The sequence below is a fragment of the Nycticebus coucang genome, chromosome 20, assembly GCF_027406575.1.
Source record: "Nycticebus coucang isolate mNycCou1 chromosome 20, mNycCou1.pri, whole genome shotgun sequence".
NCBI classification, from domain to species: domain Eukaryota; kingdom Metazoa; phylum Chordata; class Mammalia; order Primates; family Lorisidae; genus Nycticebus; species Nycticebus coucang.
In genome coordinates this window covers 51,438,589-51,582,767 of record NC_069799.1, presented here as the reverse complement: position 1 = coordinate 51,582,767, position 144,179 = coordinate 51,438,589, and the positions used below count along the sequence as shown (strand labels likewise).

The 144,179-nt window shown below is 40.3% G+C and overlaps 1 protein-coding gene, 1 long non-coding RNA gene and 1 other non-coding gene across 6 annotated transcripts; all 3 read left to right on the top strand.

The window, feature by feature from the left end:
- Positions 1-5,071: 5,071 nt before the first annotated feature.
- LOC128573064 (uncharacterized) lies at positions 5,072-8,051 on the top strand. The gene is made up of 3 exons (XR_008376305.1): positions 5,072-5,146; positions 5,296-5,447; positions 7,776-8,051. It is a non-coding gene; the product is annotated as an uncharacterized LOC128573064 (long non-coding RNA).
- A 20,201-nt stretch (positions 8,052-28,252) lies between these two features.
- On the top strand, positions 28,253-28,356 carry LOC128573174 (U6 spliceosomal RNA). Its single transcript, XR_008376343.1, has one exon. It is a non-coding gene; the product is annotated as a U6 spliceosomal RNA (small nuclear RNA).
- Positions 28,357-29,738: 1,382 nt separating this feature from the next.
- Positions 29,739-120,468, top strand: ARMC3 (armadillo repeat containing 3). 4 transcript variants are annotated; one of them, XM_053573245.1, is made up of 19 exons: positions 29,739-29,805; positions 32,926-32,974; positions 40,439-40,556; positions 45,452-45,577; positions 48,241-48,309; positions 48,575-48,750; positions 51,006-51,200; positions 55,299-55,482; positions 72,899-73,051; positions 73,146-73,251; positions 89,567-89,816; positions 93,338-93,474; positions 94,644-94,812; positions 97,904-98,001; positions 98,669-98,770; positions 99,204-99,299; positions 113,706-113,906; positions 116,024-116,186; positions 119,197-120,468. In XM_053573245.1, the coding sequence occupies exons 2-19, from the start codon at positions 32,927-32,929 to the stop codon at positions 119,401-119,403; spliced, it is 2,598 nt and encodes an 865-aa protein (XP_053429220.1). In that variant the 5' UTR covers positions 29,739-29,805; position 32,926; the 3' UTR covers positions 119,404-120,468. The 4 variants fall into 4 exon arrangements, with proteins under 4 accessions (XP_053429220.1, XP_053429219.1, XP_053429222.1 ...); XM_053573244.1 differs by having other exon boundaries at positions 99,192-99,299; XM_053573246.1 differs by lacking the exons at positions 29,739-29,805; positions 40,439-40,556 and having other exon boundaries at positions 32,923-32,974; positions 99,192-99,299.
- The last annotated feature ends 23,711 nt before the right edge of the window (positions 120,469-144,179 follow it).

Here is a 144,179-nt window from a genome sequence, read left to right as displayed (position 1 = left end):
GTTTAGATGCTGTGAGCTATAATGCCACAGCACTCTACCCAGGGTGACAAAGTGAGACTCTGTTTAAAAAAAAAGCTCAATTTACAATCACCAAGATGTAGAAACAATCCAAGTGTCCATCAACCCATGAATGGATTGATAAACTGTGATATATATATACCACAGAATACTATTCAGCTATAAAAATAGATGGAGACTTTACATCTTTTGTATTTACCTGGATGGAGTTGAAACACATTCTTCTTAGTAAAGTATTACAAGAATGGGAAAGCAATGTACTCAATAATAATATGAAGCTAGTGTGAACTAATTCACACCCACACAAGAGAAAAACTCAATTTAATTCAAGTTGGAGGGAGAGAGGTGAAGGGGGAAGGGGGAGAGGGGAGGAGGGAGAGGAATTGGTGTGTTCCACCTGATGGGCACAACGTAAGGGTATATGGCACACTTCCTGGGTGTGGAGGACACAACTACGAAAGGGACCTTACCTAACAAATGCAAACATTGTAACCTAATCATTTGTACCCTCATATTAGTCTGAATAAAAAAAAAGAGTGTTGAATTTTGCTATGACTGGTAGGCAAGTTATTTGTGAGTCAGCTTGATCCATTTGATGATATTCATAAGCTTTAGTGAGGTGGGTCCGCAGTTCTCACTCCAGGCTTCTTTAGCATGATTACTAAGTAGCAACACTTCTGTGGTCTTTTCTGAATGGTCCAGGTTTTCAGTGTGGTTTCTCCATTCTAGTTAGAAAATCAAACACCTCCCAGGGTCATGTGAGCCATGGGAATTTATCAGTTTACAGCTCCTCTGCAGGGGCTCTTAAAGTTTTGCACTGCTCAGGTGCTGATTAGTGTTCAGCCAAAACTCAACAGGCCATTGTGTGGATCTGCAGGTTTCTGGAGTTCTAGCGCTCCCCAGTTTCCTCTCTGCCAGGATTTTGCCCTGCTAAATCCATTCCCCTTGACATTTCTGAACTCAAATTGCTATCTCCTCAGCTCAGTGAAACCACTGTGGGCCACTTGGCACCCCTTCTCTGTACTGTGTAGTGGCCCAGGGAAAGCTTCCTCTCCGTTTGCTGAAGGTTCGCTGAAAATGAACTAACAATTGATAGACTAATAGAAGAAAAAGGCATACAAAGTTACTTAATGTGCACAGCACAGAGGAACTGCAGGAAGATGATTACATAATCTAATGAGGTCCAGTTGCCTATATACACTTCTTCATAGGGGAAGCAGAGTTGTTGGTGAGGGGGTTAGAAGTTAATGATTTTTTCTGGGAAATAAATAAGCCCAAAGAACAAGGGCCTGGGGTAACGTTTTTCTGAGCTTTGGGGCAGTGGGAGAAGGTGAGCAGCAGAACTGCATTGTGAACAAAGATTGTCTTATTATGCAGATAAAGCCTTTCCAATAATGTCTCAGAGATGCCCTCAAAAGAATAGATGAAAAGGTGAGGACATGGTGAGGACTCCAGTCTCTTGCCCTCTTTGTGATTAATCTTTCCTGGTTGTTTGATGAGATTCCCAGGAAGGGGATCTTAAACAATTGCATTCCTTTTGGAAAGAAGTTTTCTTAGATAAGTGTGTTCCCTGGACAATCCTTTCCTGTGCTTAGTGAAAGTAAGAGGACCAGAGAGACAGGGAAGTGGAGAAAGCTCAGAGAGAGACCTTGAGGCTGCCTCTTTAGCTCAGCATATCAAAGTGCAAATTCTGTAGTGGTGTTTTTCTGAGCCTAATCCAATAACCCATGTCCTTATAAAATGGGGGGAAATTTGGACCCAGACACCCAGAGGGAAGAATGCCACGTGAAGACAGAAACAGACACACACAAGGGAGAAGGTCTATGAACACAGAGGCAGCAATCTGCAAGGTGCCTCTGGGCAGAAACAATGGTGCCCATCGTTTTCACTTTATTTGTTTTACTTTGCTCAGGTTTCACAATCTTGGCTGACTGTTTTTCACTGTCTAATAACTGTTGTTTCAGATATTTGGTCCAATTTCCTAGTTGTTTATGGCTAGTTTGGCACCAGCTACGCTGTGACTTTTTTTTTTTTTTTTTGCAGATTTTGGCCGGGGCTTGGTTTGAACCCGCCATCTCTGGCATATGGGGCCAGCACCCTACCCCTTACTTCTGAAAGAAGAAATCTACATTTTCTCTTGGTTGCATCACTGAGTTACTGAATCACATAAAAAAATAGCCTGGGGCAGCACCTGGGGCTCAAAGGAGTAGGGCGCAGGTCCCATATGCCGGAGGTGGCAGGTTCAAGCCCATCTCCAGCCAAACAAACAAACTAAGAAAAAACCTGCAAAAAAAATAGCCTACCTCTGGACTTTTTAGATACAAGATCCAATAAATTTCCTTTTTAGGCTCAGTACCTGTGGTTCAAGCAGCTAAGGCGCCAGCCACATACACCAGAGCTGGTAGGTCATTCCAGCCTGGGCCCGCCAAACAACAATGATGGCTGCAACCAAAAAATAGCCGGGCATTGTGGCAGGTGCCTGTAGTCCCAGCTACTTGGCTGGCGGAGGCAGGAGAATCGCTTGAGCCCAGGAGTTGGAGGATGCTGTGAGCTGTGATGCCACAGCACTCTATCCAGGGTGACAGCTTGAGGCTCTGTCTCAACAACAACAACAACAACAACGATAAAAATTTCCTTTTTATTTTTAGACAGAATGAGTTGACCATTTCTCTTGCCTACAACCAAAATGTGTGTGCTAAGTGATACTCTCTATAGAGTCAGATTTACAGGCCCAAATGGAAATATTTATTTAGTATTCTACCGTTTCTCCTACATTTTTCCCCAAATTGATCTTTAGCAATGCAAGCATCATTCTAATTTAGTTCAGTCACCTTCTACACACATTTATTGAGTACCTAAATATAATTTAGATAATGTGCTGGAGTCTAAGAGAATAAGGGTAAAGCTCCCAATTTGAAGAACTTGTCAATTTATTAAGGGAAATCTACATGTAAGCAAATAAGGGCAATACAATTTGTTGTGAGGTGTATCATAATCCCCTCCTCCAAAATAAAGATTATGTTAAAGTGCTCATCTCTGGTAACTGTATATGTGATTTTATTTGGAAATAGGATCTTCATGGAGGTACTTGAACTAAGATGAAGTCATACTGGGCCCTTATCCAATGACTCATGTCGTTATAAAACAGGAGGAAATCTGGACACAGACACACAGAGGGAAGACTGGCGTGTGAAGACAGAAACAGGGACACACCAGGGAGAAGATCACATGAAGACAGAGCTATCGGGGTGATGCCCCTCCAGGCCAAGGAATACCCAGGAGGGTCAGAAACCATCAGAAGCTAGAAGAACAGCAAAAGAATGTGGGAAGTAGGTAAAGGAAGGCTTTTTCTCTAAAGCCTACAATTTGATTTTAGACTTCAAGCCTGCAGATCTGTGAAAGTATAAACATCTCTTGTTTTCAGCTGCCCAGTTTGTGATACTTTGTCACCTGTAGCACTAAAAACAAAAACACAGCATGCCACACACCGGATGGCAGTCACAGCAAAGCGGCAGCTACTAGGAGGGATGGCAAGACCCGGTTAAGAGGTTCTGATCCAGCCACTGAGCAGCCAGCCGGTTAAGAGGTTCTGATCCAGCCACTGAGCAGCCAGCTGGTTAAGAGGTTCTGATCCAGCCACTGAGCAGCCAGCCGATTAAGAGGTTCTGATCAGGCACTGAGCAGCCAGCCGGTTAAGAGGTTCTGATCAGGCACTGAGCAGGCAGCCGGTTAAGAGGTTCTGATCCGGAGCAGCGCCTATGGCTCAAGGAGTAGGGCGCTGGCCCCATATGCCGGAGGTGGCGGGTTCAAACCCAGCCCCGGCCAAAAAAAAAAAAAAAAAAAAATGCAAAAAAAAAAAAAAAAAAAGAGGTTCTGATCCAGCCACTGAGCAGGCAGCCGGTTAAGAGGTTCTGATCCAGCCACTGAGCAGCCAGCCGGTTAAGAGGTTCTGATCCAGCCACTGAGCAGCCAGCCGGTTAAGAGGTTCTGATCCAGCCACTGAGCAGGCAGCCGGTTAAGAGGTTCTGATCAGGCACTGAGCAGCCAGCCGGTTAAGAGGTTCTGATCCAGCCACTGAGCAGCCAGCCGGTTAAGAGGTTCTGATCCAGCCACTGAGCAGGCAGCTGGTTAAGAGGTTCTGATCCAGGCACTGAGCAGCCAGCCGGTTAAGAGGTTCTGATCCAGGCACTGAGCAGCCAGCCGGTTAAGAGGTTCTGATCCAGCCACTGAGCAGGCAGCCGGTTAAGAGGTTCTGATCAGGCACTGAGCAGCCAGCCGGTTAAGAGGTTCTGATCCAGCCACTGAGCAGGCAGCCAGTTAAGAGGTTCTGATCCAGGCACTGAGCAGGCAGCCGGTTAAGAGGTTCTGATCCAGCCACTGAGCAGCCAGCCGGTTAAGAGGTTCTTTTTTTTTTTTTTTTTTTTTCTTGGTGCACCGTCGGTTAAGAGGTTCTGATCCAGCCACTGAGCAGCCAGCCGGTTAAGAGGTTCTGATCCAGCCACTGAGCAGGCAGCCGGTTAAGAGGTTCTGATCCAGCCATGAGCAGCCAGCCGGTTAAGAGGTTCTGATCGGCACTGAGCAGCCAGCCGGTTAAGAGGTTCTGATCCAGCCACTGAGCAGGCAGCCAGTTAAGAGGTTCTGATCCAGGCACTGAGCAGCCAGCCGGTTAAGAGGTTCTGATCCAGCCACTGAGCAGGCAGCCGGTTAAGAGGTTCTGATCAGGCACTGAGCAGCCAGCCGGTTAAAAGGTTCTGATCCAGCCACTGAGCAGTCAGCCGGTTAAGAGGTTCTGATCCAGCCACTGAGCAGGCAGCCAGTTAAGAGGTTCTGATCCAGGCACTGAGCAGCCAGCCAGTTAAGAGGTTCTGATCCAGCCACTGAGCAGGCAGCCAGTTAAGAGGTTCTGATCCAGCCACTGAGCAGCCAGTCGGTTAAGAGGTTCTGATCCAGCCACTGAGCAGGCAGCCGGTTAAGAGGTTCTGATCCAGGCACTGAGCAGCCAGCCAGTTAAGAGGTTCTGATCCAGCCACTGAGCAGGCAGCCAGTTAAGAGGTTCTGATCCAGGCACTGAGCAGCCAGCCGGTTAAGAGGTTCTGATCCAGCCACTGAGCAGGCAGCCGGTTAAGAGGTTCTGATCAGGCACTGAGCAGCCAGCCGGTTAAGAGGTTCTGATCCAGCCACTGAGCAGCCAGCCAGTTAAGAGGTTCTGATCCAGCCACTGAGCAAGCAGCCGGGTAAGAGGTTCTGATCGGCTCTGAGCAGCCAGCCGGTTAAGAGGTTCTGATCCAGGCACTGAGCAGCTAGCCAGAGAGAGGGAGCAGAAAGATATTTGAAGAAACATGGGCAAAAATTTCCCCAAATTGATGAACTCCGTGAACCCACATATCCAAGAGTCTCAATCCCAGTGGCAGTGGCTGAAGACAACAAAGGTGCGTTTCTCATGCATACTAAGTTCTCTGTGTGGCTCTGGGAGACCCTCCAGGGCAGCTGCCATCCAGGCGACAGCCTGGTGGGATCTGCCTCAGCTTTCCAGCCAATGCCACGCCATTCTCAAGGTGGCCCCAGCACAGGACACTCTGTTTTTCCATCCTGTCTGCGCTGAGGTCTAATGGCTCTCCCTGTCCAGTCATGCCTCCTCCCCTTTTCCTTTTGTAAATTTTCCTCCGCAGTAAAACTTTTACACCCCATGCTTCCTGGAGAATCCAACCTGTGGACAATCCCCTCCTCCTGTCACCCCATCACCCATGGAAGGAATTTTGGAATCAAAGTTAAGCAGATTGAGAAGGAGCATTTCTCCCTGTTTGGCTCATAGGGCAGTATTTCCCACTAAATTGAAAGCACTTTTTAATGACAACAGGTCCAGGGAGGAGGCAAATATTCTTTTAGCATAGTAAGAGGTTGCCTTAGTCCATTTTGTGTTGCTAGAAAGGAATTCCTGAGCCTGGGTAATTTGCAAAGTAAAGAGGCTTATTTGGCTTGTGATTCTGCTGGCTGGAAAAGTGCAAGATGGGGCCTCTGTACCCTGTGAGGGCTGCTTCCATGCATGGTGGAAGGTGAAGGGGAGCCAGCCTGTGTGCAGAGGCCACAAGATGGGAGGGGAAGCAGGAGAGAGGTGGGGAGGTGCCAGGCTCCTTTTAACAACCAGCTCTTGCAGGAGCTAATAGAGTGAGAACTCTTTCAAACCCAAGGGAGGGCATTCATATGTTTATGCAGGATCTGCTCCCATGCTCCAAATACCTCCTAGTGAAATTTCAACATGAGGTTTGGAGGGTACAAACATCCAAACCCTAGCAGAGGTGTTATTTTGTAAGATAGGTGCTCTAAGTCATCATAACAGGAGGAAAAAACAGGCTGTGGTCTTCAGAAGAATATGAATTCTAATTATGTCAGGGGAAGCCAGCTGAAACCTATCAGGAGAGAACGTCCATATGGTCTTGCTCAATACCCAAGAGTCTCTTTTTTTCTTCAGAGCCAGGCCACGGCTGGGCAGGGGAAAACCCATCAACACTCAAGTGAGGTTTTGGTTGGCAGATTTTACAGGCCCCCAGAGGACCAGAGGCCGAAGCTCTCGTATCTTGTGGGATAATAAACATTCCTCCGTAATTGGTCATATAAAGAGAACCGAGCCAGCAAAATCCCAACCAGCAGTTTTCTGGTGCTGGCTGATTTGGGAAGCTCCCTGGAACACCTGAGTAATAAGATTTTCATTTTTGCAAAGGTTGCTTTCACCTCCATCCTAGTTCAATGTGGTTTAATCTGGGAGATAAAACAAAAAACACCTCACATGGCAATGTTCAGGAAGGGGCTGCTTCTGTTTCTGAGCACCAGGCCAGTCACCGTCTGAGCTTCCCTATCAGCAGAAAGAGCAACTTCCCAACCTTAATTTCTCTTAATGTCCTTTCCCCCAAAAATGGTTCCCGGGGACATGCATGGTTGGAATATGAAGGGATTCGGACCATACTGGTGACAGCTACATCTGTCTGTGTGGAGGGTTTTTACAGTGCGAAGTGGTCTATTTTAATTCTATGAACTTCATTAGTTTGCTTATTTTATAAAGTGGTTCCCCAAAGTCTACAGGTATGAAACTCGAACTGAAAAAGTCAGGTCCCTTCCCACCTTCCCAGCCCCACCTTCCGTACCTTCCCATAGGCTGGGTCAGTTCATGCCGTCATAACTTTTTTGCCATCTGCAAAATGCATTTTGCTAACATTATTTCCTCCATCTGAAACGAGACATACCCATTGTCAGTCTGGCTAAGTGTGACCACTTTTTGAAATTCAGCTGTATCACCTCTTCCCAAGAGCTGTCCTGGGAGCTGCCTCTGGTTCTACCTTTTCTCCTGTCCAAGTACTAACAGGGCCCAATCCTGCCTCCCTTCTGAGATCAGGCCTGTTCAGGGTGGGATGGACCCAGACAACTTCTTTCTTTCCGGAAGCTTGAGCTGTTCTGCCTTCTGGGTCTCCCCTGACTCTCTTACTAATGTGGTGACTTACTAATAAGCGGTGACTTATTTATTGATAGAGTTTATGTAAGAGACTATGTTTTTCTTGTAAATGTGTACATTTCTTTCTAATTCTGTTCATATCATTCAGACACATTGAAGTAGAAAAACATCTGTAAAACGATCTGTGAAGCTAGTGAATGATGCCCCATGAATATATCAATGTACACAGCTATGATTTAATAAAAAAAGAGAGAGAAAAAAAGAAAAACATCTGTAAAACAACAATTGTTCTTTTTTTTTTTTTTTTTTGTAGAGACAGAGTCTCACTTTATAGCCCTCGGTAGAGTGCCGTGGCGTCACACAGCTCACAGCAACCTCCAACTCCTGGGCTTAAGCGATTCTCTTGCCTCAGCCTCCTGAGTAGCTGGGACTACAGGCGCCCGCCACAACACCCGGCTATTTTTTGGTTGCAGTTTTGGCTGGGGTCGGGTTTGAACCCGCCACCCCTGGTATATGGGGCCAGGGCCCTACCGACTGAGCCACAGGCGCCACCCACAACAATTGTTCTTAAATAGAACACCTTATAAAAATAAAGCAATGGTACAAATATCCTGTTGTTATATTCTTTAATATATATTACTGGTTTGAGATGTCTTTATTTGGTTCAGAAATATAGGACTGGCCAAAATCCCAAAAGAGGAATGAATGTGAAATTTAAGTAATCAAATGTAATTTTTCAAGAGACTCTCGACATTATCAAAACTTTGTTTCTGAAATACCTCATCTAGTGAAGGACTAATTTTTAGTCCCAGAGATGGAATAAATAAAACACAAGTAAATTGCCTCATCTTCCTGACATGCAGAGGGGAAAAACAAGAAAGGTCACTGGTGACAAAGGGAGTGGAGTGTTAGTATTTCTTGCCATTGGTATAAGGCTGAGTGTCCATTGTCAGTAGAACCCGAGGTTAGACTGCTCTGAGATGACAGGTGAATGGCCATGAAACTCATGAAAAAATGCCCATCATCCCTGGTTACCAGAAAAATACAAATCAAAACTATTCTGAGATTATCCCACATCACAAAATCCTGAATCTGCAGATGCTGATGTGGACACGGAGAGAAGGGAACACTTCTGCACTGTTGGCGGGATTGCAAACTAATACAACCACTATGGAAAAAAGTATGGAGACTTCTCAAAGAAACTAAAAGTGGACCTTCCATTTTATCCCATATTCCCATTACTAGGTATCTACTCAGAAGAACAAAAATCATTTACCACAAGGATATTAGCACTAGAATGTTTATTGCAGCTCAATTCACAATTGCCAAGACATGGAATCAACCCAAATGCCCATCAACCCAAGAATAGATTAACAAACTGTGGCATATGTATACCATGGAGTACTATTCAGCCATAGGAAAAGACTGAGACTTTATATCTTTTGTGTTTACCTGGATGGAATTGAAACACATTCTTCTTAGTGAAGTATCACAAGAATGAAAAAGCAAGTATCCAATGCACTAAATACTAATATGAAACCAAAATATAAACAACTACGTAGGCGTCTACATGAAAGAAAAACACAAGTGTAGGCTAGCAACAGGGAGGGGAGAGGTAGGGAGAGGAGTGTGGGGTGGAGGGAGAGTGATTGGCGGGGTCTCACCTAATGTGTACAACTTGAGGGTGTTCAACATGCCCCCCAACCCCCCGGTAAAGATCTCAACTACAATTTGAACTTTACCTTAAAAATGAAAACAGTATAATCTAAACATTTGTACCCTCATATCAATCTGAAATTAAAACAAAAAAAGAACTTGAAGTTGAGAATTAATTGGTTCCAGAAATCCATAGGTTTCTCAGGGACTAGTGTCTATTTTTTTTTTTTTTTTTGCAGTTTTTAGCTGGGGCTGGGCTTGAACCTGCCACCTCTGGCATATGGGGCCAGTGCCCTACTCCTTTGAGCCACGGGCACCACCAGGACTAGAGTCTTTCTTGCCTGGTGGGGACAGGGAACACTGGCACGTTGGTCTCAGCAGCAACAGAAGGGCTTGCTATGTGTCCTGCTGCCTAAGACTGCCCCTACAGGTGAGGACCATGACTCTGGATTATGGAACCAACTGGATACACCCCCAGTTTTGTCAAGACTGGCAGGGAATTTGGGGCACAGGTTGCCCATAATTTTTATTTTAAGTAATTTTATTCGTCTTTAAATAGGTAATATGATCACAGGTTACACAAAAGGTACCAAATGTTATATCATGAAAGTCAGTCTCCTTCCCACCTTCGCTAGCCGTCCCCCTCTCTTCCCCAGACGAGAAACCTGACAACTGTTATCACCAGCCTGTGTGTCTGCCAGAGTTTTTCCTCCACAAATAATTAGCGTAATATTCACATGGGTCTGGATCTTGCTTTTTTCACTTGATTGTTCTTTGAGATTATTCTGAATCATTATATATAGATGTATATATGGCATTCTTTTTTTAAACAGCTGAATATTATTCTATCAGTAAAGAAGCCATCATTCAGTCACTCTTCCTCCTTAGAGATATTTAAGTTGATTTCACTCCCCTGCATTAGAAGTAATGCTAATGAGACTTTTCTTGAACACATGTCATTTCTCATATGTGCAAGTATGTCCATTTACTATTTGATATTAGCAATTTATTCTGCAGAGGTCGTACCTATTCAAAATTCCATCAGCTTGAGAGTGTCTGTTTTTGCATACTCTGACGAATAGAGAATGTTACCAGACTTTTGATTTTTGACATTCTGGTGGGTGAAAATAGTATCATGTTATGGTAACAGATTTCCTTTCTCTTATGCGCAGGGCTGGCATATGCAAGTGCAGGCTGTGTACTGTGTAAGTCCAGGGGGGAACATTTCACACACAGCTTCATATGAATGGTGCCTCCTTGAATTCCGTGACCACCAATCTGTACAATACTAGGTGGTCACCCTATCCTGTGTGAGGTTGAAGTTGAATCAGTGTCGTTTGATTTAAGGGTCATAAATAGTTTCTTTTCTGTTAACTGCCATATCCCTTATTCAATAGGGTTGTTGAATTTAAAAATTTTGTAGAAGTTTTTCATATATTATAAACTATATATCACATAGGTAACATGAATTTGAAATAGTTTTTTTCTAATTCAGTGTTTGTGTTGTGACTTTGTATATCATGATTTTATGAAGGTTTTTTTCTTTTATAGGTAAACTGATCAATCCTTTCATTTATGGCTACTTTACTTGGTGTGTTATTTAGAAAGTGCACCTCAATTCCAAATTTTTTTTAAAGTATATATTTTCCAATGTTCTTATGTAAATGGAGGAAAAAGGAGAGCCCTTCTTTACAATAGAATTCCAATTCATATATAGAGAAGGAATGGTGGAAAAGAAATTATTGTTAGGTAAACAAGACAGCAACAGTTGTTGTATGCAAGAATCATTGTTGGGTGCTAAATTAAGGGTGAACTTGCGATGAGAAATAGGTAGGCTAGGGTAGTGCCCGTGGCTCAGTGGGTAGGGTGCCAGCCATGTACACCAAGGCAGGTGGGTTCCAACCCAGGCCCAGCCTGCTGGACAACAATGACAACTGCAACAAAAAAATAGCCCAGTATTGTGGCAGGTGCCTGTAGTCCCAGCTACTAAGGAGGCAGAGGCAGGAAGATCACTTGAGCCCAAGAGTTAGAGGTTGCTGTGAGCTGTGACGCCACAGCACCCTACCCAGGGTGACAAAGTAAGACTCTGTCTCAAAAAAAAAAAAAAGCTTATACTTATTATTTTCATATGTATATTTAGAATCTTCAAAATTTGGTTCTTTAATCTTAAGGTGTTGAAATCTCTAAATTCAAGAATATAATTATTATTTTAAAGAATTTTAGATTCTCTACTAATACTGCTAGATCACATGACAGTATTCTATAAAGTAGTTTTGACCATGAAATAATTTCCCAATATATTTCCCATGAAATATCCACATTCATTCTTGAATATGTATCTAAATATTTGTACGAGTTAGTTACATAGCTCCACAGCACTGGAAGCTTTGCCTGGATCACAGGGCAAATGGTCATAGACATAGAATCCAGTGGCCTTGCTTTTCAGGTCAAAGTAATAAACGACAATTGATTATTTTAGCAAATGTGGATCATTTGCTTGACTTTAGCTCCTAAGATGAGTTTTGTTTTGAGTGTAGATATTTGGGGGAACTTCCTGGAACCTTCACATCATAAGTTGCAATGCTCACAACTAGTGGATAATGGAACTTCTAGTGTTAATGGCTCATTGTCTAATCTAGTGAATCAATGAAAATTCAAAATTTTGTGTTTAGAGAATATAAGTTGCAAAAAATTCTCTTCAAGAAAAGGGTCATTACACAGCTATGATTTAATAAAAAAAATAATAAAATAAAATTCACACAAGCACACACACACACAAAAAAAGAAAAGTGTCACATTCTTTGGCAATGTTATTTTGAATGCAGCATGCTTTCTATTCAAATTAATTTCCAAGTGCTACAATTTAATAATGCCAACCTTAGAATAAGAGTTTTGACTTGCATTTTATTTATTAAAATGCTTAAAAATGTAACAAACACAATCTAAAATTTCAAGGCCTACATGAAATACAATAATGGGGATGGTCAACATTAATGGACTCAAAGAACAAAAAAGTCACTAGTCTTGTTTAATGACTTAGAACTTGAATGCTAAATAGTAAGACCAGTAACCCAACACTGGTTTAGGCTTGTTTTCTCATGTAGAAGGACTAAGTCATCACATTGTGACTGCAGTTAAAAAAAAAACAACAAATTGGGTGGCACCTGTGGTCAAGTGGGTAGGGCGCGGTCCCCATATGCCAGAGGTGGCAGGTTCAAACCCAGCCACTTTAATAAGTAGAATATACGTAGAACTACATTTTCTTTCTGCAGAGTTAGGAATGTGTTTACAAAAGATAAAGACTCACCCTATTTTGAGAAGAGGAAAATGAAATTTCTTGATTTTGGTACTTTTTTCTTTTTGCTTTCTTTTGCTATGTCAGGTCCATAATAAAAAATTAGATAGCTAGATGCCATAGCTCAGTGGTTAGTATGCTGGCCCCACACACCAGGGGCAGTGGGTTCAAACCTTACCCAGGCCTGATTAACAAAAACAACAACAACAAATTAATGTGGTAAGGAAAACTGATTAGGTTTAAGAGTATGTTTTGTCACTTCATCTTTGTGTGGTTGGTCTATCTTTTACCAAAGAAAGATTTCAGAATATTTTATGCCTCTTTAAGTTTTTGATTCTTACAGAAGAGTCATATTTAAAATAATCCCCCTTAACACAATAACTAAGAAAATTCCGGAAAGGCTATGTTAACCAGTGTGATGAAAATATGTCAAATTTTATATAAAACCAGTGTATGGTGCCCCATGATTGCATAAATGTACACAGCTATGATTTAATTTAAAAAAAAGAAAGAAAGAAAAAAATAAGCCCTTCATCCTTTCAATCAACTGTTCAAGGAATTATTAACTCCTTCAAGATACCCTGAAGTTTGAGGTCTATTCAAAATATAAAATTCTTTAACCCCTTGACTTAGGTGATTGACCTCTTGAGAATCATAATTTTATCAACTCATGTTCCCACTAATCATATCATAGATTATGCTCTACTTAAAAGTAAAAATGAAAACTTTAAATATTCAATAATTAAAACTTTTCACTGTTAGATCATTTATCTGCTATAATATTTAAAAACGTGGGGCTCTCTCTTATGTTTTTTTTTTTTTTTTTGTTTGTTTGTTTTTGTTTTTGGCCGGGGCTGGGTTTGAACCCGCCACCTCCGGCATATGGGACCGGCGCCCTACCCCTTGAGCCACAGGCGCCACCCCTCTCTTACATTTTTTAATTATTTTTTGAGACAGAGTCTCCTTATGTTGCCCTCAGTGAAGTGCTGTGGCATCACAGCTCACAGCAATCTCCAACTCTTGGGCTTAAGTGATTCTCTTGCCTCAGCCTCCCAAGTAGCAGGGATATAGGCGCCACCACAACACTTGGCTATTTTTTGTCCTAGTTGCCATTTTTGTTTAGCTGGCCTAAGCTGGGTTTGAACCCACCAGCCTCTGTGTATGTGGCCGGCACCATAACCACTGTGGTGCAGGCACCAAGCCACTCTCTTACTCTTTCTTAAAAGATCCTACAGTTTATCATTATGCATCTTTTTTTTGGTTCATATTTTCTCTATTGTACAAGTACTTGAGTCAAACCTTAGTTTGTAAGTGTTATGTATTTGCATTTGTTATTTTATTTTATTTCATTTTATTATTGAGACAGAGTCTTACTTTGTCACCCTTGGTAAAGTGCTGTGGCATCACAGCTCATAGCAACCTATAACTCTTGGGCTCAAGCGAGTCTCTTGCCTCCGTTTCCCAGGTAGGGGGGAATACAGGCACCCACCACAATACCTAGCTGGTTTTAGAAACAAGGTCTCGCTCTTGCTCAGGCTGGTCTCAAACCTGTGAGCTCAGGCAATCCACCCGCCTCGGCCTCCCAGAGTGCTAGGATTACCGTGCCTGGCTCCTGCATTTGTTTTTAAAACTTGTTTTCTTTGGCATTTCTTGAAATAAAGAATGGAAAATATAGTATTGAAAGGAGAGACTGAAAATTCTGTCCAGAATTAAACCCCCAAGACTCCAACCATTCACCACAAATGATGCTGCTACAGAAACAGATGCATGAAGGTGGCCTGGCCCCCAAATATGGAGGGTCCTCTAAGTTAGGCCATCGGATCCTCCATAGATTAGGATGAGAGTCACCACACCATTGGAATGGCTTGAGTTCAGTCTGTCTTTTCTACCAGTGATTATGTATCAATTATGACCAAGCCAAGATCTCTAGCCTACTTTGGCTAAGACAGCCAAAAGAGATTAGACCCAACCTGGCCTCAATAGTTCCATGTGCTTCAGGACTACCTTACACTCACTGTAACAGGTGGACAAAAGAGCTCTCAGTTGAACATCTACTGTCAACTTTCTTGGGGGGCCCCCTAATCATATTATACTCAATATCGTTTCTACTGGCTATTATGAAAACTGGGTTGTACTTAGATCAACCAGTTATTTTCAGTTCAGGGGATCCTTCCTGAAACAGGCATAATTATCCAGTTGTGTGTGTTTTTTTAAGACACACTAAATGCAGAAGCCTAAGTAGGGGAATCGCTTCATGTCATGTCATGACAGGGACGGCAGTCCCCTCTGCATGGCTTACGCATTCTGTGGAGAAGGATGGTCAGTGGTGGAAGAAGGTATTCTGTGGCATCCTTTATAGAACAAGATGTTGTCTCAAAAGGGTATGTTGTCTCAGACATCTGTTATCATTCACTTTCTTTAATTGGAATGTAACTTATTTTCTCTTAAACACGTCCTCTAGTAAACAAGCTGGTGTCTCCCTAACACACATGATGGAAACTGTGTTCTGAGTCAAAAGGATGTAAAAACTAGCCTAAGAAATAAATGTTGGCTACTTCTGGACCTATTGCACTAAGTTAAGCTGATTTTAAAGGCCTGGAGTCAAGTCCACAATGGGCATTATTTACTTTGAAGCTCTATCCTTCAGGCTTTTACATGATCTTTGTCATGGTATGACTGCCTCTCTGGAGGGGATCTTATTTTACCCCATGGGTGCTTAGTGATATTGGCCTTCTGAATAGCCAACAGGGCTCCCCACTGTTTCATGACCATTTGCAGAACAGTATCAGTCTCTGGAGCCATTAATTTTTTTTCTCCCCTGGTACAAGAAGACTGTACACACTGAAATTGTGCCAAGATTTCTCTTCAACCATAGCATGAGATAAAGAGGATTTACAGGCAAAGAACTCCCTTGAACAGCAGCCAAAAAAGCAGATAACTTTTAAATAACACAATGTGGTGGAAGAAACTGCCTTGTGGCAATCTACTGTTGAGAGAAATAGCAACTATTTACAGTATGTGTTGTCAAACTCTATATGCTTAAGCTCTAGAGATGGTAAAAAGTTACCATACTGTTTACCGCCTTCCTTACATGCTGACACGGAATTGAAAGTTACATAAAGCAAAAGTCTTATGTTTTTTATTATCTTCAGCTAATTTCAGTTGATTTACAATACCCTCAACCACATGAGTAATTAATTCAATTTGAATGGAAACCAATTCAAAGAATACAGTAAAAGTGACATATTATAATAAAGTACCTAATATCTTATAGATGTGTCCCCTCACTTGATGCAAACTTAGATTTCAAAGGTAGATAAATAATAGATGCGTTTTTTTTTTTTTTTTTAACTGAAGAGGTATCTTCCTCGGTCCAGGTTGCTATAGCAAATACCACAAGTGGGTTAAACAACACGCATTTATTTCTCGCAGTTGCGGGGAATAGGAAGTGCAAGATCAAGGTGCAGGTGGATTTAATGTCTGTGGAGTGCCACTTGCTGGTGTGCACATCTCCTTGGGGAGGGAGAGAGGGAGATCTCCTGACTCCTCCTCTTTTTATGAGAGCAGTACTCACATCATGAAGGCCCCGCCCCATGACCTAATATAACCCAAACTACCTTTCAAAATACTATCACACTGGGGATTTGGGCTTCTCCATATGAATTTGTAGGGGAGGGACACTAACATTCCATCCACAGGAAGGCGTCTTTCATTATCAAGTGATTCATTCTCAGATTTCTCTAAATAGTAAATGCTCTTAAGGTTCTCAAAGTATAATTAGATTTCAAACATTCTTTCCAAAAACATTTTCTGGAACATATCTCCTGAATCAAATGAGGCTTGTTATGCTAAGACTCTCTAGTTGCTAACCAGGGAGAGTTGATACTATGATGGGGTTTAATTAGTCTCCAACACTGACAGCAGCAAAGTACTTGGGGGTGGTGTGCGGAGTGTGTTGGTGCGGGGGAGCAAGATTGTAAAACACACAGAAAATGAGGAGACAAAATGTCTTCTAGCCATAGAAATAGCGACCTTGGCTTGGCGCTTGTGGCTCAAGTGGCTAAGGCGCCAGCCATATACACCTGAGCTGGTGGGTTCGAATCCAGCCCAGGCTGCCAAACAACAATGAGGGCTGCAACCAAAAAATAGCCGGGCGTCGTGGCGGGCGCCTGTAGTCTCAGCTAGTTGGGAGGCGGAGGCAGGAGAATCGCTTGAGCGCAGGAGATGGAGTTTGCTGTGAGCTGTCATGCCATGGCACTCTACCCAGGGCAACAGCTTGAGGCTCTGACACACACACACACACACACACACACACACACAAATAGCGACGACTTTGACTGTGAACGGTCCAGGAAAGAAATATGCTGAGTCTGAAGGTCAGCAATATTCCATCTGCGAAAGAAGTGTTTTCTGTGAGAGGGCAGGAACACCCATCAGGATTCCTCACCTCTCTTAGTCTTAGTTGATATTCCTCTACAGTTTTAATTATAATACTGTAAATTAACATAAATTAACAAGTTGATTTGCTGCTCAAATACCTCAATACCAGAAAAGGAATTTGATTGTTTTAGAAAGGGTGGGGCTAACTTTCATTATACATTGTATGAAAGACACATTTAATAATCTCTGCATATGTCTTGGTGCCCGTAGCACAGTGGTTATGGCGCTGGCCACATACACTGAGGCTGGCAGGTTTGAACCCAGCCTGGGCCAGCTAAACAACGACAACTACAACAAAAAAATAGCCGGGTGTTGTGGCAGGCGCCTCTAGTCCCAAGTACTTGGAAGACTGCGGCAAGAGAATCGCTTAAGCCCAAGGGTTGGAGGTTGCTGTGAGCTGTGACATCACAGCACTCTGCAGTGACAAAGGCAGACTGTCTCAAAAAAAAAATAATAATCATCTCTGCATATATGGATATGTCAAGCTACTAGACCAAAACTGTCAGGAACAAAATTCCATAGATACAATGAGAAAACTTGCAGCGCTCGGCAAGCACTGCAGTGGTTCTCAAACTTTTCTACAGCGAGACACATATAAATGATAATATTTGTAAGTCACATTGCGATGAACTGGAGGGGATTTGAGGGATGGTGAAAAATAAATTATTAAACATTCTTTTTTTTTTTTTTTGTAGAGACAGAGTCTCACTTTATGGCCCTCGGTAGAGTGCTGTGGCCTCACACAGCTCACAGCAACCTCCAATTCCTGGGCTTAAGCGATTCTCTTGCCTCAGCCTCCGGAGTAGCTGGGACTACAGGCGCCCGCCACAACGCCCGGCTATTTTTTGGTCGCAGTTTGGCTGGGGCCGGGTTTGAACCCGCCACCCTCGGTATATGGGGCCGGCGCCCTACCGACTGAGCCACAGGCGCCGCCCTAAACATTCTTTATATTACATATTTGGGGTAGGGAAAATGAAATAAAAAACTTGTATGGATATATCAAATACTAAATTTATAAAATATTTACAAGTAAAATAGTCTCACATTTTAAAATGAGATAGTTAAGTCTGTCTCTGCGACTGTTATATGTCATAGACATACATACACTGATTTGCAACTCTAAAAAGCATCCAGTAATTCCTGATCAAACCTTTCACTTTCTTTTTTGTGAGACAGAGTCTCACTCTGTTGCCCTGGGTAGAGTGCCGTGGAGTCATACATCACAGCAACCTCAAAGTCTTGGGCTAAAGTGATCTTCTTGCTTCAGCTTGTCGAGTAGCTGGGACTACAGGCACCTGCCCCAACACCCAGCTACTTTTTCTATTTTTAGTAGAAACTGGGTCTCGCTCTTGCTTAGGCTGGTCTTGAACTCCTGAGCTCAAGAGATCCACCCACCTCGGCCTCTCAGAGTGCCCAGATTACTGGCATGTGCCACCACTCTGGCCCAAACAATTTACATCCTTTATTGTTACCTTGGTCAGAAACTGTGTTTACACAAGTAGAGGCACTGCATAGCAGGTTATCACTTTTTCTTTAATTAATTAAAGCTGCTTTTTTGCCCTTTATCAGATCATTTGATCTTTGAACTTTAAAGATTGTTTCATAGGTTTATCACTTCAAAATGTAACAGCTCTCTCTTTTCTTTCTTTGACGAATGCAACATTGAAATATTTTGTGATAACGAATGGGTTTCAAATCCTTAAAATGGTTTCATATTAAGTATTGCAACATTTTTAACAAAGTTTTTCTTTCAGCATAATAGATGTTGCTACTGCTATTCCTACTAATTCTGTAGTATATAAATTTCAACACTTATTAAACATCACTAGTGGTTTTTAAAAATCCATTAATGTGGCTTGGCACCTGTGGCTAAAGCAGCTAAGACGCCTGCAACATACACCTGAGCTGGCGGGTTTGAATCCAGCCCAGGCGCGCCAAACAACAGTGATGGCTGCAACCAAAAAATAGCTGGGCATTGTGGCAGGACCTGTAATCCCAGGTGCCTGCCACTCTGCCTACTTGGGAGGCAGAGGCAGGAGAATCGCTTGAGCCCAGGAATTGGAGGTTGCTGTGAGCTGTGAGCTGTGATGCCACGGCACTATACCCAGGGTGACAGCTTGCGATTCTGTCTCAAAAAAAAAAAAAAAAAATCCATTGATGTTCAAAGGTCCGTTCAATCTTGGATTATGTTTATGTTTAGTAAGATGCTTAAAATGTTAGTTTTAAATATATATAAATGTATATATATATAGTATATATATATTTTGTAGAGACAGTCTCACTTTATCACCCTCGGTAGAGTGCTGTCGCGTCACAGCTCACAGCAACCTCCAACTCCTGGGCTTAGGCAATTATCTTGCCTCAGCCTTCTGAGTAGCTGGGAGTACAGGCACCCGCCACAATGCCCGGCTATTTTTTTGTTGTAGTTTGGCAGGGGCTGGGTTTGAACCCACCACCCTCGGTATATGGAGCCAGCACCCTACTCACTGAGCCACAGGCGCCGCCCAGTTAACACATATTTTTAAGTTGATAACTAACTAACCTTCAAATCTGCAAAGAAAGAATCATTTATACTCACACAAATATCAATTCTTCTTTCCACTGACAAGCTTTTTCTGATCTTAATTCTCTGCAGAAAGCTGTAAACAGATGTGACTACACTGACTTGAATTCATCACTCTGAAGGTATCATTTAAAAATGTGGACTATAGAGTCATTTTTACACCATTTCTCTATACTTAAAACATTGAGTTCTTTCACTGATAGGGTTTTTTTTTTTTTAATAAAATCTTGATGTAAAGCCTTGAACCTACAACTTAAAGCATTATCACACACATTTAAGCAGTGTTTCTAGTAGATCTTATTTGTTTCAACATATTCATATAGTATGTTTATTATCGTATCTCAAGAACTTTGTTTTGGTACCTCTTTGCAGATCAAATAATGTTTTTTTTTCCCCCTAAGCATTTCTCTTTAGACAGTCTTAATTAGATTTATTATATGGGCACACCTAGCACTCAAGAGTTCAAGGCCAGTCTGAGCCAGATAGAGACCCCGTCTCTACCTAAGATAGAAAAATTAGCCAGGCACCGTGGTGAGTGCCTGTAGTCCCACTTACTTGGGAGGCTGAAGCAGGAAGATCATTTGAGCCCAAGAGTTTGAGGTTGCTGTGAGCTATGATGATACCACAGCACTCCAGCATGGGCTACAGAGTGAGACTCTGTTTCAAAAAAAAAAAAAAAAAAAAGTGAGATGTTTCCAGACCTTTCATTTGCTGGACTCAAACCTGGGCAATTTTTACATAAACTGTTAAATGGAATGATTCTGCAATTATGCATGTAACTTGGTTTTAGCTATGAAATTGAACTTAATCTAATACTAGTGTAACTGATTTCATAAACGAATTTTGCTTCTCATTTTGAGCTTGCAGATGCTTTAAAAAGTTCACTTTTTTTTTATCTTTAAGATCTACATTTTGGGCTTAGCACCCATAGCACAGTGGTTACAGTGCCAGCCACATACTGAGGCTGTCAGGTTTGAACCTGGGCTGGGCCAGCTAAACAACAATGACAACTACAACAAAAAAAAACCCGGGCATTGTGGTGGGTGCCTGTAGTCCCAGCTGCTTGGGAGGCTGAGGCAAGAGTATCACTTAAGCCTAAGTTGCTGCGAGCTGTGACACCACAGCACTCTACTGAGGGTGACATAGTTAAACTCTGTCTCAAAAAAAAAAAAAATGTATGTTTTTGTGGGGTGGAGCTTGCCTGATTTTGCTAAGCATTATTGCTTACTTGATAATTTTTCTATGACAAAAAAAAATTAGATTAGGCTGAGGAGGAGAAGAATTAATGGAGAATATAAATGCCAAATTGAGATAATTTTCATTATTCTACTTGAAAATGACTTAACTTCCTGATTCCTTGGCTCTCTCAAGTGACCGTTTCTGCACTTGAGAAACTATTATTTTGAAAGTCATCACTGAAAGCTGAGCCAAGAATTTGTCTGTCCAGCCCCTGCAAGATCATTGTAAGTCTCTAATTCCCTTTGAGCTAAAACAGAATTTGCTTTCTGCAATGGAAGTTGAAATGATACATTCCTTGGAAGCAGAAGTAGTTTCTGACTTTAGACACTCGAAGACGGAAATCTGGGACTGGCTGTTTGGCCTGGTTGAGTTTGAAAACAGTGAGGCTCTGCTTACTCTGAGAGCACATCCTAGTGGGGGTCACCTGGGGTCTCCTGGAAAGAAGTACCTGTTGGAGACAGTTTTGACAGACCAAGTGGCTACTGCCATAGCGCACAAGGTGGTGGGAAAAGGGACTACCAGGGATGTGGATGGGCAGGTTACTTCTTCTTCTTTTTTTTTTTTTTGAGACAGAGTCTCACTTTGTCACCATCTGCAGAGTGCTGTGGCATCACAGCTAACAGCAATCTCCAACTCCTGGGCTTAAGTGATTCTCTTGCCTCAGCCTCCCAAGTAGCTGGGACTACAGGCTGCCACCTCAACACCCGGCTTTTTTGTTGTTGTTGTTGCAGTTGTTTAGTTGGCCCGGGCTGGGTTTGAACCTGGACCCTTGGTGTATGTGGCTGGCACCATAACTACTGTGCTACAGGCGCTGAGCTGGCATGTTACTACTAATTACACTTAGTAACTCAGAGACAGAAAGCAACAACTTAAGACACTTAAATTCCTAGTAGAAGCCATGGAGAACTGGAGAGTTCCTATGACTTCTACAAAATCTCTTACCTGGAACTGTGGATTTCTGACTTACGATTGCTAAATTCACAGCCTCAGCAGGCTTCCAAAAAGGCCTAGAACCAAGGACTAACCCAGTAGCAATGAGCAACCTGACGTCTCTAGATTATGGTCTAACTGTCATTTTTCAGTATAATGAACTAAGCTTCTTTCTTTTCAGTCTGGGGACAGAAAATATAAAAGATGAATGAGAAACACTCTTCATACTAGAAAACAGGGACGCTATCAAAGAGTACTTGAGTTACATGGAAAGAAAACGGAAGCCAGTTTAAAGGTGTGCCCATTTGCCAATATTGGGCAATTTGAGTCTGAAAAAGAATAGTGACTGGCTGGGTGTGGTGGCTCACACCTGTAATCATTGCACTTTGGGAGGCTGAGGTGGGAGAATTGTTTGAGCACCAGGAGTTCGAGACCAGCCTGAGCAAGAGCAATTTTCTAAAATTACAAAAATTAACCAGGCATGGTGGCAAATGCCTATAGTAAGTCCCAGCTACTCAGGAGGCTGAGGCAGGAGGATCACTTGAGCCCAGGAGATTGAGATTGCAGTGAGCTGTGATGACTCCATTGTACTCTAGCCTGGGAGAAAGAGGGAGACTCTGGCTGAGAGAGAGAGAGAAACAATAGTGTCTACAATATATTTAAAAATATCAATATGTTAGAAACCTATGAGTTCATAGGGATAATAAACAACCAACCAAAATTCATTAAAAACAAAAACATATTATCTTTGGAGATGTTAGGGTAACAACTCATTCCAAAAAACTCATAAAAACAAGAGAAGAATCAAGTATTTATCCTGCCTTTCTTATATGAACTATATTTCATGGCAGCCAGATAGATGAGGGAAAGATCTTAGAATTCTAGCAAATCCATTCAGAGGCAAGGAAAGACATGGAAGATAACCATTTCTGCAAAAACCTAATGAAATAATGGACCTAGAAAATTACTCTCAAGGGCTGCTAAAGGGAATAGATAAAAAGCTGAGTAGCATTTGGTGATCTGTAACTTCCCTCTATAATAGTGAGGAACATAATTCTCACCACTCAGCAAAGTAAGTGCTCAACCCCCAAATAAATGTACAGCCACTTTAGAATTTATAAACCTCGAGAAACCATTTACCAAGTAGAATCTACTACTTATGTCCAGGTGTTTGTTTTTAGTCTTACAGTTTCCATTTAAAACGTAGTTTTCCCAAGTTAATGAGATCATTTTCCTTACTCCCTTCAGTGGGGCTATGTCACATATTTGTAATAAGGTTAAGTTCTTTTGATGACAGACTGTTTGCCATCCTGGGAGGTCTCCACCTCCTGGTTAATTTTATTTAATTTGCATGCATTAGGATTCATTCTCTGTGCTGTAAAGTTCTATGGTTTTTGACAAAGGCTTAGCATCAACAAAACCACATTAGTTCCATCACCCCTAAAAATTCCCTATGCTTCCCCTCATTGGAATTCCCTCCTCTATAAACTCCTAGCAACCACTAATCTGTTTGCATCCTACAGTTTTTCCTTTTCCATGATGTAATATGAATGGAATCATAGAATTTGTAGCTGTTTTGGTCAGCTCCTTTCTCTTAGCAAAATAAATTTAATATTTGACAATTTGTGATGACTAATAGCTACTGTGATGAATAGTATTTCATTGGAAGAATATACCAGTTTGCTTATTCACTCCACTATTAAAGGACAACTTTGTTGCTTTTAGTTTTTTTAGTGATTATAAATAAACCTGCCATAAACTTTCATGTGGAAGTTTTTTTTTTTTTAATGAGACAGAGTCTCACTATGTCGCCCTCAGTAGAGTGTCATGGCATCACAGCTCACAGCAACCTCAAACTCTTGGGCTTAAGCGATTCTCTTGCCTCAGCCTCATCCTAGCACTCTGGGAGTCCGAGGCAGATGGATTGCCTGAGCTTACTGGTTAGAGACCAGCCTGAGCCAGAGCAAGACCCCTGTCTTTAAAAATAGCCGGGCATTGTGGTGGGAGCCTGTAGTCTGAGCTACTTGGAGGCTGAGGCAAGAGAACAAAGTGAGACTCTGTCTCAAAAAAAAAAAAAGATAACAGTGTACAAGACCAATATACAAAAATCAAATGTATTTCTTTATTAGAAATGGCCATTTCAAAATTGAACTCCCAGAAAATGCTCTTTACAATAGTAACAACATTCACAAAATACTTTTAAAAAAATAAGTGTCTGTGCACATAAGGGGAGAAGTTTCAAGATACTCATGTAAATGGAAAGATATACTGTGTTCATAAATAGGCAAACTCAACTTATTAAGCTGTCAATTCTCCCTAAATTTATAGATTCAATGCAATTCTAATCGAAATCACAGAAAGTGATTCTATTTTTAAAATATGTAGGAAAATGCAATAGAATGGCCAAAACAATTGAAAAAAGAAAAATGTGGAGGACTTCTGTGCCTAATTTCGAGACTTACTATATAACTACAATAATCAAGAGATTGTAGTATTAGTGTAAAGATATATTTATCAAGGGGATAAAATAAAGCCCAGAAATAGATCTACTTGCAAAAGATAGATTTATTTTTGACAAAGATGCCAAAGTAATTCAGTATGTAAAGAATAGTGTTTTTTTTTTTAAAGAGGTACTAGAACATTTGGACATCCATATGCAAAACTGTGATCTTCAAACCATCTCATACCATCTACAAAAACTAACTTGACATGGATTATAGGTCTAAATGTCAGAGCAAAATCTGTAAGACTTCTAAAACAAAATATAAGATAAAGTCTACTTTTTTCTCTTTGGAGTAGGCAAAGATTTCTTAGGTATGGCAAAAGCAAATCAAAACAAAATCACTAACTTTTAATTCAAGAAAATGAACAAATTGTGCTTTATCAATATCAGAAGCTTCTGATGTTCAAAAGATGTTTTTAAGAAATGAAAAGATAAGCTAGATGTTGGCAGAAAAAATTTCCAAAAGTACATATGTATGATAATGACCTGTATCTAGAATATAAAGGGAAAACTTATAACTCAATAACAATAATAATACAAACAATTCAATTATAAGTAGAAAAATATCTGAACAGATTCTTCACCAAAGAAGGTAGAGAAGTGGCTAACAAGCACAAAGAATGGATTGTCATCATCGATCAGAAAGGAAACACAAATTAAAACCAGAAGGAAATGCCACTAGAATGGGTAGAATTAAAAGGACCGACATCATCAAGTGCTATAGAGCATAGGAAGCAATTGGATCTCTCATTCATTGCTGATGGGGATGCCAATGTGGCATAGCTCCTTTGGAAAGCAGTTTGGCCTGTCCTCATAACATTATTATGCCCTCAGACAGGGCATAAGACCCAGAAATTCCACTCCTGGGTATTTTCCAAAGGAGGGGAAAACATACGTTGATACCAAAAACCTGTATATATATTTTTTTCTTTTTCTTTTTACTTTTATTTTTTGAGACAGAGTCTTAAGCTGTCGCCCTAAAAACCCGTATATTTAACCAGATTTATTTATAATAGTCCAACACTGGAAAGAACTAAAATGCCCTTGAACCAGTAAATGGATGTTGTACATCTCTGCAGTGCAACCTTATTTGGCAATAGAAACAAGCTACCCATCCCTGTGATGCCATGGATGATCCCAAAACATTATACTCAATTAAAGAAGCCGGACACAAAAGACAGCATACTGTGAGGTTCCATTTATAAGACAGCCTAGAAAAGGCAAAATCATAGATCAGTTGTTCCCAGGAGAGGTGGAGAGAAAGGTTTGATTTCACAGGAGACAGAGAAATTTGCAATGATGGCAATGGTCTGAAATTCATTGTGGCGGGGATTCCTTGTTACAACACACGCGACTATACATGTGAACAAAATGACCCTCAAATAGACATTCTTAACATGGAGTAAGTTTACTAAAAAAAGAATCCAAATGATAGTTTTAATTATTTCATAAAAATGTATTACAACTTGTTAGAACACTGAATTTTCCCAGGATGGGCTGGTAGGATGTATTGGTTCAGATCATGGCTACACAAATCAAGCTGACCTTGGTTCAAATCTTGCCTCTACCATTTATTAGTAGAGTGAGTGTATGCTAATTACTTCATCCATACCTCATAAGAGGTTACCATGGGGATTTAACAATGCACTTTAACAACTTCATAATTCCCTGCTTATAGTGAACATTCAATAAACGTTAGTCATTTGAAGAACATTTAGAAACAGCTGGTGGGAAGAGACACACGTATAGCACATAAATTACAATTATGTAAAAATAACAAATAGAGGAAATGTAAGGTACAGCAAAAGCACAAAATGAGAAATGTTGGACTAGGAAGAAGCAAATAAAGACTTTTTGGAAAAAAATAACAACTAAGATTTTGAAAGACAAATAAGTGTTTTTCTGCCTGATTAGAGGATTGAAGGGCACAAAATGTGATGGTACTTGGAGAATGATGAGCAGTTTGCTAATTTTTTGGGGCAATAAGAGAAGCTACAGTAGCAGGAAGGAGTCAGGCAGAACAAGAAGGGTCTTGAATGCCAATTTAAGAATCAAGTTGCATTTCATCATGCTTGTGGTAGAGCTACTGGAGCCAGCGAGGAGAAAGGCAAATTAGATTTGCATCTTAGGAAGATTACTTTGCTCATCTTGGAAAAGATGAATTAAAATTAGGACGAGCCTAGAGGACAGAAGACCTGTCAGAAAGCTTGTTAGATGCATTCAGGTAAAGGATGATGACATTCTGCAGTTGAGTTATGGGAATGGAAAAGTGAGAATGAACTCTAGAGACTTTCAGGGGACTCCAATAATTGACTATATGTGAAGAGAGTAAGTGTATGATGACTTGATGTGTTTGGGTATCTAGGTAGGAGTTAGTACTACTAGATAAACGAGAAAACTCATAATGAGAAAATGATGTTTAGGTGGCAGTGTTCATAGCTGAGGTGTCTGTGGGCATCCAGGTGGAGCTGACCAGCCAGCTGGAAGGACATATGAGCCTAGAGTTCCGTATTGGAGTCTTATGGAGACACACACACACACACACACACACACATAAATTGTTGAAATATAAGTAAGATTACTCCAGAAAAGGATATAGTTAGAAAAGAGAGGGAGAGACAGATCCCGGGCAAATACTGACATGGAAGCCTATATAGAAGAGTTTCAAGAATGAAGTTTTATCAAGAGTGTTATATACAGCAGCAAAGTCAAGGAAGATAAGTACTTAGAAACATCCAATGGATTTGGACAGTTTTAGTGCCGGGACAAAAACAGATCACTATAGCCAGTAGCATGAACGAGAAGTTAAAAACGTGGAAGTACCCAATGCAGGCTACTTTTCTGGAAAATCGTGACTAAGAAGAGAAGGAGGACAGAGGATGCTAGCTAGAAGGAGAAACAGGAACAAAAGGAGTTTTGTTGTTATTTATTTTTTTTTTATAAGAGGCATGAGAGGGCAGCGCCTGTGGCTCAGTGGGTAGGGCGCTGGCCCCATATACCGAGGGTGGCAGGTTCAAACCCAGACCCAGCCAAACTGCAACAAAAAAATAGCCAGGCATTGTGGCCGGTGCCTGTAGTCCCAGCTACTTGGGAGGCTGAGGCAAGAGAAGTGCCTAAGCCCAGGAGCTGGAGGTTGCTGTGAGCTGTGATGCCATGGCACTTTACTAAGAAAGACTTCACCATTATTTATATATGAACACAAAAAAATCTGGAAGAGGGAGAAGATGCAGATACAGGTGTATATCATCATTTTTGAGGGACAGTCTCACTCCAGCACCCTGGGTAGGATGCCATGGCATCACAATTCACAGCAACCTCAAACTCTTGTGTTCAAATGATCCTCTTGCCTCAGCCTCCTGAGTAGCTGGGACTACAGACGCCTGCCACGACACCTGGCTAGTTTTTCTAATTTTGGTAGAGACGGGGTCTCGCTATTACTCAGGCTGGTCTTGAACTCTTGAGCTCAGGAAATGCACCAGCATCAGCTACCCAGTGTGCTAGGATTACGGGTGTGAGCCAGCCAGCTTGGCCAGGTGTATATTATTTAAGGTCTAATGAAGAGAAAGAAATCTTGGCGGCACTCGTAGCTCAGTGAGTAGGGCGCTGGTCACGTACATCCAGGCTGGCAGGTTTGAGCCTGGTCTAGGCCAACTAAACGATAATGACAACTGCAACAACAACAACAAAAAATAGCCGGGCGTTGTGGCAGGTGCCTGTAGTCCCAGCTACTTGGGAGGCTGAGGCAAGAGAATCACTTAAGCCCAAGAGTTGGAGGTTGCTGTGAGCTGTGATGCTACCACACTCTATGGAGGGTGACATAGTGAGACAATGTCTCAAAAAAAAAAAAAGAGAAAGAAATCCCACTTGCTATTTGACCATAGGAAATTTAATATAAAGAAATGTTAAATGTGTATAAAGCTGTTTATCAGGTAATTTAAAAGATGTGAAGACAACACATCTTCACAAAGGTATGTGAAAGTAGAGATTGTAAGAAGCATCTAGCACTCTTCCAGCTGGGGCACCAACAGGGGCAGGTAAGAACTGAAGTTTGCAAAATGTAAGCATTAGTGAAAGAGTATTTTTGTTCAAGGCAATCAAAGAGCATTTTTGTCAAAATGGTATTTGATCTGGGCTTCATTAAGTAGAAATGAAAGAACATGACCTGTGCTTGCTTGGACAGCACATATACTAAAATTGGAATGATACAGAGATTAGCACGGCCTCTGCGTGAGGATGACACGCAAATTCGTGAAGGGTTCCATATTTTTGTGCATTTTACAAGGGTACATGTTAAATTTACTAAGTGTAGAGTATAAATGTTTGAACGCAGTAACTAAGGAAATGGTGGTGAAGGCTATGTTAACCAGTTTGATGAAAATATTTCAAATGGTATATAAAACCAGCACATTGTACCCCATGATTGCATTAACGTACACAGCTATGATTTAATAAAAAAAAAAAAAAAAAGGGGAACATGACCTGGAAAATAGAAGGTGTTTATGAAATAGTTGTCAAAAAATGAAATGACAGAGGAACAGAGAGAGCAAAAATGTACAGGCGAAAGGCGTGGAAAATTTGGGAGAAACTGAGTTTGTCTGGGGTTTGGGTGGTAGACAGCAATTGGCAATAAGGCTGCATAGATGGTTCAGGGACAGAGTGATCTTAGGAAGCCATTGACAGCTGAGTAGGGAAGTGACACAGACTGGAACAATGACTTCTGGAAGGTTGATTTGTCTGTGGTATTAAGAACGGGAAGGAGCAAGAACCCGAAGTCACCGGCTAGAAGGCCAAAAACTGATGAGCTGGATTGAAGTGACACTAAGGATACAGGAGAGAGAAAAGATGGGGAACAGATTGTCGGCAACCAAGAGATGACTTAAACGCTGACCTTGGCTGGGAGCAGGGAGGAGGCAGGAAACAGCTGGGCCATTAGGAAGAACGGGAAGAATTCACTCCAAACTTCAGCTCCCACCTGTCCCTGTTGGTGTTAAATGCTTATAATTCCTACTTTCATATACTTTTGTGTTGTCTTCACATCTTTTAAATTACCCGATAAACAGCTTTATACATATTTAACGTTTCTTTTTAGTAAATTTCCTGTAGTCAAAAATCCGGTGAGATTTGTCTCATTAGACCTTGCATAATAAAATACACCTGTGTCTTCAGCCTCTTCTCCACATTTTTTTCCTGTTCGTATACGTAAGAGGAGCTGTAGAGGGGTGATGATAAGTTCTGTGGGGACAGACAGGACAGCCTAGCACACACAAAGTTGTCAGCGCAGGTGTGCAGCTTAGCAGAGTCCGGGCAGGAGGTGGCGGATTTGGCGTCGTCTTCACAGAGATTCCGGCCCAGGACTGCAGTCTGGGAGAACGCCGGTCCTCGGGCCACAGGCTGGGGCTGGACTGCCTCGTGATTTACAGCTGTCACCTAGTTGAGCCTCATGAACAGGAAGAGGCGGATTCCCAGTTTATTCTGCTCCCCAGCGACGCGGGGAACCGAGGAGGCTCGGCTTCTCCTGAGCTCAGCGCAGCCAGTCCGCGGGTCGATCGGCCGCGCCTCGGGCCGCAGGGCACGTGCTGCAGGGCAGAGGCGCGCAGGCGCGGTTAGGTGCCGCGTCGCTTAGCAACCAGGGACAACAAAGACCAGGAAGCGGGCTGCGGCGGCGGCGTAGCGCGCTGGGTCTGAGGAACCCCTGCTCGGCGGGACCGTCCCGGCAGGTAAATGCAGGCCGGGGGCTGCACGCCCACTCCCGAGAGTGACAGGCTCAGGGTAGAGGCCCGGGCGAAACCTGAGGGAGGCGAAGATGCCGCACGGCTGGGGACTTCGGGGGCACTGAGAGGACAACTTAGGGGCTGCGGGTTCCTGTCCCGCACCAGCAGGGCTAGGCAAGAGGCAGGTGGCTTTCCCGAGCATCCCGGCCACCTCCTATTTAACAGGCGAGAAAACTGAGGCCCGTAGAGGGCATGGGAGTGTCTGAGGTTACCTCGCTTGGCTGTGAGCAACTCCAGGGGCACCAATTTCTCATAGAGATTCATCTTAAAGAAACAATTGGGGGTGTGGATGAAAGTTTTATGTCCAAGGATGTTCTTTTCTGCTTTATTCATAATTCCAGAAAGTTGGAAACAAATGTCCAATCATCAGAGGCTAGCTAGATGAATAATGGATTTTAAAATGTTATTTTAAATGGAAAGTTATGGTGCTCCAAATGGGGACTGAGATTTCGTGGACTTGTAACATTAATTTAAAAATTCAGTAGGAAAATGGTCCTAGAAGGGGAGGTGAGAGTAGAGGATAGAAATTCAAGCAGGATGGTAAAATCACTTACAGAAAACCCACGCTGGCACGGTGGCCCACGCCTGTAATCCTGGCGCTCTGGGAGGCCGAGGGGGTGGATCTGAGCTCAGGAGGTGGAGACCAGCCTGAGCAAAGAGAGACCTCATCTCTACTGAAAATAGAAAAACTAGCCGGGTCTTGTGGTGGATAGCTATAGTCCCAGCTCCCAGGAGACTGACACAAGAGGATCACTTGAGCCCAGGAGTTTGAAGTTGCTGTGAGCTATCACTTTACAACACTCACACTCTTACTTATGTAGGGCAACTGAGTGAGACAATGTCTCAGAAAGAAAGAAACACACAAAAAGGAATTCTGGGGGGAATATTTCTTTGATTCATTTTAATCATCTTTGTTTTCAAAATTCTCTACAATGAAATATATTATCTTTAGAAGGCAAAAGGAGCATCTCTGAGGCTCATCACCCCTTGCCCACGTCAGCTGTTACTCTTTCCCCCCTCCGAGTATTATGCTTAATATGGTGATAAAGCACACACGCTTCTACCTTCACTGTACTGCCTAGGACTAGCCCTGCATTCTTCATCATGTAATCGCCCAAAAACTCTATCCTGAAATAGGAAAACTTAGTTTCCCAGTGAAAATCAGGTGATTTAAAACAACTTTATGCAGGTGTAATTTAATTGCTTTTTGAATGTCATTCATAAAGAATTTTTTTTTTTTTTTTTTTGTTTGTTTTTTTTGTGGTTTTTGGCCGGGGCTGGGTTTGAACCCGCCACCTCCGGCATATGGGACCAGCGCCCTACCCCTTTGAGCCACAGGTGCTGCCCTATAAAGAATTCTTTTATAAAAAGGCCACTATATCTTGGAATTGGTTATAGAGAGCTATGAACTCATATTTTCCTAGAAATTAATTATAGGACTGATTCTCATTTGTCCAGAAGAGTTTCTGTGTGTCTGCCTGAAATATTATAGGCAGAAGGTGTAGGGCTTGTTCCCTTTTCAAGCACCTCTGAAAGCTGTTTGAGATTTTAGAAAAGAAATATTGGCTCTAAAATATAAAAAGAAAATTGAAACATTAATGTTAATTGAATGTTTTTATTATTATTACATTTTTATTACATTTGAAAACAGTTTTCTCATTTCGCAAGAATTTCCAGGTGTACATACTGATTGCTGAGTAATTTCAAATGCAAATTTCAAAATTTTTATGGTGAAAATTACTTTTAATAGGGGAATGTGGGTATGTTTTCACATTTTAATGTATTGGGTATAGCATAATTAAGCTTGCCTGGTCTCTCAAAGATCTTAAAAGGAATGTGGTCTGAAGTTAGAAACCTGGAATAGATGACTTTCTGAAGTCCCAATGAGTTTCTACAAAAAAGTGGCTTTTTTTTTTGTAGAGACAAGAGTTTCACTTTATCACCCTTGGTCACAGCAACCTCCAACTCTTGGGTTTAAGCAATTCTCTTGTCTCAGGCAAAAGTGGCTTTTTTAATGTATGTGATAATGTATCTGGTCAGTGTTGCTAATGGTAGGAGTAGCTTTTGACCCTTGACAAGCAATTTGAACTAACCCTGACATTGTAGATTCTCTGCAAGGATTTTCTACTTCCCAAGATTTTTCCTGAGGCTATGGTAATTTCTTTGAGGTTAGAATAGATTATCTGAGATTTTTCTGATGCTAAACATAATCTCACAAACTCTCATTGGAGAAAACTAGAGAAAACCCAATAACTTGGGTTATTCTAACAGGCATCTGTATCTTGGAAAGTTCTTTGTACCCAGGTTGAGTTACTTCTTGGTGAGTATATCAACCCGGTATATGTGTATGTGTATGTGGCTAAAAGTCCAAGGAACGAATCTCGTTCCTTGGACTTTTAGCCACAGAGACATGGACATATCAGGGTAGGCTAAAAAGGGAGTAACTTTGGTTTCCCCGGAGTATGTATCTTTAGATTCTTCAATTGCTTTTGTATTGAGCTATGGGTTATATTAGAGGCAACATTTTGTTATTTGGGAAAATGACAAATGTTGATTCATATTTGGGAGATCTTGTATACAATTTACAAAATTGTTACTCCCAGGAAAAAAAAATTGAGTTTGAAGATTTTTATAAATATTGAATTCCCACTGTGTACCAGGCATACTGCTGTAGGTGCTTAGGATAGGTCAGTGCAAGAAAATAGATAACAATCCCTGGCTTTGTAGTGCAAATATTCTTGCAGATTTCAAAAGTAACTTGGGTTAAGTCTCTTAAGCCCAACCTAAGTGAGCTTAAGTAAAAGTTGCATCACTAATATATTCACCTTTCCAAACTGAAAGCCAGGACTAATGTTCAACAATCTCATAAATAAATTCCTTTGAAGTTGTAGCATTTGAAATAGGGAGGTACGTACGTGTGCAAAAACTTCTACATGTATTGCATATCTTTTAAGATATAAAAATTTAAAGTGGGAAATAAACCTCCTCCAAGGGCATGGATAATGAGAGTTTGTACACATAATATGCACAAATGACACTTTAACTGTTTATTGCATCTTCTTCCAGGATGGGTAAAAAGATAAAGAAGGAAGTAGAACCTCCTCCTAAGGATGTGGTAAGTTTCTGATTTGAATACTAGTAGCACTTTAACAACCAGTTTTATGAATAAACTGTTCGAACAGTTTGGCACGTAGCTGTATATACATGAATACATAGTGGCAGAAGTCCAAAGTCTGACTAATGATAAGATTAGTCAGAGAAATCTAACATTATATAAACAAACATTTACAACATTGTCATTATACAATTAGCACAATTAGAGAGTCATTATTAGCTTTTCCAGTGTGTGGATGGCATGTTTATAGCCTAGTTAATGAATAAATAGTTTGTTAAATACTTTGCATTTGCCAATCTCTCATTAATGTTAATTACCCAAGTGAATTTTCAAAAATAACTAGAAGTTATGCTATAAGCTATTACATATTTCCATGAGGTTGTTTGGTAATGACCATTTGGACAGGAGAAGTCCTATATCTTCCAGTTCTGTCAAGAGACTAGCCTGGGGGCTCGGCACCTGTAGCTCAAGCAGGTAAGGCACCAGCCACATACACCAGAGCTGGTGGGTTCGAATCCAGCCCCGGCCTGCCAAACAACAATGACAACTACAACCAAAAAATAGCCGGACGTTGTGGCAGGTGCCTGTAGTCCCAGCTACTTGGGAGGCTGATGCAAGAGAATTGCTTAAGCCCAGGAGTTGGAGGTTGCTGTGAGCTGTGATGCTATGGCACTCGGCACTCTACCCAGGGCAACAACTTGAGGCTCTGTCTCAAAAAAAATAAAAAAGAGACTAGCCTGGGATCATCATATTTTTCCATTTCAAATGCTAAGTAATGCATTCCCCACTACAGAAATTTCTTCCCTCTCTTTAAAAGCATGGTTTTATCTCGTCTCTTTAAAGTTTATCAATTATTGAAAAAAATTAAAAACGAAAAATGACCTTTGACAATTTTCAGTTTAGAATATTATTTTGAAATAGACATTTGGTGTACTTTTTTGAGGCAAAATAGGAATAGAGAAGAAGTAAGCATAGTCCACAGACTCACAGGATTTCAAGTTTGGAGGAAACTGAGTTTCCTGCAGAAATCTCCCCTGTGGCCGTGGAGCATTATGGGTAATGTGGGGCTTTGAGCCAGCTTCACCAACTATGTTATTTTGGCTAAGTTGTTGTATTTGGTCAAGTTATTTCAGTTTTTCTTTACCTCTTAAGTGGTAATTGTAATATCTGATTCATTTTGGTTGTTGTATGAATTAAAATAAATTACATGAAGTTATTAGTGCATAGCACATAATTAGCACTTAGTAAAAAAGATCTATTATCATGGGAATGCTCTGGACTCTGTGTCAGATACACTCACACACACACCACACACTCCTAGGTTTGCAACCACTGAGGTATGATAACTTCCATACAGTTGGGAACAAAAGCTACTGAAGAGCCTGTCTGCCCAGTTCCAGGAATGCTTTTCAGAGATTACCATCGTGTCCTCATGATGCTTCATTATTCTGGCTGCTTTCCTTTGGACATATTCCTAAAATGTTGCAGATTCTCTTATTAATATTTTTTCCATTGCATTGTAGTTTCACATTACCCCACTTTTTGCTGCCAAATAGCATTATTTGCATCTTATTAGCAGGAAGTGGACTCATGAACACAGTAGTTGGCAGACACATTCTGATTAAATTTAGAATTAAGGGGCTAATAAACACTAGATATAGTTATCTAATTTACTCTCTATAACCTTCTAATATCTTGCTGGTATTGCCCTCTATACTCTAATCCTTGGAGACACAATGGGGGACTTGGGATGAGCAATCTTAGCATGAACAAAATAACAGCACTGGCTTCCTGAGTTCATAGCAGCCTTGGAGGCAGCCAAAGCCCTGTGTAACCTTTACCCATGGTCCCTAACTATTGATTTTGCCTTTCATCTTTTCCTTATTCTTATTATGACCCTATATTAGTAAAGCTGATAGTTATGTTAAAATATCTAACCTCTTTCCACCTTAAAAATTTTGTTTTCTCAAAGCAGTATGCCACAATTTACAGTATCTTAACTTGGTACTTGTTCCGAGATATACCTCTTCAAAGTCTATGAAAGATTTGTTCTCTAAATTGTAAATTAAAACCAGATTTAAAGATATATATATAACTACTTAAGAGAATAAACTTTTCTCTGTCACTAATGGTAATTTGCTTCTTATGTTTCCTAGAAGTATTGTTTCCAAAGGTTTTAATTTTTAATTTTTGATTTTTTTTTTAAGGCTTGTATGAAAGGTCTTTATTGGCGAAGGAGGGATGCTGCAGAGCAGCACCAAGGAGGAGAGAAAAGAAGAGAGAGAAGAGAAAAGAGAGAGAGAGGGAGAGAGCAATTTTTATTTATTTATGTATTTATTTGAGATAGGGCCTTGCTCTGTTGCCCCACCTAGAGTGTGGTGGCATCGTCATAGCTCACAGCAACCTCAAACTCCAGGGCTCAGGCGATTCTACTGCCTCAGCCTCCTGAGTTGCTTGGATTACAGGCACAGGCCACCACACTTAGCTAATTTTTGTATTTCTTTTTTATTTATTTATTTATTTATTTTTTATTGTTGGGGTTTCATTGAGGGTACAATAAGCCAGGTTTCACTGATTGCAATTGTTAGGTAAAGTCCCTCTTGCAATCATGTCTTGCCCCCATAAAGTGTGACACACACCAAGGGAATTTTTGTATTTCTTGTAGAGATGACATCTTGCTCTCACTAAAGCTGGTCTTGAACTCCTGGTTTCAACTAATCTTCCTGCCTTGGCCTCCCAAAGTTCTAAGACTATAGGCATGAGCCATCATGCCTGCTCAGATTTTAATTTTTATCAGTCTTTGGTCTACTGGTTAAAAAAGATAATTGAGACAGCAAGAGAAGTGTTTGGAAATAAGATTAAAGCAAAAAGCTCCCTTTGCTTTCTGAATATTCTCACTTGGCCTAACATACATTTATATATGCATATACAGTTTATTGATCTATAGTTCCTTCTCATAAAAGACATGCTGTTTAAGAAGATGCTCAGTTGTAGGAAAGATATGACTTGAATGACCAGTACAACTGTATCCTTCCTTTCCCAAACATTTCCATGTCTTATCAAAAGGTCGTTATGCTTTGATACAAGGCAAGCTTACTGTGGAATGATTGCATGAAAGGATTCCCAACGGAAATGAGTCTATTAGGCAGTATTTTGTATAGGACAAGGTATTCAGTGAGTAAGAGTGTTGGCTCTGGAGCTATACTGCCCAGGTTGGAATCCACACTCTGTTATCCACTTATGCCCTCTTTGACCTTGGGCAAATTTCCTAACCTCTGTGTATTACAGTGAGGACTTAATTCATAGGACTACCCATTCACAGCAGTGAAGTAAGATTGTGTACTTATAATATACATAGAATAGTGCCTGGCACTAAGAACTAGTAAATGTTGTGAATATTAATGCTGTGGTTGAGGGTACTGTTGATCCTTCCTCGGAACCTGCAAGTCTGTATGAACTGTTGAGGGATGCAGGGACTTCAGCTTCAGAAGGCCTGTGGGATCTGGTTTGTGGCCACCATGATCTGTGGTCAGGTGTTTGAGTTTGCAAACATGGAAATGGTATCCTCTTAGTATTTCACAGGTGATTGAGCATCAGTGGGTAAATCCACAGTATCTAAATCATAAGAGACAGTGACCTGGTCATAGAATCTTAGTGATTAAGTCAGTAAGTAATCTAAGTGATGAAGTTAACTGAACATGTTAGTTAATGGGTCAGCACTTTCTATCCGTACTTAAAAGCACATGGGAAGTGGATTATGGTGGGTATTGAGCCAGGACAAGGCACCGTAGTAGAAACCTGGGTGACCAGTCTGATTCTTTGGAAGAGTGTGGCTTGATTTTCATCATTCTCAGAACTCAACCTTAAATTCTTTGTCACAGATCCACAACACTGCTATGGCCTTTTTATTTTTTTTTAAATAAAGGAAGAATCACCCTCAAAGAATCCCCAAAAATAAAAAATAAAATGTAAAATCCTCTCTGGAAAAGAAATAAATAAAGGAAGAATCATAGGGACATTCCCCCCAACCCCCCGACATTCTCTTTTATCACAGGTAAACAAAGTACCATGAATTAACTTAAAAATATAAATTTATGAACAATATACATATATAAAACTGTGTGGATAATGGTCAGCTTGCTCATCTTACTCTGAAAGTTTGCTACTTTGATTCAGGTTATAAAATAAAGTAAAGGCCATTTTAGCTATTTTCATTTTAACCTTTAGACCTTTTAGCAGATTTTTAATAAAACGCCTGGATATTCTCTGCTAAAAGTTTATATCGCACGAACGCTGTCCACTTCTTCCCGTTTATCTCTCTCTCTTTTTCTCATGATCTGAGATTACTGTCGTGGTAAACATATTCACATAGAAATTTTAAAAAAGGCTGGTACAGTGGCTCATGCCTGTAATCATAGCAATCTGTGAGGCTGAGGTGGGTGGGTTGTTTGAGCTCTGTCAAAAAAACAAACAAACAGAAACACCAAACCTTTTATTTGCACTTATTGGCACCATAAAAATCACTCATCTATCATGATCTGTTTTCACTGAGTTCAACTTCATCATTTTGTATTTTTTTAGACCTGTGCCGTCTACAATAGTAGCCACTAGCCACATGTGGTTATTGAAATTTAGATTTATAATAATTAAAATTAATAATTAAAAACGTAAGAAACTCAGTTTCCCAGTCCTATCACTTACAGTTCAAGAGCTCAGGAGCCCCTGGTGGCCTGTGACTGCTGTACTGGACAGCGCAGAGCTAGAACATTTTTATTGTTGCAATTCTATTGAACAGCACAATTCTTGACACTTTTATTTCCTTCCCAGAGATATAAAAATATCTCTGTAAGTCGATGGCCTCTCTAATTGACTGGGCCTGAAATTCCAAGCATAGCCAAGAGGCTTTCCCTTTCTTTCATTCTTTTGGGAAATAATTTTGTTTTATCATTTATTTTGGGCAGAGTGTGAAATTATAATTTCTCAACAAGCTTGTTGGTGACTGTGACTTCCTCACGAGAAAGCAGATGGGATATGTAATTATAGCACAGTATTATTTATTCAGTCATGAGGCATTCTGTTATAGCTATCATTGTATTCTCAGCGCCTTTTTTAATAAAAAATTACTATAATGCTGTGGGCTCTGTAGGAGAAACAAATGTTATGCCAAGTTTCTCTGCTCTGTGCCAAACGTTGGTATTTCTCCTCCGTTGGCAGCTGTTTAGATTGTGCATCTCACAGTCGCAAGCATCCCTTTAAAGCTCTTGCGCCTCATAGCACCTTTTCCTCATTGATGAACAGAAGATATGGCAAAATCCGGAAGTGTTTTCTAAATCATCGAAGAAAGATTAAGTGATATTTAAAAGGTATTTTCATGTACCCTACTCTTTTGAGACTTGTAGTCACTCTGTGGCTATCCCAACATACCTATACTTAACCCTAGTATATTTATTCACACGCTTACACTATATATAATAAAATCAGCTTTATAAATACTGACACATTTGAGGTCTCTGATATTCTAAAATGGAAGGGAAATTGTTTCTGAATGTGATATACTTTTTGATTTTGTGAATGCCTGAACATATGAATGATAACCCAGTCAGACATAAACTTCTAGAGTCACAATTCTTTTCCTTGAAGCTTTCTTAATTGTACGCTATAAAAAGTCAGAAAAGGTATAGGTCATTTGCTGAAGCTTTATCTTTACTTACTATTCAATATTACTCCTGCTTTGTATTGTATATTTTCTTTTTGGTCGAGCAAATATTTTATCCATCACAAGTAAACATTATTCCCATTTTAAACTGTTCTATTATTATTTCCCCCATTTGAATATTCTTCCTCCCTATCTCTATCCCATTTTTTTACCACCTCCACGGACCTTTCTGAACTTGCCTCAGTTCAAATTAGTTTCCCCTTCCTTATCACAATATTTATTGTCTCTGCCATATGTTTTTGCACTTCATAGAAATCTTAGAATTTTATATCTGGAAGAGATCAGATAATCCAGTGCCCTGGATAAAAAAGCCATGGTTGAGGAGACAATATGAGGCTTTGGGCATTGTGGGGCTATCCTTTAATATCAAATAAGGTGGTTCTCAAGCCCTGAACCCCAGGTTCTTTCAGAAGTCCTCCCTTAAGACTGCTGTGGATTTCCAGGGCCTCACACTCTCCTGATCAGTATTGCAGCCAGCGTCCCAGCCCTTGCTCTTGGCTTTGCTCTTTCTTACTGGGTCATGGCACTGGAAGCTCACAAGTGCCAGCAGCCTCATATATAAGGCAGACTTTTACTGAAAACTTGTCTCTGCAGAAAGAGTGTAAGAGGCTTGAGAACAAACGTGACTTTTATAACTCCTATAGCTTCTAGAATAGAGACAGACAAATAGCAACTTTACTTTGGATGTTAAGACAATGTCCTAAAATCCAACAGCCATTTCTCCTCCAGGGGAGTTTTTATTCTTATTACGTCCTTTGGTCATTCTTTACTGCCATCTTCTCTTTTCTCTCCTCTCCATTCTCCTCTCGCTCCATTCTCTACCTAAAACTAACCATCACATTTTAAAAAATATTCTATAACATAGTAAGATGTCCATATAGGAATAGCCAACAAAAAGAACCAGTGAGAGCTTTGAAATACAATTTTTTTCCTCTGTCATAAACAGAACTCACTCTTTTACCAGACTCTGGACATAGAAGAAAAATCATATAATAATCTATTTTCTCCTTGCCCACAGAAAGCCTTTAGTGGTTATTAATTTGTCATTGTTCATTTCAGTTACACGTGAATTCCCCAGGTCTCACGGTAGGACACAGGTCTCAGAATCCTATACTTTTTATTTATACTATATTACCATTTTCCCTGTTCCAGAGTTGAATCCAGTTTAACATCTTATATGCTCTTTTCTATTCTTTTTTCATTGTTTCACATATATAATCCCTGTTTTTCCAGAATCTAGTGGTTGGAAAGTAGATACTGATTATTGAGATGGTTGAGGCATCAAATATATGCAAGTACTCAAGGATTCTTATGTATTGACTAAGAATTAGACTAATAAATGTTATTCACTGAATGTCTGTTATGTGCCAGACAATGTCTGTTACGTGTGAAGTGCTGTATATAACCTGATCTTGAATCCTGTCCTGATTCTCATTACACAGAAACCGACACTGACATTCAGCATGAGAAATTTGTTCAATTCCCCGCAGTTGAACTGAGAAACTAGATCTGTTAGGTTCCAAAACATTTTGCTCTTCCCGCCATACCCCAGGAATTCCAAGCCATGAGTACTGACAATTGTTTCTCTAACAATGATGTTTTTTAAAATAAAAATAATGCACTTACTAGGAAGTGACCACATCCTTTCTGCAAGACTATGTTCTCTTTAAGTTTGAAGATGCCGTTCATTTTTAATGTGCTTTTTAAAGCACATACATGAATGCAATATTTTTCTTTCTACCTTTCAGTTTGATCCATTAACAATTGAAAGCAAAAAAGCAGCGACCGTGGTGTTAATGCTTCGTTCTCCAGAAGAAGAAATTTTGGTTAAAGCATGTGAAGCCATTTATAAATTTGCATTAAAAGGTTTGGGTTTTTCCAGTTTATTTTTCTGCTTCTTTAGTTTCTTAAAATATATACTACATAATGAGCACTTTTCTGACTTGTCTTTTACTTACTTCCTGTCAGATGAATTATTTAAGACAACCAGAATATCATGCAAGGCATCACCTGAAAGTAACGTGTGGCCCTAATTATCTCAATTTTTTTTTTTTTATTGTTGGGGATTCATTGAGGGTATAATAAGCCAGGTTACACTGATTGCATTTGGTAGGTAAAGTCCCTCTTGCAATCATGTCTTGCCCCCAGAAGGTGTGGCATGCATCAACGCGCCACCCCCTCCTTCCTTCCCTCTCTCTGCTTTTCCTCCCCCCTCATGACCTTAATTGTCATTGATTGTCCTCATATCAAAACTGAGTACATAGGATTCATGCTTCTCCATTCTTGTGATGATTTACTAAGAATAATGTGTTCACTTCCATCCAGGTTAATACAAAGGATGTAAAGTCTCCATTTTTTTTTTAATGGCTGAATAGTATTCCATGGTATACATATACTACAGCTTGTTAATCCATTCCTGGGTTGGTGGGCATTTTGACAATGTGAAGGAAATGGATCAATATTTGGAATCACACTCTCTCCCTAGAGTCAGCCAGGAAGAAATAGAGCTCCTGAACAGACCAATTTCAAGCACTGAGATTAAAGAAACAATAAAAAATCTTCCAACCAAAAAATGCCCTGGTCCAGATGGCTTCACACCAGAATTCTATCAAAGCTTCAAGGAAGAGCTTATTCCTGTACTGCCAAAAAATCGAGGAAGAAGGAATCTTCCCCAATACATTCTATGTATTGGTATACATTCTATGTGTTTGGTATCACCCTGATACCAAAACCAGGAAAAGACCCAAACAAAAAGGAGAATTTCAGACCAATCTCACTCATGAATATAGATGCAAAAATTCTCAACAAAATCCTAGCCAATAGATTACAGCCTATCATCAAAAAAGTCATACATCATGATCAAGTAGGTTTCATCCCAGGGATGCAGGGCTGGTTTAACATATGCAAGTCCATAAACGTTATCCACCATATTAACAGAGGCAAAAATAAAGATCATATGATCCTCTCAATAGATGCAGAAAAAGCATTTGATAAAATCCAACATCCTTTTCTAATCAGAACACTGAAGAGTATAGGCATAGGTGGCCCATTTCTAAAACTGATTGAAGCTATCTATGACAAACCCACAGCTAATATTTTACTGAATGGAGTAAAACTGAAAGCTTTTCCTCTTAGAACTGGAATGAGACAAGGTTGTCCTCTGTCACCTTTACTATTCAACATAGTGCTGGAAGTTCTAGCCAATACAATTAGGCAAGACAAGAAAATAAAGGGAATCCAAATGGGAGCAGAGGAGGTCAAACTCTCCCTCTTTGCTGACAACATGATCTTATACTTAGAGAATCCCAAAGATTCAACCACAAGACTCCTAGAAGACATCAAAAAATACCGTAATGTTTCAGGATATAAAATCAGTGTCCACAAGTCAGTAGCCTTTGTATACGCCAATAACAGTGAAGATGAGAAGCTAATTAAGGACACAACTCCCTTCACCATAGTTTCAAAGAAAATGAAATACCTAGGAATATACCTAATGAAGGAGGTGAAGGACCTCTATAAAGAAAACTATGAAATCCTCAGAAAGGAAATAGCAGAGGATATTAACAAATGGAAGAACACACCATGCTCATGGATGGGAAGAATGACATTGTTAAAATGACTATACTTCCCAAAGCAATCTACCTATTCAATGCCATTCCTATCAAAATACCAACATCAAAAACAAACAAACAACAAAAAAAAATACCAACATCGTACTTTCAAGATTTGGAAAAAATGATTCTGCATTTTGTATGGAACCGGAAAAAACCCCGTATAGCTAAGGCAGTTCTTAATAATAAAAATAAAGCTGGGGGCATCAGCATACCAGATTTTAGTCTGTACTACAAAGCCATAGTGGTCAAGACAGCATGGTACTGGCACAAAAATAGAGACATAGACACTTGGAATCGAATAGAAAACCAAGAAATGAAACTAACATCTTACAACCACCTAATCTTTGATAAACCAAACAAGAACATACCTTGGGGGAAAGACTCCCTATTCAATAAATGGTGTTGGGAGAACTGGATATCTACATGTAAAAGAAATTGCTCAATCTTAAGGAGTAATTTAGTCACTGGGTAGAAAAGTCATTTTGAAGGTTTCATTGTAGCTTAAAAAATTGTGAAGTGTCACAGAGCTCCCAGTGGTCAAAGCTGGAACAATTTGAGCAAGCAAAGGAAGTCATATCGGATTGTAACCTAAGTGGAAAACATATATCCCTAAGTCCATACTGATATGAATAAATGATTGAATACATAAATAAACAGAAAAGACAAATGTCCCATGAAGAAAACTTCCAAATAGTTTATGTAGATACTTTGCCCTCGAGGAGGTAAAATATAACTTCTCACCCTTGAGGTGTGGGGTGCACATAGTGGCTCCCTTCCAAAGAGTACAATATATTGGCCGGTTTGGTGGCTCATGCCTGCAATCCTGGTACTCTGGGAGACCAAGGTGGGTGGATGGCTTGAGCTCATGAGTTCGAGACCAGCGTGAGCAAGAGTGAGACCTCTATCTCTAAAAAATAGCCAGGTGTTGTGGTGGGCATCTGTAGTCCCAGCTACTTGGGAGGCTGAGGCAAAAGGATCACTTGAGCCCAAGAATTTGAGGTTGCTGTGAGCTATGACACAGCACTCTACTGAGGGCAACAAAGTAAAAATCTGTCTCAAACAAACAAACAAAAAACCCAAAGAGTACTGCAATATAGAAACAGGGGGAAAAGAGTAAGTTTACAATGAGAGACCTGACAAACACTGCCTCAGCTAGGTGATCAAATCAATACCAGTGGTGATAGGTCATGTTGATAATAGGTGCCCTGGATATGATGTGATGAAATGGTACTTTATGTCTGTATTATTTTTCCCCCAAACCCATAACCCCAGTCTAATGAAGATTTTAAAAAATCAGACAAATCCCAATTCTGGAACATTCTACAAAATACCTGATCAGTACTACTCAAAACTATCCTGGCTATCTAAAATGAAGAAAGTCAGAGAAACTGTCACAGCCAACAGGAGCTAAGGGTACATTATGACTAGCTGATATAGGAAACCCGGACAGGCTCCTGAATGGGAGGAAGATGTTAGGTTAAAACTAAGGAAACCCAAGTAACTATGGACTTAGCAACATATCAGTACTGGTTCACTATTTGTAAAAAATGTACCAGACTAATGTGAAATATTAATAATGGGGAAAACTGGATCTGAGCTACATGGCAATCTCTGTACTATCTTTGTAATTTTCTGTAGAACTAATATTGTTCAAAATTATGTTTATTAAGAATTTATAAACACGAGGCGGCGCCTGTGGCTCAGTGGATAGGGCCCCGGCCCCATATACCGAGGGTGGCGGGTTCAAACCCGGCCCCAGCCAAACTACAACAAAAAAACAGCCGGGTGTTGTGGTGGGTGCCTGTAGTCCCAGCTACTCAGGAGGCTGAGGCAAGAGAATCGCTTAAGCCCAAGAGTTGGAGGTTGCTGTGAGCTATGTGATGCCATGGCACTCTACTGAGGGCCATAAAGTGAAACTCTGTCTCTACAAAAAAAAAAAAAAAAGAATTTATAAACACTAAAAATCATTCTCTATGGGTGTTGCCAGTGGCTCAAAGGAGTAGGGTGCTGGCTCCATATGCCACAGGTGGTGGGTTCAGACCCAGCCCCAGCCAAAAACTGCAAAAAAAAAAAAATCATTTTCTATGGAAAGGTTTTTCATAGAGAATTCCCACCAAGTGGGAAGAGTTCCCATATACCTCATCCCAGTTTCCCTTATCATTATAATCTTTTATATTGTATCACTATGGGTTCCGTAGAGAAACTGAACAGTGGGTCATTTATAGATATATATGAGGAGATTTATTATAGGGATTGGCTCATGTGATTACAGAGGCTGTAAAGTCCCAGGATATGCCATCAGCAAGCTGGACAACAGGAAAACCAGGGGTGGGTGTGATTTGGTCTGAGTCTAAAGGCCTGGGAACCAAAGCTGCTGGTGTAAGTCCTGGCATCCTGAGGTCCCAAACAGAAAGAAGATAGATGTACCCACCCAAGAAGAGAGAATTTTCTTTCTTTCATCTTTTGTTCTGTTTAAGCCTTCCGCAAATTGAGGAGGGCAAATCTTCTACTGATTCAAATGCTAATCTCTTCTAGAAACACCTCCAAGGCACACTCAGAAATAATCTTTTAACCAGCTGTCTGGGCATCCCTTAGCTCAGTCAAGTTGACACATAAATTAACCATATTACATATATATCGCATAGAAAATCTTACTGAATCTACACAAATCTAGAACTCATTAATTGCGCAAGTGTTCATTAAGTTCCTATTACATAATCAGCACTGGCACCAAGGATATAGGGCAGGAGAGAACAGGGCAGGAAGAGTATCCAACCTCACGGAATAGGGAAGCAAAACTCGGAGGTCAGTAAGTAGCACGATGAACATAAAGCAGGATGAAGAGAGGTCAGAGAGACTCAGATGTGGGGGCAGCATTTGACAGGGTGATCAGGAGAGACCCCTCCAAGGAAGTGCAGGGTGAGCTCAGAATTGAAGAAGAGATGAGACCAGCTGTGTAAGCACAGGGAGAAGGGTGAGCAGGAGATGTCCAAGCTACCTGTGCCCTCCCTTTGTTCTAAGGGAAATATGAGTAGAAGCCAAGAGGAATGTGAAAGGCAAACAGCAAATAAATTTGAATGACACAGTGAAAAGTGTTGATAATGTCAGTGATATCCACATGTGGTTTTATTTTACCTGTGGTGTCAGGTGAGGAAAATAAAGCGACCCTCCTTGAACTTGGAGCTGTGGAACCTTTAACTAAATTGCTTACCCATGAAGACAAAATTGTAAGAAGAAATGCTACTATGATATTTGGAATCCTGGCTTCTAATAGTAAGTATCAATGTCTTAAAATAATCAAGTAATCTCGTATAACGTATTATCTTTCTTTCAAATTTAATGTTAAGGGATTTGTTTTAATTGTATTTAAACTGACTTTAACAAAAAAGTTAACAGTATAATGCAATAAATGTATGCTTTTGTATTTTAAGGACAGTTTTTAAAATATAAAAATATGTACAAATATATCCATGAAGAAACTCAAAGTTGGTGATGTAGTATGTTCCAGACTTACAAATTGGGAGATCAGTCATTTTCTCTCAAAAGTAAAATAGCTTTTTCCTTGAGTTAATATGTTATTTATCTGCTTATACTTCATATGAGGTTGGACATTTAAGTTTGCAAACTCATCCTAGAAAAAAATGCTACATACAACTCATCCTAGAAAAAGTACCATATACCTCATTGCTTAACTCATTGCTTAATCTCACTGCAGTCACCGTGGAAGTACTTCCCCTGGGACGCTACGCACTGATGACAGTGCCTAGTCCAAGTTCTAGGATGAGTTTGCAAACTTAATTGTCTAACCTTGTATATATATCATAAGGAATGAAACCAGAGTAAAGAGTTTTGATACACTGATTTTTTTTTTTGAAATTGCAAACCATATTTTGCCAAAAATAAGTTTAGACACATATTTACTTTTGATTTATTTATTTATTTATTTTTGAAACAGAGTCTCACTTTGTTGCTCTTGGTAGAGTACTATGGTGTCACAGCTTGCAGCAACCTCAAACTCTTGGGCTCAAGTAATTCTCTTGTCTCATCCTCCCCAGTAGCTGAGACTACCGGCACCCACCACAATGTCCGGCTAGTTTTTAAAGACGGGTTCTTGCTCTTGTTCAGGCTGGTCTTGAACTCATGAGCTCAGGTGGTCCACTCACCTTGACCTCCCAAAGTGTTAGGATTACAGGTGTGAGCCACCGCACCTGGCCCTTATATTTACTTTTTAAATGAGACCTATTCCTTGTTTGGAATATTTTCATATATTTAATATGATATAATAGTTTTAGTTAAAATATGGTATTACATCTATTAGAATATCACTTTGACTGGAAACATGCCAATAAAGTCAGTCTCTGCCGTATGAACAGCATATGTTTTCCTTGTTATTTCTGTATGTCATAATGGTAGATTTTTGAGTCAACAGAAAAAAAGCTTTTCAACTTACAATAAATTTTAAATGACACTGTTAGTGGTGACTGATTTCTAGTATGAACCTCAGGCTTCTAGAGTAAACATATCATTATCATGGTACATGGTGAAAATCATTATTCTCTCCCCATCTTACTGTAGCATAAGTAAAACACAAGCATAGATTCCTCCCCCTACTTCCTCCCACCACTTTTCCTGAACCAGGGGTAATGACAGTGAGGTATCCTTATTCCATGGTGTCCAGCATGGACTGTGTCATTAAGGTTTTCAGAGACAGTTATGAGTGCAGGAGAGGAAAAGAAGCTGTGTGTGGCGTCTGTGACATTACAACCTCAGCTCCAGAGCCTGTGCCTGACAGCGCCTGCAATGCTGAGGGCAGAGGGGGCTCTGTCCGGGCAGTGGAAGGCAGGAGCTCTGTGTTGTGAGGCAGGAACTCTGGGAATGTTTTATCTGGAGATGGCAGCAGGGTGAAGACAGTCATGGTGGAGTGGATGTCCTACTAACTCAGATTATGATAACATTCATAGAGCACTCACAACATGCCAGGCACTGTTCTAAGTGCTATTTATGTGCTGAATCATTTAATCCTAACAAACAGCTCTATGAGCCAGATTGTATTATGATTTCCTTTACATTCAGGCAACTGAGGAATAGAGAAGTTGAATAAGGTGGTAATCATATAAATCATAAATTTATATCAATGGCTGTCTATATAATAATTCCATATTAGAGTTATATATTGACTATATAACTAAAAAACAAAAAAAAGGGAAAATTTTTAACCAAAAAAGGGGAAGATTTTAAAATTTCTTATGTTTTATAATGAATTTGAGAAACAAAGGCACTTTGTAATGCCTCTTGTGGAACTCATTTTAAAAACAGGAAAAACACCTCAAAGGGTTTGGTTACTTGCCCCAAGTCATGCTGGTGGCTAGTAGAGGAACTGAGGTCGGAGCCTGGCACCTTAGCATACCTGGCTAGCCTCAATTAGACTAATACCAATAGGACAAAAGCGTGCTTTTGAAAAAAATCAATAAACTTATTTTTAAGCATTTTTAGCATTTGTAATAGTCAAATGGAATGTAAACAATCAAGTATTAGTTGAAATAACCTGGACTGATTGTTATCTGTAATTCCCTACCAGTTTTATTAAAATCAAAATTTAAAAAACGCTCCCAGTAAAACAAACAAAAATATTTATATAATAAACAAGGGTAGGGCACAGTAACTCAACTTTGTTCTAGGCATGTTTTGCCCATTTGTGGTTATTGTTCCCAGTGTTTTGGAATTACTAGGTCTAGCTCAAGATCGAGGAACACCGGTTAGGGTTTGTGTGGGGTCAGACCAAAACCTGTGCCCCACCACTTAATGTGTGATTTTAAGCTTCGATTTTCTTACCCATAAAATTAGATAATAATATTACCTATCTCATGAGGGAGTGTTCAATAGCTGTTGCCATTATTGTTATTAATAAACATTAATATTCTGTTTCTGCCTTGTAGATGAGGTTAAAAAATTGTTAAGGGAGTTAGATGTCATGAGTGCTGTCATCGCCCAGCTTGCTCCTGAAGGTAACTCTGCATCCTACATCTGTTTCCAAAAAAAAGAACTGGTTCATTTTTTACATTTGATTAAATTACACATTGAAAATAGTTCATGAAATATGAATTATAATTTGTCATTAAAATGTCTCAAACCCAGCTCAACTTTGACTTTATAAAAAAAGGTAAGCTCTAAGCAAGGTATGATTTGTGGAGCTATGGCTTTTCAAACATTTAAAGTGGTGGTTGAATAAGCATCTATCATGATGCTATGTTATTTATTTTTGATATACAGAAGAAATAGTTATCCACGAGTTTGCTAGTCTTTGTCTGGCAAACATGTCTGCGGAGTACACCAGCAAAGTGCAAATATTTGAACATGGTGGATTAGAGCCTCTCATCAGGCTGCTGGGTAGCCCTGACCCAGATGTAAAGAAGAATTCTATTGAATGCATTTACAACTTGGTACAGGTAAGATTAATTTCTAAAAAGCGTTTTGACAAAAGCTGATTACAGAATTCATTTTCCTGTTAAAAAAAAAAAAGAAGAGCTTTTAAAAACTCCCCTGTTTTGCATCATCAGATCTTCTTGGCTTGTATAAATATCTCTCAATTTTCACATTTTTTTTTTTTTTTTTTTTTAGACAGAGTCTTACAATTACACCCTCAGGAGAATGCCGTGGCAGAACAGCTCACAGCAACCTCAAACTCTTGGGCTTAAGTGATTTTCTTGCCTCAGCCTCCCAAGTAGCTGGGACTACAGGCACCCACCACAATGCCTGGCTATTTTTTTTGTTAATAATTGTCATTGTTGTTTGGCAGGCCTCTGGTTGAACTCGAACCCGCCAGACCCTGTGTATGTGGCTGGCACCCTAGCCGCTGAGCTATAGGCACCAAGCCTCAATTTCCACATTTTAGAAAGTAATTGTCTCCCATAAAAAAGTATTTTAGAACTATATTTCTACTTTAAAAAAATAGAATGGCAAGCAAATTAAGGTGGGATTAGACTAGACAAAATGTACTTCTTCCGAAACAGGAAATCTAACATTCAAATTGATCGCGGGCAGTTACATATTATTGATTTACCTGGTGATCTGAGCACACTGGCTGTAATATATGCCCTAATCAGTGTACCAAGATTTTGGATTAGACTCATTATTTATTGGTTAAAAAAACCTAATGATTTGAGTATACTGAACAGAGTCCATTGTTTGCAATAGCAAGATGTTACCTCCCTGTGCTGTTTTCCTTTGTCATAGAAACTGCCTGCCTTCCCCTTCCCCACCATGCTGTCCTCCCGCTGCGACCCTCCATCACGCACACCCACCCCCAGCAGCTTCCCTGACACTCAGAGCGGGCTCCTCTGCTGCTTTTCCTGCTCAGGTTCCTTACCAATGACCACATGTGTTTGATAAGCTTTAGACTGAGCAGCTGCAAATACCAAAACACCGTTTTAACTAGCTCTATATTTTTCTTAAATGAAAATAATTACTGTCCACAATTTTTAATGACAGAAGCACTAAACTAATTACAGTATATTAGTTTCCTAGGGCTACTCTAACAAAGTACTGCGAACTGAGTGGCTTAAAATTATAGACAGTCATAGTGCTGGAGGCGAGAAGTCCAAAGTCAAGGTGTCTACCCAGGAGACTGAGTAGAATCTTTCCTCCACCCCTGCCAGACTCTGGTGGTGGCCATTAATCCCTGGCCTTGGCTTGTGCTGCCTCCTGACAGTCTCTTGCTCTGTCACCTCTCTTCTTATGAGGGCATCAGTCTTTTAAGGACACCATGAAGGGTCCACCCTAACCCGGGGTGATCACCTCATCTTAATAAATTATATCTGCAAAGACCTTGTTTCCAGTAAGCTCACATTCTGAGGCACTGGGGTTAGGACTCCAACATCTATTTTGTGGTGGTGGGAACACTGACCCATAACAAAAAGCAACCCATTTATGTTTAAATGAAGCTAAATAGTAGAGATCAGTTGAAGGATGAGCAGGGTAAAGCTACGTTGTAAGTGGCCTTTTCCACATTTAATGCTATTTTATGTTTACGACATTTTGATTAAAGATGCCACAACTTAAGAGTCAGAGTTGGGTGTTTTTTTATGGCTTTTTGGCTTGTTTTCTCTACTGCTTACTGATCCCGACCACCCACCTCTTCACTCTCACATGGCATCATAGACACACATGCAAAACAACTTGTCTAAACTAATGATGCTTTGATATTGTAAATGTCTTAAATCAAGGTCATGTATCTGAACTAAACCTGATGCAGATTTGCATATATAAGGCCTGTCAGCAGTACTTCATAAACAATCCATTTGAATGAAGGTAATAAGGAATCAGTGCCATCATTTTATTTTATCAAATACTATTTGCAACAGTATATCACAGTGTGAAAAGAATTCCATTATGCATAGATTGCATTGTAATGCTGTTTATAGGAATAGGGATTTGCTATACAATAAAGAAACAATGGATATTGCCAAAGTTGTAGATTAGATATGTTTCCTGTTTTGACAACATACGTAGTGTTAAAATGAATATTTTTGTGTTCTCAGTTGAGAGTCTGCTTAGTTTTGTTTGTGAGTTATTTTGGAGGAGAACCTATAATAAAAGATGGGAAATTATAACATATTTTCTTTGTTAGAAAATAGAATTTCTTCATTCTTAAGATTGTATTTTGCTTAAAATCACTGATTTAATCATTTGTGTTTCATGGCAGGATTTTCAGTGCCGAATTACACTTCAAGAACTAAATGCAATCCCTCCTATATTAGAGCTCTTGAAGTCAGAATATCCAGTTATTCAGTTGTTGGCTCTTAAAACCTTAGGTATTATTACAATTGATAAGGAGTCCCGAGTCATGCTAAGGGACAATCAAGGATTGGACCACCTTCTTAGGATCCTGGAAGCCAAGGTATTTCCAACATTCACTCAACTCTCTGGGGAAATGGATGTCTCATAAATATTGTTATAAAATGTAAATTGCAGAATGTTTTGTAAGGCTCGGCACCGGTAGCTCAGCAGCTAGGGTGCCGGCCACATACACTGGGGCTGGTGGGTTTGAACCCAACTCAGAGCTTGCCAAACAACAATGACAACTACAACAACAACAAAAATAGCCGGGTATTGCGGTGGTCACCTGTAGTCCCAGCTACTTGGGAGGCTGAGGCAAGAGAATCACTTAAGCCCCGAAGCTTGAGTTTGCTGTGAGCTGTGACGCCACGGCACTCTACCGAGGGCAACATAGTGAGACTCTGTCTCAAAAAAAAAAAAGAATGTTTTTTAAAAGTGAGAGTTCATTATATTTAAGCACGGTGTACTAAGTGTAATGAATTAACTTGCTTATTGCCACATAAAGTTAATTTACCTGATTAAATCAGATTAATTGTAGAGGCATTATAAACTAATTTTATCTTCTGATTAAGAAGATTTAAGATTTTAAAATTGTGGGCAGCACCTGTGGCTCAGTCGGTAAGGCGCCGGCCCGTATACCGAGGGTGGCGGGTTCAAACCCAGCCCCAGCCAAACTGCAACCAAAAAATAGCCGGGCGTTATGGCGGGCGCCTGTAGTCCCAGCTGCTCAGGAGGCTGAGGCAAGAGAATCGCTTAAGCCCAGGAGTTGGAGGTTGCTGTGAGCTGTGTGAGGCCGTGGCACTCTACAGAGGGCCATAAAGTGAGACTCTGTCTCTACAAAAAAAAAAAGATTTTAAAATTGTTGTTTATGGTCTTCCTTCTGATTTCCTGAAACATTTAGCTTTGGTCTATCATGATTTTCTCTGGGACAAAGTGAGAAGAGTATTGACCTTCTAGACACATCTTGATAAACATTCAAGCTAAATGTCCATATACCCGCTGTTAAGTTCCTTGGGAATGAATTACATACTTTAGAATATGTAGCCTTCGAGTATTTCCTGTTTCAAAAATTAATCTAGCAATTTATTTAATACCATTTAATTGACTTGAAGCAATTCAGATAGTCTCCAAAGTAGCCATCATCTTAAATGCATCAAGCAGATTTCAGGTCTATTGTTCTTACTTTAATGTTTAGTAAACTAAATTTAATAACAGAATCTATTCTTGGTACCTCTTTGAAATTCAGGAGATAAGACCAGATTGAAGGAGTAACAAATTTGTATTAAGTTTCATACTTATTCAGTCTTCTTTTTTTTTTGAGACAGAGTCTCACTTTGTTGCCCTCAGTAGAGTGCCATGGTGTCGTAGCTCACAGCAACCTCAAAGTCTTGGGCTCAAAGGATCCTCTTGCCCTAGCCTGCTGAGTAGCTGGGACTGCAGGCACCTGCCACAATGCCCAGCATTTTTAGGGATGGGGGTCTTGCTCTTGCTCAGGCTGGTCTTGAACCTGTGACCTTAGGTAGTCCACCCGCCTTAGCCTCCCAAAGTGCTAAGATTACAGGCATGAGACACCATGCCCGGCTGCTTTACTTATTCAGTCTTTACATTTTTTTCCCCCTAAAAAACCAAACCTCAGAGTTTAATAGACTGGAGAAAGTGAAGTGCAATATAAAAGAACGGTCATGGCACAAGTGCGTTCCCAGCCACATAAACCCACCTGCCTTTGACTTGTTGAACCCACATGTGATACCACATCATTACATTAGTGGTACACAATTCTAATAGCACTATATAACAAATATTTAATCCTGTTTTTAAGATGGGACTTAATTTGCCCTATGTCCCATAGGTAGGAAGAGATTAACCACAGGGATGAACCTCGGTTTGTCTGGGATGTCACAGGACTCTCCCTTGCCTGATATTTCCCCTGTCTTTTAATCAGGAAAGGGGATGGAAACATCTACTGCGTGGGCAGGCATTATATGCATATGTCATATATGTGATTTTACTAAATTGGTTATTCTTGAATGTGATAATATTTTCATCTGTAAAATGAAAATAATGGTCACAGTCGTCTTAGTATACATATGATCAATATAATTATAATATCAATCTCATCTTATAAATGAGAAAAAATGAGGCCCAGAGAGTAACTTGAGGTTGAATAACTTGCCTATGGTCAGAACTAGGAAATATATGAGCATTTTTCTCAAAACACATGTACATACATTCTACTGGGAGAAATTCAAAGAATACAAAAAGATACTGAGGGTGAAATTATAGTGCTTCTCTTATCCTCACCTGAGATTGGGTTTTTCTTTTTAGTTTTATACTTTTCAAGTCTAAAATCTCCGTTTTTGTCTCTGTTGAGCTTTCCTCTGTGAACGTATTTATAATAGCTGCTTTGAAGTCTTTAACTACTTAATCTAACTTCTGGCCCTATTCAGAGTGGGTTTCTACCGACTGCCTTTTGTTTCCGAGTTAGAGTCACACTCCCCTGTTTCTTTGCTTGTCTTTTAAGTTGTGGTGAGGAATGAACACTGTAGATAATTCTAGTGATTCTAGAGTCTGTTGTGTTCTTCTGAGGATTGTTGACAGTTTGTTCTAGGGGGCAGTGAGCTGTAAATTCTTTTTCTCTTGTAATGTGGCAACCTCTGGTGTATCTGCTCAGTTCTTTCAGTTTCTAGTTGCCGCTGGTTTCAGCCTGACTCCCCAGAGCTGCTTCTGTGGTTTGGTGGTCAGCCACGGCTCCTCTGTCAGCCTCAGCCTCAGACCTCTGACACTTCAGGCTACTAAGGCTTCAGCTTTCTGCCAGCTGAGCGGTGCCTGGCCTGGGGAATGTACCCTATTTAAAAAGCAGTAAATTAACAACTCACCTAGTACAGCTCTTTCTTTCGAGGACGAGGTATATTACTTTCTAGTCCCTGCCTGTTTATCTTCACCAGGGTCCCTGGAGTCTCCTCCACGCATAGATAGTCTAGTGAACCAGCGATCTAAGCAATTCAGAACACAGCTTCCTAGAGAACCTTGCCCCAGCCCTGCAAGGTACGTAGTATCTTTACCTAGCTGGTCCTGTACCCGAGTCTTCACAAGGCCATTCTATCAAGCAGGCTGCTTCAGAAAGGTGGGGAAATGGTAAAACCAGTGAATGCTGTGAACATGAGCCCATTGCTACGATTTTTTTGTGGTGAAGTGAGTTCTTTGGTGAGAAGCAATGCTGTGTGGAATTCCAGTGGGTCATCCTTTCTGTACTTCTCCCACTTTCAGAATTTCTCCCCTTAAATTCCTGGCTGTTTAGGTAAGGCTGTGGCTATCCACTGTTGCTGGGCTCAGGCAAGAAAGCCACAAACTCACAATACTTCCCAGTTGTAAACTTTCAGGAATATATTTTCATCAGCTTTTGTCTGCTTTTTAAAAAATACTTTGTGCAGACTTTAAAATTGTTTTTGGTAGAAGTTTATAGGAACAACTTCATTGGCTACCATTACTGGAAGTTTTTTCTCAAGCATTATTTGGTTTCCCATATACCCCGTTTTCCCGAAAATAAGACATCCTCCGAAAATAAGACCTACTTACAGGAAAGATAAGACGTCCCCTGAAAATAAGACCTAGTGCATCTTTGGGAGCACACCTTTTCGGGGAAACAGGGTAACATTTTGTTTAATTTTTTTTTTTTTTTTGAGACAGAGTCTCACCATATTGCCCTTGGTAGAGTGCTATGGTGTCACAGCTCAAAGCAACCTCCAACTCCTGGGCTTAAGTGATTCTCCCGCCTCAGCCTCCCAAGTAGCTGGGACTACAGGCACCCACCACTACACCCAGCTATTTTGTTTGTTTGGTTTTTTTTGGTTGTAGTTCTCATTGTTGTTTGGCAGGCCCAGGGTGGGTTCAAACCCGCCAGCTTTGGTGTATATGGCTGGCGCCCTAGCTGCTGAGCTACAGGCACTGAGCCATGGTTTCCCATAAAACCATGTAAGGGAGTAAGGGAAATGAGAAAAGGTGAGGCAAATGGTTAGGAAGAGTGATATTACTTTGATAAACAAAACTCTGAGGCCTCTGTCATAGCAAAATTAATTACATATGTTCCTCTTGTAGTAAAATTTGGGAAATATAAATTTCTTTTAGTATAGCTTTCTAAAGTTGTATTGACTTTTATTAGGAGTTGAATGACCTTCATGTAGAAGCACTTTCAGTGATAGCCAATTGCCTTGAAGATTTGGATACTATGACGATGATCCAGCAGACAGGGAATCTTAAAAAGCTCCTGTCATTTGCAGAAAACTCTACAATTCCTGATGCGCAGAAGAACGCAGCAAAAGCAATTACTAAAGCAGCTTATGATGGTACATCTCACCTTATGTAAACTACGTACACGTATTTCCTCTGGTATTCTTAATTTTGACCAGAACAGCAAATGCTGGAGTATTTGCTTTAAATAACTATTTAGGAATTGTTCTGTACTTCTGAGGGCCAAACTCATCTCACTTCCAATGATTTAATGTGGAAATTGCTCTGTCAGGGATATAATAAACTCCGTATGATTTAATTATAATTTTATTTTTTAAAAATATATTCTTAAATTAAGTTTTAAATCTTTATTTCTCTTGAATCTGTGGGATTGTATAGAATATATGCATTGTTTCTGAGCCTGAAGGTATTGTTTGAAGAAATTCACATTCACAATGATACCTATAAAGTCATTTTCAAGTTTCAGCCAGAGCCTAATAGGGCAATGTTTTATAGCTCTGAAAAGTAATATGCTTATACTATATATATAATGCAATTTCCACTTCAGTGACAAGCTATGTTGACATAAATCTGTAAAATATGAGAGATTAATTACATCATGAGCATGGAAGATGAAATTACAGTTTTAATTTATGTATATTTGGAGTCTTTTATTTAATAAAAGATGTGATTTTATTTTTCCCCTTCCATATCACTACTCTTACAAATGATGACAGTGTTAACTATTTTAAGTGATTGATATTCTATGCGTGTGTACTCACATCTGTATGTATGCCTATGAGTATGGGCGATACTTCCTTTCCAGCCCCTACTGGATTTCTCCAAGGCAAAGCTTTAAATCGTTCAGCAGAACTTTACTATCCCGCATATAGTGGGCAGACAGGGGCCTCCAGAGTCACAGTATAAATGTACACTCTAAAGACAGGTTGTGCAATTAAGGTTTTTAATATTGGCAAAAGTTGGTTTATTCAGTATTCTGTCAAATGGAATTTAGACATTCCTATAGCTGGTCAGTTGTGTTTTCTTTCTGTTCCAGCTCTTCTTTAGCTAATGGAGATCCAAGGAGAGGTGTAACAGGAAGATACGGGCAACATCAAGCCCACAGTTTGGGCATATCTCAGCTTCTCTTTGGAGAATCTTTGTGTGTGTCAGCATGGCCAGGTCCTTCTGAGTCTGTTTCAGTCCTTTTTGGGCTGAGCTCCTGTGATGTCTCCCCTTGTTGCCATGGTGATGGCAGGTGCACCAGCCAAAGTTCCTCTTGGTGGTGGAATCCTTGTGCTAGTTCTACACCTGGCACTGTCGCGACCCAGTTATGGGACTATGAATGAACTATAGCCTGTCCAGACCTGTTGATTTATTCATTTATCAGTGACTTATTGGGCTTCAACCCAGAACAGGCAAGTAAACAGATCAGCACACTGCTGTGTTTAAAGAATCGAATGAGAGAAACACAGGATTCCCCCAGGAAGGCTGCCCTGCGCAGACTTGCATCAGAGAAGTCTTCCTAGATGCTGGGACTTGGAGTAAAGAGTAGAAAGTGGTTGGGCAAAGGAGGTCCAGGTGGGATGGAGGAGGACCAGAAGTTCTCTAAGAAGGAACAGTGTATAAAGATCAGGGGAGAGACAGAACCTGGTCACTTCCAGAACTGAAAGTTTTCAGAATGGCTGGTGTGTAGGATGTGGAAACACGAGAGTTCAGGCTGTTGACGTAGTGAGGGGCCAAATGCTGCAAGGGCTTATAGGCCAAGTGAAGGACTTTGGACTTTATTGGGAACAAAGAGCCATTGGAGTGGCTTAGAGATGGGAAGAACATTACAGATTTTGACTTTTTAAAGAAAGAGCACTTGTGCAACAAAGTGGAGAAGACGTTCGAAGCTTGTAGGACCAGACACAGAAGACCAGGAAGGGGTTGCTGTGCTAATCTGGGTGAGAAATGTGTGGTCATGGTGGGTTCAAGGCCTTTTGCAAGGAGAACCACCAGCACAGTGCTGACCACACTGTGAGGGGTCTGTGAGGATTTGTTGAACCTGCATGGATTAAGGGTAGAAGTGGATAATGTTGAGGGTGAAGCTAGGTTTTTGGTTTGGACAACTAGGAGTAAAATGGAGCCACTCACAGAAATGGGAAATTCAAGAAGAAGAGAAAAGCAGGTTGTGGTTAAAGAAAAGGAAATGAGTTCCATAAAAACAAAATCATGGTAAAATATACATAATGTAAAATTTATGGCCATCTTAATGATTTGTAAGCATACAGTGGCATTAAATACATTCACATTTTTGTACTACTGTCCTCCATCCTTCCACAGAACTCTTTTTGTATAGCAAAACTAAAACTTTATACTTGTTAAACAGTAACTTCCTACTTCTCTCCTCCCCCCAGTTCTTGGCAACCACAATTCTACTTTCTATTTCTATAAATTTGATCACTCTAGATAGCTCGTATACATAAAATCTACAGTACATGTCCTTTTGTGACTATATAGCAGTTAGCATGACGTCTTCAAGATTCATCCACTTGTAGCATGTGTTAGAATTTTCTACCTTTTTAATGCTGAAAAATATCCTATTTGTGTGTCTATACCACATTTTGTTTATCCATTCAACCACTGATGGACAGTTGGGTTGCTTTGGCCTTTTGGCTATTGTGAATAATGCTGCTATGAACATAGATGTACAAACACCTCTTTGAGTCTCCGCTTTCAATTCTTTTGGACATGTGCCTAGAATTGCTGAACCATATGGTAATCGTCTTTTTAATATTTTAAGGAACTGCCATATTGTTTTCCATAGCAGCTGCACCAATTTACATTTTTACCAACAAAGCACAGAGTTGTAATTTATCCATATCCTATCTGACACTTGTTGTTTTCTGGACTTTTTTTTTTTAGTTTTTATTTTTTAAATTTCAGATTAGTAAGGGGCATATATGTTTTGTTTACATTCTTTGTATTCATACAGATTGAGTCAAAATTATAAGTGTTCCCTTCACCTGGATAGTGGGCACTGTACCCAACAGGTGCAAGTATGCTATTTTTAGTTTTTATTTTTTTATAGTAGCCATCCTAATGGATGTGAGGATGTGTTTCACTCTTGTATTGATTTGCATTTCCCTAATGATTAGTGATATTGGGCATCTTTTTCATGTTCTTATTGGCCACTTGTATATCTTTTTTGGAGATGTTTATTTAAGTCCTTTACCCATTTTTAATCTAATTGTTTTTATGATGTTGAGTTGTGGAATTCTTTGTATATTCTGGATATTAACCCCTTATCAAAATATGTGATTTGAAAATATTTTCTTTCATTCCATGAGTTGTCTTTTCACTCTGTTGATTGTGTCCCTTGATGCACAAAAGGTTTTAATTTTGATATAGTCCACTGTATCTTTTTTCTTTTGTTGCCTATGCTTTTGATGTCATATCTAAGAACTCATTGTCAGATCCAGTGTCATAAAGATTTTCCCCTATGTTTTCTTCTCAGAGTTTTATAGTTTTAGCTCTTATGTTAGGTCTTGATCTATTTTGAGTTAATTTTTGTATATAGCATAAAATAATCATCCAACTTCATTCTTTTTCTTGTAGACATCCAATTTTCCTAGCATCAGTCTGTTGAAATCCACTTTTTTTTATGTACCGCAGAGGAAGTCAAGCAGACAGTCTTTAAGTCCTTTCTGGCACTGACGTTTTCTGATTATACTTCCTTATGCTAGTTCTAAAATAACCACATTTCAATTTCAAGTTGTGTCTCTTCAGTCTTTATTTTAGAATCGAATGACTTAATCTGCCTGTACTTCATTTGTGTCATTTGTGACTGTACAGTGTTCTCCTTCAGCTGTCCCTTTTCCAGACTGAAAAATCCACATCTTGTTTAGTCTCTCCCTACACGCGGTGTTCTAGGGCCATCCCGTGATCATTCTCCTACCTCTTTGGGACTTTCTCTTTTTTATGATACTCTCCTTGAAGTGTGTTTCATAAGTATTCTGAAAAGTACTTAAAAAATATGCACCATCACTTTATATAATATAAAGAGAAGTTATTTTATGATTATTTTCAATTTCAGTCTTAGGAATTTTGGTCATTCTCTTAATCACATTGGCATATTTGGCCAACCCTTCAAGGGAACAATCTACAGTGAACCTCAGATCCTTTTTCTTAGGACCTAGAGCTCAAAATCTTTGATTTTTAAATGCTAACATTTTTGATTTCTAGTTCTTAAATGCAAATTTTGCTTTGAGTCTAGTATTATATTTTCTTCAAAGCCTAGTAAAGGACCAATGTATATAAGTGTTCTATTAAATCTTAGACAGGTGCACTCTGCTTACAATTTAACAATCATTTATTATGTGTGTGCTATATGCAAGGCACTGTTCTAGAAGATAAGGTTTAACAGTGAAGGAGCTGAATAAATATATGTTGAACTGACAGAACAAGAAGTATTTCCTGTAGAATATAGAATTTGATATTTATCTTTAGCCCAACTTTATAAATTATATTTTACAGTTCTTTTTGTCTTTACTTTTTTATCTACTTGATATGCCATATATAGGTGATATGTTAGACACTCCCCTTATATTATTTTTGTCAATTTTCTCTTGTAATTTTACTTGAAAAATCATTGCTTTATTCGATGTTGTTTAATATCCATTATTATGTTTTTAAAAAATCTCACTTAGCACTCTTTAGCTTTAAATTCTAATTGATTTTAAGATTGTTATATATTATCTGGCATGGTCTTGGCAGAAAAAAAGTTGTGCAAATTCCAGATGGCATAAATAGAGACATAGAAGGAACTACTTTCAGAAGTATAGTTGAGGTGAGGATGACACACAGGGGATGATGAGGTGCCCACAGACTAGCAATGCTGGGAAACCTTCACTAGCACTAACTAGGTCCAAAGGGTGAGGCAAAGAAATACTGTTAGATTTATTTTTATGGCTACTGTATTTGGCCTTTTTCTGACTTCGTGTTTTAAGCTTTCTGCTCTTTTATTTCTTATGCTGTTCTCTTTACCTCTTATAGATTTAAAAAATTCTTAAAATATTTTAAAGATAAAGTTGCTATAGTTATTTAAGATACTTAGTAATTTTGCTTCTACAACTCTTGCTGATGTTTGTAAATTTAACAGGAGGTTATAGATCCTCCTCTCTCAAATCTATAAACCTCTCTTTTATAGGAATCACTTTGCCATTGCATTCAATTTTGTCCACATTTGCTATTTAGAATTACATACACATTGAATCTGTTTCAATGTACATCATTAATTTCTCATAATAAAGCTCATCTATTCTTAAAATTTTATTTTAGATTCATTTCTCAAATTAACCAAAGTATATTTTTTCAGTGAAAAAAAATTTTTTTAAATATTCAAGAATGATGTGTTTTTGAGATCTAACTTCTGAATAAGTTTATTGAATTCAAACATATATGACAATTTAACTGGGTTTGGAATTCTTGCGTCAAAATATTTTTTCGTTAAATATCTATCAATCTTTCTTGCGTAGAGTCCAGGCCTGAGGCCAGCCTGATTTCAATTGTTATGTATAGATGGTGGTTTTCTCCCCTTACATTGGGGTAGTTTTTTTTATCTTGTGAGTTCAAAAATTTTGCCAAAATGTGTCTGAGTCTACCCCCCCACTCTCAGTTCAACACAGTGAAGCCTTTTGATCTCCAGACTTTTGCCCTAACTCAGGAAAGGGTATTTTTCTATTATATTCTTTTTTTTTTTTTTTTTTGTAGAGACAGAGTCTCACTTTATGGCCCTCGGTAGAGTGCCGTGGCCTCACACAGCTCACAGCAACCTCTAACTCCTGGGCTTAAGCGATTCTCTTGCCTCAGTCTCCCGAGTAGCTGGGACTACAGGCGTCCACCACAACGCCCGGCTATTTTTTGGTTGCAGTTTGGCCGGGGCCGGGTTTGAACCCGCCACCCTCGGTATATGGGGCCAGCGCCTTACCGACTGAGCCACAGGCGCCGCCCTCTATTATATTCTTGATTATTGTTTTAGTTTCGTTTAATCTTTCCCCCAGGAATACTTGTTATATCCAAACCATCTCTGTCTTTCACCCCTATTTTGCAGTCTTTCCTAATTTCAGCTGTCAGTGTTCACAACAGAATACAGAGTGCTCTGTCTAGGCCTGGCTTTGATGAAAGACAAGGCTTACAGGTGCCTTCTACCCCTTCTCCCATCCACTGAGGTGGCAATGGAATCCTGTAGCCCAGTTTTGGATGATGATGAGACTTTTCTCTGGTATAATGTTGCAACACTGAAGTTCTGTCTTCTCCACATCCCACTGGTCATCTAGGAGGAGGTTAATAGAAGTTTGGAGCATTCTGAGAGGCCTGTAATTGTTCGTTGACCAGGGGTGATTTATGGAAATTTGTTTCTTCTTCTCTTGCCCTTGCCCCAGGGTCCTCTTTTTCTCCTTTTCTTTTCAGTCAACCTCTTTGACAGACAAGTAGATTTTAAACAGCCCCACCTCTTCCTCTCATTTCCATGGCTTAACCTGCATGACTTCTGTTTCCATCATTCTGCCAAAATAGTCCTTGTAGAATTTGACATTGACCTCCCAGCTCCTAAATCCTACAGACAACTCTTCAGGGCTCTTTCCCTTGATCTCTGTGTGGTGTTCCTCATGGCTGATTGCCCCTTCCTCCTCAAAACTCTTCATTCTTTGGCTGCCCAAACACCTCTCTCTCCTGATTCTTTTCCTGATTATCAGACCATCCCTTCAGCTTTGCTAGCTTCCTCTCCTCTGCTCACCATTTCATTGTTAAACTTGCCGTCCTGTTCCCTGTCTTGTTCTCTTTTAAATCTCCCCAAGCAATCTCACTTCTGACTAATGTTTCAGCTGCCTCCTTATTTGCTATGGAATTGTTTCTAATTCTGACCTGTCTCCTGAGTTCCTGCCTGCATTTCTGGCAGCTTCCAAGCCCATCTAACTGCATTTCCCAGACTCATCTTTGAAGTGTCTTGAATTCCTTTGACAATCTGAACAAAGTGTAACCTTCCCAAAATAAACATATGCACAACATTCTCTGTATAATTCAGGGAGTTCATGGACTGTTTGAAGCCCTTCTGTGTTTTCTGGATCCTTGCCCCCTAAGTTAATAACTCTTGAACTAGAATAATGAGGATCAAGTCCAGATGAACTCACTTGCTATTGGAGAGTCTCCCGTTTTATATTAATGCAACCACAGGGCCATTGATTATTAATTTGTTCTTGCTTGGGCAGTTTCCATCGTGTTCTGGAGCATGTAATGTAGGTTAGACCATAATTTTGTACTCATTTGCTCTGGTTTAGGCTTAGTCTGGATTCTGATTTTGGAAATCCTGTTTTGACCTTTTGGTATCCATGCTACACTTTGGCAAGATTTAGAGGGAAAATCAAATTTTCTAATCGTGTTGATTGCCAAGGTGTCAATAACATCACTGTTTTCTCTTTCTGACCTTAAGAAATTAGAAAATGTAATTTATCCCGCTTTAACCTAGTCTAGCCTGCTGTGAGTTAAATGTGCTGTCAGTTTCATCACACCAGACTTTCATCTGACTCTATTATGGAAGATTAAAGCAACAACCTGTGCCTGAACTAAGGCAACCTGACCCTGCTACTTTAGAAGACCAGGCAAGCACAGCGTAAAAGTTAACTTCTGTTGGTTAGCAGAATCTCGTTTTCCAGATGGGAGAGATTAACATCTACCCTAACATCATTCAACTAGCTGACCACGTGTGTCACAGGAGGGCTCACTCACCACTGTCTTGCAGATTTCATCTAGTATGCCCAAGGCTTGTATTTTATAACTGGACTCCCTCAAGTGGTAAACTTCCCTTTCACAGGGGTCACCCAAGACCATCGGAAAACACATAATTATGAAACAGCAATGAAAATAATAATAGTTTTATGGTGGGGGGGGTCATCACAACATGAAGAGCTGTATTAAAGGGTCGCAGCATTAGGATGGTTGAGAACCACTGCAAAGATATATGATTCCTTAAAGATTAAAGTTTTCTCTCTGTCCATATATCCATCCCAGTAAATCCTTAAGAGTGAACTCTCTTCTGGCTGGAAGCACAGAACTCTTTTTTTTTTTTTTTTTGTAGAGACAGAGTCTCACTTTATGGCCCTCAGTAGAGTGCCGTGGCGTCACACGGCTCACAGCTACCTCTAACTCCTGGGCTTAAGCGATTCTCCTGCCTCAGCCTCCCGAGTAGCTGGGACTACAGGCGCCCGCCACAACACCCGGCTATTTTTTGGTTGCAGTTTGGCCGGGGCCGGGTTTGAACCCGCCACCCTCGGTATATGGGGCCGGCGCCCTACTCACTGAGCCACAGGTGCCGCCCAAGAAGCACAGAACTCTTGACAAAATTTCTTCCTTCCAGAAGCAGAATTCTCCTAAGGATCTAAAGGGCCTTAGCCATACATTGTGGGTGGAACTGCCCACTTCTGATCAGAACATGATAGTAGGCCAGAAGCAACATCCCTGGGCCAGTGCTAGAGGATAGCTTCCTCAAATCCCCGATTATTCTTTTTTTATTGATTTATTTACCTCTTTACTGTGTTTACCTGGCCAGATCACCATAGCCTCTTTTTCCCTCTCCTAACCTGGATTGTAGACTCTGCCTTCTTTTTGTATTTCTTGTCTAATCTTGTGTATAATCCACCATATGACCCCTACCTGCCAGATGCCATCAGCTTAACCCTATGCATCTTATTTTATATTAATTACAATGGTGAACTCTAAAAGCTTAATAAGGATTAACAAAGTTATCTCCTAGTGTTTCTATAGTGAATGTAAATAATCTTAGAGAAGTCTTAAAAATTTCTCCCAGTTGGAAAACTCCACTCATAAGTAGATTTTGACAAACATTGCACCTTACAATGTTTTTTTTTTGTTTTTTTTTTTATTGTTGGGGATTCATTGAGGGTACAATAAGCCAGTTACATTGATTGCAATTGTTAGGTAAAGTCCCTCTTGCAATCATGTCTTGCCCCCATAAAGTGTGACACACACCAAGGCCCCACCCCCCTCCCTCCATCCCTCTTTCTGCTTCCCCCCCCATAACCTTAATTGTCATTAATTGTCCTCATATCAAGATTGAGTACATAGGATTCATGCTTCTCCATTCTTGTGATGCTTTACTAAGAATAATGTCTTCCACTTCCATCCAGGTTAATACGAAGGATGTAAAGTCTCCATTTTTTTTAATGGCTGAATAGTATTCCATGGTATACATATACCACAGCTTGTTAATCCATTCCTGGGTTGGTGGGCATTTAGGCTGTTTCCACATTTTGGCGATTGTAAATTGAGCTGCAATAAACAGTCTAGTACAAGTGTCCTTATGATAAAAGGATTTTTTTCCTTCTGGGTAGATGCCCAGTAATGGGATTGCAGGATCGAATGGGAGGTCTAGGTTGAGTGCTTTGAGGTTTCTCCATACTTCCTTCCAGAAAGGTTGTACTAGTTTGCAGTCCCACCAGCAGTGTAAAAGTGTTCCCTTCTCTCCACATCCACGCCAGCATCTGCAGTTTTGAGATTTTGTGATGTGGGCCATTCTCACTGGGGTTAGATGATATCTCAGGGATGTTTTGATTTGCATTTCTCTAATATATAGAGATGATGAACATTTTTTCATGTGTTTGTTAGCCATTCGTCTGTCGTCTTTAGAGAAAGTTCTATTCATGTCTCTTGCCCATTGATATAAGGGATTGTTGGCTTTTTTCATGTGGATTAATTTGAGTTCTCTATCGATCCTGGTTATCAAGCTTTTGTCTGATTGAAAATATGCAAATATCCTTTCCCATTGTGTGGGTTGTCTCTTTGCTTTGGTTATTGTCTCCTTAGCTGTACAGAAGCTTTTCAGTTTAATGAAGTCCCATTTGTTTACTTTTGTTGTTGTTGCAATTGCCATGGCAGTCTTCTTCATGAAGTCTTCCCCCAGGCCGATATCTTCCAGTGTTTTTCCTATGCTTTCTTTGAGGGTTTTTATTGTTTCATGCCTTAAATTTAAGTCCTTTATCCATCTTGAATCAATTTTTGTGAGTGGGGAAAGGTGTGGGTCCAGTTTCAGTCTTTTACATGTAGCCATCCAATTCTCCCAACACCATTTATTGAATAGGGAGTCTTTCCCCCAAGGTAAGTTCTTGTTTGGTTTATTGAAGATTAGGTGGTTGTAAGATGTTAGTTTCATTTCTTGGTGTTCAATTTGATTCCAAGTGTCTATGTCTCTGTTTTTGTGCCAGTACCATGCTGTCTTGAGCACTATGGCTTTGTAGTACAGACTAAAATCTGGTATGCTGATGCCCCCAGCTTTATTTTTGTTACAGAGAACTGCCTTAGCTATACGGGTTTTTTTCCGGTTCCATACAAAACGCAGAATCATTTTTTCCAAATCTTGAAAGTACGATGTAGGTACTTTGATAGGAATGGCATTGATTAGGTAGATTGCTTTGGGAAGTATAGACATTTTAACAATGTTGATTCTTCCCATCCATGAGCATGGTATGTTCTTCCATTTGTTAATATCCTCTGCTATTTCCTTTCTGAGGATTTCATAGTTTTCTTTATAGAGGTCCTTCACCTCCTTCGTTAGGTATATTCCTAGGTATTTCATTTTCTTTGAAACTATGGTGAAGGGAGTTGTGTCCTTAATTAGCTTCTCATCTTGACTGTTATTGGTGTATACAAAGGCTACTGACTTGTGGACATTGATTTTATATCCTGAAACATTACTGTATTTTTTGATGACTTCTAGGAGTCTTGTGGTTGAGTCTTTGGGGTTCTCTAAGTATAAGATCATGTCGTCAGCAAAGAGGGAGAGTTTGACCTCCTCTGCTCCCATTTGGATTCCCTTTATTTCCTTGTCTTGCCTAATTGTATTGGCTAGAACTTCCAGCACTATGTTGAATAGTAAAGGTGACAGAGGACAACCTTGTCTGGTTCCAGTTCTAAGAGGAAAAGCTTTCAGTTTTATTCCATTCAGTAAAATATTGGCTGTGGGTTTGTCATAGATAGCTTCAATCAGTTTTAGAAATGTGCCACCTATGCCTATACTCTTCAGTGTTCTAATTAGAAAAGGATGCTGGATTTTATCAAATGCTTTTTCTGCATCTATTGAGAGGATCATGTGATCTTTATTTTTGCCTCTATTAATATGGTGGATAACGTTTATGGACTTGCGTATGTTAAACCAGCCTTGCATCCCTGGGATGAAGCCTACTTGATCATGATGAATGACTTTTTTGATGATAAGCTGTAATCTATTGGCTAGGATTTTGTTAAGAATTTTTCCATCTACATTCATGAGTGAGATTGGTCTGAAATTCTCCTTTTTGTTTGGGTCTTTTCCTGGTTTTGGTATCAGGGTGATGTTTGCTTCATAGAATGTGTTGGGGAAGAAGCCTTCTTCCTCAGTTTTTTGGAATAATTTCTGCAGTACAGGAATAAGCTCTTCCTTGAAGGTTTGATAGAATTCTGGAGTGAAGCCATCTGGACCAGGGCATTTTTTAGTTGGAAGCTTTTTTATTGTTTCTTTGATCTCAGTGCTTGAAATTGGTCTGTTCAGGAGCTCTATTTCTTCCTGGCTAAGTCTAGGGAGAGGGTGTGATTCCAAATATTGATCCATTTCCTTCACATTGTCAAATTTCTGGGCAAAGAGTTTCTGGTAGTATTCAGAGATGATCTCTTGTATCTCTGTGGGATCAGTTGTTATTTCCCCTTTATCGTTTCTGATTGAGGTTACTAGAGATTTTACTTTTCTATTTCTAGTTAGTCTGGCCAATGGTTTATCTATTTTATTTATTTTTTCAAAAAACCAACTCCTTGTTTCATTAATTTTCTGAATGATTCTTTTGTTTTCAATTTCATTGATCTCTGGTTTGATTTTGGAGATTTCTTTTCTTCTACTGAGTTTAGGCTTAGATTGTTCTTCTTTTTCCAATTCCATAAGATCTCTTGTGAGATTGTTGATGTGCTCTCTTTCTGTTTTTCGAATGTAGGCATCTAAAGCGATGAATTTTCCTCTCAAAACTGCTTTTGCAGTATCCCACAGGTTTTGGTAGCTTGTGTCTTCATTGTTGTTATGCTCAAGGAAGTTAATGATTTCCTGTTTTATTTCTTCCTTCACCCATCTGTTATTCAACAGAAGATTGTTTAATTTCCATGCCTTTGGGTGGGGTTGAGCATTTTTGTTAGAGTTGAGTTCCACCTTTAGTGCCTTATGGTCTGAGAAGATACAAGGTAAAATTTCAATTCTTTTGATTCTGTTGATAGTTGTTTTGTGTCCCAGGATATGATCGGTTTTTGAGAATGTTCCATGGGGTGATGAGAAGAATGTATATTCTTTATCTTTGGGGTGGAGTGTTCTGTATGCGTCTATCAAGCATAGTTGTTCTAGGGTCTCATTTAAATCTCTTACATCTTTGTTTAATTTCTGTTTAGAGGATCTGTCCAGCTCTGTAAGAGGAGTGTTAAAGTCCCCTGTTATGATGGTATTATCAGATATCATATTGCTCAGACTGAGTAAGTTCTGCTTCAAGAATCTGGGAGCATTTAAATTGGGTGAATAAATATTTAGAATTGAAATGTCTTCTTGTTGTAGTTTTCCCTTGACCAATATAAAGTGACCATCTTTGTCTTTTTTGACTTTAGTTGCTTTACATCCACATGTATCTGAAAATAAGATTGCAACTCCTCTTTTCTTCTGAATTCCATTTGCCTGAAAAATTGTCTTCCAACCCTTGACTCAGAGCTTTAATTTGTCTTTTGAAGCCAGGTGTGTTTCTTGCAGACAGCAAATGGATGGCTTGTGTTTTTTAATCCAGTCAGCCAATCTATGTCTCTTCAGTGGGGAATTCAAGCCATTAACATTTATTGAGATAATTGATAAGTGTGGTAGTATTCTATTCATCTTATTTGGTGAGAGTCCATTGCTTAGTTTTATCTTTTGCATCAGTGTGGAGGTTAGGTTCTGTCCTTTGATTTCTGAGTTCTTACTTTGCTGCTGATCCATTGTGGTGGTCAGTGTGCAGAACAGGTTGAAGTATTTCCTGTAGAGCTGGTCTTGTTGTGGCGAATTTCCTCAATGTTTGTATATCCGTAAATGATTTGATTTCTCCGTCAATTTTGAAGCTTAGCTTAGCAGGGTACAGAATTCTGGGCTGAAAATTGTTCTGTTTAAGTAGATTAAAGGTAGATGACCATTGTCTTCTTGCTTGGAAAGTTTCATTAGAGAAGTCTGCGGTCACTCTGATGGATTTGCCCCTGTAGGTCAACTGGTGCTTACTCCTGGCAGCTTGCAGAATCTTTTCTTTTGTCTTGACTTTGGACAGGTTCATCACAATGTGTCTTGGAGAAGCTCCGTTAGAGTTGAGGCAACCTGGGGTCCGATAGCCCTCTGAAAGCAGTGTGTCAGAATCTTTGGTGATGTTCGGGAAATTTTCTTTTATAATATTCTCTAGTATGGCTTCCATTCCTCTGGGGCATTCTTCTTCCCCTTCTGGAATTCCTATAACTCGTATGTTGGAACGCTTCATAAAGTCCCATAATTCTGACAGTGAACGTTCTGCTTTCTCTCTCTTCTTTTCTGCCTCTTTTACTATCTGAGTTATCTCAAAAACTTTGTCTTCTACCTCTGAAATTCTTTCTTCTGCATGGTCTAACCTGTTGCTGATACTTTCCATTGCATCTTTAAGTTCCCTGATTGACTGTTTCATTTCCTTCAGCTCTGCTATATCCTTTTTATATTCTTCATATCGTTCATCTCTGGTTTGATTCTGTTTTTGAATTTCCTTTTGGTTATTTTCCACTTTATTAGCAGTTTCCTTCATTGTTTCCATCATTTCTTTCATTGTTTTCAACATGTGTATTCTAAATTCCCTTTCTGTCATTCCTAACATTTCTGTATAGATGGAATCCTCTGCAGTAGCTACCTCATGGTCCCTTGGCGGGGTTGTTCTGGACTGGTTCTTCATGTTGCCTGGAGTTTTCTGCTGATTCTTCCTCATGAGTGATATCTTTTATCTGTTTCCTTGCCCTAATTTTCCTTTCACTTCCTCTTGCTCTTTAAGTTCTTGTGCCTGTGGAAGTTGTGGGCGGGTTTAGACGGATTGAACACACGCGACCACTTGCCGGTTTTCCACTGTTTTAGTCCTCCTCTTGGGGTCCAGAAGTCTCTCGCTGACTCCCTGTATCCTCATAGGAGTGATGATAGGCAGTTCCCACCAGCCGGAGATGCCTGGAGTCCTATCTCCCCAGACTCACGGTGCCCAGATGCAAGGAAGCTGTTACTCGGCTGCCATCTTCCTGTTTTGCTTAATGGGGAAAGGTGCACCTTACAATGTTAAGAACAATGTATCTGTCGATATTAATTTATAACTTTTTGTTATTCTCTATCATCATAAGAATTCTTTTCAGATGAGGTCATGCACTGTCAAAAACACAGTCGAAACATACAGACGCATAAAACATACTCTCTAAGTCTTGTTTGTTGTGTAAAGCTTTAACATGCATCCCCACTGTGGGAAATCCAAATCCATATGCCTTTGACCTGGCACCAATAGGAGGAAGGTGTTAATTACTGTGTTGCTATGAGGTTTATGAACTCGCATTAACATCTCAGCAGGAGCAAAGGTGGCACAATAGCAACTTCTGAGAATGGGTGAAGAAAAGCATCATTACATACAGATTTATTTTCAGTAATGAAACCTCGTGCTTTTTATTTTAGTGATAGTGAACAAATATTATTGTTAAAGTCTATCACTCAATTAGTACCATAACTATGTTGCCATCTTTATGATCTGTGCAATTAAAACACAAATACTTTACTTCTTGGTGTAGTAATTCAATGAAAGTACTTGGTTTATAAGTTAATTCATCTTGTAGCCATAGCCATAGCCATGCTAGAGTCAGCACATTTGAGGTTTAGCGAACCCAGCTGGATTTTGAGAGGACTCCAAGCAGGGTTGAGAAACTAATTGCCTACAGTATTTATTTACATTATTTAAAAAAAAAAATGTTTCCAATAATTGCATATATACTGTTTTTTGAATGCAACAACTACACACTCCAAAGTTAGTCTTTACAGATTAATTGTTTTGGCTGATTTTACGGATGGAATCCATGCTAAGAGTACTGTTCAGGAACTTTGGTTTAGAGCCGTCTGAGAAGCCTTAATGATAAATCTAAGCATTTTACACCAGAGACTCTAGCAAAATTTCAGTTACTATATCTTCAGTGAAAAATAATAAAGATTACATATATTTTAAAATGTTTTAGGAGCCATATACTTGAGATTTAAGGTACTAAATGCAGCTTTTTAAAAAATGAAACACAGTCATGCCTGAATTCTAATGTTAAATGAAAACAGCAAGGGATTAAAATGATAGGACTATAGTACATGGCTCCCAATTGGTTTAAGAAGAATGAACAGAAGTGTTAGTAACAGCCTGTGCCAGTTTTGACTAGATTGCTTAGTATACATCTGTGTATCGGATGAACAAAGACCAAAAGTATTTGCAAATATGGTGCCATCTGAATGTAATTCTGCTTCTGTGAAAAGGGGCTATTTTTTTGGATCATTGTTATGGAAGGAAGAAATAACAACTTTAAAGTGGAAAGTTAATTGTTATTAATTTCTGAAAATAGCCTTGGAAAAAAGTTAATTAAGATATGTATAAGAAATAAAGATATTCCGCATGAGATATTGTAATCTAAATTATCAACATTTTTTGCAGAGATTCTTATTCTAATAGAATATTCTTCTCTCAAATATTAATGTCCTAAGAGCACATATCATACATTTTTCTATTTCTTTTTTTTTTTTTTTTTGCAGTTTTTTTTTTTTTTTCTTTTTGGGCTGGGGCTGGTTTTGAACCCACCACCCTTAGCATATGGGGCCAGCAGCCTAGTCCTTGAGCCACAGGTGCTGCCCACATTCTTCTATTTTAATCATGAAAATTGACTTTATAAAGGTTAATTTCATAAACTTTATAAATGTTACTAATGGAGAATCAAATCTATGGCAAAGTTTTTGAAGTAACTATAAATAATTTAGCAAGGAGTTATTTGTAAACTCCTTTTCATACTAGTCTCTGGTACCTCTTTATGGCATTAAAACCGAGTTTGGATTTCTAGTATACATTTTAATAACTTCTTTAGAATTAACTAGACCACAAAATATTAAATAAAAAATTATTTCAAATAATGGAACACAAAACCAAAAATAGGTTTTCATATTCTAATTCAGTTTAATGCAGTATCTACTTTAGTTATAGTAATGAATTTATTGTGTTTTGTTTTGTTTTTGAGACAGTTTTGCTTTGTCACCCTTGTTAGAGTGCCGTGGCATCCTAGCTCACAGCAACCTCAAATTCTTAGGTTCAAGTGATTCTCTTGCCTCTCAACACCCAGCTAGTTTTAGAGACAGGGTCTTGCCCTTGCTCTTGCTCTTGAACCTGCTCAGGCAGTCCATCCTCCTTGGCCTCCCAGAGAGTAATGAATTTGTTGTGTATAAAATATCAAACTAAATTAAGAGAAAAAATGTTTAGGGAACAAAAGAACATTAGAAATACTTTGGCCAGACATGGTGGCTTACACCTGTAATCCTAACACTTTGGGAGGCCGAGGAGGATGGATTGCTTGAACTTGGAGTTCAAGACCAGCCTGAGCAAGAGCAAAACCCTGTTTCTATTAAAAATAGAAAAACTGAGGCAAGAGGATGGCTTGAGCCCAAGAGTTAGAGGTTGCCGTGAGCTATGTCACCATGTCACTCTACCCAGGGAGATAGCTTAAGACTCTGTCTAAAAAAAAAAAAAAAAAAAGAAATACTTCATTTTCAAATATAATATTTTAAATAAGGTGAATATCATGGTATGTACTTTGTTTTCAAATAAGGAGACCATTCTAATGTACTTTTACATTATATTTATGATAATTTATCAATTAAATAATTATTTTAATTTTTGCTACTTAAGCATGTAGTATAATTAGAGATGAAAGCCCCTAAAACCTTGGGTTCTTACTATTCAGTTTTACTTTCTCTTGAAGTAAAGTAAGGTTCTTTTCCTAAAGCCTTAAGTATCCAGCTCACTAATTTGCTCATCTTAGGCTTTCTTCAAATATTGGGTTTTTTGTTTCAAATAACAATCAAAGAAATCAGTTTTGGTCCTTAAGTGAGGCAATCGCCTCTGTGAACACTTTACGCCAGGCCAAGAACAAGATTGGTTTTAAATCAGTGCATGCTAAATCTGAAATTAGTATCTTTATTATTACAGAATTTTCTTTGCCATAATGCCGATATTATATATAAGAAACAGGGAAAAAATGCAACACCCATGATTCATCTTGCATGATGGCTGTGTTGTAAAGGTTTTAAATAGGCATACAGTTTGTCTACTTTAGATTCCAGTATTAAAGCTAGCAAATGATTTGAGTTCATATTCTGCTTTTGATGGGTTAAATAGTAATACACAGTTTTTGCATCAAAATTCTGAATTTTTTTCTTCTTATTGATGAAAGCTGAAAACAGAAAACTTTTTCATGAACAAGAGGTCGAAAAGTGCCTTGTAACCCTTTTGGGTTCTGAAAATGATGGAACTAAGATTGCTGCTTCCCAAGCAATTTCAGCCATGTCTGAGAATTCAGGCAGCAAAGATTTTTTCAATAATCAGGGTAAGCAAACTGGAAGCAAATTCTGTGAACAGTTTTAGGTTACCATATGTCAGTATACATGGGCCTTATAAAAGTCACCTTTCTCTTTTGGTAGGGATTCCACAGTTAATTCAGTTGCTAAAAAGTGACAATGAAGAAGTGAGGGAAGCTGCCGCCCTCGCCCTGGCAAACTTGACCACCAGCAATCCTGCTAATGTGAAGTAAGTTCAAAAACCCTTACCCAACACTGACTGGTTGGATAATTCACAGGCCAAAATGTTCTATTTTTAATATTTTGGCTTTCAAGATAGTTCTCATATTTATTCAGATGATCTTTCTTGGATTATGAAAATAGAGTCATCAGATTAGCCTCTTTTCCAAAGATATTACAAAATCTTGACTGTTTCTGAGTTTGTTTGGAAAACATACCAGCCATTTGATTCAGGCAACAGGCTAACTCTTCTAGAAGCTTCGAATACAAATAAGACTGGATAAAGTTGGAAATATTAAAGATAGCATTATGTAAACATTTGACAAATCTAGAAAAATTATAAAAGATCCATTTTAAAGAGCTGTAAACATTATATGCATATATAATTATAAAATATATGTATATATAATGTTTATATATAATTCTAAAAGTTCTAAAAATATATGTGTATATATGTTTATATATAATTATAAAAATTCTAAAATCTAGAAGAATTATAAAAGATCCATTTTAAAGGGCTGTAAACATTATATACATACATATATAATTATAAAATACACATATATAATGTTTACAGCCCTTTAAAATGGATCTTTTATAATTTTTCTAGATTTTAGAATGGATCTTTTATAATTTTTTTAGATTTTAAAGGGCCGTAAACATTATATATGTGTATACATATAATGTTTACGGCCCTTTAAAAGCCCTTTGTGAGTGTGTGTTTTATATATAAACACACACAGAAACTTTTTTAAAGTCAATTAAAAGCAACATCGTGGCTTGGTGCCTGTAGCTCAGCAGCTAGGGCGCAAGCCACATGCACCTGGGCTGGCCAAACAATAATGACAACTACAACAGAAAAAATTAGCCAGGTGCTGCAGTGGGTGCCTGTAGTCCCAGCTACTTAGGAGGCTGAGGCAAGAGAATTTCTTCAGTCCAAGAGTTTGAGGTTGCTGTGAACTGTTACGCCACGGCACTCTACCAAGGGCGACATAGTGAGACTGTCTCAAACAAAGAAAAAAGGCAACATCTTATGGGCAAATACTATGAAGAAAAGTTAAAGGATAGGAATGCCTTCTGTACCTCAAGAACTCTAGTATATGATTAATCTTCATCGAAAAATTAATTATCAGAATAATCTGTCAGCAATTTAGGAAACGAGACTCTGCAAGGTTACCTAATTTCCTGGGCACATCTATTTATTAAAATAGCTGAGCTGGAAATTCAACCCAGGTCTGTTAGACCCCCAAGTTTGTGTTCTTTCCTCTGCAGAAGGTAAGACTGCCTTATAAAACACTGAGAATTTAAGTCAACTTTCAAAAATAAAATAACTGTTTTCCCTCCCTGCATCTCATTTGGTATATTAGTTAACTTTCATCTATTATTATTTTGTGACCTCATGGCTAAAATTACCGTTTTCTAACTGGAAATAAATCCTCTTTTGCCCCCATTATATATTTAATTTATTTCTTAATATTTCTTTCCTCTTTCCTATTCCCACATATGTTATAAGGCCTTAATGACTAAAAATCTAACAATAACTGATAAAAACCTAACAAATGCGTAAACATCAAAATAAAACTTTGCTCCTTTAATAGCTACGATCTCTGACATAGTAATTTTCTAAATTAAGGTCATCATTATCTCTATGAGGCACACAAAGATCTGAAATACTGGGCAGCGCCTGTGGCTTAAGGGTGCTGGTCCCATATGCCGGAGGTGGTGGGTTCAAACCCAGCCCCAGCCAAAAAAAAAAAAAAAAAAGAAAACCTTGTCTCAAAAAAAGAAAAGAAAGAAAAAAAAACAAAGATCTGAAATATTGAGTCATAGTCAGTAGCAATTTGAAAAGAGCATATTCAGTGATTTTTCCAGTACAGTCAAATGGTGCAAAAAATCATAGCCACAACACTAAATGACTTCTATCTCCAGTTCAATTAGATTTATACATTATCTGAAATACTTAGTTAGGCCTCCTTGATTTCATATGAATTTGAGCGGCTTATACTATGTATTGTTTCACAATTTTATATAAAATCATAGAAAATTAGGACGGTAAGTAGTTCTAGAAGGGGCTGCCTTCAGATTTCCTCTTTTAATATGTTTTACACATTTTTGTCTTCTGACTCTGTAGTTTCATTTTGTCAACATACTACATAGAAAGACCAGTTAAGACTGAATAATGCCTGATTTCTTCCCTCCTACAATGAACTTTATTTTTGTAATTTAATTTAATTCTTGTAAAAAAAAAAAATTTTTTTTTTTTTTTGAGACAGTCTCACTCTGTCACCCTCTACAGAGTGCTGTAGCGTCACAGCTCACAGCAACCTCCAACTCTTGGGCAAGCAATTCTCTTGCCTCAGCCTCCCAAGTAGCTGGGACTACAGGCGACCACCACCATGCCTGTCTATTTTTTGTTGCAGTTGTCATTGTTGTTTAGCAGACCTAGGCTGAGTTCGAAATCGCCAGCCCTGGTGTATGTGCCTGGCGCCCTAACCACTGAGCTATGGGTGCTGAGCCTCTTGTAAAAGTTTAATTGTAGTTATTTCTTTAACCTATTAGATACCATCCATTCTATTTTTTTATATTTGTATTTGATAAGAGAAATGATACATTTGTGAGAGTGGTTTTCTGGGTATTCTTTGAGGTCTGTATAATTGTTACTTTGGACTGAGTTAAAAAATATTGAGAATAAATGTTTTTGATGAGGATATGGAATTAGATTTGATATATCTGTGCCAAATGCTGAAGACTGGAGTTGAAACAGATTCTACAGTCAATCAAAAGGCATAAACACAAGTAAGTTATGCTGTCAGTCCTTCTAGCAAGCCTCTTAGAGTAATAATTACTAACATCAAACACAACAGATGTGACAATAGAGATAATTGGTTGCCCTTAATAAGGAATGTTTTCTACTCAGATCATCTTTTAAAAATTGTAGCTTAAACTTAGCACTGGTGAGTGTCTCCAGCATCACGTTTTAGTGCTGCATTTGATCATCTCTCCTGCTGCTGGGGTGGTTGGAATCACTTGCTTTAATTACTACCTAAGTAGTAAGGAAAACAAGCTAAGACCCAGAGCTGAAGTCCTCCAGGTGGGTTTGGTAGCTGTTTGGGTATCTGATAATTGCTAGCCTAGCCAAAAAAAAAAAAAAAAAACAATCTAAGCACTGTGAGTACTAATTTTGTGTATATTAAAATGTAACCCTTTCTCCTACATTCGTGTCTTAATGTGCCAAAAATAAATTTCTAATTCTTAAACTCAGGGCGTCTTCTGGAGTTGGAGGCTCATTTCGGGCAGTAAGTAATCACTGGTGTTGTTATGGTGACATATGATGTTGGCAGTTTCCTTTATGTAGTGGATTTTTGCCTGGAAAGTTGTGGGTAAATCAAAATTTTCTGAATTAAAGGAAATAATCAACCAGGGGAAGGTGAAACATACTTTGTGTTGACCCTTTTGTAAAACTGACAAATGCTTTTGGTATTAAGATATTTTTATAACCTAAAAATAGAGTTTTATAATCTACTCATAAATTAATTTATAATCTGATTTCAGATTGTCACACATCTTGCTTTCTTACATCAAGAAAACACACTCAAATGGAATTAAATAGCATGATGAGGAGAAATGATAGCAGCAATACTAAATAAATAACCAGGCCATCTATACCCCTTTGCGGAAGATTTTCAACTTTAAAATAATTTGAACATCACCTTAACTGGTGCCAAGAGATCTTGCCTATTTGGTAATCTAACAAAACTTTAAAGAAAATTGTGCTGAGTTTGATTAAAATTTAAAATCCTTCTCTCTCAACCTTCTAAACTGATCACACTGTTACTAAAGTTTGGTGGGGAGGGTTGTGGTTGTCATTTTGAGTAAGTGGCTGTCACCTGCTCCTCAGTGGTGTTTTCAGGGCTACCTGCCCCACTCACTGAGTGTAGCTTCTGGGTAGCACTTCCACTGGGCTTGGATGCATTTTGTTGACCCCTCATTAGACTCCTATGAACTGTCAGGTATTAATTCCCACTGTCAGTGGGTGTGATTGGCAGAACCTCTAACTTCCTTCTTGCCAAATTTCCTTTCATATCTTTTCCTAAAATATTGGATACCATGTAACCCAGCTGAATCAAATTTGACATAAAAGCCCTAAAAGAGAGCCTGAGGCCTTTTCTCTAAGGATATATTTTGGCTTCTCAGAGGTCATTTCTTCTTTTCTTTTTTCTCCCTGGTAATTCTCATGTATGTTCTGGATAAGTGATGTTTCCAGGTATTTGAGTTACGACAAGGGAGATTATAGTTTCAAAATTATTAACAAACATGAATCATTTTACTTACAAATAAACTAATATTGTAGAGTAAAATGATAAAGAGTAAAATTGACCATAAAATATATTCCAGAAGTATCTTGAACTTCCAGAGGTATTTTGCCTTAGGGCTTTTGTAGTGAGCACTGTCTGGCCTGGGATGCTTTTTTTCAGCCTGTGGCTCACTCCTGCAGTACCTTCAAGTCCTTGTTCCCATGTCACCTTTTCAAAGGGACCATCACTACACTGTTTAAAATCGATTTACCCTACACACACATATTCTCAATCTTCCTTCCCGCTGCCCTTTTCACATAGTTTACTATTTTCTAACATAACGGTAGAATTCACCTGTTACTTTTATTATTTATTATTTATTATTTATTTTCTATTCCATCACCCATAACAGCAGCCATTAAGGTAGCAACCTTTTCTATTTAATTTTCTGATTCATCCAGGCATCTAGAACAGTGCCCACCCCATAGTAGGCATTCAGAAGAAAATAGGCGAACATGGCTAGGCGCCCATACATCAGTGGTTAGGGTGCTGGCTGCATACACCAGGGCTGGTAGGTTCGAATCCAGCCCAGGCCTGCTAAACAACAATGACAACTACCAAAAAAAAACAAACATAGCCAGGCATTGTGGTGGGCACCTGTAGTCCTAGTTACTTGGGAGGCTGAGGCAAGAGAATTGCTTAAGCCTAAGAGTTTGAGGTTGCTGTGACCTGTGATGCTACCAGCACTCTACAGAAGGCGACATAGTGAAACTCTATCTCAAAAAAAAAGAAAGAAAAAGAAAAAGAACGAAAGAAAATAGGTGAGCATCAAATAGACAAGCAAAGCAAAAGGGCAGTGAGAAAACCACCGTCTTTGTGACATCAACCAAGGAGCATAACTTAAAACCGAAAGCAATCGTCAGTATTGTTTTGTTTATTTTTATGCTATAACTTGGATCACAGAAGCAAGACTGGGTGCTTACCTAGAAAAGCCTTCGACTGGTACTTTTCTCTCGTCATTATCTGCAGAATACGTGTAAAGGCTAAAATGAGTAAAAATATGAAAAGGCAATAAATAAGATTAAAAAAAATCTATTTGAAGGTATAGTAAAAGAGGATAGCCAGATTCAGTTACTAGAAGTGAAAGGAGAAAAAGTAAAATTATTTTCAAGTGAATAATAAAAAGTGAGGAAGCAAGGCAGTGCCTGTGGCTCATAGGAGTAGGGTGCCGGCCCCATATACCGGGGATGGCAGGTACAAGCCTGGCCCTGGCCAAAAACTGCAAAAAAAAAGGATTAAATAACAATGGAAGTAATAATGAGTTTGATATAAAAATGTAATCCATTTGGACACAGATACCCTTTCTTGGTTCACTGCGAATCTCTTTGGCAATTCTCAATTTGTAATACTTTTTGGAAATGAGAAAGCTGATAATTTTTGAAATAGAAACCATTATTTTTAGCTAGATTTTGTGTTATATTTATCCTGTATGCTTCTATCCAATTAGTCATATCAAAATCCTACATTATTTATGTAAGTACAGAGAGTTATTCTTGGTCGACAATCTTAGGAGCAGATCCTACCTATTATAAGAATATTTTAATCTATTAATTTATAACATCGCTGCCATCTGTTGGATCTGATCAGAAGTAGAGTGTAAGTTATCTCAAGAATAAAAAGGGTTCAGTGTTTCTCATTTCCCTATGAAAATGGTAACTAAATTTTGCCATTGATAAACTATGAAAATACTAGAAAGTTAGTACAAATATTGGCTAAATGTTTTTCAAAACATGCAATTCTTGCAGGAAATAAAATTCAATGGATATAATAAAAATATAGAAAGTAATAACTATGATTATTTTATTAATATTATCTAGAGATAAGTGAAAACTGTGATTTTGCTAAGGTACAAATGCATGACCAAGTCTCCATCGTGTACACATAGCTTATACCCTGATTCTCCATACTTACTGCTTCGTAATTCTTAGAGATCCTTTCTCTCCATTTCTTTTTTATTTCTTCTAGCTCTTCTTGACTTCTCACAACAACAGAGACCCAAGAAAGTTCTAAGACCCAAGAAAGTACAGTGGTTACTTAAAAAAAAAAAAAAAAATTGCTGGGCCACTGTCAGCCTCCACAGTACCACAGAGAGCTCTTCTGTAGAGACTGTCTTGCTATTGTGTGACCTCTGGTCAGGGCCACACAAGGGAAATGATGAAACGAGTGAGAGCACACCCCCAAAGGGACTCCCAGAAAGAGACAGAATGCTCCAAAATTATACGAATGTGCATTTGAGTGCTATGGAAACTTCCGAAGGTCCTCATTATATATGAATGACCTATCGTTTTGTATTAACAGTATTAAAAATTCTTTTCACTAACATAGAAATAAAGCCTTGGCTAAATAATTTTAATACCTCCTGGGATTATTTATGAAGTATCAGGACCTAAGAAAGCCATGTAATCTGTAAAGAAAAATCTAAAAAGTCCACCACAGTCAGAATTTCATACAGTATTTCAAGCAAATTCAGTACTTTATCTAAAGCTTCAAGAAAAAACCAGTACTGCATTTAGTCAGAGGCCAAAGTCCTTACCAGCCATTTCAGCATTACCAGAGAGGGGCATGATCTTAAGTGATTTCTTAAGAGTGTCAAATCTCACTCTAAGGGAAATGATTAAGGCAATCTCTAATAATTAGCATATATAGAAAACACTTTTCAAGCCTTGTTTTTAATTCCCATCCATTAAATAAAGTTGGTGGAAGGCAATATACTTGTACACTTATTTTTACCATTCCTTTTCTCTTTTTTATTCTGTAGCTTTCAGGCTAATGTTTCCTTAGAGTTACCTGTATTTTATTGTGGCCTGAAGGAGTGCAGTAAATGATGGCGGTCTTGGGGGTGGGTGGGGCGGAAGAACTCTCTTTGAAAGTTAGCAAAACGCTACAAGCTTCACTTCTGCCTCTCCATCCCTTTGCAGAAGAGATGGCCAGACATGTGTACTGCCATTCGTTGAAAAACAGATTTTTAGCATCTGTTTTTTTAGCATCTGCTCCCAAATCAGACTCATTCAGAAATTTGCTTAGAATATGTAATCTTGTTGCTCAGAACACTTTTCATTAAAGAAACGTTGGCCATAGTAGTCTCATGTTATAGACTTGATGTATAGGACACACTTAATAATGCGAAAGTTACACAGTTGGCTTTGTCTCGTACACAGTTTTTCACAAGGAAAATGTTTTCAGCGAGTTCCATTTTCCCTGCCCACAGTGAGAAGAACCACGACTTCATACTGACCCCTAGTGGCAGTTTAGAGGGAGTTGGGGGAGGGGCAAAAGGTAAAGGAATGATTGCTGTGTATTTTAAAGAAACACAGACTAATTGAATTTGAAACGCTTTCTGGTGTCCCTAAAATAATATTTTAAGCCATTTTTAAAATATTGTGATCTGGAAAGCATGTATATGTGCTCTTTCTCTTTTGCGAGAGAGAGAATGTTCTGCTAGATATGTATTTTTTTAATTTATTTATTTTTATTGTTAAGTCATAGCTGTGTACATTAGTGCAATCAAGGGGTACAATGTGCCGGTTTCATATACAATCTGAAATATTCTCATCAAACTGTTCAACGTAGCCTTCATGGCATTTTCTTAGTTGCCGTATGTAGGCATTTGTATTCTGCCTTTAGTAAGTTTCCCCTGTACCCATTCTAAGATGCACTGTAGATGTGGCCCCACCCATTATCCTTCCTCCACCAAAACCTCCCCCCTCCCTCCCCCTTCCTTGGCCCTTTCCCCATAGTCTTGTGCTATAGTTGGGTTATACCCTTCATGTGAAAGCTATAATTTAGCTTCATAGTAGAGCTGAGTACATTGGATACTTGGGTTTGTTTTGACCCCTTTTAAGGTACAGTCATTTAAAAATGTTTTGAGACATTCGTTGTACTGGTAGCTGGAAATCAGTGCAGTGTAATAACCATATAGGATCAACTCAGTACACTGAGCAAGATAAAGTAATCCATCTCATTGCTATTGTACCTTCTGTAGAGTTGATTTTTTTTGTTCTTGACTGTATAATAGATTATTTTGTTTTCAAATTCTTATTTATGTCACTTTATTGTATAGTTCTAGAAACTTCAAAATAGAATGTTTGCAGTGTGAGTATCTTGCAAGATAACTTGAGCTAGTTTCATAACTTAAGAGGTTCAATTTTGTATTAAGGATGATGCCTTAAAAAACTAATTATTTAAAGTATAATACTTTTTTAAAGGCTCTGAAATTAATAGCTAAACTAGATGGGAAGAGTCTTCAGTGTAAAGTTGAAAATTATTCTTGCATTATTTCCATCCAAATTTGCTAAGTGGTTTCTACCCCCTTAGAGAGCCTGTATACCTCTCCGAACAATGGAATGTTGTTCAAATGTTGATTATGCGGAACTGGAAAAATCGTACTGGATTTGAACAATATATAGAATGGAAAACTGATTTTGCAACAAAACAGTTTGATTCCACATCCCCATTTTGTGTTGGTTGATGTTTACTCAATCTTGACAAACTGTTTGAATTTGATTAGCTACCAGTTTTGTGAGGCTAGATGAGTCCCCTAGAAACAACTAGAAAATTATCCATGCCACTTTTATTGCCTACAAAGCAGAGATTAACACTTGTATGACCTCATTTAAAGTTGCTAATAATTTTCAGGTTTAATAGTTAACGTTACTGATTTTCAGATGAAATTATCAAACAATTTGGATATTTTTAAATTGTGTAATTTTTTCTCTTTCATTTTGAAACACTTAAACCTATATAAGTTATTTTTACTAACTCTTGATTTTTTACATTGAGCATTTTGCATGACTTTTTATTCTCTCTAGAAATGGTCCTTATTGCTCATTGATTATACCTACAGGCAAAGATTCGGGTGGGATCCTGAGCAATATGTCCCAGCTCTAGCCCTGCAGGCGTAGATTTGGCTTTTTAACTGAAAAGCCTGAAAATGAAACATACACACGTGCAAATTTTGGGATGTGATCATATGTTCCCACCATATGAAAATCTCTACCTTTGTGGCTCACTGGACTTTGCAGGGGTCCTCAAACTAGGGCCCGTGGGCCACATGAGGCGGTGTGATTATATTTGTTCCTGTTTTGTTTTTTTACTTCAAAATAAGATATGTGCGGTGTGCATAGGAATTTGTTCATAGTTTTTTTTTAAACTATAGTCAGGCCCTCCAATGGTCTGAGGGACAGTGAACTGGCTTCCTGTTTAAAAAGTTGGAGGACCCCTGCGTTACAGGATGGGGATGATGTTGTTGATAAATGACATCCGCGGGACAGATAGTGTGCTGAGTCCTCAGGTGGAATGTATCAGGGTATTATTGCAGATGAGGGAACCACGTGGTGTCTGCTCTAGGCTGGAGTTGGGTGGACGCTCTGGTCTGCCTTCCCTGCGAGTCTGCAGAGCTAACGCTCTTTCTTTCCACACTGGGAACTTTTCTCTCACTTTGTCTCCTGCCTACAGGTCTCTGAACAACTCCACGTCTTCCCGTCTAGAATGTTCTCCTTTGCCTTCACGATTTGAATTCCTCCAGACCATATGGCAGCCTCCTTGCGTCCGTAGGCATCCTTGAGGCCTCTTTCATCTCTCCCTTTTCTTTTCTCCCTGGTTCCTTTTCTTCTCTCCTCTCTTTCTGCCCCCTCCTCGTGTCTCATTCCCCGAGAAATGACATAGCAAAGCAAGTGGATTCTGTTTGATTTTGAAAACTTGGTACTTTATAAGCTTAAAAAATTGGTGAATGTAGAAAGTAATGGGCTAAAAGTCAGAAGACCATGTTTTTACTCCTGTGTCTGTTGATTAACTTGCTTGTGAGCAAGTCTTAGTGTCTCTGAATGCTCTCTTTTTTGGCTATAAACTACCAACAATGAACATAGATAATCTACTATATTTTGTGCATCTAAGTGATTACCCTCTATCCAGGATCACAGGGAGTCTGGAGCCCAACTTCCACTAGGGCGGTGTTTTCCAACCTTTTTTAATCTCGGCACATTTGAACCTATACTTAAACTTACATGGCACACTTAAATTATGTTGATCAAAAAAAAAAAAAAAAAGTAAAAGAAAGAATATACTGTGCTTTGAACTTCTCTCAAAAATAATTTAATTAGTGATCTTTTAAAAGTTTTCACAGCACATTGGTTGAAAAATCACTGCACTGGAGGCTAAATGGGATCCCTCCATATGGCTTATATTGTTTTATCCCAAAAGCTAAGGATGTTGTCATCTTGAATTTAGGTTTCTTTCTTTTTTTTTTTTTTTTCCAGTGGTAAGTCAGGATTTATTTACAGAAACCAAAAATTACAACAAGTACAAAAATCAAACCTCCTGGCAGAGAGAGCTCAGGAGGAGAACAAGCTCTCTTGCTCCTGTCAAGGTCTGTCTTTGGGCTCTCTGCTCAGAAGTTTATATAGTGGCAGGGAGGTTGTTCTGCTAGGGTGTGAGTCCTGTCAATTATAGCCAGCTGTCCAATGAACTCTCAGGCCTTGGAAACTGACAGGAAATCTACCAGTCAGAAGTGCAAGTGGAGGAGACAGCAAGGCACCATCCATGAAACTGACCAGTCAGAAGTCCAGGTGGAGGAGATAGCACTAAGCCAGTATCTCCCCCGCAGGTGTCCGACCCTTGCAGCAAGCTGGCAAGCTGGTTCCTCCATCCGCAGAAGCATCAACACCTCCAGGGCTAAGGCAGAAGGTCATGGTGCTTCCTTGTCCTGCATCAGTGGGAAAGCTGGTGTACAAAACCAGCCTGACTATTACTTATTGAATGTTTGATGAAGGAAGAGTAGGGGAAGATACAGTCATTAGAGAATGTGCCTGAAAGAAAAAGAGGATTCAACCTATGTTTAATGTCTGGTGCTAGGGATAAGGTAGTAAACAGATGTGTTCTTACACTTGAGGGCTTGCATGGTAATTTAGGAGACAGAATTTAGGTTTCTTTTGCAATTACTCTATCATTTGAGTGTTCTTTATGTGCTAAGAGCTGTGCTATGCTGTAGGAATAGGGTGGGGAGGAAACGAAGGTTCTCTGAAGCTGCTCACATCAAGCTTACATTTTGGTCAGAGAGACAGGCAATACATAAGCAATTTTAGGAAATTTTAATGATTGCAGAAATGAAAAAGTATAAATTAAAAGAGAGCACAATGTCATGGCGAGGGGCATGACCCCAGGCCCATGAAAGGGGTCTAGGGAATAATAAATGGCTTGTTAAGGAAGGCCTCTCTGAAGAAGTGACATCTGAGCTGATGAGAATAAGCCAGTCCTGGCAAGTACCAACATTTTTTATTTGCTGTCACACTAGCACATTCGGCATCCTTATTATTTAGTTAAGAAAGTCAACAGTGTGGTATCTCTAATTACTTTGGGACTGTGTCCCTTGTAATCGACAGATATATAAATAGACTGATTTCCAAGCTAAACAAACATTTGGTGACTGCAAAAGTCATTTATTATGAATATCCTAACTCCTTGACCATGATTCCAATTCTAATAGGAGACATGTCAGCCATGCCGAATGAAGAGAGTTGTTCTTTGCTGATGGCAGGTCCTTCATTATGGCAGGGAATCCTGACTTTTGAAACAGAAAGTGGCGTGTGTGGTAGTGGAGGCTTGTGATTGCACAGATAGGCCGATAGAGACTGTGTGTCATTTGTAAGAAAATTACATTTGATTTCCCCAGACATGGATTGACTGTCTCAAAATCGGTAACCAAAGCATGCAGTGTGGGGTTGCACGCGCCATTGTCTTTGTGGTTATACAGATACAGTTCTCCTTAAGAAACTGTAATATTACAGCAGTTTTAGCACAAAAACACCTTCTGAGGTGCCAAATGCTACCGGCTAAGGCACATCAATATAATAGTACCAGTTTGGTTTCACATATTTCTTAGCTTCCCCCACCCCCATTTGAAAAAAAATTTCCTACAGGATGTGAACCAATTTTTTTTTTGGTCTCTAGGTTTTACTTTAATAATCATATGTTATTTAAACCCTTCATTTTAAGCATTTGTCTGCAATTAATTGTGACTCTCTTCCTTAGTGAAAAGCTTTCTTTTTTTAATTTCAGATGAATGTGAGGGTATAAACAATTAGGTTACGGGTTACTGTCTGTAGGTAGAGTCCCTGTTTGTAGTTGTGTCCTGCACCCAGAAGGCGCGCCATATACCCTTACATGGTGCCCAGTTAGTGGGAGCACAACCATTGCCTCTCTCCTCCCCCTCCCCCTCTCTCTGCACCCTCCCCCCAACTTGAATCGAATTGAGTTTTTCTCCTGGGTGGGTATGTATTAGATTGTTTACTGGCTTCATATTAGTATTAAGTACATTGGATACTTGCTTGAAAATCTTCTTTAAATAATACTTCTTTAAAAGGAAAAAAAATTCTCTTGGCTAATTTTGTCAGTGCTGGAGCTCAGCCAGAGTTTGGGGGCACATCTCCCAGCATTCTGCAGCTGTGGGGCTGCAGCGGGGTGACCGTTGTTTTGGACTCAGAAATTTGCCAATTTAGAGAACACACTCCACTTCTTGGATCATTACCTTTGTTGAAAAACTAGTTGGAAGAAGAGTCAGCATTCCAAATCTGGCTGTGATGACCAGGAGACATGTTTATCGTAGCGGCCAGCGTTCCACCTGTACAGATTTAGCGTTAGCCTGCAAGGCTTCAAAGTGCCAACCCTGAGTTTGCTGCTGCCTGTGCACCTCCCCTGACCACTTGCAGTGTGTCTGCCACCAATATGCCTTCCTTGGTGTGACAAAACTCACAGAGACATATGAAAAGTCATGCTGGTAGGAATGGTTGTAATCACTGTTAACAAACAAGGTTCTTATTGCCAATATTACCATCTGTTCCATCGGGTTCCGCATATTACCCTGTATGTGGGCTCTGTTAAACAGATTTCTGCACTGCCCAAGGTCACCCTTGATTCATGTAACCAGACTCTGCAGATGGGTTGAATGTGAATCTCAAATTGCAGCAAGGATCCAAGTCTGAAAGGGACCAAATGGTGTCATCTGGTACCCACTCAAACAATCAGAGCCAACAATGTCTGCAACAAGAAAAAGAGACTTCCCTTGATAGAAGAAATGTGTAAATCCCTAAGAAATTGTCCACAGTGCAAAACTGTATTTATTAGACTCTGTCTAGAAATTACCACGCTCTATAATTGGAGAAGCACTGGGCCTGGGAGAGGAAATGAATTGATTTCAAGAGCAGCTATAAGTGATAAAATTGGAAATCCCATGTTGTTGGATCCTAACTCTTCTTGCAACTTAAAGCAGAGCTAAGTTCCTTCCCTCCTTCTCCTCAACACCTGCAGAGGCTGTCCCCACTCACCTTCAGTTGGTTCAAAGCAACTAAAAGATATTGATCTTCCCAGCACTAAATAAGACTCAGGTATCACCTCTACAAAGGACATGCCAGGTGTAGACACAGCCCAGAGGAGATGGTGATTAGCAGAGAGGAATAGTGATGGTCACGGATGCCTTTGCAAAGGAAAAGGCAGGTGAAGAGGTAGTGAAGAGTCCCTGGAGTTCTCCAGGCAGAAGAGCAGGTGGCACATGGAACAGTGTTGCGGGCAAAGGGAACACCAGTGCGAAAACACAGACATGAATATTTTTCAGTGACCCATCAATAAACACTATTTGTGTGTTTGCATTTTTCCTCAGCCATGTTCTTCATATCCTTTCTGTAAGTGATTTTTCATTGCCAGACTTGGGGACCTAAGTGAAACACTGTTCTGGATTCCATTCCATAACGAGTGCTGCAAAACTGACATTTTAAAATTGTCACTTTGTGAACATTTGTACCAAAATGTCATTTTTTTAAACAAACAAGAAAATAATGCATATATTTATCACACAAATACTCTGAGCTTATGTACAAAAGAGACCAAGTTTTGGGATCAAGAAATGCTTTAGAGAAGAAAAGACCTTTGTGTTGAATGATGAAAGATGACTGGGAATTATCCAGGGGTAGGAGTATGTAAGGAATTGGGAAAAGCAGAGGGGAATGCCCTGAGATGGAAAGGTTGCGGCAGAGGCCTAGGGTACACGGAGAAACAGGAAGAGGCAGATGGTGTACAGGGGGCCACGCAGGGCCTTGGGGGCCATGGCAGAAATTGGGGGCTTTATCCTGAGCAGTGGGAAACCATGAAAGTTTTAAGTAGGGGAACAATATGATTATATTTTTTAATTAAAAAAATTATGTTACCCAAAATGAATAGAAGGGATGCTTTACGGACAGGGATCTCTAAAAGGTGGAGATGTTCAGAGCATCTGTAGTATCTTGTGCTGGTGGGATGGGAGAAATTGAAACTGGAGGAGGGTACCAATAGTGGGAAGGGTTGGCATTCTGGCAGCAGGAGCAGCTAATAATAAATGTTATTTATTAAAGTCTTACTATGCTCCAAAAAAAAAAAAAGAAAAAAAATATGTTAGCTGTAAGATGGAGAAAGGATTGGAAGGGGCAAGGTGACACCTGTTAGAGGCCTGTGTATGATTTATGTATTATTTATATCCATCTACTAGAAAGGTTGTTGGTTTAGATTCAATAGAAGGATGGAGAAAAGGGAGAGATTTGAAAATATGGAAGAGAAAAAGAGTCAGGACTTGGCAGTAGATTGAATACACAGGATACGTCAAACGTCACCTCTGTCCCTATATCAAATGATATCAACTGATGTAATATACATTCCAATGTTTGTTTTTCAGTTTGTGTTTTTTTCCTGTTTACAATGTAGACTCTTACTTGATTCAACGCCAACTAGATGGAGTAAATATCAGAAAATATTTTCAAATTATTGTGATGACATATGGGCCTATAATTCTGGATTTTATAACAAAGCAGTTTGACGTCCATCCCATTCATTTGGATAACATTATACTATTTGGAAACTGAAATGTGTTTTTAGAATATGACAGGCTTTAGCTTGTGCATGTATTAGACACAGGGAAAAATAAAACAGATTGTCCTGGGTTTGAAAGAAACTGAATTAATGTAATTCTTTTTGTTGTTGTTAAAAAAAAAATTATAAATTCTGCACTCTGTTTCTATAAATGAAATTAGTTTTTTTTTGTTTTTTTTTTTTTTGAGACAGAGTCACCCTTGGTAGAGTGCTGTGGTGTCACAGTTCACAGCAACCTCCAGCTCCTGGGGTTACATGATTCTCTTGCCTCAGCCTCCCAAGTAGCTGGGACTACAGGTGCCCACCACAATGACTGGCTATTTTTTGTTGCAGTTTGGCCCGGGGCCAGGTTTGAACCCACCACCCTTGGTATATGGGGCTGGCGTGCTATTCACTGAGCCACAGGTGCCATCCAAGCATTATGTTCTTAAAAAGAAGATTTAGGCTTTCTGTTTATGAAAACAATAACTGTAGTCTTTCTACACTAGAAATAGGACATTTAACTGAATATGCCTACATTACTGAAATTATATCAATATCATGACTTTCATCTTTGATGTTTAATTTGTACAAGCAGCATTAATTTGTACATGCAGAATGATTTGCTGATTTCATACATAACCTCTGTCTATAATTAACAACCTAATTTGAAGAAAGGGGAGATAAGCTAAAGAATTTTCACTTAAATCAAGAATTTCCATGCTTGCTCATTCCTCCTATTTAAGACTTATTTTCCTAATGATTAGGAATATTTTAATGACTTTTGAATGGAATTTCCAAGTCTCAAAAGTATCACTAAGTAAAAAAAAAAAAAAAAAAGCACTTGTACGTAGAGTGTCTAAGTAGTAGTTACATATTTTTCTATTACCACCAGAAGTTGTAGAAGTAGGAAAAGGATCATTGAAATTCATTCATACCTGAAATTTTCTCAGACTCCACTTAAGTCACTGGCGCTCAATTATGTGTTCATCGCATGGCAAATTAATTTATTTCTAAAATTGTATTTCTGTACTTAGTTGCATGCTCCAATGATAATTTCTTGAGCTCAGATGAATCACATTCATTTCTCCTTCATTTACTCAGGGCTACCGCTGAAGCCGATGGTATTGATCCGTTAATAAACCTCCTGTCTAGCAAACGAGATGGAGCCATCGCCAATGCCGCGACAGTGCTGACAAACATGGCTATGCAGGAGCCGCTGCGCTTGACCATCCAGAGCCGCGGCGTCATGCTGGCCATTATCGGCCCGCTGCACTCTGCAAACACGGTGGTGCAGAGCAAAGCTGCGCTCACCGTGGCCGCGATTGCCTGCGATGTCGAGGCCCGGACAGAGGTGAGAGTTTTAACCATATTCATTCCCTCCGATTTTTTGTGGATTAATCTGAAACATTTTTAAGTGTTGGAAACCTACTGGTCATTTAAGTCCTTCAAAACTGGTACAACACTTTGGAAAACAAACTGGCATTCTGTTTTTTCTTTTAGCCAAGAAGATGAGCATACCATATATATAACCTAGCAATTCTGTTTCTAGGTGTGTACCTAAGAGAATCTCTCGCCTCGGGGTACCAGGAAACATTATTTTAATATCTAAACAACTGGAAATGAACCAATTGTTGAATTGTTAAGAGAATGATGAATTAACTGTGCTGTATTCGTGAAATGGAATCTCATGTCAGTGAAAATGAATGAACTACAGCCACATACATCAACAGGGATGAATTTCCCACAAGCTGAACAAAAACAAGTTGTAGAAAAAACACAGGCTTATGATTCCATTTCTATATCATTCAGAAATATGTAAAATTAAGCAGTATGTTGTTTCAGTATACATACATATAAGTTAAAGCTATAAAGGAAAGCAAGGGAATGATGAATCCCAAATTTAAGAGAGTGGTTGCTTCTGGGGGAATAGGAGGAGAGAAGGCAATTGACACAGGGATCCAGTGTCATTGAAATGCGCCATTTCTTAATCTGGGTGGTAAACAAACAGACATGCCTTTTACTGAAATTCTTTTTTTTTTGTAGAGACAGAGTCTCACTTTATTTCCCTCGGTAGAGTGCCGTGGCCTCACACAGCTCACAGCAACCTCCAACTCCTGGGCCCAAGCGATTCTCCTGCCTCAGCCTCCCGAGTAGCTGGGACTACAGGCACCCGCCACAACGCCCGGCTATTTTTACTGGAATTCTTTAAATGAGCCGTTCTCAACCTGTGGGTCGCAACCCCTTTTTAACAATGAAAATAGATTGCGGCACTAGGAAGGTTGAGAACCACTGTTTTAGATTATGAATATGGGTTATACATATACTTGTATTTCCCATATACTTCATAATTTTAAAGCACAATTGCATATTTTTTGAAAGGTCATAGAATTAGAGACCAGCCTGAGCAAGAGTGAGACCCCATGTCTACTAAAAATAGAAAATATTAGCTGGGCATTGTGGCAGGTGCCTATGGTCCCAGCTACTCAGGAAGCGGAAGTGGGAGGATTGCTTGAGCCTAGAAGTTGGGAGCTATGAGGGCACAACCACACTCCAGCCTGGGCAAAAGAGTGAGACCCTGTCTCCAAAACAAAAACAACAAATAAAAGGAGACAGAGAATTTGTTCAAAGGAGAGCCAGTAAGTGGCAGGTCAGGGATATGAGAACACGTCTTTCCGAGGCCAGAGCCCAAGCTTCAAACTCTGCTGCTTGCCCAGACAGCACAGTGTGTCTTCCATCTCTTAGATCCCTGTTCTATACCCCTTCTCTGTTCCCATTGACTCAGTTCATTTGTGCTTGTCCATTCAGGGAAGAGGAAGGCACCAGATATGTTTTTACCATCTACTACATGCCAGGAACTCTGTGAGGCATCAGGAGCACGGTGACAAACACGTGTCCCAGTCATAGGCTCTCACAGCCTGCAGAGGAGTCCATCTAGTTTGCGGAATCCTCAGGGCTTCGCTGCTTCCCTTCTGCTTCCTCCCACTCCCTTTACTGCCTCCAGGCCCTCATTGCACCATCCCATGTTCCCGGGGGTTTGCCATTACCAGCTGGTCAAAGTTAAGCTGCTCTTCCTCTTATGCAAGGGCCCCATGACTCGCACCTGCCCACCTAACCACCAGAGCTCCCTCCCTGCCCAGCTGGAACTCCCCACTCCAGAAACGCCGCTCTACCAGTGAGTCTGTCAGAATGCCCTGTTCTCGGAATCACACTCCTTGATCTGTCTGCTTTCTTCCTTTTTTCCACCTGATGAATTCCCAGCTCAACCACCCTTCCCTCCATGAGGCCTTTCTTCAGTATCTGAAATCGGGCCCACCTTCCTCTCTGCTCCTCTTACACCTACTGGTCACTCCTTTGTCTTCTTTTTTCACATTTTATGATTCTTATATGAAAAGACTGTGAGCTCCTTGAGGCCTTAGGGACGGGAACTGAGAGGTTTTTCCCTGCAGCCATCTTAATAATGGCATATAATGTATGCTGAATAAACAGTTGTAAATGAATGAAGGAAGGAAGGAATGGGAAATAAATGAATAAATTAGGTCCTTGCCAAAAGAACAGGTGGAATTAGATTACTATCTGGTATTCCACCCAGAGTTCAGAAATCTGGCTTGCTAAGCATAGCAAACTTTTCTGTGCTTCCCGAGTTATGTGTGCTCACCTGTGAGCCCTGCCAGCGTCCCTGTGTTTGAGATGACAATGACAATGTGAGCCCTATCCCACAGGGCTCTTAGCTGCAGGTACTACTCATACAGACTGGTAGAATATTCCTTCTATCCTCCAGGCTCAGATAATACAATATTGCATTTCACATATGAGACAAGAGCTTTGTCAGATCTTTTTTCTTTTCTTGATTGGAATAGTTTTATACATGAGTAATTTCTTTTAAAGATGTAATTAATGTAGTTCCCTCCAATTCTCTTCTTGTTCTTTTTCTTCTTCACTCCTTGGGGAAAGGAATAGAAGACACTATATAAGGGTAGCAAAGGTGTGTCTTTTTTCTAGAGAATTGCTTGGATATCGCTTTGCCCCCCTGCTGACTTGGAGGCTGTGTCCGGTGACGTGGTGCTGCTTGCCCACATTGCTTCCTCTGCTGCAGCCTAGGGATTCAACTGCTGCTGTAAGAAATTACCACGGCTAAGTGGCTTAAAGCAAGCAAATCTATCATGTATCTTCCAGCCTGGGAGATCAGAAGTCCAAAAGTGGGTCTGTAAGCTAAAATCAAGGTGCTGACAGGGATTCATTCCTTCTAGAAGCTGCAGGGGGAAATCTATTTCCTCGCCCTTGCAAGCTTTTGGAGGCTGCTGTTTTGCTTGGTTGGTGAGCTCTTCTTGGATCTGCAAAGCATGTCACTCCAGCCTCTGCCTCCACCATATCTCCTTTTCCCAGAATTCTCGTCTCCCTCATAAAGATCCTTGTGGTCACATCACATCCACCTGCTAATCCAGGAGAATCTCCCCATCTCAAGATCCTTAACTTAATCACCTCTGCAAAGTCCCTGCCAGGGATGAGGATATCTCTGGGAGACCCTTATTTTGTCTACCAAAGGGCCAAATGAGCATTCAGCACCCAGGTGCAGAGTAAATACACACAGAGCAGTGAACACAGACAGTGAGAAGACACCCTGCCCCAGTCCCTGTCCCGTGTACACGCAGGATGACCTCCTTCCGTTACCATACTGAGGGCAGAAAACTGGGCTCCTGCACATAAGGGTTTTGCAATAGATTTTTCCACCTTGAATTTTGTAAATGTAAATATAGATGCATCCTAAAATGTTTTTACATAGTTAAAACTTTTTGGCAATCAAATAATGATATTGAAAAACCTAAATATTTAGACTCTATTTTCAATGGGTAAAATTTCAATGCCCGCTTTTAGTTAAGAAATGCCGGCGGGTTGGAGCCCCTGGTGGACCTCCTGCGCTCCAAGAATGATGACGTTAGGAAGCACGCCAGCTGGGCCGTGGCAGTGTGCGCCAGCGACGAGCTGACAGCCACCGAGTTGTCCAAGCTCGGGTGAGTGGATGCCGTCTCAAGCTCCTCTTTCACTTTCCTCTGCCATTGCCAAATAAATCTTACTTGCCTTTCAACTTTCAACGTGAAATTAACATGGGCGAGCCATGACTACCGTTTCTATTTTTCTTTCCCACCCATCCATGCATTTTCACCGGAATTCCCGATTTAATCACCCTCACCAAACTGGTTCTCTTTACCCTGAGTAGAAAAGTTAGTTGCCTTTAGCATATCTGCAAATAGGGGGGTTTAATTATTTATTTATTTATTTATTTTTTGAGACAGAGTCCTACCCCATTGCCCTGGGTAGAGTGTCCCAGCATCATAGCTTACAGCGATCTCAAACTCCTGGGTTCAAGTGAGTGATCCTCTTGCTTCAGTCTCCCGAGTAGCTGGGACTACAGGCGCCTGCCATGATGCTTAGCTAGTTTTTCCTATTTTTAGTAGAGATGGGGGTCTTACTCTTGCAGGCTGGTCTTGAACTCTTGAGCTCATGAAATCTACCTGCCTCGGTCTCCCAGAGCCAATAGGGTTTTAAAGTTCTGTACTCAGAACTATTAATTTCTATAGTCAGTCTATTAATTTCTTTCTTTTTTTTGTTTTTTTGAGACAGATTCTTACTTTGTAGCCCTTAGTAGAGTGCTGTGGCATCACAGCTCACAGCAACCTCAAACTCTTGGGCTCAAGTGATCCCCTTGCCTCAACATTCCGAATAGCTGGGACTACAGGCACCTGCCACAACTTCCAGCTAATTTTAGAGACAAGGTCTTGCTCTGGCTCAGGCTGGTCTCAACCTGTGAGCTCAGGCAATTCACCTGCCTCAGCCTCCCAGAGTGCTGGGATTACAGGCGTGCCCGGTCCTAAACACTGATTTCTTTGCCTTTGTTGCCTGGTTAGCTGAAAATCTTGGGATCCTATACTAATTTTGCTTTAAGTGAACAAAGACTTTTTTTCCCGCCAAACATGTCTTTGTCAACTATTTGAATTAGTTACTACATGGCAGACATGTATACTCACAAGAAGGGCAGATTTATCAGTATTACTTTGTCTAAGAGGGAAAGGGAGGCCTTAACCTTTCCATCTCAATTCTTCCTTTTAGATCTTAAGCAGGTGTGAACTCATTCTTGGATTGCTTGTGTAAAGCAAACAATGCTTTTTGTTTTTATTGACAGGGCTTTAGATATCCTCGATGAAGTTAACCTATCAGGAAATCGAAAAAATAAATTCAGTGAGGTAGCTTATAACAAATTGCTCAACAACAATCTTCCCCTGAAATATAGCCAGACTGGCTATTTGTCATCAAGTAACATAATTAGTGATGGCTTCTATGATTATGGCCGGGTAAGTGGCAGCACATATTTGTCTTTTAGTGTGTAAGATAATCCTATTTTCTTTAATCATGATGCCATTACATAATAATTTTGTAAGCACCTAATATAATTTATATTTTAACAGACAGAAATCTGAAAATCAGCAGTTCATCCTTAACTTCATCTGGTTTTAGGATTCTGTGGTTTATAGAGTTTTAAGTGGGAACCTGATTACTTGTAGTCAAACTAGCTTGCTAATGCCAGTCTCAAATTTTAGATGTAAAAGAAAAGCCAGGTGTGGTAGCCCACACCTGTAGTGTCAGCTATGTGGGAGACTGATGCATTGTGGCACACACCTGTAATCCCAGCATTTACACTGAAATAGGAGGATCACTTGAGCCCAGGAGTTTGAGACCAGCCTAGGCAACATAGCAAGATTCCATCTCTTAAAGAAAACCCATAAATTTTAGCAGAGCATAGTGGCATATGCCTATAATCTCAGCTACTAGGGAGACTGAGGCAGGAGTATCGCTTGAGTCCAGGAGTTTGAGCTATGATGACGCCACTGCACTCCAGCCTGGATAACAGAGGGAGGCCCTATCTCAAAACAAAAAAAAGTTAGGGTTTCGCAAAATCCCTGAGATCAGGCTGAAGCTGTGCAGAAGGGAAAAAAATCACAGAGAGAAACAAGAGTACTACAGATGGCAGAGCTCAGAAAGCACCATCAAAAATACATGCTTCCTCAAGCTATAGAGAACTCAGAAGTGTACAGACAGCTGTGTGCATTGTTTGCCAGGTAGGTGCAGAAGCTCAGGCTGGGGAGGGCACACCTAAAGGCAGAAGCCCTCGTGACCAATTTGGTTCCAAAAAACAGTGAGGACAAGGTCATAGAAGAGTCACATAGCAGAGCTATACTTGGGGGAGCACCTAATCATGGCAGCAGAGAATTAGAGAGATCTTGAATAATGAAAAACCTAGAACTTTCCTCTGGCTCTTCCTTCTTCCTCCCCCACCCACAGCCCCTGCTGCCACCATTCCCCATAGCAGTGGTCCTCAATTTTTTTGGCACCAGGGACCAGTTTCATGGAAGACAATTTTTCTAAAAACAAACCAGTCTGTATGGGGGTTGTTTTTGATATGAGTCTATAAGCAATTGATTTATTATGGTCTCTGTGCAGTCAAACCTCTCTGCCAATCACAATCTGTATTTGCGTTTGCTCCCCAGTGCTAGCATCACCACCTCAGTTCCACCTCAGGTCATCAGGCACATGATTCTCACAAGAGCACACAGCCTAGATCCCTCACACACACAGTTTGCAGTAGGGTTTGTGCTTCTAGGAGAATCTAATGCTGCTGTTGATCTGACAGGAGGCAGAGCTCAGGCAGTGATGCAAGTGATGGGGAGCGGCTATAAACACAGATGAAGCTCTGCTCTCTTGCACCCACAGCTCACCTCCTGCTGCCTGGCCTGGTTCCTAGCTGGCCATAGACCAGTACAGTTCTGGAGCCTGGGGGTTGAAGACCACAGCCCTATAGCACCCTGTAACACACATAAATCTCTGGGAAATTGCTCTTAGAAAGCGTTCAATGATGATTAATTTTAAAGGAACCAATACTAATATCAGCACAAAGAGGCTTTAGGAAAACAGCACCCCTCCATCCCCCAAAATAACCCAACACAGAACAGTTACCAGGAAAATATTACCATAGATCCAATAAAGTCGTGACAGAATGTATTTGGTTATAAGGTTTTAAAAAAAATTCATGAGATAACATTCTCTATAAAAAAGAATGCTCTGATTTGTTCATTTGGTAAATGTTAAGTTTCTGATATTGGAGGTTTTGAAAATGCCAGTAAACAAAAGAGACAAAGGTCTCTGCTCCCATGTACTAGTGGGAGGAGCAGACAGTAAAACAAACACGATAAATGAATAAATGGATCCCATGGTGGAAATGAGAGGAACCGCAGGGGAGGGGAGAGAGATTAGAGGCAGACCAGGCTCCATGGTGCTGGGAAGATGGGGGCGGATGGTCTTACAGGAGGTAAGGGACTTAGCCAGGGTTATCTGAGGGAAGACCTTTCTAGGCAGAGGAAACAACCAGTGCAAAAGCCTGAAGGTCCAAATATGCTTGGCAAGCATAAGAAACAGCAAGAAGCCAGTGCAGCTGGAGCTGAGAAAATAACCAGAGATCAGAGAGTCAAAGAGAGGCCAGGTCAGCTGGCTCTTGGAGACCATTGGAAGGATGCAGACCTCGCTGTGAATGGGGGAGAAACTGTAGCAGGGTCCCAGGCAGAGGAACGATAGGATCTGTCTTATTTTTTGAAGGATCCCTTTCCCTTATTTTAAAAGGATCATGAAAAAGTATCTTGGATGAGAAAAGGATCTAATCATGACTTGATTGATAGAAAAAGACCTAGGAAGGTGTCTAGTCTAGCGCTCTGCTACCAGGCTGGTAAAATTGCCTGCACAGGGCTTTATCTAGCCTGTTTTTAGAAATCCTCACAACATAGTTAATAATTTGTTTCTGCACTTAGTTGCTTTTATGGACAGTAAATTCTCCCTTAGGTTTTTTTTTTGAGACAGACTCTCACTTTGTTGCTCTCAGTAGAGTGCTATAACATCATAGCTCACAGCAACCTCAAACTCTTGAGCTCAAGTGATGCTCTTGCCTCCACCTCCCAAATAGCTGGGACTACAGGCGCCTGCCCCAGCACCAGGCTATTTTTGAGAGACAGGGTCTCACTCTAGCTCAGGCTGGTCTCAAATTCCTGTGCTCAAGGGATCCACCTGCCTTGGCCTCCCAGACTGCTAGGATTACAGGCGTAAGCCATTGCGCCCAGCCTCCTTACGTGTATATTGGTAGATGGAGTTGCAAACTCAAATACTTTCAGGGGACAAGATGACAATTATGGGGTGAAACAGCAAAGTGTAAAGCAATAAAGATTATGGGGAATTGGATATACCCTGCCCCAAGGCAAGAACACCCACGAGTTTTGGGTTCCTATTTCTAATTTTATATGTATCGCATATGTATATTAACATGTATGTGTGTGAAATCACACTCATCAAAGAGTTGAGAACATATTTCTCAGTATTCACTTACAAAAATATATTTTATAGATAAATCCTGGTACCAAACTTTTGCCTTTGAAGGAGCTCTGCTTACAAGAACCAAGTGACTTACGAGCTGTGCTCTTAATCAACAGTAAATCGGATGTGTGAGTCTTTGAGGGGAGGGTGGGAGACAGGGAAGAACAATTTTTTTTCTGTTTGCCCATGAACCGGTGAATGTATAAAGATTTCCAGAGTCTTCTCTCCTGTATCTAGCACGACCAGGAAAATAAACACCATCCCATAAACGTAGATCCTGACATGGAATAATCCCCACCACAAATCAGCGTGCTTGCTCTTCTTTTCCCTTGACTCTGCATTTCCAGTCAATTCCAAATGTATCTTCGCAGTCAGGGCCTCTTACTCAAGGACTGATTGAGAAATGTATAAATTTGGGCGATCGAGATGAATGATGTTCACTAGTCTCCAGAACTGTGGGCTGGCGTGTTATCTACTGCCCAGTGTTTTTCTTTTTAATAAGAAGTAAATGGTAGCGCTGAAACCAAAAGTGCCCACATTCTTCTTTAAAACGCTCATGTCAGTGTACAGCTACTTATCTACATGGTGCTTATGTGATGCATTTTATACAAATATTTTCTGTTGTAGCTTATAATATTCTTTTGTCTGATAACTTCCCCTTTATGCTTTTAAAATAATGTCACTGTTACAAATCAGCTCCCTTTTGAGGGGGAATATCTGTTTTGTAGAATAAAGATGATAGTGACAAATACATTATTTTAATTTGTATGTAATTTCAAATATGTAAAATTTTAGTTCTCCACCTGCCTCTACAGAAGATAAATCATCCGACATTGGTTATGGGCGAAGTATTTCTTCTTCATCTTCCTTGAGAAGAGCAAGTAGAGACAAGACTGCGTAAGAAAACGACGTTTTCTCTATGTTCAAACAACTCTCCCCTTACTATGGCACTGAAAAACTTTTTAGAGTGTAGATTTGGGGAACTTGATTTTTCTTCTTCTTATGGTAATATAATTGCATCCTTGCTTTTTAAATTGCTGTGGAAAGGATCTCGGCAAAGGGGGCCAGGAAACCTAGTTTTGCATTCTGCGTGCTGTGACCCTTTAGTGGTTTGAGACATGACTAGTGCCTGTTAGCAAAATAGTTTCCATAGCTACAGAGGAAAATGATGCCTGGTCCCCCACTTCATAATAGCAAAAAGAATCAAATCGTAGGATGAAGTGAAAATGCCTTATAAACTTATAAAATGCCTTGCAAATGTAACATACTTACCATTTTTTGGTTGTGGTTTTTATTCAAATGACAAAAAAAAAATTAGTTATCGTTTTAGGACTGGATTTGGATCTCCCACAGAAGAGAAATCAGAACCTACTTCAGGACGAAATACTGCTGTTAGTAAAAGTGGCACTAAAGAAAAAGGAGCCAGGTAGGAGACATGTCATGTTCCTGATTACTCAGCAAAGGTGGTGAGAGAGGGGGTGGCTCTTAAGTAGAGTTTTTCTTCTGAAATCAGTTATGTTGAACTAGGCACAACTCGTAATTTAAAAGTTATTTTTGTTTCTCACAATCTCTTTTAAATTTACTCAGAGAAAAGTTCTTTTCCTGACTCAGGATGAGAACTCAGGACTCAGGACTTTGATTACTTTTGGTAACTATGAAGACCTACAGTCACTTTATTTATTTTTTTTTGGCAGTTTTTTTTTTTTTCGCAAGGGCTAGGTTTGAACCGGCCACCTCTGGCACATGGGGCTGGTGCCCTACCCCTTTGAGCCACAGGTGCCGCCCAACCTATAGTCAGTTTAATTCATAACAACAGGAGGCCAGCAGAGTTGGCTCCTACGTGTAATCCCAGCACTCTGAGAGGCTGGGGCAGGAAGAACACTTGAGGCCACCAGTTTTGAGATTAGCCTGAGCCAGAGTGAAACCCTGTCTCTATAAAAAATACAAACTCAGCCAGGTGTGGTAGGTACCGCACATCTGTAGTCCCAGCTACTTGGGAGGCTGAGGCAGGAGGATCACTTGAGCCCAGATGTTGGGGTTGCTCTAATGATGCCACTGTACTCTAGCCTGGGCAACAGAGTGTGATCCTGTCTCAAAAAAAAAAAACAAACAAAAAAACCCCAACAACAGACCAACAGTCTTTAGTCTTTAGTCAGTGATTTGAAAACCCCACCCCAGTAGTAATCCACTTTCCTGCCTTTGTGTTGCTGACTTTTGTCTGTGTAGCCCCCACGTGGCATGTTGTCCAGCTCTTTTCTTCTCTGCCTTTGCTTCCTTGCCCCTCCTGCTCCCTCCCCAAGTCTCTGACCCTTCTGGTATAAGGAACAAGAAAGAGGTAGAGGGAAACAAGAAAAAGCTCGTATTTGGTTGGCACAATCGTACTATGCTTTTGAGCTTTTTAGGCCTGGCATATTTTAAATGTATTTTCTCCTATATGTTTGCATGTCCTTAAAATATATTTCTTCTCTTGTGAGAACTTGCCTGGATTCTTAAATAAAACCATTTGGCCTTCCTGCCTCACTCCTCAGTGCTTTAATTATGATGCACATAAGCCCTGGAGGGCTGCTGTGGTAGTGGAGGAGACTTGGAACATAGACTTGCCCGAGGCCTCCTCAGGTGTAGGTGGGAATCTGCTCCACTCCTCTGATCTCTTTTTCTCCTCTGACTTTATTTTCTGTTGTCAGAGCCCCTCCCTTTGCCTAATATTCCCATTACCTCTCCTAATCTGCTCCCATTATTTTGAGCTGCATTCACGCCTCCCTCCCTTCTCTGCTCTCCCCTTCCCTGTGCTGCCCTTTGTCCTCTCTGAGAATCTCTCCTACTTGCCTGAAACTTCCTTGAGACTGAGACCAAGACCCTGTTCTTGCATGAATAATTTCTTTCTGTACCCTGTTTTTAGCACAACTTTTGGTTGGCATACATAGATATTCACGTTTATTCAGAAGAACAGAAATTCAAACTTTTCTAGGAAAAGGTTATTTTGGACAAGTGCTACACTCACAAACTGTGCCTTGAGCAAATAGGTTATCTTCTCCTCATCAGTAAAATGGAAATAAGAAGCAATATGCTCATGGCTCTTCTTGTTAATGTTGTTGTAATAAATGGGTGTAAGGAGGCAAACCCCTCTCAAACTTTGCAAGAATGTGAAGGAATCCCCAGAACCTAATGCAAGAGAGGGTGTCCTCAAGAGAACAGTGGGAGGGACAACGGCTACTCCTGCAGGGATTTCTGTCCCTCTTCCTTCTTGGTTTCTTGTTTGTAATTGCTTCATTATTGTCCTTGCTTTCTTTTTGATACTTCGTCACCCGTAACTGTAGCTTGCATGTGATTTTGGTTTGCAATGGTGCCAAATCTGGCCCCAATTCCAAAATAGGCTTTCAGCGTAACACATAAACTGCCATGTGAGTTGTGAGCCCTGGGGCTCGTGAAGCATATACAACTCACACATCTCTTTGACCTTTCTTGACCTAATAAATCACCAGGGCCCTAAATTTTTTCTAGTGTGGAGCCAATGTGTTAAAGGCCCAATAACAAGTCCAATCTCTGTGTCTCTTTGTGCATTTTCATGAGAGGCAATCTTATTTTCACAGGCCAGTTAAAACATTGGCTGCCTTCGAGGCAGGTGTCTCCCTTTTTTTTTTTTTTTTGAGACAGAGTCTCACCATGTCGCCCTGGGTGGAATGCTGTGGCATCACAGCTCACAGCAACCTCCAATTCTTGGGCTTAAGCAATTCTTTTGCCTCAGCCTCCCAAGTAGCTGAGACTTACAGGCATCTGTCACAACACCCGGCTATTTTTTTGTTGTAGTTGTTTAGTTGGCCCAGACTGGGTTCGAACCTGCCACCTTTGGTTTATGTGGCTGGCGCCGTAGCCACTGTCCTATAGGCGCCAAGCCAGTTGTCTCCCTTTAGTCTACCCAGCTGTGGCCTTGGCGGGAGACTGAGCCCTCTGCCCCCTCGCTGAAGGGGCACAGGCCCCTTGCCTGATGAGCGAGCACCCGGCCCCATTGTGTGCACAGTTCTTCCGTCAAAGCTCGCACAGAGCAGTCAGCCTGTTAGCTTTAACCTTTGGTTCTTCTGCTATTCTTAGGTGGCTTTTGTTTTTGTTTTCATTATCTTCTTGTTCTTAAAGCTCACCTTGGTTTTTAAGCTTGAATCTTTTCGTTAGTGTTTTGGGGTTGAAAGTCAACCCGAAGTTGATTTGTAAATATCAAAATGCTGATCTTTAGACAGCCTTGGTTTGCTTTATTGTGATATATGACATTGATTTTTTTTCTGTAACTTCTTCAGGCACTCACATCTTTACCTCATTTGATTCTTGTCAGGTTGATCTATGAATACAGCCCTTCTTTTCTGGCCCTGTTAGTGCCTCATCCTTTGTGGTACCTTAAATCGCAGTATTCTCCTGGTTCTCCCTCTGCACCTTTTCTTACTTTCCAAAGTTTTAGCTATAGCTCAGCTTCATTTGCCAGCACAGAGCCCTCGCCTAAGTCCAGATTTGTATATCCAGGGGCCTGTGGGGTTCTCTGCAGTGTCCCTCTGGAGGCACCTCAAGTCGGACCTCAAGAAATCCCTGTTCTTCCAATTCCCAGACTCCCTCTTCCTCTGTTCCCTGGACTGACTCATGTTAACCACATCCCCATACAACTGTCCAAGCTTAGGAACTGCCTTAAAGTCCTTCTTCCCCTTTGTCTCTATACCAAATGACTCTCTTAGTCTTAACCACCCTGCCTTCCTCACCTCCCTCTTAAATCTATTCCTTCCCTTCGTGTTCTCTTTTACTTCCCTAGTCCAGGCCTGCGTGTTGCATGTCAATCACAGCAGCCGCCCTGCTGCCTGGAGCCACTGCCCTCTGAGTCACCCTTCATAGAGCCAGCCTCAATGCGTCCCCAGAGTTGCCTTTTGCAGATGACAGTCTGGTCGTATTACTATGCCCAAAACAATGATTGTCTGTCATCTTCCAGATGAAGCCCCAGCTCCCCCCATGGCCCTCTGTATTTCCTACTTTGCTTCCAGGCTGCTCGTCTCTGGTCTCTTTTTATATTTACAACATATGCTTTAATATTTCTGCTACTCAGACAATCTTGGTCCCCATGATAATGGTTCCCCCAAATTTTTGTTTTTAAAATAATTTCCAGCAAACTCCTTTCTTACCCATACCTTAACTGTTTTTGTGTCTTCCCCAAAGCCTTGACTAATGAGAAAAGCCTTTTAGAAACAGTCACATTTTAATAATACTCTCACTTGTCTTTCTTGAATATATTAATTCATTTAACAAATATTTTCTGGGCACTGCTATGTGTCTGGAATTCTCCCAGGGTTGGAGAAATAGCAATGAGCAAAATCCTTTGCCCTCACAGAAGTCACATTCTACTGGAGAGACAGACAAGAAACAAAATAAACCACACACACACAATGCAGAACAAATCCTCTCTCTACTTTGAACAATGCCCTCTTCTTTCCCATTCTTTTGGAATAGATTGGTTAGAGTTGGACATCCAATGGAACAGATTCCTTTTAGCATTGAATTCCTTTACTTTCTTATCTTTGTCACTCATGTAGAAACTCTCGAATGCTGATTAGCACTGTGATAATTTCCCACATACCACAATCTTCCTGCTTAAATTGAAACCCCAAGTGGGCTGAATTTATGACTTGTATTTTTTCTACCAGCCTCGTCCTATAATTTATGTATCTAAAAACCTGATGGTATTAGAAAGGAGCACGTGATTTGAAAGTGTCCGTTCACAATTTAGAGCCAGCCAAATACTCTGTAGACTCACCTGCACTCCTATTCATCCACCCACGAGTGTAGAAAAATATCCACAGGGTTTTGGATCCCACAGTAAGTTCCTGTTTTCTGAGATAGTTCTACTAAAGCCTCAGAAGGAAAGGTCAAAGTTCTACTTTCTTTAATCATAAACTGATGCTCTCTCCGCAGATTAATTTTACAGGAGTTAATTTTGTAATTTCCAAATGTCTGTTTCCATCTTCATTTAGAAATGCAATTAATTTAATTATTGAAGCCCTTATTGATACAACCTGGCAGCCTTCCTGGGGAAAAAGTCCAAAAGAAATGTTTCTATTTATAGCACCAGGAAACAACAATGCGGGAGTTTCCTTAAATTATCTGTTTTTTTTTTTTGTAGAGACAGAGTCTCACTGTACCACCCTCGGTAGAGTGCCGTGTCACACGGCTCACAGCAACCTCTAACTCTTGGGCTTGCACAATTCTCTTGCCTCAGCCTCCCGAGCAGCTGGGACTACAGGCGCCCGCCACAACGCCCAGCCATTTTTTTGTTGCAGTTTGGCCGGGGCTGGGTTTGAACCTGCCACCCTCGGCATATGGGGCCGGCGCCCTACTCACTGAGCCACAAATTATCTGTTTTTAATCACTCAAGAAGATTGCCCTCCCCTGAAGGCGAACCAGATATTAGCTCCCACATGCTAAATGATTTTTTTCTTTTGACTTCAGGCAGCACACTCAGCAAGAAATACTCCGGCTTCTGTTTTGTAGGTGGCTCTGAGTAGCCGCAGGAATTGGGTGTTCCAGTTTCAGAAAACAGGCAAACCTATCTATGCTTCTGGCAGTTTTAATCCATGTTCTTAGTGTTGGTTTCCAATTTACTAAGAACTATGTATGTGAAGATGCCCAATATATCCTTCTCTTAAAAAAAAAAAAGAAAGAAAAGGGTTAAGATAATCTATCTGGGAAATACTAAGTTTTGCTTCAGAGATTTTATCATAATATATGATTGGTGTATTTACTAATACATGATTAAACTCTAGTCTTAGCTGCTACATATACAGTATTTAATTAGGAAACAGAAAACTTGTAGTACTGGTTATAGTTAATAGAGTTTGTAATTCTCAAATAGCAGTTGATAGCATTCATTTTCTATTTTTTTTTTCAAAATAAGTTAAAAAAAAAATCATGTGGACTTCAGTTGATCTTTCCCCCCACCCTGTGCTTCAAATACTACTTAAAGATGAATAACTCCCTCCCCTAGTAATCTGTTGGAGGAACAGACGCTCAGTGCTTGTGAGTGCATAACTTAGGTGGTTCTCCTACCTGCCCTGGCCTAACCTCACTTTCTTGACCCTGTGACAGATTTGTTGTTTTGAGTTCCTTGTTCTCAGAGACATAACAAGGAGCTGCAATAGCAGCTGCTCTGATATCATCAGCTCCCACCACAATAAACAAGGTGTGTAAGGAAATCTGCCCTCAAAAAAGGAGACAGATGTCACTGAGAGCATCGCATGTAAGGAAAGAGTGTGGTAGATATTAGGTAAACAATTCTTTCTAATCACAAACTTGAGTGTTTATTTGCATGTCAGTAGTTAAGTGACAAAATTCTGGAAGAACTGAAATGTAAAGCTAAGGCGGGTCAGAACATGCTGGCTGAACCAGCAGGGGCACTGCCTGTGAGTCTGGAACCAGAAGTAGTATTATCCCTACCAAGGGACAAAAGCCCCACCCATTCTAAGTCCCACCCTGGCCTGTTCTGGAGTTGGGGCACGCTGAAGAGCTGGGCTTAGGCAGGGGAGGAGGTCTGTGATTGCAGCTGGGATAATAGAGCAGGCCCCCAGCCCACACTGGAGTCTGCCTGAACTCCCGGGAACTTACGGACTCCATTCTTTCTTAGAACCATTGCTCAAGGTCATGTTTGGCCATAGGTGGTTCCTCTTGATCTGTTTCTGTATGACTGGGGTAACTTGTCTATTTCAAAGACAGAAAGGTATCTGTAAGCGTGTCATTTATTAGATACTTGAGCCATGGTAATTATTCAGGAAAAACAGTGAAAGCTAAAAAATGTGAAAAGTGACAGGCTGGGCTGTGGCCCAGCGGAGAAGTGAGAAGACACTGACTCCCCTGGCCCTTGCACCTTCCCTTTTAAGTTTCTGCACATTCTTTATGAAGCCGCTGTGGGAGGGGGCTCAGGAAGTCCTCCCTACTTCCTCCCAGAGGATTGCCAGTACTGGCTCCCAGCTGGTGGTGAAAAGTCAAGAAAGTAATCCGTACTGAGGGACAAAAGACAGATATGCATTATCTGTCAGCCCAGAGATGATTTCAACACAATAATGATTGTGACCTTTGATACTGAAAATGTTTAAGTCTGTGGCTGCTTGGGGAGAGCAGGAAGTGCTCACTGGGTTTCAGCAGCAGTGCCCTGGGTGGGTGAGCCCCACTAAGGAAGAGCAACTTTCCATCTACAGCGTTAAAATATAATTTGTATAAAAGTAAAATCGTAACCTTCATACACATAGAAAATGGAAACAGGGCAAGGTCTGTTTTATTTTTTAAAATTAACCATAAAGTAGACTTTTGCATATAATTCTATGAGTTTTAACAGAAGTGGAGATGTGTGTGCCCATCCTTACAATCAGGATACAAAACAGTTCTGTCACCCCAGAACCCTAACCCCTCCCTCCCCCGCCCCCCACGACCTGTTCTCTGGTACCTGTGGCTTAGTCTTTGGGGGAATGTGATGTGAGTGGGATCGTACATGATGACTTTTTCCACTCAGCATAATGCCTCTGAGATTTTTCTAATTGTTTTTTGTATCGATATTTTATTTCTTTTTATTCTCGAGTGGTATTTCATTATACGGATATGCTTGTTGAAGGGCATATGAGTTGTTTACAGTTTTTGGTGATGGTGACTAGAGCTACTGTAATTATTCATATACAGGTTTTTGCATGAATGTGAAGCTTTATTTCTCCAGGGTAAATACCTGGGAGTGGGATTTCTGGGTCACGTAATAACTGGATGTTTAACCTTCTAAGACACTACCAGACTCATTTAGCATGGCAATAGCATTCTGCCCTCTCACCAGCAATGTATAAGAGTTCCAAGTGTTCTACATACTTGTCAGCATTTGATATTGTTGGAGTTTTTTAGCCATTTGATATGTAAATAGTGGCATCTCATCATGGTTTTACTCTGCATTTCCCCAATAGCTAATGACGTTGAACATTTACTTGTGTGCTTCTTTGCCATCCTTCCATCCTCTTTGGTGAAATGTCTGTTCAAATCTTTTACCCACTTTCTGCATTGGGCTGTTTGTTTTTTTACTATTCAGTTTTGAGAGTTCTTTGTGTGTCTTAGATATGAGTCCTTTGCAGGCTCTGGGGCTTGCAAATATTTTCCCTCAGTTTGTACCTTGTCTTTTCATTCCGTTAGCAGTTATCATCCTCAGAGAAAAAGTTTTTAATTTTGATGAAGTCCAGTTTACCAAATTTTTCTTTCATGGAGTGTATTCTTGGTATCAGATCTAAAATCTTTTTGCCTTAGCCCAGATAAAGAAGATTTCTTCCTTTGCTCTCTTCTAAAAATCTTATGCTTTTAGGTTGTATTTTTAGATCTAACATGGATTTGAGTTCATTTTTGTACAGGGTATGAGGTTTAGGTTGAAGTTCATTTTGCATATGGATTCCCACTTTTTCCTGTAACATTTGCTGAAAAAGCAACCTTTACTCCCTTGAATTGTCTTTGTGCCTTCATCAAAAGTCACTGGGTGACTTCTTGCAGGTCAAGATGGCACAGATTGGTGTTTCTCTGTTACTCCCTGCTAAGTAATAATCCAAGAGGCAACCAAAGGGGAACTCCAGAGGTGGTAAGAAGAAGATGAACTGGCTGGGGACCTTAGGACTAGGGGAGCAAGACAGTAGCAAGACATCTTATGTGTTCCCTATCTAACAGAAGGTCCCCCAGTCTAGCAAAAGAAAGCATCTAGTGGTCCCCCGACAATACCAGACAAGCCTAGTGCCACTGACAAGGGGGTTGATTGGAGCCCCACTAATAATTACATAGCTAGGACAAGCAAATTCCTATTCTTGCAGCCAGAGACCCCTTCCCATCCCCACCCTAACACTCACCTTTGCCAGGAGATACTGAGACAGGTGGCAGCATTAGCAAGAGGGACCCAACTACAGCAGTGTCTCTGCATGCCTGAGATTCACTCTCCCACCCCAGAGATACTGGGGTGGCAGAAGGCACCCCATCTAGCCCAGGAGGGGACCTAGCCTGAGAAGCTGCTTTTCCCAGTAGGCCTGAGACTCCCCTTTCTCACTGGGAGACATTGGACAGGTGGGTGGAACCAGCAAGAGGGACCTAGGCACAGTAAGTACCCTGGTATAGAACATTCCCGTGTACCCTGGACCCGAGAGTACCCGCCCCCAATGAGCGATGTGGAGTAGGGATGGTGGGAGGAATCCTGCCACAGCACCCTGCCGTGAAGTGCTGTCCCTCTTACACAGCTGGGGGATCCAGCCTCAGTAAGCCTCTGATAGGGAAACCTCGTGGTCCCTGCAGGCCTGAGATACCTGTGCCTCACAGAGAGAGACCCAAAATGGGGAAACTGCTTCTGTCCTTCAGACAGTACCAGCAGGGACCAGTTGGAGTCCCAGCAGCACTAATTAAACCAAGTAGATACCTTTCTCCCCTCCAAAACCACAGGTATACACTGAAAGGCTCTGAAAATCAAGCTATCGCTAGAATCAATGAACTCTCTATTTCAAGAGTGTTTACATTGATCCATATGTCTACCCCTCTACTAACTAGCATCTGTTTGAATTACTGTAGCTATACAGTAAGTCTAAATATCAAGTAGACTGATTATTCCCAGTTTACTTTTCTTTGTCAAGTTTGATTTAGTTATTCTATGGCCTGTGACTTTTTATATAAATTCTAAAATAAAATTTTCTATGTCTAGAAAAAAATTTGCTGGGACTTTTATAGGAATTGCATTAAAATTTCAGATCATTTTGAGGGAAAATGATATCTTTAATGTTTTATGCCTTCAAATCCATGAACATAGTATGACTCATCACTTAATTTGATCTTTTTGCTTCACCAGCATTTAAAAATAACCAGCCACAGATCATTAGGAACTCAATATGTTTTGTAAAGTTTATTATTCAGCATTTAATTTTCTTTGGAGCAAGTAAATGCCACCCAGAGTTTTTGGTTTTGATTTTTGTTTCCACATGTTTATTATTTCTGTGTGGGAACACAAATGACTTTCACGTGTTGATCTTTTATTTATTTATTTATTTTTTGTGTGAGACAAAGTCTCAAGCTGTCACCCTGGGTAGAGTGCTGTGGTGTCACAGCTCACAGCAACCTCAAACTCCTGGGCTCAAGCACTTTTCTTGCCTTAGCCTCCCAAGTAGCTGGGACTACAGGTGCCCACCACAATGCTGGGCTATTTTGTTGTTGTTGTTGTTGTTGCAATTGTCATTGTTTAGCTGGCCCAGGCCGGGTTCGAACCCACCAACCTGGGTGTATATGGCTGGTGCCCTATCCACTGAGCTACAGGTCAGGTGACACCTTGTGTGTTGATCTTACATTCTGAGACTTTGATGAACTCATTTGTGATTCTGGAATTTTTTGGGGGGGATTCCTTGGGATTTTCTGTGTAGACAGCCATGTCATCTAATTTGTTTTTAATTCTCAGTAGTTTCATTTTGATGTGTCTAAGAGTGGATTTCTCTGTGTTTGCCTTAGGGCATTCACAAAAATTCTTGGCATGTAGATTTATAATTCTTGATCAAATTGAGGAAGCCATACCAGCCCTTATTTTATTCAATATATCTTTTCCATACTGTACCCCTTTTCCTCTTCTTCTGAGACTTTTGTGACAACAGTCTTATTGTACCACAGGTCCCTGAGAGTGTCAAGTTTTTTCAACCTTTTGTTCTCCACATTGTTCAGATTGGATAATTTTTTTTTTTTTTTTTTTTTTGAGACAGAGTCTCAAGCTGTCGCCCTGGGTAGAGTGCTGTGGCATCACAGCTCACAGCAACCTCAAACTCGTGGGCTCAAGCGATTCTCTTGCCTCTGCCTCCCAAGTAGCTGGGACTACAGGCACCTGCCACAACGCCCGGGTATTTTTTGGTTGTAGTTGTCATTGTTGTTTGGCAGGCCCGGGCTGGATTGTAACCCATCAGCTCAGGTATATGTGGCTAGCGTCTTAGCTGCTTGAGCCACAGCGCAGAGCCAGATTGGATAACTTTTATCGTTCTGCCTTAAGATGCACTAGTTTTTTCTCTATTATCTCCATTTGTCTATTAAACCCATTCATAGAATTATGCTCTTTTAAAATTTTTTGTTACCGTATTTTTTAGTTCCAAAATAATCTTTTTATATTTTCTATTGCTGTCTAAGACTTTTGAACTTTCTATTTATTTCAAGAGTGTTTAGCCTTACATCTTAGACCATTTTAAAAGTTTTTGTGAAACAAACATCTATGTCATTTAGCTTTTGTGTCTTTTGATTGCCTTTTCCCATGAGTTAAGATTTTCCTGGATCTTCATCGGTAGTCTTATTTACATTCCAAGGATATTCCTTTTGTATGTATGATTTAGCAGGTTATTATTATTTTTTTTTTTTTGTAGAGACAGAGTCTCACTGTACCGCCCTCGGTAGAGTGCTGTGGCGTCACACAGCTCACAGCAACCTCTAACTTTTGGGCTTACGCGATTCTCTTGCCTCAGCCTCCCAAGCAGCTGGGACTACAGGATTTAGCAGGTTATTAATCCAGTTGGGTTCCAGCTTCAAATTTCAGCCAGTCTTCTGTGGATTGTCATTCCAATGTCAGTCACTTTTCAAAGTCTTTACAGTGTTTTTAAATCAGTCCTGCATGTAGGACAACCAGTGTCTACTTTGGGATTTGGGTTTGGTTCTTAAAGTCTGTGTTCATACTGTTGGCATGCACAGCTCAGAATAAGCCTAAGAATTTATAAATAATTTTATAAGATTGCTTTCCTGAGTGCTTTCTTCCCATGATCTCTTTTGTCTTTTCTGGTTCTTTGGGGCTTCCCTTAAGGTGCTCCAACCAGGAAACCTTATTTACCCTGCTTGCTGCACTCTTGCTGTGACTATACTCGTATCTATTGCCAAAGAGCAGAAGGATTGAATGGCTATAAGGCATTTCAGGTTCTCTTGGGATTCCATTGCCACCACTGTCATAGGATTCTTTAGGAGCTAGGGTACCCAAGAATGGAAAAGAATAAGGAAAAAGCAGGCCAGGATAGGAGGAGGGTGGCTCACACCTGTAATCCTAGCCCTCTGGGAGGCTAAGGCCAGTGGATTACCTGTGCACAGAAGTTTGAGACCATCTTGAACAAGACCAAGACCCCATCTCTCTGAACAATGGAAAAACTAGGCATGCATGGTGGTGCACACATGTAGTCCCAACTACTGGGGAGGCTGAGACAAGAGGATCGCTTGAGCCCAAGAGTACGAGGTTGCTGTCAGCTATAATGACACAGCACTCTATCTAGGGTAACAGAGTGAGACTCTGTCTCAAAAACACATTTAAAGAATTAAAATTAAATTTTTTAAAGATGGAAAAAGCAGAAACAAAAGCAGGAGCTTTCTTCTACTTTCCTGCTTCTCTTTAAGATCTATCTTTGCCAATGCTCACTTCCAGTTATTGGGCTAGGTTTAGTGGGAAAAAAATAAAAGGATAAGCTTACCATTAGCTCAGCAGTAATTCACATTCTATTCTCTGATCTTCTTGTTGCTATTTACTTTCCGGGGTCCTCAAACAGTGTTTGCGTGCATCCTGTGCAGCTTTTATTCAATGGGAGAGACAAGGCAAAATGTGCTTATTCCACAGTACCTGGAATGAGAACCTGTGTCAGGGTTTTTGTTCTACTCATTAATCTGTGAAAAAAACAGTAATATGTTAATACTGGTTCAAAGAACATTTGAGGTGCAAGATATTTATATTTATATTCAACTTAATTAAGGAATGTGATACAAAGAATCCTAAGTTACATACCAAAATGGTAACATCTTACAGAACAACAAACTGTAAACTTTGAGAATATCTTGTCCACTGGACAGAAATTATTTGCATTTCTATTAGACAAAAATATACATGTTAACTAGTAATTCTCTAAATCCAGAATTTTTAGTTAGTAGTAAACAATATTCTTCTTTTTTTCTATTTTTGTTGTAGTTTTTGGCCCGGGCTGGGCCACCTCCAGTATATGGGGCCAGCGCCCTACTCCTTGAACCACAGGCACCCCTTCCTTTTATTTTTTTTGAGACAAAGTCTCATTATGTCACCCTCAGTAGAGTGCTGTGGCATCACAGCTCACAGCAACCTCAAACTCTTGGGCTTAAGCCATTCTCTTGCCTCAGCCTCCCAAGTAGCTGGGATTACATGTAGGTGCCTGCCACAATGCTGGCTATTTTTGTTGTTGTTGCGGTTGTCATTGTTGTTTAGCAGGCCTGGGCCGGGTTCGAACCCACCAGCCTCGGTGCATGTGGCTGGCACCATAACCACTGTACTACAGGCACTGAGCCAGTAGTAAACTATTCTTACTGTTTACTTGGTAAATTCCATTTTCACTAAGTACAGAACTAAATATGTTTCCCTAGATAAACCTCAGATGAATCTTTGCTCCTATTTGACATGGAAATTATGAGCCATTTTAATTTTGGTTCTTTTTATTGCTTTATTTTCACATTTTAGATAATTTTTCTAAAAAATAGTGGTTGAAATTCTTCTTCTTCTTCTTTTTTTTTTTTTTTGTGGTGTGTGTGAGACAGAGTCTCCCTCTGGTGCCCTGACAAGAGTGCCATGGCATTATAGTTCACAGCAACCTGAAGTTCTTGGGCTTAAGCAATCCTCTTGCTTCAGTTTTTCTATTTTTTTAGTAGAGACAGGGTCTCACTATTGCTCAGGCTGGTCTTGAGCTCCTGAGCTCAAATAATCTACCTCCTTTAGCTTCCCAGAGTGCTAGGATTATAGGCATGAGCCACTGTGCCTGGCCAATCCAAATTATTCTTGAAGACAGCAGTTCTCAACCTCTGGGTCATGCCCCACAGGAACTGTATTAAAGGGCCACAGCATTAGGAAGGTTGAGAACCACTGCTTGAAGAGGATCTTAATTGAAGTGAGAGAAGACTGGCTTAGACTCTCTGAGGAAGCAACCTCATTTTTTCCAATTTTTATTTTTTTTTTTATTAAATCATAACTGTATACAATGATATGATTATGGGGCATCATACACTCACTTCATAAACCATTTGACACATTTTTATCACAGTGGTTAACATAGCCTTTCCGGCATTATCTCAGTTACTGTGCCAAAACATTTACATTCTACATTTACCAAGTTTCACAAATACCCCTGTAAGATGCACCACAGGTGTGATCCCACCGATTCCCCTCCCTCTACCCACCCCCCCCCTTTCCCACTTCCCCCATTTTTTCCAATTTTTAAAGTATTGCATGCCTACTTTGTGCCAGACACCTTGCTAGGCAACTGTGCAGAAATCCAATATATGATTTTCATAAAATATATCAGTTACATAGCGTTCTCTCAAAAATTAGTTTCTTCTGCATAATATAGACTTTATAAAACTCTACCATTGTCATTGAAAATGAAAAATTGAAAACTATATATGTCAGTGTATAAAATATGTCATTGCTTCATATCTGTGAGGGATTGGTTCCAGGAATCCCCACAGATACCAAAATCCTACATACTCAAATACTACAGTCAGCCCTAGTGAACCTATATATAGAGAAATGGGCCCTCTGTATCCACAGGTTCCACGTGCACGGATTCTACAGCCCTAGAATATTATATTTTCCGTCCACGTTGGTTATAGATGCAGAACCAGTGACTATGGAAGCCCAACTATATTTATTTTAAAAAATACTCTATATCAGTGAATCCACAGAGTTTAAATTCATTTCAATTGTACCTGATTTTTCGGATGCTCTTTAAAATATCACAGAGTGTAGTTGATGTTCATTCATTTGTTTAGCTGATGATGAGGTTTGAATTGTTGTTGTTTACTCTCAAAGGAAAGGCAGAGGGAAAAAAGAAGAGGAAAAACTGAAAGAGGAAGAAGAGACTCTGGCGGTACCAAAATTGGTTAGCGAAGGAAGCCCTGAGAAAGAGTGGTACCCTCCCTTTGACCCTAATTTCTTTATGTACATACATGAGGTGAACAAATCAATACTGCCTGTAACCAATATTAAGGAACAAATTGAGATTCTTGCAAAGTAAGTTGGCCATGTATACGTATATATTTTTAATTTCTAAAAAAAATTTATTGGTATACATATTTCAGCCAATTTTCAGACAAATATACCATAATAAAATTATGCTCTGTCTCGGAAATAGAAACAAAGTGAATTGAAAAAAATCCTCAATTTCTATTTTAGGTCATATTTCTACCCCAAATCAGAGCTAGAAGCTGGAAACTGCTTAGAAAAAAAAGCCTGTTATGTTTTTGTGCTAAACTATTAAAAGTGTTTTTCTGGGGCGGCGCCTGTGGCTCAGTCGGTAAAGCACCGCCCCCATATACTGAGGGTGGCAGGTTCAAACCCGGCCCCGGCTGAACTGCAACCAAAAAATAGCTGGGCGTTGTGGCGGGCGCCTGTAGTCCCAGCTACTCGGGAGGCTGAGGCAAGAGAATCGCTTGAGCCCAGGAGTTGGAGGTTGCTGTGAGCTGTGTGATGCCACAGCACCCTACTGAGGGCCATAAAGTGAGACTCTGTCTCTACAAAAAAAAAAAAAAAAAAAAGTGCTTTTCTGTGTGATCCTAAGGAAGTTATGAATGAATCACAAGTTCGCCATGAAATCATAGGTATAGTCATAGTTTATGGGAACCCTAATGTGCATCATTTGTAAACTCACAAGTTATTTTCTAATACAAATAGCCAGACTCTACGTCTCTGTTGCCTGTCTGATACTCAGTCTTTTATGCTGCTCTAAGGTGGGGTGTGAGTATTCTAAGTGATGGCTGCTGGAGCAGGCTCAGGGCTAATCTATCCTCTCCATTAGAGTGTTTAATCTAAATTTCACTACAGGAAGGCTGGGAATTTAAGTCAGTGGCTGTGAGGGATCAGGACTCACTGGGGTGGAGGACAGGCTTCCTGACTACCGGGTAGGTAAGCAGCAACAGCTGCAGTCTCCATGGGAGCTTGTATCTACTCCAAATAGCTGTGAGTTGCAGTCATCAAACCTGGACGTGACAACTGCAAGTAACACAGCTGCCAGATCATTGATTTCTTGTCAGCCAGAGCTGGAAGAGAACATTTTTGGCTACTGAAGTTTTCCCAATGCCCTTGAGAAGTGATGGCTTAAGCAGAACTCTGCTGAAGCTCATGCCTCATCCTTCGTTCCTATCAGAAACACTGCATCCATCCCAAATAAGTGTCTTTTTTTTAAAACCCAAGGCCCACCAAGCTAGAGAGAGATGCAGAGATGTGTTTCCGCGGCTTGGGTTCCTTGGCATTCATTGGAGCAGCCCTGGCTGCCTGCAACTGTAGGCAGTTCTGCAGCTTCTGCCCCAACTCTCTTTTTTAAAATCATTCACTTGGTTTTACATACGAAAGGAAAGTATTTCTTTAAAACGTACAGTACTCCCTTTACTGCAAGGGTACGGTGGCCTTGGGTGACAGCCTAATATGAGCAGAAACCCACAAGCGAAGGGCGCCACATTCATCCTGCCTCACCCACTGACCTGCCCCTTTATTGTCCTTTTTGCCTATTTTTCCCTTCTCCTCTTTCTGTAAATTGAAAAAAGATAAATTTTAAAAGAAAAATGATAAAGTTTAAAAAATTAAAAATGAGAAACTAGTGGGAAATTTTTCTGTATGTTTGTCTTGTCTCTAAGTTTGAATTCCTTGACAAAATAAAATAACCATATGTTAAGGTGATGCTTTGGATTTCAGATAAAAATGTTTTGTTTTTTTTTTTGTAGTTTTTTTGGCCGGGGCTGGGTTTGAACCCGCCACCTCCGGCATATGGGGCCGGTGCCCTACTCCTTTGAGCCATAGGTGCTGCCCCCAGATAAAACATTTTTAAATGCTTTTAAAGAGTAAGATAAAATGTTAAAACTGCAGTAATATTTAGTGTGATATTTATTTGAACCTTGTTATAGATATTTGTTCATTTATTTTCTTTGTGTTGAATGAAATTGCTGGAATTTCAGTTTGTATGTGAAGGTTTGAATACAGTAAACATGTTAACATACTTATTGCAAAGTGTATTTTTAAAAGTAAAACAATAAAAATCACAGGGAATGTAGTTTTTACACATCTGTGTGTAATATAATTATATTCAAATCATCTGAGATATTAACTTGATGTTGATCTTGATGTAATTGACATAGGTATGTGGCAGAAAAAATGGGTGGTAAGATTTCAAAAGATAAAATGCCTGATTTCAGCTGGGAACTTCATATAAGTGAACTAAAATTTCAACTTAAATCCAATGTTATACCCATTGGAAGTATCAAAAAAGGAACCTTCTACCATCGAGCTTTGCTTTTCAAGGTATTTGAGATTTTGCTTCATTTGCTGTCTGTCTTTATATATTGAAATGAACCAGTTGCTAACATTTAAGGGGATAGTACTAGTTCTACCCATTCAGATTTAATTATATTGGACATAATGTATATATAGATATGCATATACTTATATACACATACATACGCAATAGAACCTCCATAGCTGACCACCTCCCTATATTGATCACTTCCTTAAGTTGACCTAATTTTCTTAGACCCACATGCACCACATGTATGTATCACCTCAGCATGGTGACCAGTTTGTTAGTCCCTTGGGTGGTCAACTTATAGAGGTTGTACTGTGTGTGTCTATACATACATACACACACACGTTTGCATGTGCTGTATATTCACCAGACTATTGGAAGGATATTTATTCAACATTTATCATACACTTACTATCAGCCAGGCCTCTGAGAGTGTAGGAATACTAAAGTTACAGTCCCTGCACTCAAGTCTGATACCTTAGCCAGACTTGCAGGTTTCAAGGTGACGTCAAGGAAGGTTTCAGAGAAGGAAATGACACGTAGCCCAAGTATGAGAGGCCACATAAGATTTCACTGGGGAATGAAGGAAAACAAGAATTTTGCAAATATCTTATGCAAAATAACATAGGTATGCAAGTGAGTGGTCCTTCTGGGGAGGGTAGAGTAGTTTGGATGAAGACGAGAGGAAGAGGGTTGATGCCAGATCATAAAGCACATGAGTTTGCACTAATCCTAAAATCTAACAGTAGGCACTGGAAGTTGTCAAGGGGAAAGTGGTGCATGATTTTGAAAGACCATTGGGTAACAGAGTAGAAAATGGATTCAGGCAGGGGCAAGACTAGAGACAGGAAGAGCAGTCAGAAGATGCCTGAGCAGGAAGCCTGGTCGACCACGGCTAAAGCCATGTCACGTGGTTATGTGAGATTTAGAAGGAGGGAGACTGAGGAGATAGAACCAAAGGGGGTTTGTGACTGCCTGGGTGTGATGTGAGAGCTCGCCCATGAAGAACAAAATAATTTTGAGGCTCTGAGTGGGGCAACTGGGTATGATGGCATTATTTCTTGAGATGGGAACCCCAGAGAAGAATTAGGTTAAAGAAAGAGGGGCAATCTTTTGTTCCATCACATCCAGTGTCTGGCATATGATGGGAACTGAGAAGATGTTTTCTAAGCTGTGGACTGCATGTATAAAGTTCCTACCATCTCTCAAATACCTCTAAACCTCACTGCATCCACATGTCTCTTACCTCCAGCTCCAAGCCAATTTCATTTATTTTATTTTATTTATAATCCAAGTGGCAGCCTTTCCTAGTCCCTTGAATTCTTGCTTTAGCAGTGTTTCCTTTTCATCTGTCTTAGCTCTCTTTCTCTCTATTATCTGTTTTTCCTTTAAAATCTGAGCATGCCTAAGTTTGCATTATATAAAGATAAAATACAAATCTTTTCTGAGCTATGTATCAGGCACTTGGTAAATATAATTGTGGAGGGTCGCAAAAAAGCCAAAGATTAAAATTACTGCCCAGTCTTTAAGTACAAGAAAATGGATACTTGGAAAAATCATTTACCCATGGTCAAGCAGAAGTGGGGCTGGAATTTGACCCCATGACTATATTAATCAAGCCACACTGCTAATACCCATAGATAATTCTCATTCCAGGTCAAAAGTCTGAGTCATCTCAGACCCTTGTCACTCCTTGGCAAACCTCCAAGCTTCTCTTAACTCACTGCCATCTGGCCCTTGTTCCCACCCCCTCAGTATGGACTACTGTGGTCTCCTCATTGTGTTTAATACACCAAGTAATTTGTCTTGGATCATTTTCTTTCTTGGATACTTCCTTTTTTACTTTTATCCTTTCTTACCATTTCATCTCAATCTTTGGAGGTCTGCAATGGAGACCCTTCCATCTCTATTTTTCCAACCTCTCTTATGTATTAGGCTTCCCCAAAGTGCTGACCCAGGTACACTCCTGTTGCCCTCTCTGCACTTCTCAGGGTGAGGTCTTCCTTCACCCGGCCTTAGATAGAACCCGAATGCCTAAGGTTTACAGGTCCTTTCCTCCATCCTCACACCTCCGTGTCCAGATGTGAGGATCTGATTACCTTCCAGCTGGGTCTGTATGAGTGTCCCACAGGCACTGTATCAATCAACTTGGGCTGCTGTGACAAAATACCATAGATGGGGTGGCTTAAACATCAACATTTATTCTTCACAGTTCTGGAGGCTGAGTAGTCCAGGATCAAGGGTGTTTCAGTAGATTCAGGGTCTGCTGAGGGCCCTCCTCTTAGTTGGCTTTTTTCCCTATCCTCACATGGTAGAGACAGAGAGAGGGCTCTGGTCTTTCTCTTCTTAAAAAGGCACAAATCCCATCACCAGGTTCCATCCTTGCCATCCCATCTAAACCTAATCCCCTTCCAAAGGCCCCACTTCCAAATGCCATCACATTGGGGATTAGGACTTCAACATAAGAATTTTGAGGGGACACAGACATTCAATCCACAACAGGCACCTTAAACTCATTAAGCAAACTGAATTCATTACTCTTGTGCTGCAACTGAGTCACCTAACTACCCAGAACTCTCCCACCACTGAAATCCTGATCATCAATACTTGATGATAAAATCTCTTATCCTTCCTTGCCTCTGAAATCTTTCTCTCTCATATATACTCTTTATTTCCCATTTTCTTCCAGTTTTTTTGAATCTATGTGACTTTATCTCCTCCAACTACCTTACCCATATTGGGCTGATACAGTGTGTCAGCCTCAAAACTGTCACTTCTCAGTAGGACCTTCACAGAGATTTGGAGTCCACAGAATCTTGAGGAACAAGGGAGCTTGTCACATTTGACTGGCTCTTGTTACCACAGTCCAAACGTTCAGCCTGCTATCTGACTATTTCTTTGCAAGAGTTGTGTATTTCCCTTCCAACCAAGGTGTGTTTTCAGCTAGGATTCCCCCTGCCCGACACACCTCTCTCATCACCCCTGGTTGATCTCTTGTCTCTCCTACAGGCTCTGGCTGACAGAATTGGCCTTGGCTGCTCCCTAGTTCGAGGGGAGTATGGCAGAGCGTGGAACGAAGTTACCCTGGTACACGACCGGAAGGGGGTGATTGGGGGCCTTTCCCCTCCTGACATATACATTGTAGACCTCATGTTCCATCCGGGGATGCTGATGAAGTTAAAAAGCCGAGAGGCTGATCTTTACAGATTCCTTTAAACTATCCAGCACACAGGAGTTCCAACAAGAAACTGGCTGTCTACACTTTTCAAGTTCATCAGTTGATCTGATTGATTTAAATAAAAGTATTAGAAATGTTCTGTGTGTAGAAAGAAGGAAAATTTGCAGTGAACTCTGCTGTGCTTCTGATTGCAAGCTGTTGGTAAGAGCTCACGGTCTCATTAGATCATCTTACACTCACTGACCTTCATGGAATGCTTATTATTATTGAAATTAATCCAACCCTCTGCTTGCTAAGGAATATCTGTGTTGTTTAAGAATCATACGTATCACTCACTGCTGCTCCCAGGACAACACAGTGGCCTCACAACTGTCCTTCCTCGTGTCCAGAAGGCTCAGAGACACTCAGTTAAACAACTCAATGGCTTTTTAATGTCTTTAGTCACTTGGTCTCACTTTCATCAAGTAAAATTTTGATAGTATATTTATATAAACCTATTTCAGTATTTATAAATTCCTTAAAAGTTTTGTTTATAGTTTTTAAAGCATCTTATTAAACACTTTTTAATATACCTCACTGAATCAAAATATTTCTAGAAAATATTTCCAGAAAATCTCTTTGCCTTGTCTGTGTGAACTTGGAAATATACCTTCAGTTAAAAACAATTTGATTTGCTCTTATGCATTATAATGTTGGGCCACCAGAATATTATTTTAAATTTATAGAACTTAAAAAGTTTTAGGTTTTAGGAAACATAGGATATACAAATAAAGTGAATCTTTGCTAAGGAATTGCATTTTCAGCAGTGAGCACAAATGGGGAGTAAATACACACTTCAAATGGTTAAGACAAATAAAAATTAGCAATATGATAAATCTCATAAAGGGTTTATTTTCTAATCAGGCTTTAAGTCTGAAGTTTACTTGCATAATCATTTTCCTAGAAGGTGTTTTGAAGTGAATTTGATTTCAGGAATGAAAGCTAAAATTGTTTTGTGTGAGTCAATCTGTAATTTCTAAGCCTATAATTCTTTATTTCAGAATAAAATTCTTTATTTCAAAAGGTATAGTAGTTAAATTTATCATACACTTTCATAAAGTTAGAGCGTGGATTATAAGGATACAAACCCATCTTAGCATTTTGAAGTCTGTTTTGATCAAGAAAGCATCTACAGTGCATTACAAAGACTTATAAGACATAACTAAAATAAAATGAAAATAGGCATAAGTACTGGGAAAAAAGTTTAACAAGGCTAGGAATGAGCTTAGAATTCAAAACGCATTCATGAAAATGCTGTACATTTGTTAGAGATTAAAGAAAATTTGACTTTAAACTCCCTGGCTACCAAGCAGAGGGAAATGTTATTTGTTGTGTGATTTCTATTAGGATCTAGGAGATGCCAGCACAGAGCCATTTCTCAGAAAGAATAAAGACCAGGGGAATTTCTCTTTGGGAGGTTCATAGAGATGGAAGAATAGCATCTTCAAATAGCAACCTCCTAGTAAGTTCTGAAAAGAATTTTCATAGGCCAATGTCCTAAGGTCAAAGTAGAATTAGGCAAAAGTTCTATGCAGAGCTACTGGGATAGGGCCCCCCCAGGTAGACACCACTTTTTTAATTGGTGCATGATAAAAACACTTTTTTTTTGCTTTTTCTTTTTTCTCTTTTTTTTTTTGCATCTTTGAGATGATTCATATTATGTCTCTCTCAACTAGGTTCTAAATAATTATTGAACAAGAGTAGTTTAAGTTTTATTCTCACAAAGGTCTTTGAAGTTCATCTATTCTGTTTTACTGTTTAAGTGTATAACCATAAAATTTAATAATCAGCCAACTATAAAAAGAAAATAACAATTGCAATAGCAATAAAAGTTATAAAATATCTAGAAATAAATCTGGTTCACCCTACTGTATCTGTTTCCTCATCAGCATCTCCAAGTGGAATGTAAGCTCTTCACAGGCTGGCCTTATCCCTAGCCCCTTGCTTTTTTATTCTATCACCCCTTTGTAGTGTGGCGAACACTAGGAGACAGATATTCAGTTGTTTCTGGAACCACCCCACATATGCACTTGCAAAGAAATGCTCTGCCTAGGTAATAACATGGGATGGTATTTGGGGACCTTTGGAGTCCGATTTATACAGGTGTGGGAGATTTTCTCTATCACTGACCAGTTGGGTGGTTTGAGAACAAATCATCATAGCTCACAGCAACCTCACACCCTTGGGCTCAAGCGATCCTCTTGTCTCAGCCTCCCAAGTAACTGGGACTACAGGCACCCACCACAATGCCAAGCTACTTTTTTAGAGACACTGTCTCTGTCTTGTTCAGGCTGGTTTCAAACACCTGAGCTCAAGCAATCTACCTGCCTTGGCCTCCAGTAGTGCTAGGATTACAGGTGTGAGCCACTGTGCCTGGCCTTGTTTTGGGGGTGGGGATGGGGTTTGTTTGTTTTTTTTCCCCCCAAGATGGAGACTAACTGAGTTCTGTGGCATCATAGCTCACAGCAACCTCCAACTCTTGGGCTCAAGTGATCCTCCTAGTCTCCTGTAGCTGGGACTACAGGTGCCTGCCCACATGCCTGGCTAGTTTTTTTTTTTTTTTTTTCCTATTTTTGGTAGAGACCGGGTCTTGCTCTTGCTCAGGCTGGTTTCTAACTCCTGAACTCAAGCAATCCACCCATCTTGGCCTTCCAAAGTGCTAGGATTACAGGCGTCAGCCATCATGCCACTGCACCTGGCCAAAATACTGAGTATTTTGAACCACAGTCCTCATTTATTTTTTGTATGTGTGGATGGGAGGGGACAGGTAGGTGCAGGAGGCCCTCAGCCCTTCTCTTGACCACCCTTCGTCTTAAGAAGGCTTTGGAAATTGCCCATCAGACCTGACTTTCAAGGTCAAGCCCTGGTCAGCCACAGAATGACATGATGCTGAGTCCTGAAGAGCCAAATGAGAGTGCCTGAAATCCCTTCTATTCATTAAGATCAGCTTTTTCCCAGCTCCAGGAGTGCCACTGAGTATTCAAGTGAAGTCACATTTTTCTAGCTGTGGAAAGAGGAGACTTTTGGGGAATGAGAATCTAGTAGAGCTTGATGATCTGAACCGATTTCTCTTTTAAAGCATCATGTTTAAAGCACACATGCTTTCTGTGTAATCCTAGAAATAAATCTAGTAAGAAATATGAGGTTGGGTGTGGTGACTGATGCCTGTAATCCTAGCAGTATGGGAGGCCGAGGTGGGTGGATGGCCTGAGTTCACGGGTTCGAGACCAGTCCAAGCAAGAGCAAGACCCCATCTCTAATAATAGCTGGGCATTATGGCTTGTGCCTGTAGTCCCAGCTACTTAGGAGGCTGAGGCAAGAGAAGTGCTTGAAACCTGGAGTTTGAGGTTGCTATGAGCTATGACATTATAGCACTCTACCAAGGGCAGCCAAGTAAGACTCTGTCTCAAAAAAAAAAAACACTACGAAATTCTCATAAGATCTGAATAAATATAGATAGATAACATGTTCTTTGATGAGAAATTCAGCAGTACAAAGATCTCAGCACTCCCCATATTGACATATGTATACTTCAGTATAATTAATGAATTTAGTGTAATTTCTATCAGAAACCCAACACATTTCATTTCTGGACCTGACAAATAGCAAATTTTATCTAGAAGAATGAATGTATATGAATGCCAAGAATATTTCTAAATAGGCAAATGTGGAGGAATTGGCTTGATCACATATCATAACATATATTAAAAAGCAATGAAAAGTAAATTAGTATGGTACAGGCATAAACATTTTTTAAACTAAAACTCCAGACACAGATTCATGTGTAATAGTAGAATTTAGCATTGATAAAAGTAGCATTTTTTTCCCAGTGAGAAAATCATAGCCTATTCAGTAAATAATATTGGGAAAACTATAATTTGGGCAAGGAGAGATCCTTTCTATGTATGGCAGTGAAACTAAAATCCATAAAAGAACATGTATGATGGCTTGGTGCCTGTAGCTCAGTGCCTAGGGCACCAGCCACATACACTGGAGCTGGCGGGTTCCAATCCAGCCCAGGCCTGCCAAACAACAATGACAACTACAACCAAAAAATAGCCAGGCATTGTGGCAGGTGCCTGTACTCCCAGCTTCTTGGGAGGCTGAGGCAAGAGAATCGCTTAAACCCAAGAGTTTGAGGTTTGCTGTGAGCTGTGATGCTACAGCACTCTACCCAGGGCAACATAGTGAGACTCTGTCTCCAAAAAAAAAACAAAAAAACAAGTATGACAAGTTTTCTTACATAAAACTTTGAAAATTCTGTCAGCAAAATATACTGTCAGCAAAATTATGGATGGGGGAAAAATTTGCAGCATACATCACAGACAAAATGTTAATACCCCTAATAAGCAAAGATCTTATAAGACTCAATAAGAAAAAGACAATCCACTTAGAAACAGAAACAACTATGCACTTCTACAGTGGCTAAAAAAAAACCTCCAGATCTCAGTGGTTTAAGTTCAAAGTCTTTTATGACACTACATATCAAACACAGGTCAATAGAGGGGACTCTGTTCCACACAGTCATTCAGGGACCCAGGATGACAAAAGCCCTTCCATTTTGTAGCTGCTCTATCTGAAACATACAATCTTCTCATTGTCTCCAGTGGGAAGGGAAAATGCTAAGGATTTACTTTGGGAATTACATGCTTTGTCCTGGAATACATGTAATTTGATCAGAATTAGATGATATAGGGGTAATATCTGGAACCACAAAGATTTGAGTTAGAATCCTGACTATTGGTTAAAACTTTGGAAACCCTGGCAACGGTCGTGGTTGTAAAGTTTCAAAGCAATTTATGTGAAGTAACTTGTAGTTATTCTGGCAGAATCAAAAGCCAGAGTTTCACTTCTGATGATCAAAACATTGCATTAAAATTAATAACTAACTTTTAAAAATAACAATGAAATGGAGAATGGACAGTTTAAATATAGAATCCTTTCAGTCTTTGCATAGGCATCATAAATGAAAATTCAAGTTTGTACTGTGTTTTTAATAAGTACTCATCAGATTCCAAATGTATTATTTCCTTGACAAAGAAAAGGCATTTTCACCCATAAAAAATACTTTTCTAGAAGCTCAAAGTAATATGTAATACCAAATGGATACAAACTTTTTCTTTTCATTGAAACAGAATTTTTTTTTTGAGACAGAGTCTCACTCTGTCACCCTGGGTGTAGTGCCGTGGTGTCATAGCTCACAGCAACCTCCAACGCTTGGGTCCAAGTGATCCTTCTTGCCTCAGCCTCATGAGTAACTGGGACTATAGGGTATCTGTCTGGCTATTTCTTCTATTTTTAGTAGAGATGGGGTCTCACTCTTGCTCAAGCTGGTCTTGAACTCCTAAGCTTAAGCAGTCCACCCATCCCGGCCTCCCAGAGTGCTAGGATTACAAGCGTAAGCCACCATGCCTTTGAAACAGAATTCTTAGAAATAGTAACTTGTTTTTCAGCAAGACCCCACAATAGTATCCTCTGCTAAAGACAGAAAGCTAGAAATAAAAGGGGTATTTTCCTTTGGAACCATTCAGAGAAAGGCTGTATTTACACATACTATCTGTTCTTAAACTTGACCAAATACCAGAAGTAGGACAAACTGACTAAAGGCTATATGGAAAATATCACTGTTCTAGGTATAGAATAATACAATAGTATCGAGTCACTTATTTGGGGTTTAATATTTAAATGTACTATTCTTTACAATAACTTGAGTATTATTACATAGATCACTAGCAAAAGCTTTGCTTGAGCTTAATTTTAAAGCCATGAATATAATTAGCTTAATAATAAAAAAGTGGACTTCAAAGGACAACCCTCAAAGTGTCAAGCATCACTGTGTTAAAACAGTGAATTCAAATAATCCTGTGGAACTCACAGAGACCTGCCAATAAAAACCCACAAATCACAGTTTATAAAATAAAAAGCCTTGTTGGAAAAAGTAAAGAAATTTTATTATGGTGATTTAACTTATACATTCAATCAGCCTTCATTATTGAAGCAATATAACAGCACTGATAGAGCCTAGATTTGGGAATCAGAGCTGAGATTAAGTCTTATCTCTCCCTGCGTCCTTGTGCAACCTTGAGAAAATTACTTCACCTCTCTGTCTCTCAGTTAACTCTTCTGGAAAGTGGGAGAAAATGATAATAGCAAATATTTGCATATTTGTCAGGCTGTTCTATGCAGTTTTAACTCGTTCAGTAACCCTTGATGTGGAGGTAGCCTTACAGTTAACAAGTGAGAAAACTGGGGCGCAGAGATGTTGAAAAATTTACCCACGATCACTCTGCTAATAAGTGACAAAGCTTTAAATTTAAATTTAGTTTGGCTCCAGAGGCTATGATCCCAACCTATGTGTCTTATAAAGCTACTTGAGGATGAAATGAGACTGTGTGTGTAAATGATAGTGGGTGGGGAGTACGTGTGTATGTGTAAGCGTGTGTGCACGTGCGCATAGCTCTGTATTCTATGTTCACATAATGTCCCGTTCTGTTTGCTTCAACATGATTGGAGGGAATTCTTTATCCTTCATGTGTCCCTTCCTTTCCTTTAGATCTTTGTATAGGGCCAGATAGTAAATATTTTAGGGTTTGCAGGCCCTACGGTCTGCGTTGCAGCCACTCAACTGCGCTATTACTGTAGCACCGTGGCAGCTACAGATAACACCTGGACAATGAAACCATATTTACTAAAACAGGCGGGGGCCAGATTGGGCTGTGGGCCATGGCTGGTCACCAGCATTTTGAGGGTATGGACTTGCAGAGTGCTTCACTTTTTTTAACTTGGCACCGGGGAGCTTTAAGTAAGTGATCAGGGGAGACTCCCACCCTGGAATGTTGTCTTTCTAGGGCTCTCTGGGCTCTAATATTGATCTACTTGATATTAGTCCAACAGATGCCAATGTAGATGTCTTGAGAAGAGGCATGAAGAAAGGGGCTTCAAGGGGGATGGAAGGGAAGTCTGGCCTGCTAAACAAGGAAGTCTGGAGAGCCCATAGGAACATTCACCACTCAGCAGTTCCCACCAATAAAAGGAAAAGAATGTGGGCATGAGGTAACCTAGGTAACCAATGACCAATAGAAAAAGACAATAATCAATGACCAGTAGAACAGGGCAATAATGCCTGGAGGTGCAGAGAGGCCAATGAAAGAGTTGCAACCAATTTCAAATAGAGAAGAAGAGGTATTTATACCACTGCACTACCATCTCACTCTCTCTCACCTCTTCTCCTTCCTGAGAGGGGTCCACTTCCAACTCTCTTTGGAAGTGCTCTAAGCTTTCTTTTTGTTCTTAAATAAAATTTCTCTTTGTTACACTGAAACTTGTGCTTCCATTCATAGTGCCTAAGTCACTCCAGTTTTATTTTCAGTTTCCACTCACTTTTGTTTTCAATTACCGCCATGCCTCTGTTAAACTTTCTAGCTCAGCTGAGTAATTGAACCAGGTCAACTGGGTTCAGGGAACTGAGAACCCCCAGCCCCCCAAACCACCTTACTTTTTAGTAAGAACAAGAACAAATTTGACCCATCTACATAGGAAGATAAACCTCCCTGTCTTCTGGTACTTCTGTCAAGAGCTGTGATGGGAATGAGATTTTACCCTACTTGCAAGCTATTAATATCTGCCACAGTTTTCTGGTTGCTGGCATAAGACATGAGAAGTAGTCTGCTTCGCCATCTGGTGACCATAGTGACATTCAGCAATGAGGTAGGAAGCACTTTTTGTAAGATAAGTTCGGAAACTTCATCGTCAGACTCCATACGAGGACAGCTCTAATGGCCATTCTGGATAAAAGAGTTCCAAAATCTCTTTGAAGGGTGGAATAGACATTAGCATCAGTGCACAGCTTCCCAACGGGAGTTCTTCAAAGGCGACCATAGCAATATTGAGCAGTGAGGTAGGTAGCACTTTTTCTGGGATGAGTTCACAAACTTAATCATCTGACCTTGCATTGTATTGTCTTTGGAGTTCAAGAAACTTGGATTTGAGTCCTATTTCTGTCATTCTTACTTGTAGGATCTTTAGCAAATGTCTTGCTTTCCCTCATCTCTGAAATGAGGATGTAACAACAGTCGCCACTTCCTAAGGTTGCTCTCAGGAATAATTAAGGTAGTGCACCTGGTGTCAAAAATACAATCAGATCAAGTGAGAATTTAAAAAGTGTATGGCCCATACAGAAGAACAGTTCACAGACTGGTAGACCTCAAACAATGTTGCGACCATACAGCAGAAACATCAGGTTTACAGAACGCAAAGGAGGAAGTGTTTTGATCTCCTTCTGATTGACTGTCTTGATTCTTCTAAAGCTAAAGCTGCCGGTTCGTTGATAGCTGATTGGTTTAAGTTCATTGAATCATGCTGACAAGGCCAAAATGCTTACATGCTTGTTTTGCTTATGTTTAGGGCAAGAGTTTGGAGGCAAATCAGGATGACTTCAGTTTTAGTTACCTGGCTATCGCTTTTGGGTTTACCTAAACTGTGGCTTCCATTTTTATTTTTCTTTAACAATAATTAGCATTTGACAACTGTTAGCTGTTATGCTTTGATCTCCCCCCACCCCCACCACGAGAAAGAAAGCTGTTTCACATCAGGCTTACAACTTATTTTCAGAGTAACTAGCACAGGGATAACTTCAACAATATTTGTTGACCTTTTTATGCCATAGCTAGCTGCTCTTAAAGACTAGAATGAGATTTTAGTTAATTTTCATTCAGATCCTTTTGAAAGTAGTCAGGTGGTAAAGAAAAATCCCTCCCATCTCTGATTAGGTACTGATTTCCTGTTGCCTTTCAGTGTAACAGAACAATGAACACACAGCTACTTTTTAAACTTGACTGAAAAGATGTGAAAACACAGAAATTCCTGCTCCTTGGGCATGCTGTCTGAAATCATTCCCTGCATTATGCATCCGGTCACTCCCCTCCACCAACACCTCACCCATCGAGAGTGAGTGTTTAGTAAGAGGGATGGAACATTACTTCCCCTGATTTTATAAGTTAGCATTTCTGCTTGGGGGACAGAGCTGGTCTGAGCGTTTGAATAACTCCCCTTGCATACTCACCTTTTAAAGTATCATTTTTTTGTGTGCAGTTAAGACTACCGAGGTTCTTACAAACGTACTAGCCATGCGTAAAAGCTCCATGTTGGCTAAATTCTTTCCACCATCCAGAGCCTTGACAGGAGCAGGCCCTTGTGTTTACATGTCCTCTGTCAGTAGCATCTGCTTTAGGTACATTTCAGTCGTGAATCTCTGGGTCTGACCTCGGAGAGATGAGCTAAAGGGCATTAATTTCCTTTTCCAGGTCCTAGGTATCAAGCCCACAAATACTGCAAACAGTCAGACTCTGATTATCTTGAGAAAGCCCCAGTTTGCTTTACACCAGAACAGCTGGCTTACAAATGGAGGCAGGCGCTTTTAAGTAGTCGTTAATCATACCGATGAGAACAGCTGAAATAAACAGTCGCCCCTGTAAGTACTCAGTATCTGACATACAAATCAAGTGATAGTCCAATTAGTTTATTTATAGGTTCCTTTCTTTGAAAAATCTGAATTAGTGCCTATCTTTCCTTTTGATTTCCTAGTCTTTATTTTTAGAAAAACTTTGAAAAACCCAGATGAATGCATTTATATCTGCATTATCAAGTCATTTATCTAACTCACTGATCGTCATTATCTGCATACACAATTTTCTAGCTCTGTGATTTCATTTATTTAGCTTTCCAGAAAATGGATTTTTTTAAAGTCTCATTTTATTAATACAAATGAGGGAGAGACAGAAAGATAAATATGCTGGTCCCTTAACGTTCTCACAGAATAGAGAGTTTAACTCGTATTCCTCACATGCAATTATTTACTCCTTTGAGGATTAGGATGAGAGGGAAAAATTAACTGTTGAATGAGATGAGGAGATATTCCTTATGCTGTTATTATTTCCTTAGCTAAGTAGGTCAATAATTAAAATAAGGAATAAAAAGGAAGCTAAGAATTGGCAGAAATAGACTTCAGAGTCCTACTCAGAAATAATCAGACAAAACCAATCCTAGCTGGCTTCAACACTTAGCAATAGTAAAACCCTCACCGTGCCCAGGAGCCATGATTACCAGCCACGTAAGCATTATTGGTGAATTAAAGAACATTTACGGGATAATTAAAATGCTCCCTTCTCACATGTGTTCTTACAGAATGAGAGCCCTCAATCCAGGTTTGCTGTGTCGGGTGCTGCTACCCCACTACATTCAGGGAATATCCTCACTAATACAAAATCTCACAGAAAGGAAATCTAGAAATGTGGAAGGCCTTGGGAAATGTCTTAGCATCACCCATCTGATTTCTTTTAGGCCTAGCTTTAGTCTCGTCAAATTACTGGCATACTTGTAAAATGCAAAGTTTCCACTCTCTGGCCCCAAATCCCAGTAGGGTAGGAACATGGGAATTGCTTCTGGGTAATAACCCCAGCCTGAGCCTCAATGGAAATCATTCCTGGAGAGGAGCCAAATCTTGCCCTCGGCTTGTCACTGCTTGAGCCTCAGTCAGAGACCTGGGAACGAGCATGCTGCCCCAAGGACATGGTCTACCATTTTTCTTTTCTTTCTTTTTTTTTTTTTCTCGTAGAGACAGAGTTTCACTTTATTGCCCTCGGTAGAGTGCCGTGGTGTCACACAGCTCACAGCAACCTCCAACTCCCGGGCTTAGGCAATTCTTCTGCCTCAGCCTCCCGAGTAGCTGGGACTACAGGTGCCCGCCACAACGCCCAGCTATTTTTTTGTTGTTGTTGTTGCGGTTTGGCCGGGGCTGGGTTTGAACCCGCCACCCTCAGTATATGGGGCCGGCGCCCTGCTCACTGAGCCACAGGCGCTGCCCGGTTTACCATTTTTCATGTTCACTTGGCACCTCTGTCAAAAACGCCACACAGAAGGGATGCAAAAGCCCACAGTCCACACTCAGATGTGGACTTGGAACTTCCATAGAGGAGGTCAGAGTGGCAGGTACTCTGTCTGTGAGGAAACTCTTCCTCCATCCTCTTAGATTAGGTGATTGGGGGTCTGCAAATTAAACTAACAAGAAAACAGATGAGCCAGAGAAGAGATAGATTTAATCGTGTATTTTTGGGAGTTCACAGAAAAACGTTCCTCAAAGATATGGTTAGAAATTGGAGCTTATATCCCAGTGGTTCTCAACCTTCCCAATGCCGCGGCCCTTTAATACAGTTCCTTCCCACAGGTTGAGAAACGCTGTTAGAGACCATCTTAACAGGGAATGTGGAGGCTGAGAAAACAAAACTTTTTGGAAAGATATATGGGCCCTGAAGTTAATAGATGGGAGATGTGATAGTTTCCCTGACATCATCTGTTTAGGTGCTGTGCTGACTTCTCATCTCCAATAATGAGTCAGTTTTCCTTGGTTACTCTTGGGAAGGAAGTTTTTGACAATTGAGTTTTTTTTAGCTCTCTTGGGTGGTTCTGCTTTCAGGAAGATAAAAGATTTCAGGAACTCAAATGCCATTTGCTCAAGATAGTTTCTATGCCACAATAACCCGTTCTATTCAGCTTCGAAATAGTCCCTCAGGTCAGGTGTCTTTGCAAATCTGTGCTTGAATTAAGGTCTCAATATCTATTCATACAATTAACCTTGGCTATGAGATTGTTTTTCAACAGTTAAAAAAAAACTATCAAAACTAAACTTCTTAAGAATGAGTGGATTTCTATAAAAAAAAAAAGGCAATAAAATACATGAGATCCATGTTGTACTGAATGACTTGGCTTCAAGACACCATCACCTTCTAAGTTTTGCCTTTCCAGTTTTGCTATTTGCTGAAGAGGGGACAGGGTTGAGTTGGTTGTCCGATCTCATTGTCTTCATGCATTTATACTATTGGAAAGGTCACTAAAATCCTAGGGCCCTGAAAACAATTAGATACTGGGTTCCCTTTGGGCACTAGTACCTGTGGGTATGCCCTTTTTTTATTCTTGAGACATGGCTATGTGGTTTTCATGGGGAATAATCTCTGTACCCTTTCCTTTCGAGCTATAGAATTACACTCTCCAGTCTCTTGATTACACATGTAAATTGTTAATACATTATAATTAACATAAAGGCTAGAAAGGTTTCTTATTATAATTACTTTTTAAAACTTCTACATACAGACATGAGCAAAATTTGAAATGGCCTTCCACCTGCACTACAGAGGGAGATGTGATGTGTGGGAGTGTTTTGAAAAGATACACCAGCCTGGAATGTGCCAATTCACATCCCAGCTCTGCTAGCAACTGTACGGGTGGACTCACGTTGGTCACTCCCAGGCCATCAACTTCTTTGCCTAAAAACTGACAATGGCAACAGCTCCCTTCGAGAGGTTAAGGACCAAAAATGAGAAATTATTCCAAGATGTCAACAAAAGAAATCAGGTTCTGCATGGGCAACGTGGCCTTTATTTCACTTGGGTGTGAATGGGCTGAATTCAAAAAAGGAGTTGGTTAAGGTGGAAGGAAGTTATAAGAGTTCAGAGGAGTAGGGATTGGCGCACTCATTCCTTCCTGGGTAGGACGTTTCTATTTGGGTGGCTCCCTACATTTGGCCCTATCACCCTTCTCATAGGGTTGTTGTGAGAATGAAATGAATGACTGAACATAAAATGCTGAAAATAGTACCCGGCACAGAGGAAGCCCCCCAACCACCCCCTACCATGAATGGCTGTGCCCCGGGACCCAGATCTTCAGACATAAAAATAAAAGAGTATAAACACACAGTTTGATGTAAGAAATTAGACCTAGTGTTTGACAGGTCAGTAGGGTGACTATCATTTACAATAGCCTATTGTATATTTCAAAATAGCTAGCAGAGAATAATTCACATATTTCTAGCATAAAGAAAAGACATATTTAAGGTGATGGATATTTCGACTACAAATTATATGACTGTATTATCACATATATTCCAAAAATAGGTACATCTATTAAATATTATGCATTAATAAATTAATTTAAAAAATAAAAACCAAATACACACATAACGTAGAATCTGGTAACCCACGGGGAGGAAAATAATAAAAAGGAATCTGCTGTAGAAACAGCACACAGCCTCCTTCAGTCCAGTGTGCACTCTCCTTCTCACTGCGCTCTGTAAGGACAGGTATTCCCTCTAATGGGGAATAAAACATTCTACTCCAATCATGGCACTTTGGCATATTGAACCTTTTAAGCTGAAGGAATTTGAGAAAAGAGCAGAAGCAGGAAGGTCTCGCTCCCTGCCCGTGAAGTAGGTCATAAGACCTCAGGAGAGATGCCTTCCCTAATGCGAAGAAAACAAGACTCCTTATAGGAAGACTCCTTACCTCTGAAGACAGAGGGATGCTGGGAGAAATCTGAACACACAGGCCTTCAGGGTTTCCCCCAGGTGACTACCTTACTTCATGGGCTTTTGTCTTAGCACATTTTCCCATGACTTTTCACTCTTCATCAAACCTAGTATAAAAACATTTGAGTTTAACCATTTCTCCAGCTCTTCATTTCCTTATGACAACTGCCACGTCTTGTAAAACTCTCATTACATAAATGAGTATGTCTTCCTCTCGTCAGCCTGCCTTTTGAGAGTCTAATTAACAGGGCTCCTCGCCAAGGAACCTAAAATGGGTACAAAGGGAAGATTACTTTCCCCTCTCCTACGTCCTCCCACTCTTTCTTTTTTTTTTCCGAGACAGAGTCTCACTTGGTCACTCTGGGTAGAGTGCGTCAGCCACTCTTTCTTGCATCAAAAACAAGAGTAGCCAACCATGAAAAGGAATAAAATAATGTCTTCTGCAGCAGCTTGGAGGGGACTGGAGGCCATTATCCTAAGTGGAGTACCTTAGGAATGGAGAACCAAATAGCAAATGCTCTCACTAATATGCGGGGGCTAAAGGATGGGCACCCCCGGGCACAGAAAGGTGTAAATCGGGGAGGGTGGGACTGGGAGTGAGAGATAAACATTTTCCTACTGGAAACAAACATTTTTCTGGTGATGGGCACACCAAAATCTCCTACTTAAGCATTAGACGAGGTGGCCACGTAGCAAAAACTGAGAGGTCAAAGACCGAAAATAAAAGATGATTCTGAAATGTGAATGAAAGGAAACGGAGTGGCAACATCGCCCTTTATTTCCACCCGGTGCGGGTGAGCTGAGCTCCAGGAGGAAGTCAGCTTGTGGGTTAAGGTGGATGGGGATTTTCAGGGGTCAAAAGGGTGGGGGTGGACACGTTCTCTCTTCCCTGAATGGGACATCCTATTTGGACAGGTTGGTTCTATCTGGGTGGGTCAGTTCTATTTGGGTGGCTCTCTCCATTTGACTCTATCAAAAACATTTGTACCCCCTTAATATTAAAAAACAAAAACCAAACAAACCCCCCAAAACCAAGAGTAGGAAAACCTGCCCAAATGGTTTTTTACCGGACTAAGAGGATCCGGCCGCCTGTCGCTGTCAATCAATATACAGAGATGGGGATATGTCCACCAAGTTTGTCAGAAGGCTACAGATCTGGAGAATAAACAGTGAGGGTAACCTCTCTACTACTCTCTACTGTTCTTCCATTTCCAAAACCACAGTTTTATATATAACGGTTCACAGCAAAGACCAAATTAACTCTTACTTTAAATAATAAACAGCACAACTCAAGGGCAATCGATGGATAACATTTCCAATTCAAAAATTAATTTCCTAAATCAAGCAAAGACTACAGTAACTCTTATTTTAAATAACAATCAGCATAACTCAGTGACAATATTAAAACATTTCCAAATCAAAAGATAATTTCCTAAACTATTCAAGATAGGCATCTTCAGGGTGGGAGCTTAATTTATAAAACAGTAAGAATGAGAGGCAGGACTTGCAGGTCACTTGGTCAGCTGTGTCATGTTGGCCCTAGCCTGACTGACTCCATCTTATTTTTATCACATGCACTCTTTCTGCAGCCCTAGGCGTGTGATAAAGGGCTTCTTTTTTTTCTTAAAAGAACAATCATGCTTAATCCCGCAGAGTCAGGAGCTGGGGCTTTCTGTCAGGAAGCGATTCCTGCTTCCTTTTCTTTTCCCACAGAACGAGGAGGGAGGGTGAGTGGGAGCTCAGGACTTGAGCCCTAGGAACTCAACAGCAGCAAGGGCAAGCCAGGGAAGATCCAGGGTGTCCTGATGTCCAGGGCTGCAGACAACAGCTGGGCTTTCCAGGAATTCAAGTATTGCTCAGCAGGGAGGATCTGGGGGAGGAGAAGATGTTTCTTCAAGTTTGTACTTGAGATTTGGAATGCGCTGAGCCACCAGGTTCATCCCTGGCAAACTCTGTGATGGAGGCAAAGTTGGTTTCCCAACCCACCTTCCAGCCACCCCCCTGCCAGTCCCCAATACCCTCCTGCACATAGCGGGGCCTGCTATCTGGAGTCCACCAGTTCCAAGCTTTCATTCTAGAAGGATGAACTCTCCCAACTCATGACTGTGACAGACACCTTGTAAGAGAATTTGCAAATTGAAAGCCTGAAAAAACCTGAAGCTAAATGACTGACTTTTTAATTGTGGAAGTTCGTATCACTGAACATATTGGAAATGTCTTATTTTGTTATTAAGAGATACCTGCTCATTACAGACAATACAGAAACTATAGCAAAGAGGGAAGAATTTTTCTATCAAGCACAAAGTATAGTATTTGTGTTTTGGTCTATTTCTTTCCAGTCTACTCATTGGAACTTAAAAAAAAAATTAATGGGGCGGCACCTGTGGCTCAGTGAGTAGGGCGCCGGCCCCATATGCCGAGGGTGGCGGGTTCAAACCCAGCCCCGGCCAAACTGCAAAATAAAAAAAAAATAGCCGGGCGTTGTGGTGGGCGCCTGTAGTCCCAGCTGCTTGGGAGGCTGAGGCAAGAGAATCGCTTGGGCCCAGGAGCTGGAGGTTGCTGTGAGCTGTGTGACGCCACGGCACTCTACCCGAGGGCGCTGCAGTGAGACTCTGTCTCTACAAAAAAAAAAAAAAAAAAAAATTAATGGCTTATTGAGTTTGCAGATTTTGTTCCTGTCGAACACAGGCATTTATTTAGGAAGGATGTTTCAGGAGAAGGGTTGGGGACATGGAGGACCTTCCAATGTCTGGAAGTCACACCACCACCAGCACCTGCTGTCTCAGCATCCCAACCACTCTCCTGCCTCCTTTGAAGGAAAGCTGAGAAAAAAAGAAAGAACTGGACATGGTACATTGTGGACTGTCCTCTTCCGGTGCTTTGAGTCACTGGACTTGGCTTTGCAGAATAGCAGCCATGAGCTGTGACAAGCTGGGTGATAAATAGGATATTGATGGGCAATTACCTGACACCAAATAGCTCCATAAATCAATGTGCTAGAAGCTGGTACCACAGTCAAGGACAGCTCTAAGGAACTCGCCTCAGCCCTGCGAGGTGAGGATAGGGAGCAGAGGCGGCCTTTCCCAGCACCTTGCAGAGAATGGAGGTTTTTCTGCCTTGGTCTGGGCAGACACACAGAAGGCAGGTGGCTGTGGTGCGGGGCTGTGGAGTTAAGGGCAGGGTCCCAGCAGAAATGGGGCTCACTCTCACTGACAACCAGCTAGCCCATTGATACTTCCTGACCTCCTCCAGAATAGGGAGCTTTAAAAATAACAAGTGTTTTAGGATTCTAAATGTAATACAGCGTCATTGTAGAGAATTTTTTAAATGTAGAGAAATATATAAAGAAGGCTTGGCGCCCATAGCTCAGTGAGTAGGGTACTCACTGAGCCACATATACCGAGGCTGTTGGGTTCAAGACTGGCCCCAACCAGCTAAACAGCAATGACAACTACAACCAAAAATAGCCGGGTGTTGTGGCCAGCGCCTGTAGTCCCAGCTACTTGGGAGGCTGAGGCAAGAGAATAGCCTAAGCCCAAGAGTTTGAGGTTGCTGTGAGTTGTGACACTACGGCACTCTACCAAGGGTGACATAGTGACACTCTGTCTCAAGAAAAAAAAAGAAACGTATAAAGAAGCAAATAACCCATATCCATGAGCGCAGCCTAGGTAAATAGCATTTTTCCCCTATGAGCTTAAAAAAAAAAGTACCTATAGTTCTGGAAGCTAAGAAAAGGTTCATTTTTAACCTCAAAGCTCCCTGCACCCCACTCATTTCCCACCCCAATTCAGCTTTCCTTTGTCCAGAAGGCAGAGCGCTCAATTTTCAGGCAACCATTTTCTTGCCAAAAGATGGTCCCCAAAGCTTCTAGCTCCCCAACTCCCTGTTCAGTCTCATTCAGATACTGCGAGATGTGTCATGCCAGCCACAAAATACCAACTCAGACAGGAAAAACCCTTGTACCACTGAATAAATAAATGAACCAGAGAAATCTGGTCTTAAAAATATACATTTTTCTCAATGAATCCCCAACAATAAAAAAAAAATATATATATATATATACACACACACACACACACATTTTTGGCACTCCAAGCAGACTTGTTTAATAAAGAAGAATGGCAAGCCAGAAGTCATTTCCAGAGTAAACCTTTACTGCCCTGTCTCCAGTAAGGAGAAAAGGAGGCAGAAACAAAACCTTCCTCCCTTATTCTGAAGGGAGTCATATCTGAAAATAATAAATGCAGCTGAGTTTGTATGACATAATAAACTCCTCTAGGGTGGTGCCTGTGGCTCAAGGAGTAGGGTGCCAGCCCCATATACCGGAGGTGGCAGGTTCAAATCCGGCCCAGCACAAAAATTAAAAAAAAAATAAAATAAAAAATAAACTCCTCTGATACAGTTGTTTTGTGCATAGGCACTGAAGCTTTTTAAAAAATTCCTTTATAACCTTTTGAATATATGAAAAATGTAATTGCTCAAAATTAATATTCCTCAACATACCCTGAGTTTTCAACCAGTATCTGGAGACCAATCCAGAGCACAGATTTATTTTATTTGTTTATTTACTTATTTATTTTACTAGCTATGGTGATATATCTTATTTCACATATGGTTCCTTATCAATTGCTGCCTGGATGGAATTTAATCTTTGTGTTCCTAGTCACACAAGCATGTCTAAATGAAAAACACACCTCTTCGAGGCCCTCCAACAAAATCAATTCCTCAGCAGGAGAGGTGAAAGCTTGTCTATGATCATGCATTGAAATGCATATTTGTATGCAAATTACCCAGGAAGCCCCTCCCATTAACTGAGGTATTATGGGAATGTGAGGCTAGAATTCCAGGAGCCTTGGAAAGCACTTTGCTGCCCACATAGGGGAATAGGCAGGCAATGAGGATGGTTTAGATGGAAGCAACGACATAAACTCTCTTTTAAAGTCATTTTTAAATCCACTTTAGCTGAACTAGTCTTGTGACATCAAACAGAGAAAGTGGTCTTGGAGTTGCTCTGGCTGTGACATCAAGAGCAAAGAGCTTAATTATTTCTATGCCATTTCTATATAGTTTAAGACGAGGCCTTTTCACTCAGGTTCTAAAGTCTCTCTGAGTGAATACCAGAAAATACTCCAGGAGAAAAGGAAATTCAGTAGAACTTCTTTAAGTTGATCCCAAGGGACTGAAATAAACTGGTCACCATACAGAGGTGGTCAACATAAGGAATTAGGCTTCCTTTACTGATATGTACATGTGGTGCAAGTCTGGTCTATGAAAATTAGGTCAACTTGAGGAGGTGGCCAATGTAGGGAGGCGGACAGCTACGAGGTTCTACTATATTTCTATTTCCCATGGTTAGGCTCATGGCTGAGGCTCCTCTAAGAAAAGAAAAGCACACAACTTTACTTAATGTAAATTTTACATAGCATAGGAACCTTCATAAGGAAATGAAAACCCAAAGACACAGAGAAGCCTGTGTATTCTTTGGCTAAGTTTAATGAAGTGAATAGTTGTGGACAAGTGTGATTGGAGAAAGGGAGAATGGAGAAAAACTGATTGTGAAAAACTGGGGGGAAAGCTTAGCAAGGCCCATTTGCTCCAATTCTTCCCTGTGTCCTCAGGGGAAAGGATGGATATAAAGGTATAGGGTGAGAACCTCTCACAGTGTTACCACCCAACTGGATCCTTTGCTTGATGCCAAGAAGACCAATGCACCGAGAGGGCAGGTGTTGTAGCAGAGAAAATGTTTAATATCACAGTTTCTCAAACCCATGACCCCCAAAATTTTGGATGGGGTCGACTAAAGGTAGTTTGGCAGACAAAGGGCTAGGGAATTAGGTCTGCTATTTGGCTAAAAATGAAGTCAGAGGTTTGGGAAGCAGAAGTTTTCTTTTTGTGCTGAGACAGCTGCTGGGTAGAGGGTTTCAGGACCTTTTGAGTCAGTTCCTACATGTGGCCACTGGTCCAGTTTGTGTCAGTTGGTCCACTGAATGTAGAATGTTTGACACCGTATCAAAGACCAGTCTTGGATTTTACAATTGCAGTGGTCCCGCCCCGAGAGCAGGGTCTGTGAAGACCTGCGGAACTGGTTGTGATCTACTGAAGAAATGTAGTTAGAAACAGCGAGAGACAAAGAGACAAGACACACGGAATTTTCAAAGGTGGGAGCACAGGGGACTACTGCCCATTGTGGGGTTCCAGAGGTGGCCCCAAGTGTCAGTTCCACTCAGGTTTTATTGAAAGCTATTTGCTCATTAGCACAGAAGGTAAGCTGAGGAAGGGAACAAAGATGTCTGCAGTTTCTCTGGGCAAGCATATCGGCTCCTATTGTTTCTATAATCATTCACTTTAAGGATCTGTGTAGTTTTGAAAAATCTGGAACCTGAGCCTTGTATGGGGACTCAAACAGATTCTTAGGGGGGTGTTCATCCCACTAGTTCACTGTGGAGTAAAATTCCACTGGCACCATCAATCTCCTCTGAAGAATCGGTGGGAAAGAGGAATTTTCCTCTCATCGCCACCACAGAAGGTCTTCCTCTGTGATAAGGGATATAAGCCCCCCTACCCATATTTCAGGGCTCATGCTTTTCTCTTGATCTCTGCGCCAGCCAAATACAAATCTCCACAATGTGTATTTGCTTTGACTGTTAACTGGGCAGGAAACGGCCTAGTTAATGTTTCTTGCGAGGCCTTGCACATAGCTTCCTCTGTGGCCATTATTCCTTCAATAGTGTTCACAGACCAGCTGGGGTGTTAGCAAGCTGTACCCCCTATAGGACAGGCTTCCAGGAAACTGTTCAGATAAGAAATTTAGCAGCAGCTGGTTTAAAGGTAAACTATCTGACTTTTCTTTGTTCTGCCTTGCTCAGTTTATTTCTCCATCCCTCCCTTTTTCTTTCTTTCTTTTTTTTTTTTTATTAAATCATGGCTGTGAACATTAATGCATTTATGGGGTACAATGTGCTGATTTTATACACAATTTGAAATGCTTATATCAAACTGGTTACCACAGCCTTCATCTCACTTAATTATTGTGTTAAGACATTTATACATTACACTTAGTAGATTTGATGTGTACCCTTGTAAAATGCACCATAGGTGTGGTCTGACCAATTACCCTCCCTCCATCCATCCGCCCCCATCACTTCCCCCCCACCCCTGTTCCTCTTTCCCCTTCATTGTGAGTTGTATTGGGGTTATAGCTTTCATATGAAAGTGTGAAATATTGGTTTCATAGTACAGCTGAGTACATTGGGTACTTTTTCTTCCATTCTTGAGATACTTTGCTAAGAAGAATATGTTCCAGCTCCATCCATATAAACATAAAAGAGGTAAAGTCTCCATCTTTTTTTAAGGCTCATTCCTCCTTTTTTCTGGGGGTGCTTTCCCTTGCCAAGAATGGGGTCTTTGGTCCCCATTCTGCCTGCAACAAAACTGATGTTATCAATAGAAGCAATTGAGGAAATCGCAAATCTTATAGCACTCAAGAATACACCACTCTTAAGAAGTAAGCAATTACAGGAAAGCAAGGTAGAAACTATTGCTAGTTAACTTTTAGCTATGTCTGTTCTTCTGTAGAATTCAGACTTTTACCATCATTCTTGCCTTATGGCCTTGGATAACCTTAATATTTCAACACACGGGTCTTATGACCTGCTTATGACCTGAACAAGGATGAGGGACAGGTGCAGTGGCTCACGCCTATAATCCTAGCAGTCTGGGAAGCTGAGGAGGGAGGACTTCTTGAGCACAGGAGTTGGAGATCAGCCTCAGCAAGAGTACGAGCCCATTGGGAGGCTGAGGTAGGAGGATCACTTGAGTTTGAGGTTGCTCTGAGATAGGATGATGCCACAACACTCTAGCCCAAATGACAGAGCAAGACTCTGTTTAAAAAAAAAGAAAAAGAAAGAAAGAAAAAGGAAGAAGGGTGAGGGAGAGAGAAAAGAGATCTGCTGTTTTCTCAAATGCCAAGGTATTCTGAGAAAGCACATCCTGAATCTCATCAATACAAACATCAAAACTCATGCACTGCTCCAAAAACCACTTCATCACAGCCCCAATAGTTCTGTTTGATAGCTAGAAAAATATTGTCTTCAAGTAGGGCCATAACTGAAAAGAATTCTGTTCTGATGGATTTTACTGAATAGAGGTAGTTTCCTTTGATTCGATCTGTGAGTACAATTTGAAAATTTTCTTTCTTTTTTTTTTTTTGAGCCAGAGTCTCAAGCTGTCACCCTGGGTAGAGTGCTGTGGCGTCACAGCTCACAGCAACCTCAAACTCTTGGGCTTAAGTGATTCTCTTGCCTCAGCCTCCCAAGTAGCTGGGACTATAGGTGCCTGCTACAACGCCCGACTATTTTTCTATTGTAGTTGTCATTGTTTTGTAGCTGGCCCAGGCCGGGTTCGAACCCTCTAGCCCCAGAGTATGTGGCTGACTCCCTACCCACTGAGCTATGGGTGCCGCCCTGAAAACTGCTATCCTCCACTAAAACCAACAGGGTAGAAATGGGGCACCTACTTTTACACATATATATACACCAGGCGTCCTCAAACTGCTGCCCACGGACCACATGAAATGGTGTGAATTGTATTTGTTCCCATTTTGTTTTTTACTTCAAAATAAGTTATGTGCAGTGTGCATAGGAATTTGTTCATAGTTTTTTTTTTAAACTATAGTTTGGCCCTCCAGTGGTCTGAGGGACAGTGAATTGGCCCCCTGTTTAAAAAGTCTGAGGACACCTGATATACACAATAACCAAAAAGCCCTTTGGTTTTCTTCACATTCTCTGTTTTCTACACGTGGGGAGTGGCCGACATGTTTTCCTTTTAAGGAAGATGCTGTTTCTTTTGTCTTGCCATTTTTCCGTTTTGTTTCTGAAAGCTTTTGAAACCCTAAGGATGCCAAACAGAAGTGGAAATCTTCCTTCCTGTTTCCCAGACGTTTGAGTGGTGGTGTTTTAGGTTCTGATTTCTTTTTCCATTCCTCTCTTTTGTGCATATTCTGAATGTTCTCTGACACACCTGTGATCCCAGAGATTCTGTGCACCTCAGGACGGTGTTACCATATTAACCAGAAACTGCTGGAAAGCAGGTCCAAATCAGCCCCACCTAATCCCCTGGGCACAGGGTCCTGCAAGGGGCGGAGGACAGGTAATAACAGATACCCTCTTTGCTGTCCTCTCAGTTCAAAATCTGTCTCAATGATTTGCACTTTCAAATCTTGAATTAAAAATACAGTAGAACCACTGTAAAGTGACTCCCCAAAGGACTGTAACAAACTGGCCAACATATGGAGGTGGTCAACATAAGGAACGAGGCCTACTGTACTGATGTCCATGTGTTACATGTCCAGTCTGTGAAAATTAGATCAATGATGGAGGTGGTCAGTGTAGGGAGGTGGTCAGCTATGGAGGTTCTGCTATAGTTGATCCAGACCCACAAAAATGTGCTCTCCTATTTGAACTGTTCTGTAGATGCTATCACGTGCTTCCAGGACAGGATTCTAAGTTTGCACAGAGTTGGAGTAGTAAGAAATTTAGATAGAGTAAGAAAGAGGGTGGAGTTTGAAAACATGCAGTGTAGACAACATGATCTGTGGGGCTTACTGAGCATGGGCTGAGCACAAGTGAACAGTGTACAGGATTAGGAAAACTTTTTCTTATGGAAAAATGATGGAGCTGTGAGTGATGCAAGAAGCATTATCTTTACATATTAAACATTATATGATGGCAGCTAACTTTTATAAAGTTCAGCCTAGTGTAGGTGGTTGACTCAGATGTCGTTTCACCTCATACCATGCAATCCAAATTCAATCCAAGATTTCTGAACCTAAGCTACTAATCTGGGGATTGTATCTCATTGACCAGCTAAACTTATCTTCTCCCTACACCCTCTCCCAAGCTCCATCATTTAATTTATTTGCAAAACACCCATGAAGACCTTATCGTCTGATAATTACACTAAAAGATCACCTAAAAAGGATTATATAGTCCTGGAAAATACATTATTCTACTTGCTCCAAACAATCTACTTAAGGCTTATTTAGAGCTTACTTATATGAATGGCCCATTGAGTTTTTCTTTGTGCTTTTTCAGAAAGGACTTTAATGTATTATTTTCTTTATTGTACAGATCCTATCATTAAAGATAGAAATGAGAAATCATAATATGCTTAAAGCAACTAAAGGATCCTTAGAGAAAATGGGAGTTTCAAATATACAGTTAATGAAACAAAAGCTGCTGCCCCGCTTAGATTTAATGACATTATAACAATAGAGTTATAGAGCGTGAAGGATTCCTGGTCTGACTTGTTCCTGCTTCCTTAATTTACACTGAATGAAACACTAAGGCCCAGGGAAGCAAACTGTTTTGCCCCTAGTTTTTGAGAAGTTCCTGGAAATGTTGATTCAGAATCCAGGTCTCCACAGTCTGAGGGAAGTTTTCTTCCTTCAACTTAGGGAGGAGTGACGGGACCAACCTGCTCCTTGGGAGCACAGAGAGTGTCTTCTTTTTTGGTTGCCACCAGAACCTGTCTGTGCCCCTCTCCAGGAGCCATCATAGTATTAGAAGCCAAGAGAGTGTCCAGCACCTCCTGGGTGAGGAGGTAATTGCAGGGACAAAGGTTTTTGTCTTAGCCCTCCTCAGGCCTGGCCACGAGACCCAGCCAGTTGCCTTCATGGGTCTAGTTTCCCCACATAAGAAAAGAAAGGTTGGTTCAGAGAGCTTACACTCCTGCAAGTGCTTCTGGTTTATCTGTGAAGCATTGTCATGTCCAGATAGGATCCACATCATGGTCACGGACACCAGGGAGGCAGAGCACGTGCCGCCCCGATCCCACCAGACCTATAAGAAGTGAGGCTGGGGGTGGAGGGTTGTTACCTGCTCTGCTTTTGCAGAACTACTGAGTGGCAAAGCATAGCAGGAATCTAGAGGCAGTCCCCACCCCATGCTGCTGCTGCAGGCAATTTCTAAGGCCTTCTTTAATTAGAGGTAGACGGTAAAGAAGGAAGAGGGGAGGAAAAGGAAGGTCAAATCTATGGCTTTGTGTGTTCATGGGCCCTTGTACGTCTCCTTACTGTGATCATTGACAATAAACCATTGCAGGAGAGAAACAATATCTTTTTCCTCCACTGTGTTAGGTTCAAGGCTGAGGCCCTTGTAACCAAGGACAGATTAACTAGAGGGAAAAAACTCACAAATTTATGTAATAAGTTTTATATGACACGGGAGCCTTCATAAGGAAATGCCAAAGAAATAGTTAAACCTGGGTAATTTTTCTTTGAGACAGAGCCTCACTCTGTTGCCCCAGGCTAGAGTGCCATGGCATCATCATAGCTCACAGCAACCTCAAACTCTTGGGTTCAAGAAATCCTCTTATTTTAGCCTCTCGAGTAGCTGGGACTATAGGTGCCCGCCACAACATCCA

What these genes read in the sequence shown, in the direction of transcription:
- ARMC3 (XM_053573244.1), top strand. Translation starts at nt 32,927, where the DNA reads ATGGGTAAAAAGATAAAGAAGGAAGTAGAACCTCCTCCTAAGGATGTG. An exon ending in TTATAAATTTGCATTAAAAG is followed by an intron (nt 40,557 to 45,451) that starts GTTTGGGTTTTT and finishes CTGTGGTGTCAG; the next exon opens with GTGAGGAAAATAAAGCGACC. An exon ending in GCAAGTAGAGACAAGACTGC is followed by an intron (nt 98,771 to 99,191) that starts GTAAGAAAACGA and finishes AAAAAAAATTAG; the next exon opens with TTATCGTTTTAGGACTGGAT.